The sequence below is a fragment of the Petaurus breviceps genome, unplaced genomic scaffold (genome assembly GCF_028583685.1).
Source record: "Petaurus breviceps papuanus isolate PSGF00001 unplaced genomic scaffold, PetGlider_PUasm1.0 91133, whole genome shotgun sequence".
NCBI classification, from domain to species: Eukaryota; Metazoa; Chordata; class Mammalia; order Diprotodontia; family Petauridae; genus Petaurus; species Petaurus breviceps.
This window is the reverse complement of record NW_027187419.1, coordinates 79,439,620-79,583,798: the sequence shown is the minus strand read 5'-3', so window position 1 is coordinate 79,583,798 and position 144,179 is coordinate 79,439,620. Positions and strand designations below refer to the sequence as shown.

Genomic DNA, 144,179 nt, shown 5'->3' with positions numbered 1-144,179 from the left:
CACAATTTCTGTTTCCTGGAATTCAAAGTTCAACCAAGTCACAAACAGACAAAGTTCCTGCATCCTGGTCATACTTCCTCAGTCTTCTGCAGTTCATTCAAAAAATCAGAATCACCTTATCCAGCCTGGAGGAAGGGGGCTCCTGGGCTCCTCTTCAGATCAGCTTCTGCCACCAGATTCTTGTCCCAAGAAATTCTGACCCTTCCTCTCTGGGGCTTCTCCTTACACACACATACATGGCATTAGCTACTTCCTGTTTCAGTCAACCCCTTCCTGTCATGTCAGGAACAGGGGTTCATACCTTCTGTTTCTTTTACAGAGGTTTGATTAGTTACTAAGTGCTAAGTACCTGCTTACTTGCCAATACAAGAAAATTCAAATTACATTACCATTACAGTTCTGAAATTCTATAATTCAAAGAGTGGTGACCAACTCTAAATATGGCTACAGGGATGAGAATTATTTCACACTATTATAGCTTATGTTAACAAATGGAATAGAAGCAGAAGACAGTTTGAATCATAGTGGGAATGAACTTCAGAGGCTCCACTCACATTTGGTTCGAAGAAAGACACAATCAATCTAACCTTGTACCACAGAAAGGGCTGGTATACTATCTTATGCTAGTCCATTTTTTAGTGAGTTCCACAGCACAGATGGTACCGGCTGTTATACTTCTAAGGAAGGCAATCAGAAACTTATGTAGCATTTCTTTGGTTCCCTGAGTTTCTCATCTGGTCTATGACTTAGCTCCAGAATTAGGACATAGAGTAAATCTAAATGGGGATATGATAGAGATGACATGTCCCATCTGTATTTCCTGACATCAATGTATTTTATATAGTAGCTAGATGGTATAGTGGATAGAGTGATAAAACCTAAGGAAGACCTAGCTTCAGTTCTAGCTTCAGATAGTTGTTAGTTATATGACCCCTAAGTCACTTAACCTCTGTTTGCCTCATTTTCCTCATCTGTATAATGGTGATAATAGCACCCACCTCCCAGAGTTGGTTGAAAGCATCAAATTAGATAATAATTAAAAGAATTTGTCAACTTTATTATTATTTTCCTATGTATCTGACACATAATAGGTAAAGGGTGGTGGTTGTTATCATCATCATCATCATGGGGAAGCTTTCCCAGCAGCCATATTCATGACAGACTTTCTTTGGTCCCATTCATAATGGCCACTCTGACCCCCACCTAATTCCCCTATATTTTTTCCTTGGGGGCAAATAGATGCCATATTAATTTAACTCACATATTATTAGATGCATTTTATTGTTCATGTTTGAGTTCATGGTATCTTACACATGTTTTCAGGCACTGAAATGAAATAATTAAGTATAACATAACTTTTCCTAGTATTACCTTCCATTTTTATGAATATGGCACTAGTATAACCTATGTATGAGCATAGAGAATTTCTGATTTTGTGTTTAAAATTATAATAATCAACGTACTTCCAAGTATGTGATCAATATGTTATGACCAAAATACTCTTTATTTTCATGTGAATTTAAGACAAATTCTCAAAATATAAATGTTTCATAAATAAGTAAGATGGGGTAGATAGCTTTCCTCTATCTGATTAGCACAAATGTCTACCTTGGTTGGCCCCATCCCTAAAGTTAAATTGACTGGGAAAGTTTATTAGAGGAAACCAAGAGGGAAATCACAGTTTTGAAAGTATAGAACCTGAACATGAAAAAAGGCTGAGCCTTTTGATATTGAAAAAAGGTAAAGTCAAGATGCTGATTGGAGCCTTCCTTTGACGATTCCCTACCATTTCATTAGAGCTGAACAGTACAGGAGTGGCTTGAGTTCTTTGCAGTTCAGCCAAGACACAACATGAGACAAAAAGAAGACTAATAATTCTTCCTGTGACAGAACTGTGAGTATGACATCTGGTCTATGATTGGGCTGCAGGGTTCCTCAATTTTCTACTACCCTCTTTCTCTTGCCTATGAATTTAAGGCCATGTCATTAAACACTAGGAAAAATGTTTCTTTGCCCTCTATTATAAGTTTACCTTAGCCTAAGCAGTGAAAAGTATTTAAGGACAAAGTCTTAACTAAATACTTATCTTTTAAAGTCTAGCAAATAAGTGCTCATTGAAATAACAGAAATCCTATTAAATTTGCCAAGCTTCCATTATAGAGACTGTTTAATCAGGGTCAATCAGGAAAAGTCACCCAATAAACTTGAAGTGCTTCTAGATTATTGAACCTCTGGAACTTCTGATTGATTTTCCATACCTTCCAATTTGAGGAATGACTGAGTAAACTGTGGTATATTAATATCATAGATGACTATTGTACTGTAAAAAATGAGGACATAGATGATTGCAAAAAGATGTGGAAAGATTTATACAAACTGATGCAGAGCGAAATGAGCAGTTTATACTATATAAGAACAATTTATACTATAACATCCAAATTAAAAAAAAAAAAACCTCATGAAGAACAAAGTGAGCCAAAGCAGGAAAACAGAACATACAATGACAACTTTGAAAGCTTTAAGAATGATCAATACAAAGAGCATTTGGAATTTCAGTGAACCAATGTTAAAAATGCCCTATGACAGAGAAGGTGTGGGCTTGTGGTGAGCAATGAAATAGTTTTTTGTTCAAAGCTATTCAGAGTATTTGTTTTCCTTAACTAAATATTTTTTATGAGAAATTTGTTTGTTTTTCAATGGTATGGTGGGTGGAAGGTAGAAGAAATAGATTTTTCTTTAAAAAATAGAAGTGTGGGGGCGGCTAGGTGGCGCAGTGAGTAAAGCGCTGGCCCCGGAGTAAGGAGGACCCAAGTTCGGTTCTGGCCTCAGACACTTAACACTCACACAAAAAAACTAGTCATGTAACTTTGAGCAAGTTACTTAACCCCAATTGCCCTCCAAAAGGCAAAAAAAAAAAAAAATAGAAGTGTGGAAGTCCTATAGATGTTAAATGCTGCGCACATTTTACTATTAGTCTTATTTAACTTCTTTGTTTTGTTATAAAAGAGTTCTTATGGAGTCAGAATAATCCACAAATGTATGTAACATAAATCAAAATGCACCAATACAGGTTTTTTGAAGGGCAGTTAGGGTTAAGTGACTCGCCCAAGGTCACACGGCTAGTTTTTGTGTTAAGTGTCTGAGGTCAGATTTGAACTCAGGTCCTCCTCACTCCAGGGACAGTACTCTATTCACTGTGCCACCAAGCCACCCCAAAAATGCAGTTATGAGGAGGAAGAAAAGCAAAGACAGTGGAGTAAAAGGAGCATTCTAACCAAACTCTCCCAACATTGCCCTCTAAATAAAATAACACATCAAGTGAATTCTTAAGTGTGGTAATCAACAAAAAGTCTAAATGAAACATTTTTTCCAGTCTAGGACAATTTAGGAGAATAGAAGTACAAGTCTGTTACATAAGGGTGGGGACAGAATCTAGGCGTAAAATGTAGTAACAAAACCAGTTGTGGGTTTTGGAGACTGAGGTAATGGTAGCAGCAGTGGTGGTGGTAGCAGTACCAGAAACTCTCACTGCCTATAAAGGGATTAAATATTTGGTCAAAAAAAGATCACACAGGAACCCTGTGCTAGCACTGGGCACAGGTCCAGGTGGCATTTGGAAACTCTAATGCCCATTACCCAGTTCTAGATTTCAGTTCCAGGGCAGAGAAGAGAATTTACTATCTCAAAGAAGCAAGGGACCTAGTTCTGTATCACATAGTGCCAGGGAGGAAAGGGATTCTGTTTGGGATGTAGTTCTGCATCATAGTTCCAGGGAGGAGAGGGAATGTAGTTGTGAAAGGAGGGTCCCAACCTGGTTAAGGACCAGAAGATACACCAGGAGAACAGTGACCACACCTTTCTCCAGATCACACTAACTTAGAAGCACTAAAAAATTTCCAGGATTAAAAATAATAGTTGTGAAAACAGCGAGGGGAAAAGCCGGAAGCTTGGGACAAGCTCCACCATCTCAGAAGTAAGCAGAACCTACTCCTAACAAAGTCTGAAGTCACAAAATCGGATTAGAAAATGAGTGAACAACAAAAATAACCATAAAAAGTTACCATGGTGATAGAGAAGCTCAAGAAACAAACTCTGAAGAAGTCTGAAAGATAAATGCAGATCTGACCCAAACCCAAAAAGAACCAAAAAAAAAAAAAAAAGATATCAAAAAGAACCAAAAAATACGAAACAGAGCAAGATAAAATTACTTTAAAAATCAAATAAGAACATGAAAGGAAAAAATTGGGAAAAGAAATGAGCAATGCAGAAACATAACAAAAAGGAAATTAATGGCTTGGTAAAAGAGAAACAAAAAATATTGAAGGAAAAAAAAATTCCTTAAAAAAAAAAAGTTGGCCCAATGGTAAAAGAAGAAAACAATGTCCCTGAAGTGAAGAATTCCTCTAAAAAAAAAAAAACAAAATTGCTTTGACCCAGCAATACCATTTCTAGGTCTGTATCCCAAAGATATCATAAAATGGGAAAAGGACCCACATGTACAAAAATATTTATAGTAGCTCTTTTTGTGGCAGCAAAGAATTGGAAATTGAAGGGATGTCCATCAATTGGGGAATAGATGAATAAGTTGTGGTATATGAATGTAATGGAATACTATTGTGCTATAAGAATTTATGAGCACGCAGACCAGAAAAACTTGGAAAGACTTATATAAGCTGATACTGAATAAGTAAGCAGAACCAGGAGAACATTATACACAGTAACCGCCAAATTGTGCAATGACTAACTTTGGTAGGCTTAGCTCTTCTCAGCAATACAAGAATCTAAGACCACTCCAAAAGTGTCATGATAGAAAATATTATCCACATCCAGAGAAAATACTTTGGAATCTGAATGCAGATGGCAACATATTTTTTGCTTTCTTTGTTTGATGTTGTTTTGTTTTGTTTTTTCTTTCTCATGGCTCTGTGCATTGTTTCTAAGTCTTCTTTGCTTCATGATTAATGCAAAAATGTTTAATATGAATGTATATGTAGAGCCTATATCAGATTGCATGCCATCTTGAGGAGGGAGGACGAGGAGGGGGAGAAAATTTAAAGCTCAAAATCTAAGGGATGATTGAATGTTGAAAAAAAAATAATTAATTTTTAAAAACAGAATTAGTCAAATTGAAAAAGAGGTACAAGGCCTCACTGAAGAAAACAATTTCTTAAAAATTGGAATTGGCCAAGTAGGAGCTAATAATACCATTATAATTTATTTTAATTTAAAATAATGAAAAGATAGGAGAAAATGTGAAAATGGAAAGTAATTGACATAGAAATGACAAAGAAATTATTATGAATGACCAAAATATAGAAAAGATCACAGGAAATAAAACGGAGAATTTTGACTACATGAAATTTTTTAAAAGTTCAAAAAAAGGTGTAGCCAAAATTATATAAAATCAGGAAATGGTGGGAAGGCCAGTATTACAAAAATTCCTCCGATAAAGGCCCCATTTCTCAAATATATAGGGAACTGAGTCAAATTTATGAAAAATAAAAAACATTTCCTAATTAAAAGTGCAAATGATAAATGCAACAAGGTATGTGAAAAAAATACATACAGTCATGCACTGTTGCTGGAATTGTGAACTGATTCAATCATTCTGAAGAACAATTTGGAACTATGACCAAAAGGCTCTGAAATTGTGCCAGCCCTTGTGACTCAACAATACCCCTACTAGGTCTATATCCCAAAGGGATCAAATAAAAGGGAAAGGGACATATTTGTGCAAAAATATTTTAGCAGGGTTTTTTTTTGTGGTGGCAAAGAAATGGAACTTGAGGGGATGCATTTTGGGAATGGCTAAACAAGTTGTATATGATTGTGATGGAATGCTGTTATGCCATAAGAAATGGTGAGCTGGATAGTTTTGCAAAAACCTGAAAAGACTTGTACAAAGTTCTGCAAAGGGAATTGAGCAGAACCAAGAACATTAACACAGTAATAGAAATACTGCAACGATAATCAACTGTGACAGACTTAGCTGCTCTAATCAATACAATGATCCAAGACAGTTCCAAAGGACCCATGACGAAAAATGCTTACCACCACCAGAGAGATATAATGAAGTCTGAGCACAGATTGAAGCATAATATTTTTTCCCTTTGTGTTTCTTGCTCTTTGTTTTGTTTTGCCACATAGGTACTGTGCAAACATTCTTTGCATGACTTCACTTGTAGAATGAGTATTATATTACTTTCTCAATGGGTGATTGAGGTAGTGGAGGGACTAGGAGAGAAACTGGAAATGAAAATACAAATTTAATTTTTTCCATCTAAAAACACAACAATAAAACCGTAAGTTGACCCCCAAAAAAGAATTTCTAATTAAGTCAGTTACTAAAGCTTCCTCCATCACAGATTACTTTTTTGGTTTTGAGCTAAACATTGGAATCTCCTAGAAGAAAGGTTTCAGTGACTAGGGATTCCTCCAAGATGTGTGGGTGGGCTCCTGGGAAGATGCATTCTGTTCAGTGTAGACCCACTTTTTGATAGTATATAAAAGTTAGTCAACAGAGATGATCAATCCTTTTTGGCTTATTTCTCAGACTTGTGATATTTTAGAAGATCAAAAAAAGTACAGCAGAATTAAGATTCATGACCTCAAGTCCTTGGTTTGAATTATTGATGCTACCTTGGGGCAAAAGCACGTAGAATACTCAAGTACTTGCCCACATAGACTCAGAGGGTTGGCAAGAAGAAGATAATTGTTAAACTCTTACTACCTACTAAAAAATAAAATTAAAATATTAATAAAATATTAATAAAATTAAATAAATTATTTAATTATTTAATAGGAAATTGGAATCTATTAATAAAATATTAATAAAATTAAATAATTTATTTAATTATTTAATAGGAAATTGGAATCTCAGAAATTTTTGTATTACTGGTTTCCAACAACTGAGACAATATAAGATAAAATACATGTGACAGAGCACATGTACAAAGATGGCATTCCAATATGTGTAATTGTGAAATTAATTCAGAAAAGTATACATTAAAAGTTATTTGGCTACATTTCCATGATATTGCAATGGGTATAGTTGTCAATTTTTCTAAGTTAGCTATTGGCAATATCAATATTATAAACTATTAATATAATAAAATATCTGACAAACTAATATAATATGTATTATGCTGCTTCACATAACTTTTCAGATATGCCATTTAAATGAACAAGTATACAATAAAAATAGTCATTATTATTCATCTTTAATATTATTATTTTCATTACTATCTTTCATAGTGTTTTTTATAAGTAGTCTCTCCTTAAATTCTCACCAGCAGATAAGGAATCAGGAGATGACAAAGGTTAAGTTACTTGTTCATGGTCATATAGCTATCTGTATCTGAGGCAGAATGAATGAGTCTTTCTGACTCCAGATCCAGTGCTCTATCCACTGTACCATATAGCTGCCACATGAATATGTGTGTGTGAGCAAAAGTTTTAAATTAGCCCTGAAAATTTTGGCAGTTTTTTTGCCAAAACCATTTCTCAATCTCTATCAGAAATTTGGGAGCTATCAAAATGTTATAACCACCTTTTCATTCTAGATATTTTTCTTTTAGTTCACAATAAACAATTTGGCACATAGTAGGAGTTCAATGAAAGTTACTAATTAGAGTGTAATCATTTATAAACATTTGGGATGTTTTTTATTTTACTTTGTTCAAATGAGTACATAGTTTTCTTTTTTTTACGTTTTGGAGGGCAACTGGGGTTAAGTGACTTGCCCAAAGTCACAAGCCTAGTAAGTGTGCCAAGTGTCTGAGGCCGGATTTGAACTCAGGACCTCCTGACACCAGGGCCAGTGCTCTATTCACTGTGCCACCTAGCTGCCCCTATAGTTTTCTTATGAACAATAACTATGATGCTCAGAATGCCTCTCATTTGCTCACAGATATTTTTCCTCCTTTCATCTGGAAATATTGATCTTGATGTCATTGCCAATACCACAAATTCAACATATTTTCCAATGAATTATCACTTACATCCAAAGCCTGTCTTACCATCTAAATTCCTTAATATAAGCTCAAATTCTCTCATTCATAGTATTATAGATTTATATCTGGAATTAAAATTAGAAGGAATTCTGCCTAATCTTTTTTATTTTGCTGAGGAAACAGATATAGAGAGCTTAAATAACTTTCCCCAGAGTTACACAGCTAATCTTAGAAATAGCGTTCATTCTTTTTCCTTCCTTTAGCCCATTTCCCTCATCTAGTCCATGTCCATGTTTAGCCACTGTCTATCTACCATATTTCTCAAATGTATCTTTATACACTGGTTCCAGCCTAGTTCAGAGACTTCTTATAACCTACCTATGAAAACCACTCAACATACCTAAATGTTTCCAGATATCCCTTTCTCTAATCCAACATTCCCAGAGCTACCAATAGTCATCTTACAAATAGTTCTGATTATGTCACTTCCTAGTTCAGAAATCTCCAGTAGTCACCCTCACCCATGGCCTATAAAATGAAATAAAAATTGCTTAGACTGACTTTCAAGGCCTTCCATTAAATTATCCTGTTCCAGATTAGCCCATATCATTACCCATTCACATACTCTATATTCCATTTTTATTTAAATTGCAATCTCCTGATAATATCATAATGGTTCATAACTTACCTATGCAAATATTATACATATATAACTTGAGATTTTTTAAAAGACTGTCCCACAGATATCTGCAATCTCAAACCAAAGTCTTTGAAAATGCAAGCTTAATATTCCATTGAATCATATAAGGCAGATTACCCAAACAATTTAAAGAAGGTATGTTCAAAAGATAGAAGAGTAGATAATGAAGGATAAAAATACATGAGTTGCATTGTACTTGAGAAAAATGATGGCTGGAGGGCTAAAAATCAGAATGAGTGAGTGAATATTTAGCACAGCAAAAACGTTTAGCCATATTATGGATAAAAAGAGAATGAGAAGGGAGAAGACTACTGACGGCAGAGTGGAATGAAAATAATAAATCACAGAAAGAAGGTAGAGTTACTAACTTCTTGATTTTCCTTCTATTTGCTCCACCAAGGAAAATAATTTTCAACTTGAGAGATGGATGGGGGGAGTTAGTCTGTTTAGGAGAGAGTTGAAATTCACATTAAGTTAGGAGTAAAAGATTACACCATTACTCTCAATGCATATAAGTCAAGATGTTCACATGAATTCCATCCCAAAGTACCAAAAGCACCAGTGCCAGTGACTGCTAACTACTTAGGTCGCTGTCATGACTTCTGAAAAATTGTGGAGAATAGGAAAAATTACACAAGACTATTTCATTGAGTGTCTATTATATGTAAGATACTGCATAATATTCAAAGATCCATATGACCTAACACCTGTACCAGATTTCAAACTATATTATAGAGAAATAACCATGAAAACTATTTGAGATAAAAAAAAAACAGAAAAGCAGCTCAGACTATTTACAGAAGCAATCTTATAGCAAACTATGTAGAGGAATGATTTCCTCTTTGATAAGGTCAGGAAAACTGGAAAGCAGGCTTGCAAAATTTAGCTTGAGAACAGCATCAAAAGCAACTGCAGATGGATTTATTTCATGTCTTCTTATTCATACCATAATATGTCAACAGCCTTCTTAGTTGGCTGAGGGTATAGGAGATCTGTAGATGGACTAGAAAGAATATCATATTGTATCATTCTTACTCTTTTAGAATACCTAGTTGCTGAAAATACTGCTGCCACCATTTCTATTTCCTTCCCTTTTTCCCACTTGGTTCCTCTCCACTGTTGTTATAAGCCTGTGGGCTTATGTGTACGTGTGTATATGTTTATGTGTGTTATGGCTGTGTGTGCACATGTGTGTGCAGACACACACATATATTTAAAGGAAAATAAAATAAGGTTGAAAATATTGTTGTATATTTTAAGGGAAGGGGAATGGTTTAATTAAAAGGTCCCTTTGCAAAGTTTATATTTTAAAATAATTCAAGTTAAATTAAACCCTAATGAAATTAGCTACTGACACCAAATACAAAATATCATATATCAAACTAAAATAAGAATCAGTAGATTTTATCTTAATTTTAAAAGTCACTCACACACACACACACACACACACACACTGTAATGGGAATGGGAATTTGAGGATCTTCCCTGTCCCTTGATAGGACTGGGAAAATTTGAAGACGTTCCCTGCTTTGAAAGTAAACTCTGCCCCTTAATAGGCTAAATGTAATCACATGGAGCCTGTGGTGGGAGGAGTTTGCTGAAAAGTAGAGCAGAGTCAAAGGAAGCTGGAAGTCAGAGGTAGACTAAATGGCTGCAGCAAAAGATGCTCAGGAAAGGATTTAGATAGGCTCGTGAGTAAATACTGATCTTGTGTTGGTGCGTGGAAAAGCTGAAGGATGCTGTGTTGTTATGGCTTATTAATTTCTTTGCTAGTATGATGGAATCAGCTTACTTGTTTTAGGATTTGCTTTTCTGGTGTCCAAATAAATGCTTTATTTCTCTCCTCTATATGGAGAGTTTGCTATATTTTGTGATCAAGCACCATGTGGGAATATTTATAGTCACAGTCTTTATCATGATTGTGGGTGCTGTAAATATTGTGTTGGCACTACATACACACAAAACCAAGAACCATTCCCTACTAGATAAGTGGTAATAGTATATGAACTGTTTTCAGAAGAAATGCAAATTATTAATAATCATAGAAAAATGCTCCAAATTACGAATTTGGATAATGCAAAGTGAAAAAAAAGCACTGAGATTTTACTTCACATCTAGCAAATTGGCTCAGAAAAGAAAATTGAATAGTCAATTTTGGAAATGCTTTGGAAACAGAGACACACTAATGAAACTATGAATTGGTTTACTTCTTCTGAAAAAACAAATTGAAACTATCAGACAAAAATATTAAACTGCTCATACTTTTTGACTCAGTGATACCATTACTGGGCATAAACCAAGAAAGTGAAACACTTGGGGAAAGGACACATATATCTTAATGTTAATAGGTGAACCTTTCGTGATAACAAGGGAAAAAAAGGAAATAGCAGGTGTTCAGTTGGGGAATAACTGATCTAATTGTGCTATGTGAGTGTATGGAAATGATACTGAAGAATAAAATAGCAACAAATATAAAGAATTCAAAGAAACTTGGGGAAATATATAAACTAGAACAGAACAAAGTAAGGAGATCTAAGAGAACGATATGCCTATGACCAAAAGAACATAAATGTAAAAAGCACTAAAGAAAATCAGAATTCAGACCAATACAATGACCAGAATGAAATTTATTTTGTTCTTTTCATTTGCAAAGTTATGGACTATGAATCATAAAAGGAAATATAAGGAATATTCACCAAACCTAGAAAGGTTGTCAGTTGTCTATGCTTAACTATCTTTGTTACAGGAGAGAAATCTATTTGGGAATGAGGAATGATTTGGAGAGAGACAGAGTAGTAGAAAGTTGATGATAATGTAAATTTAAAAAAAAAATTTTTGTTAAATGACCTACCTGCTTCTATGATAGTAGTTGTTTTCTCTACAGGAAGAAAAGCCATGTGACTTAGCTGATCATTCACACGCACACACACACACAGGCATGCACACATCCCTCTATGATATAGTAGTACCTTGAGCAGTAAATAGAAAGTTTTATAAGAATTCACATGGGGAAAGTATACTTTTGACTGAGAATAATAATTAAGATTCTGCATTGAGGTAAATAAAGCATACTGCATTTTATAGCAAGGAATCATCAATGAAAAACAATTTTACACATTTAGGTTATATGGTAAGCAATAAGCATCCAAAAAATTGATGGGGCCTAAGAATTATTCATTTGAACAAAGAGCCCAAACAACATTCACATGGCATAGTTCACAGTGACTTCCCAAGGATCATATTTTAAAAAGTACTGATCAGTTCCTTTTGAACAAGTTTTAGACAATCCCCACCTTCCAATCTTTAAGGAGGACCTAGGCCTATTAGAGTTGATGGGTCTGAAGGTCATTATCATCCTAAACACAATCATGCAATTTCTACAAATGATAATTTATAACATTTATTGTCTTGAGGGTATAGCTCTTAAAGACTCAGTGAAAAATTATAAATGTCTCTATTTCCCAAATACCCTTAGATATTTTACTCTCTTAATCTCCTCAGAATAATAGGAGATACCTCACAGTCACCTCTATAAGTATGTAACAATGAGCATGGAGAGCTCACCGTCCTCTACATTGCCCTTATCTAACTTCAACAAGGTAATTCCAATCCAGTCCTGCCAACCTCCAACAATGCTGCTTGAATAGGGCAAATGTGATGCTTTACATACAAAATTTCATCAAAAAATAATTCCTCAAATACCAAACAGTTAACCAAAAGGAGCCAAATTAGAGAAAATATTTTCAATCCTCAAGAATACATCATTGATTCAGTAAAGTGCAAATTCTCTACCATTATGTTGGCCATGAAGATTAGGTAACCAGAGCCCTTGGGGGAGGAGCTGCTGTTTTGTTCTTTCTTTGTACATGGTCTTTTGTACTTAGACCATTAGGACCTAAGTAAATTGTCCCAGTCTATCTCCTTAAGTAATTCGTCTATATGGCAGACGTTGCTGCTACCATAACACAGTACTGAAAACATCCAACTAATGGAAACCATCAGAAATACTTATTTAGAGTAATTTGGAGCAATATCTATTCAGATCTATTACTGTAATAAGAGTATTGATAAATGCACAGTAGAGGTTGACAATGATTATGTAAAATGCATAAATTGTGTGTAATTTATACATATACAAATGTATAAAATATGTATAAATGACAAGGGTTGAGACTATAAAAAGAGGCAATAACTTCTAGTTCCTCATCCTCCCTGAAACACTGTTGACCAGTCCCTTCTCAGACCTCTCTTCCTTGACTTCAGAGAAAGTACACTTTCCTTGTTCTACTATTTCTTTAGCTCCCCCTCCAGTTTCTTTTCCTTATTATTTGTCTTTTTCTCAATCTATTTAAAGCTAGATTTTCCCCAAAGTTCTGTTTTTCATCCTATTCTCTTTTCTTTCTATACTTCATGATAAGGTAGGCACAGAGGTGGTCAATGGAGTGTGTCATATACAAGAAATATAAAGTAAGCAGTTGCCGGATTGTAGAGCAGATAAAATTGTGCAAATATTGGAAGAGTTAAAAAAAAAAAGCTAGGTTGTGAAAAAACTTAAATGTCAGTGGTTTTGTATTTACTCTTGGAGCTATCACCCTATTTCTAAGTGGGAGAAGGGTGTGACATGATCAGTCCTATAGTTGTGACAAAAATCACTTTGGCAGCTGTGTGAACAAGAGGGGAGAAAGAATCCTGAAGCAGGGAGACCAAATATTAGGCTATTGCAATAATCAAAGTAAGAGGTGAAAAGGGCCTTAATGAGGGCAGTGGCTATGTGAGTGGAGAGAAGGAATGTATATAAGAGCTAAAGGCAACTATACATGAGTATTTGCCAATGATTTAGACATGTGATATGAGTAAATGAGGAGTGGCAGAAGATGCTAAGGTTAAAACCTCTGTGATTGGGAAGGTCACAACAGTGATGGAGATGCTCTGGTTTGAGGTGCTTAGAGAACATCTAATCTCAAATGCCCAGCAGATAGTCCCTATGTAGGGACTATGCTCAAAAGATCATTTCATGCTCAAAAGAGAGACTAGAGTTGGCTATATACATATGGATATCATCTACAGAAATGATAAATGCAGCATTGGAGAGGATGAAATCACCAAGTGAGATATGTAGAGAGAAAAGAAGAAATCCTAGAAAAAAAGCCTTAACGGACTTCCACAATGAAGGGGCCATGAAAGCACAAAGATTCAAAATGGAGATTAAAAAAGAGTAGTTAGATATGTAGGAGAAAAATCAAGAGAGCATACCATGAAAATTCAGAAAAAAAAGGAGTATTTAAGAGAAGGTGATTAACAATATCAAATGCTGCTGGAAGATCCGGAAGAATTAGAATCTAGAAAAGGCCATTAGATCTGGCAATTATGAAAGCATTGGTTTTTTTTGGAAAAACCAATTTTCATTGAATAATGAACTTGGAAGTCAGATTGCAGAGAGATTAGAAGAGAATGAGATGTAAGGAAGTAGAGGCACTGAATGTAGACAATTGTTTCCAAAAAGGTTAGTAGAGAAAAGAAAGGTGACTCTTAAATATATCTCTTCAGCCTAGACCTAGGTCTAGGAGCTCTAGGTCTCCATTTTTAGTTATGCCTTTGCACATGTCTGACTTAATAATAACTTATATTTATAAAGCACTTTAAAGTCCATGAAGTGCTTTCCTTTGTGAGGTAGGTAGAAGTATTAGTATTATAATCTGAACTTTTAGATAAAGAAATTGAAGTGAGAGGTTCAATAATTTGCCCAGTTCTTACAGCTCCTAAAGGTCTAATGTGAGATTCAAATCAAATTCTCCTAACTTCAGGTCTGGTGTTCTATCCATTATACTAGCCAGTCTTATAACTCAAAATGTACAAAATCAAACCTGTTATCTTTGTCCTAAACCTGCTTCTCTTTCTGATTTCACTCTAAATGTGCCATCGTAATCCATTAGCCCCAAATTAAATGCAATCTTTCACTTCTCAGCTTACCCAGAATACTGATCATTGTCAGGATAATCAAGACACTAGAATTATCCATAGTAGCAAAGTAGAGTTTTACCCATAGTTCACAAGAACCAGGGCATTTGGATTTAGCATTGAAAACATTCACATGTGCGTGCAGCACAAATCCTTGTTGTCTTTTTTCATCTCACTTCACTTTGAATCAGTTACCAATTATTTTCAGTTCTACTCACACAGCATCTCTGCATCCATCCTTTCATCTCTATACCCCTTGCCACTAACCCAGTGCACACCCTCATAGTCACCTACCTGGAATATTGTGATCTCTTTTCTACTTCCTCTTCTTTCCAATTCAACCTTTGTACCAGCACTAGACTCATCTTTTATAAGCATAGATCTCTTTATGCTGATCTTTTGCTCAGTTATCTTTAGATGACCCTTATCAGCTGCCAAATAAAGTAGATATTTGGCGCCACCCTACCTTCCCAGTCTTATAGAATATTACTTACCTTCTTGTACTTTATGCTCCAGCCAAACTGGTTATTAATGGTTTCCCATAATGTACCCTGAACTTTCCAGCCTCCATATATTTGCTCACATTATTCCTCATGTATAGAATGGCCTCCCTTCCCCTCTTGACTTCATGGATTTTTTTATTATACTTTAAAGTCCCATTAAATACTACTTCTTCCATGAAAGTTTCTTTGATCTGACCTGTTAGAGATGATCTATATTGTCATCCAAGACATCACAGAGCATTTTGATTTATATTTCTGTAATGTACTCATTCTGAGTTAGGACATGCTAACCATTTGTGTGTGTATGTATATATGTGTGTGTGTGTGTGTGTGTGTGTGTAAAGTATATGTGCACTGTATCCCTCTGCTTTAGGATTCAAATCAAATTCAAGATTATATACATATATATATATACACATACACACACCCACATATATATATTTTAATTTCTTTGAGAACAAAGTTTAACTAAATTTTTATCCCCTATAGCACCCTAACAGAGCTCTCTGCAGTAGCTACTTTATAAATGGGTTAGATTAAATTTAATTCATTTTTAAAAATATTTGTTTTTAATATATTTTAAGGATGACATGGCATTTCACATTATCAACTTCCTCATTTGTCATATCAGGAAACTGAGGCATAGAGGGGGTAAATTACTTGCCTGAGGTTACAAACGTAGTAAATAACAGAGCGAATGTTCTAACCTAGATATAACTCCTCTGGGCTTTCCTCCATGTCTGCAGCTCGAGGGGGCTGCTAAATGAGACTAAAATAGAATGTTATTGTTGGAAGAAATGAACTGAAGGCATGGTTGATTTCTACCACTCTGGCCATTTGAGTTCAAATCCTTTCTATGCACATTATCTCTGTGACATTGGATAAACAACATATAAATTGAGAGGACTGGATTATATAATTTCTGAGGTCCCTTTCAGCTTGAAATCGATGATTTCCACCTAGGAACCTCTTCATATCTTTACAATAAAAATGCCTTGTTACCAAGTATAAATGCCCTGTATATATTTTTTTCTTTTTGAGAATCTTTGAACTCACTAATTTCCTTAGGACTAAGTGAAGACATATACTTATATAACTTTCTCCTTTTATTTATATTTATAGGTGTATATTTATTACTCTCCCCTCAACCCACCCAACCTTTCCACATACCAGATTTTAAAAAACAAACCTTAAAGAAAATTTAATTTGGAGATTCTGTCAAGTTAGGAAATCAGACTGAAAAGAAAAAACACCTGGAGAAAATAACATTTTAAATGAAAAAAAAGAGAAAAGAAAACACTGAAACCAACTCTAAAGGAAATGACTTCCTTATCTATATTTAAAGATTCATTTCTACTAAGTAAAAGAAGATCACACTAAATAAAGAAATTTCTCTCAGCAATGATGTCACAAATGTTCAACATACTTTTCCAGTCTTCCCCAAAAGGCAACTTATTTATTTCGGAATACTGTTCTCTTACCCCACCTCATATATAAATATTCACCTTTTTTCCCATTTCATGAAATCTTATTCTTTTAGAGAACAAAAGAAAAGAAACAGTCATTAGAATGAATATTTTGTTAGCATCCTACTTGTTTTTAATTTCTAAAATTTATTTAGTGTTTTATTTTTCCCCAGTTAACAATTTAACTTTTGTTTTCAAAACTTTGATTTACAAATTCTCTCCTTTCATCACTCTCCACCCCTCTCCCACTGAGAAGGCAAGCAATTAGATATAGGTTATACATTGCATCCTATTTTTATGAGACGCAATATGACTTTGAGCATAGATAAATGACTTAGGGAACCAAGAAAACAAGAGATTCAGTTCCAGCCTCTGACATCAACTGGCTGTTTAACCACTCATTGTGTCACTCAAACTCTCAATGAAACTATGTAAACTTGTAAGTTGTGGGAAAGGTGATAACCTGCATTTTTAGAGAGAATTTCCTCTTCTGGAAAGTTCCTAATTCTAATAATAGTACTTATCCCTTAGCAGTAATGATTTTTTTGTTTTTTTTTATATTATTTTCCAAATGCTTTATTAACTACTGATTTGCATCATTCATTTCCGCCAGATTTTGAGGTACAAATTTTCTCCCTGTTTTTCCCCTACCCACAGCCCCCAAAATAGCAGTCCCACAGTATATCCCCTCCTCCAATCTGCTCTCTCCCATATCTTCTCCCATACCCCTTTCGACTTTTCCAGTGGATCTCTATGCCCCAGTGCCTGTATATCTTGTTTCCCAATTACATGTAAAATAGTATTAATAATGGTATATATATATATATATATGAATATTTGGTTTTAAAACTTTGAATTCCAGATTCATACCCTTCCTCCCTTGTCACCCACCCTTACTGGGAAGATGCCTCTTCTATATGAGATAGTTTACCCAATTCTCTTCCCATCTCCTCTCATTATATTCCTCTCTCACCTCTTAATTTCATCTTTTAAGTATCATCCCTTCCTATTAAATTGGTCCTGTGACCTCTATCTATATATACCTATAAACATATACACACACATTCACATATGTATTCACATGCCCATATACCCTCATATATATATTTCTGTTCCCTTCAACTACTGAGAAAAGTTTCATAATTTACAATTGTTGTTTTTCCACATAGGAATGTTAATAGTTCAACTTTGATAAGTTCCTTATGATATCTTCTCCCTGTTTACCTTCTCATGCTTCTCTTGCTTCTTGTATCTGAATGTCAAATTTTTTTTTCAACTCTGGTTTTTCATCAAGAATGCTTGAAAGTCCTCTATTCCACTGAATGACCATATTTTCCCCTGAAACATGATACTCAGTTTTGCTGGGTAGGTGGCTCTTGGTTTTAATCCCAGCTCCTTTGACCTCCATAATATCATACTCCAAGCCCTTCAATCCCTCAGTGTAGAAGCTGCCAGATCCTGGGTTATCCTGATTGTGTTTCCACAATATTCAAATTGTTTCTTCCTGGCTGCTTGTAATATTCTCTCTTTAATCTGGGAATTCTGGAACCTGGCTATAATATTCATAGGAGTTTTCTTTTGGGGATTTTTTTCAGGAGGTGATCAGTGGATACTTTCAAGCCCTATTTTGCCCTCTGGTTCTAAAACATCAGGGCACTTTTCTTTGAGAACTTCCTGGAGGATGATTTCTAGGTTCTTACTTTGATCATGGCTTTCAGGTAGTCCAATAATTTTTAAATTATCTCTCCTGGATCTATTTTCCAGGTCAGTGGTTTTTCCCATGAGATATTTCACATTGCCTTCTATTCTTTCATTTGTTTGGATCGGTTTAACAGCATCTTGATTTCTCATAAAGTCATTAGCTTCCATTTGCTCCAATCTAATTCTGAAGCAATGATTCTCCTCATTGAGTTTTCAAGATTCTTTTTCCCTGTGGCAAATTCAGCTTTTTAAGGCATTCTTCTCCTCATTGCCTTTTTGAACCTCTTTTGCCATTTGCGTTAGTCTATTTTGTAAGGTATGATTTTCCTCAGTCAGGCTGTTGACTCTCATTTCATAATTTTCTTACATTGCTCTCATTTCTCTTCCCAATTTTTCCTCCCCTTCTCTTATCTACTTCTTAAGGTCCTCTAAAGCCTGTAACCAGCTCATATTTTCCTTTGAAGTTTTTGGTGCAGGAGTTCTGACTTCAGTGTGTTCCTCATTCCATGTTTTGCTCCTTTTTGTCCCCAAAATAGGAGTCTAATGTTGGAATCTTCTGTCTTCTTTGTTTCCTTTGACTGATCATGTCGCCCCTCAGTCACTTGACCCCTGGGCTTTTTGCCACAGTAGGACTCACCCACCACACAGGGGAGCTTTCGTCCCAAATGCTGGGGTTTTCTAAGCTGCCAGAGGTATTAGATGGGAGCCCTCTCTGAGGTCTCCCCATGCTCTGGCAAGCTACACACACACCCCAGGACCTCCACCCTAGACTGCAATCCAGATCCAAGCAGGTTAAAGCAAGAGCAATTACCCTCAGACTGGTGCTTGTTCTCCCTACACTCTGCAGGCCAGGAGCTGAAGCCGCCCCGTGGCACTGGCTGGCTGTGCTGGTGTCTCTGCAGCTTCTCGCCCCAGGGGCAAAAGCCCTGCACTCCCACTTACTAGGTCCCAAAGTCCAGACTGCACTGACCTCTCATTTTGTCCTTCTCATCTATGTGTTGATAAATCTGGAAATGGCCACAGCTGCTGCTTATCTGGAGTCCCTCTGGCTGGCAGCTGGTCAGGCCCACCCTGGGGCTAAAGCCTTGGGGTGGGGCTGGGCTTGGCTCCCAGAGCACTGCCCTGGCTGATTCCTGCCAGCCTGCTGGGCTGTCCTCCGTGAGAGGTTAGCTTCTCTGTGTCATTTTGTTGGTTCTGCAGCTCCAAAGTTTGTTTAGAGTCCCCTTTTTACATAGATTGGGGAAGGTGGAAGCTGGAGCACTGGGGAAGTCCTGCTTTTACTCTGCCATCTTGACTCTCCCCCCCCCCCCGCCCCCAGCAGTAATGTTAATCTCATCACTCAACTAATAAAAATGCTGTAGGCTTCATGTTGACTAAACAAAACCCATATATATATATAAAATCTATGTTCTTTCATATTTTTATATAACTTGTTAAATTTATTATATTATATTTATTATTATTTATTATGTAAATGTTATTTTGTTAAATATTTTCCAAATATTATTTTGTTAAATATTTCCAATTTTAAATCTGATGGAGAGGTGTCTGACCACTCTGCCTTAGTCCATACTCTCATAAATAATTTTCAGAACAACATGGTACCTTGTACACATTGGGTGCTTAATTAATGTTTGTTGACTTTAGTTGAACCGGCCTGGGGTGGCTAGGTTGCACAGCGAATAGAGCACCAGCCCTGAAGTCAGGAGGAGCTGTGTTCAAATCCAGCCTCAGACACCTAACACTTATTAACTGTGTGACCTTGGGCAAATCACTTAAACCCAATTGCCCTGCCCTTCCCCCTCCAAAAAAAAGCAAAAAATGAAGTGGTCTAACTACATGTATGAAGGAGTGATATATTATGAAGTATCCAAAAATAATACATCAATCTGTGTTTTATGAAAGTCTTTAGCCCTCTATTCATACATGTTTTCTATTTTCATCTTTAAGCAACAACAATGAGACTTTTCCATGTAGAAAGGTAATGAAATTTTCAAGTCAAAGATTTTAGCTTGTGAAATCTGTAGCACTAGTGCATATAAAAATAGTCAATTTTTATCTCACCACCTCCAATCCATGTAAAAGGGGAATCTGAACAAACTTTATAGCTACAGAACCCACAAAATGACACAGAGACGCTGACCTCCTGCTGAGGACAGCCTAGCATACCAGCAGCAAGTGGCCAGCACAGTGCTCTGGGAGTCAACCCAAACCCATGCTGAGGTTTCAGCCCCAGGGCAGGTCTGACTAGCTGCCTACTGGAGGGAGTCCAGATCACCAATAGCTGTTGCAGTCCAGAATTATCAACACATAGATGCTAAGGACAAAGTGAGAGGTCAGTGCAGTATGGAATTTAGGACCCAGTAGTTGGGAGTGCATTGGCTTTTGCCTCTGGGGCAAGAAGCCACCGAGGGCTACAAAAGCTGCCACCACATGGCAGCTTTAGCTCCTGGCTTGCAGAGTGTAATGGGACCACATGACCAGTCTGAGGGGTAATCACTCTTGCTTTAACCTGCTTGGATCTGGATTGTGGTATAGGGTAGAGGTTCTGCGCTGTTCAACCAGCTTGCCAGAACATGTAGAGGCTTCAGAGAGAGCATGCAACTAATACCTCCAGCAGCTGAGAAAACCCCTGTACTAAGTACTGTTTGGTACTAAGCCTCTGTCTGCTAGCAGAGTCCTACTGTGGCAAAAAGCCTAAAAGTCAAGTAATTGAGTGGCAACATGACCAGGCAAAGGAAGCAAAGCAAACAGAAGATTCAAACATTAAACTCTTAAACAGCCTGACTCCAGAAATTAACACCTTACAAAATAGACTAATTCAAATGGCAAACGAGACTTGAAAACCAATCAGAAGAATGCCTTAAAACACCGAATTTGCCAGATAGAAAAAGAATCTCAAAAGCTCACTGAGAACAATCATTCCTTCAGAATTAGATTGGAGCAAATGGAAGCCAATGGCTTTATGAGGAATCAAGATGGTGTTAAACAGATCCAAACAAAGGAAAGAATAGAAGGCAATGTGGAATATCTCATGAGAAAAACCACTGACTTGGAAATTAGATCCAGGAGAGATAATTTTAAAATTATTGGACTACCTGAAAGCCATGATCAAAGTACAAACTTAGAAATCATACTCCAAGAAATTCTCAAGGAAAACTGCCCTGATGTTTTATCTTACCCTACAGGAGAGTAGGGGGAAGGGCATGAGAAGGTGTATGATGTAAGGGAGGGCAGGCTGGGGGGGAGGGAACTTGGAAGCACCCACTTTTGAAAAGGGATGAGATCAAAATAGAGAATAGAACAAGTGGGAGGTGGGATAGGAGGGAAATATAGTCAGTCTTTTATAATATATCTACTATGGTAATGTTTTGCATTAGCTACACATATACAGCCTATACTGAACTGCTTATCTTCCCAGTAAGGGTGGGTGACAAGGGAGGAAGGGGATGAATCTGGAATTCAAAGTTTTAAAATCAAATGTTTTATATATATATATATATATATATATATATATATATATATATATATATATATATATACACATATATATATATGTATGTATGTGTGTGTGTATATATATATATGTATGTGTGTATATATATATATATATATACTATTATAAATACTATTTTACATGTAATTGGGAAATAAGATATACAGACACTGGGGCATAGAGATCCACCATGCCCTACTGGAAAAGTCGAAAGGGGTATGGGAGAAGATATGGGAGAGAGCAGATTGGAGGAGGGGATATCCTGTGGGACTGCTATTTTGGGCTGGTGGGTAGGGGAAAAATGGTGAGAAAATCTGTAACTCCAAAACTGGCAGAAATGAATGATGTAAATCAGAAGTTAATAAAGCATTTGAAAAAAATAAACATATGTAAAATAGAAAAGAAAGAAAATAGTCAATTTTTTACTTTTTGGGGGGGAAGGGGGAGTGGTAGGGGCTTGATCCAGACCTATGATTTTATTTGTGTAAGAAGTTCCCTATGAGAGAAACACCTGCTCAGAGCTCCCTCCCAGCCCACCCTGAAATCAATGCAGATGAGCCTCTGTTTTTCAATTTAAAGTCTTATAGAGATATATAGGGAGTTGAGAGGATAAACGATATGCCCGTGATTACCCAACCTATTTTTGTCAGAGGCAACACATGAACCTATTCCTTATTGATTCTAAGGCCAGTTTGCTAGGCACTACATGAGATTGCCTCTCCAATCAGTCCATTTTCTGGTTAAATTCCAGAGAACTTGATTAGCTAGCACCTGCTGGGGCAGAACTTGGCAAGAAGCATCAAAATATTGTCATTTCATTAACAATGTGAAAATGTTTAGGCAATAATCTATGTTTGGGAACAAATCATCTGGAAAAAATAAAACACATGAAATTATTTTGTTGCTTCAATCAACTTTATTAAGTGCTTACTATGGGCCAGGCAGTATGCTTGGTGTCCACAAGTATCTTGTATAGGAGGAGTTGTGATTTGCTGATTTCCTAGCCTCCTCCCCTTTATCAATTCACTTCCAAGAACATTAAGCAACTCTTATGTGTAATGAGTACAAAGAAAATGCCATAAGTTTCTTTCCTCAAGGAGCATGCATTCTACATAAGGCAAAGATAATTTAAGGAAACAGAGAGCACTAAGGGAAAGGGGAGAGAGATAAAGAGATAAGGAAAGACTTTCCATGGAAGGTGGCACTCAGGCTGAACCTTGAAGGAAATAGAGGGTAAGATGGGGAACCTAGCAGGCATGAGATTGGTACTGTCCAGGTAGCATAGAAAAATTCTGTGAAATATAGTGGTTTGGGGAAACTGGCATGTAAAGTATGTGAAAGGGAATAAGGTTAAAAAAAAACCCTCTAGAAAGGTAGGTTAGAGTCTGAAGAGGTTTGGAATTTCATGTCTCACCAAAGCCACTCATCAGAAAATATAGACATCATATTCATTGGCATTATTTTCTATTTGTACTGGGCCAGATCCTGGGGCACTAGAGGAAATCTCAGTTCTGTGTCATAGCCTAATTTATCTTACATATAAAAAGGATCTTGGATCTAGAGCTAAAAGTGTCAGAGGTAGAATTTGAACCCTTATTTTCAGATTCGTGGGTTAGTACATGATAGAACTGTTCTGCTGGTGGTAAATAGATACACTATATATAAAACTACACTGTAGCTTAGCTTATCAATATCTTACAGAGATTCTCTCTTTTAAGCAGCTGAGCTGGAGGGCCCTCAGCTACCTAAATACAACACCACCCTATGTGTCTATTGAAGTGAAGTGGTTTTCACAGTAGGTGTTCCCAGGATACTGTACGTAAATTAAAATTCTAGAACTCAAATTATACTTTAAGTGCCCCAGGGAGTTCATATTTAAAGAAACCCTGCTGTGGATTCTTTTATATAAAGTGAAGAGAACAATCATGTCCTCATTTATTTTCTTAAATGGGTCACACTCTATAGAATACTACACTGTTACTCAATTGCAGTTCATAAATAATTAGGTGAAAGAGCCCTTGCTATTCTTCAATGATAAAGTGCAATTGTACAAGTCAAACAGTCCAGAGCTTAGCCATCTGGGGCCCTAAATGGAGAGTTTTCTGGTACAAGGTCTTCTCTGTGCAAACCAGGCACTTAAATTCATATTTAAAGGCATCCTGATATGAAATATTTTATAAATAAAAAATCCTGTAAAAAATAAAAGTTCCCCAGTCTGTCTTATTAAAAAAAAAGTACAGTATGATAAAATTTTCTGGAACACTAGACAAGAATTTGGGGGCACATATCTGAAGTTGAAATAATAAAATGATAACAATACCTTACATAAAGTTAGTTTTCAAAGCACTTTCATGGAATCCAGTAATACAAGACTTCAGAGGTTATATAGCCAAACTCTTACTCCCCAAACATGAATTCAAGCCTCTACAAGATCCCTGACAAATGATTATGGGGGTTGGGGGAAAGGAAAAAAAAATACTTGCAAACATCATGTTAATTGGGTTAGGTCATCCTTACAGATGTACAGGAGGGACAAGGAAACCCCCAGTCTTGCCTTGGTGTTTGTGAGCAAGGAGAGAGAGAAACGAACTGAAATTATTCTGTGGAACCATTCGTGTGCCTAATATTGAATATGAGTGGAAACAGACAAGAGTGGAAGACTGGAGGGTCTACAGACACTGAGAAAAGCCAAACCCTGGTCTTGCAGGTCAAGATCAAAGCAGAAGAGGCCAGTAGCTGTTTGAAACAAAGACATTGTGGTCAAATCAAATCAAATGTCACTTGGACTCAACCATTTATTTTTGCTCCATTTTCTCAGAATGAGAAATTTCTAATTTTTAACTAATGACATTTCTGTAAGTTTTAACTTTGTTCATTCCTTTCTTTTCTTTCCCTTACTCACCTTGGCTAGAAGCAGATGGGAGGCAGGGAAGGAAAAGGGATAAGAAGAAAGGTTATAAGTGGTAAAGATCTTGCTTCTTTCTATTTAAAAGCCTATTGTTTTGCTGTGTGTTTGGGTTTCTAGGCTACCTAATTATCTTAAATCATATGGCTATTGAGCATAAATTATTAGATGCCATGAATTAGAGGTCAAGTTTTCCAGGCAGTCCTCTCAGTAGACCTCTACTGAACATGAAAACTAGCTCAGTCACACCTGGCCTCTCTGAGCTCTGGATTCCTTGGGGAGAAGAGGGAGGGAGAAAGGAATTTCAAGGTAGCCAGAATGCCTTCTGGGGATCAAACAATGCAACTTCACCCCATTTAGCTGGGTAAGTGATTAACTGATCATGTGAAAGCCTCCTACTGTGTGTATTTTCAGAAGGGAGAAAGATCTAGAATATATTACTACAGTTTAAAATAACCTGGAGCACTCATGACCCACATCACCTGTCACACATGGGGGAAAATGTTAAACTCACTGACCTATAGTTGATTTCTTCCTTTGGTTACCAAAAATATATATATATTCTTCATTTTCCATTCCTCTTCATTCCTCAAAGATTACATGTAGGGTTATCTGTGTAACTTTCTCAAGTACAATACTAGAAAACAGCAAGGAGTCTTAAGACTTTATTTAGCCTGCAACTGAATTGGGATTGCCATCTCATCACAAACATATCTATACGGTATAACTCCCCAGTTCTTTGGTACAGCATAACCACAGTGCATGAGACAGCCAAGATAGAGGAAAACACAAACTACACGGAGACTAGTAATCTTCCCAGAAGTTTAGTATAATAGCAAAACATAAACACAAAACAAATAGAGGGGAAAGCCTAAGACACCTAGACTACCATGATTATATAACATCAGCAAAGGTTATCTTCCTCTTTTTAAATGACCTCAGTTGAAGACCATCTCCATACACGAAGAAGGGTAATGATGCCCAATCACTCCAAAGCAAACCTACCTGATCCCTTCTGACTCCAAGGCTCCATTGAGTTCTCCTAGAGAACATTTCTCACTTAGTAGTAGATCAATAACATTTGGAAATTATTTTAGTACCCTCCTGGTATTTGCTTCATCTATGCTTCATGGGATAAATTCATTGAGGCCCACATGAAGCTCTCTCTTATTGTCCCATTTCTTATGACAGAATCTAAGAAGTAATTCTTAAACACTTCATATGTGACTTCTACCTGCTGTTCCTAGTTCCAGCCTCTAGGACCAAGCTGAAGAAGCCTACTCCCTCTTCCTCAGAAGAGTCCTTCAAATGTTTTAGTCTTATTATAATGCCCTCTGCCCAGTTATTCTCTTCCACAAGCAAAATATGAACAATTCTTCAAAGGATCACTGAATATCTTATTTTCTGTCCTCTCACCATTATAGCTCATCTCTTTAGATGAAACATGAGGTTTTCAATATCCTTCCCAAAATGCAACTCTTAGCACTAAGCACAATAATCTAGATGTGATCTGACCAGGGTTGAATACAGTAGAGTTATTACCTGCTTTGCTTTGGATGCTGTTTCTTAATTTAGTCTAGGATAGTATTAACTTTTTGGTTGCCATGCCATTCTGTTGAGTAATGATTAAGCTTTTACTCGGTAGTTGTTTTGCAGGCACATCTCTCTTCACCTCCTGTACTTGTAAAGCTGATTTTTTTGACCTAAATATAAAACTTCATATATCTTATTAATTACATTTTGTTGACTTTTTCTTTTACCATGTCAAAATTTTTTTTAATGCTATAACACTGCATTCTTTCTACTTTCAAATTATCTGCAAATTTGATGTTCAGACCATATACGCCTTCTATATCCTCGCTCTTGCCATTCCTCAGATATTTTGATCATTTGCACAGCTGGGGGAGGGGGAGGAGTCATGCTCCTAGTTCTTCATATTGTTACTCATGTGTTCCCTCTGAGATTACCCCCAATTTATCTAGTATCTATTTTGTATTGTCTCTATCTTGTTTGTTATGTAGTTTGCTTATTGTCTCTTCCATTATAATCCGAACTCCTTTAGGGAAAAAACTGTTTTTGCCTCTGTTTCTCCAATGCCTAATATAGCTCCTGGCAATGTGCTAAATTCTTAATACCTGATTCAGTCAACCCTGGGAAATAGGTGCTATTATTATCAACATTTTAAAGGTGGAGTACAGTAGCCCTAGTCATGGTTTCTGGGCAGGAAAGAGTGCTTGTGGTAGGTCTCATAGAAAAGCACAGACCAGGAGAGAAATGACCACAATTCTGCTTGGGTGATGCTACCTTGGAAGAACTGAGGGCATGCAGATCCCCAGAACTAGCTCAAATAACACACAAACAAAAAACACCTGACAGGAATGAAAGTCTGTCTTGGAGATGGATCAGGGAAAATGAGGCTAGAGAAGTCTATTCTACCTCCCTTGCAGTCATACACAAGTACCACTCTTTGCCACATATGTTCCCTCTCTCCACTTGGGGCATCATATACTCACATGTGAATGTTCTGTCAGAATGATGGTGTATAGGCTCTGGAAACTGTCCTTGAACTCTCCTTGAATCTTTCCACTGCATCTGGCATTCACCCGAGGCTATAAGCTTTTCATTATCTCTTTGCCCAAATCTCTTGTTACCTCTGAATTGCCTCTGATTACTTCCCACCCTGGATCCTATCAAAATTCCATTCCCTTGGTTCCTGGCATCTGAACTCTAGTCACCCCAGTCTCATCAAGATCCTCCTTAGACTCCTCCTCAAGATCCTCCCTGGACCCCTCTTCCAGTCACCCACTACCTGGTAAACCCTACATCCCTCCCACAGTCTTTCTGTACATCAAATCCATCTCAACCTCCATGAATATGCTCAGATTCTCTCTGGCCTGATTACAAAGGCTCAGATTCAATCTGGCCCACTGACATTAGCGATAAAAATGCTCAAATTCCTTAAGAGACCACCCAATAGAGCAGATCTTTAATAAACATTGTTTTTCTCTGGCTGAAAGAAAGGTTGGGTTGAATTCATTCAAACGGGACTGTATGTCACTATGTCAGCACCCTTAAAACTCAAAAAGAAAATAATATTTGGTTGTTTATGTTTTATAAGATATGTTGGGGTTGGGGGGCTAGATCTTTTCTAAAAGCTAGAACAATTTACTTTTTGTCCTATTCAATTTTCATTTATGATTTCTTGAAATATAGCTCTGAACAAAAACAGTCTGAAAAAAAAATAATCCTTTTAAAGCATCTGATTATTTTCTGGACTAGTCCATTGTCAAATGGAGCTATTTGACTAAGCCCTTAAACCCAAATCCCTCTTGTTCTCATTGAATGGCTAATAATAGGTCCAAGCCCAAGCCTCTCTGACTCATTGTTTAGACTTCCAGGGCTTAGAATGAGAGCAAATAACAATTGTTTTCTGTTCTGGGCAGAACTTTGAGGGTCTTCCCCTCCAAGATTATAATTTTGTGATGGGATTTTAGGTCATCTTTTATCTTAGCTGACGTTGCTACAGAAAAACTGAGGTCTGGGAAAAACCTTAATTTAATCAGGCCAACATCATCCACTGAATCCCAGGCCATCACCAGTTGACTTGATTTTTGTTTTGCCACTGAATTTCAATGACTGGAGGACAGAGTAAGGCTGACCACTTTGTGCAATTCTGCCTTAGATTTAAGTGAAACTCAATTCACTGCCAAGTCAAGACATCATCCTTTTGATGTCATTGGTCCTTGTCAAGAAAGAGTAATGAGCAAGACCAGATAAAAGTGTAAAACAAAAGGACAAAGATGCCTAAGTTTACTAGAAACTACCCTCCAACTTGACATCATCCCAGTAATGATTACTTTTCAGGTCTAATCATCCAATAAGTTCCAATTCCACCTAACATAACCTAATTATGATCCTACCCATATATCTCTCCATACATTTCCTGAAGCTTGCATGAGAGATTTTTTTGTCAAATGTTTTGCTAAATTAAAAGCATACTAGTCCTATAACATTTTACTGGTCTACTTGTCTACTTATCCACTTGATTAAAAAAATAAATAAATAAATGCATTTATGTCTGAAAGATTTCCTTTCCTGCTTAACCATTGTTTCCATTCCAATGGCCTGATTATCATTCCTTTTACAAAGAAGATAGAAGCAAAATCAAAGTAACATGGTTTTATTTTCTATCTATTATCTGGTACCAGTTTGCCACCCATCCCAAGGAAGTAAGGCTTTTCATTTCTTGTCCTTTGTCTTACCCTTAACATAATTTTAAAAGGCCTCACTATGATTAACATTTTTTTTAAGTTCCATCTCTTTCTGTCACAACATTTTTAACACCATTCTTCCCAGATTCCAGGATTCTTTTGTATTCATTCTTAGTTGTACACTCTTGTTTTCTGTTTGGGAACATAAATGTTAAATTTCTGAATTAGTCTATTATTGGTCTCCTTAGATGCTTCTTTTTTAAATTAAATTTTATATTAATTTTTAGTTTACATCATTCATTTCCACAATATTTTGAGTTAAAATTTTCTCCCCATCTTTCCCCTACCCACCACCCCAAAACAGTGATCCCACTGTATACCCCTGTAAGGGTTATGGGATTTAAAGAGCTTCCATGCCCCACTGGACTTGCTGACATAGCAGGAAGGGGCGGAGCAAGAGGAAGCGGAAGCCAAACTAGAGTTCCTGCGGTGGCTGGCGGTGGTGGCGACGGCGGCGGCAGCAGCAGAGGCAGCGGCAGCGCAAAGCCCTTTTTGAGTTAGCCAGAATTTCTGCTAAGGACTCCTGCTGAGGACTGCCAGGGGCCGGAGCTGCTGGGAGCGCTCCTCCCGGACGCTGGGTGGTTGCTGTTTTTCAGAGGCTTGAAAATGTGGGTGATTTCTACTTTATCTACCTGTGCCAATGTCATAACTACTCTGATGGCTTTCACTTTCTGGTTTTGGGACTCAGTCTTTTGGTATCTTAATAGATTTTCTAGTTTATTCCCCCATATGGCAAGCATGACGTATTTTGTGATGGATAATTATATCAGCATATCTGTAATCTCCATAGGCATTGTGAATATGGCATTGCTGATACAACCCCCTCCCCCAATCTACTCTCTCCTATATCCTTCCCTATCCCCCTCTAACTTTCCAGTAGGGCAAGTTGGATTAGATACTTCTTTAATGAAAAATTTTTCCTTTGGGGAAATTTTTAAAATTGAATCATTATAATTTATTTTTCACATATTATTATATTTGATCATTATGATATTCATCTTGGAAAGTAAAGACATATAACATGATGCACATTTAAATAACAAATACAGAACACTCAGAGAAAGAACCCTGAACCAAAATTGAGAATACATGAGCTATTCTTCTTTAAATTGAAATTACTGAGTATCAGTGTTTATGTTGACTTGGTATGAAAGTTTTTGTAAAGGTCTTCATAATTTTTTTCTGCTTCATCCTCTGCAACAGATTATTCTGCATAAACTTCATCATTGTCTTTTTGCCTGTACTTAACATGAATCCTAGAAGGCAAAATTACCACATTTCCCATGAACCGATGGTTTTTGTTATCTTGGTTGCCAAATGAAGCCAAATCTACTAAGTCTTTCATCTACCTATCAACCAACTCAATTCTAGGAAGAGAAGCTCAGACACATCCTTCCACTTAGCTACAAATTATTTGTGTTCTGTTTTCCTTTATGTAGAGATAGTCGATACTGATGTTCTGTTATCTCTCCCCATTTCCTAGCCACTTTATAATCATTTAGGTAGTGTCAGGTTGGTAGCCACTCCTGCTAAGTCATTGTATAAAGATTTATTTTTTATAGTTCTTCCCCACAAAATACTAATAATCTCCAAAGAAAGTAAGACTTTAGTAAAATGTTCCAGGAGCATGTCTTTGAACTTTCTCACAAAAGTTTCTGCCTCAGATGACACAAAGAATATAATGAATCTTGCTCAGATATTATTAGAGAATTCTACCTAAGCTAAAGAAGTCTCATTCTTTTAGGTCTCCTGGGCTCAAATTCATAAGATGCCTGCAGGCTAAGAATCATTCATAGTAAACTTACTGTAGGATCAGCACACATCATCTGGGTATACTTTTTGAATTGTTAAACTGATTCCACCCACTTCAAGTCACAGTGCATAGTAACCTCCTTGCATGTCTGCTATTTCCTGGGAATAATTGAATCTAAAAATAGATGTCAGGGGGAGAGCAAATCCTTTGTTATTGATAGTGAATGTCATGTAACAGAACTCATACTCTGTGCTTTATAAAAATATTTCTATATAGCAGGTATCCAGTCTGAAAGCCTAAAGGTAGATAATGAATAAGGAAGGAAAGTGATTACTGATTCAGTTCCATGATTATCTGTATTACTTTAAAATGGTTAAATGTTAATATATTTCATGATTTTATCTCTATTAAGATTCCCTTTGTAAAAATCCATTGAAAAGATTTTATTCATTTCTGATACAGTCACTTCATAGGGGGAACCAATGGGATTTTATTAGCTCATATGTCAAATTTAAGGATATGAGGAATTCTGAAACTATCCACTTTGAATATTTAAACATTAAATTAATTTTCACACTATGTATTCCTTTAGAAAATCCATGATATAAAAATTCTGTGGGATTTGAAATTTTATTACACTTGCTCTGATTTTAAAATATTGTTACATTTTCACATGTAGTTTTCTTACAGTTTCACATTTCTTTTCTGACTACAGATATACACAAGGACAGCATAGTATAAAGAACATTGAACTAGGAGGCAGAAGAGGAAAAGCTGAGTCCTGGTCTTGCCATTTAGGTAGCCCTGTGACCATGGTCAAATCATTTAATTTCTGAGCCTGACCATTCTCATTTATAAAATTGAGATAATAAAAACCAAAACAATGACTCTCAATACCAGTGAAATTCAGGTACAATAAATATGAGTTTCAAGTGATAATATGTAGTAAATGTTTGCTCTTTAAATAAACTTTTTTTTTCTTTTTCTACTTTTTTGCTTAGTTTCATAATCTTTACAAAGTCAGCAGCTTGCTCAACACTAGAGCATAATGTCCTTTCCTTTTATCTTATTTCCATTTCCATTTTATGTGCCTATTTCCACTTTAATGAAGTGGGGTACTTGATAATGTAAATTTAAATTATTGACATTAATAATAAGTAAACAAAGTAGAGGATGGATCAGATCTAGAGCAGTCTTCACACATAGAAGATTGCCTAACAGTATGATTTGAAAGATGTTGCTTCCAAATCTTTCTTCAATCTTTCTTCCATCATCTCACACCATCATTAAAGTCATTCCTTTTCTTAAGGTACTATTTTTGGAAGACTTTGTTAAAATACAAAAAAGTTAACCACTATTCTGTGTAAGCTCATATACACAGATGTTAGCCACCTAAACAATTAGCCCCCACTTTTACATCAACTTCAATTAGTTTGTCAGAATAAATGAGTTTCTACCAAAGGTTCCAGAGAGAAGAAATATAGGTAAGGTTTGATAGGAACTAAGAAGAAAGTAGTGGTTTCAGTAGGATGCCATGAATGGGCATTGTGGAGAAGCTATATAGCAAGAGGAGGGCAGTGGGAGCCTGGAGAAGAGAGAAAAATAAAGAACATTGAAGGCCAATATAATTTTTTTTTCAATTTATTTATTTATTTTTAGTTTTCAACATTCATTTCCACAAGATATTGAGTTACACATTTTTTCCCCAAACTTTCCCCAATCTCCACCCCAAAATAGTGAGCCTACTGAATACCTCTTCCCCTAATCTGTTCTGTTTTATATCCTCTCTCATGCCACCCCACCAACTTTCGAGCAGGGTAAGATGGATTTCTATACCCCAGTGCCTCTATATCTTATTTCCCAGTTGCATCTCAAAAGCAATTTTTTAAACATTTGTTTTTAAAACTTTGAGTTCCAGATTTTTCCCTTATCCACCCCCACTGAGAGGATAAACAATTCACTATAGGTTTTACATGTGTAATTATGCAAAACATTTCCATAGTAGTTATATTGTGAAATACTAACTATAATTCCATTCTTCCTATCACACCTCCCACTTATTCTGTTTTCTCCTTTGACCCTTTCCCTTTTCAAAAGTGTTTGCTTCTAACTACCCTCTCCCCCAATCTGCCCTCCCTTCTATCACCCCCCTCTTATCCCCTCCCCCCCTATTTTCCTATAGGATAAGATACTAAATTGAGTGTGTATGTTATTCCCTCCTTAAGCCAAATTCAATGAGAATAAGGTTGACCCATTCCCTTTCACCTTCCTGCTCTTCCCCTCCATTGTAAATTTTCTAGATAATTTACCCTGACCTATCTCTCCCTTTCTCCTTCTCCCTCTTACCTCGTAATTTTATTTTTATTTATGATTATTATTAATTTTATTTATATTTTATATATTATATTTGTTCATATACATTATTTTAATATATTTATTATATTATATTAATTTTATTTATATTTGTTAATCCTTCTCACTTCTTAATATTATTTTTAGATAATATCTTTTCATATTCAACTCATCCTGTGCCCTTTGTCTATGTATACAGGTACATACATATGCACACACTCACATGAATATTTATTCACATATACACTCTCCTATACATACATATATATATATATATATGTTTGTATACATATATATTCCCTTCAACTATCCTCATAGTGAGAAAAGTCTTATGAGTTACAATTATTGTTTTTCCATGTAGGAACATAAATAGTTCAACTTTAATAAGTTCCTTATGATTGCTTTTTCCTGTTTACCTTCTCATGCTTCTCTTGCTTCTTGTGTCTGAAAGTCAAATTATCTGTTCAACTCTGGTCTTTTCATCAAGAATGCTTGAAAATCCTCTATTTCATTGGATGACCAAATTTTTCCCTGAAGCATTATATTCAGTTTTGCTGGGTAGGGGACTCTTGGTTTTATTCCTAGTTCCTTTAACCCTCCAGAATATCGTATTCCAAGTCCTTCAATCCCTTAATGTACAAGCTGCTAGGTCTTGAGTTATCCTGATTATGTTTCCACAATACTCAAATTGTTTCTTCATGACTGCTTACAGTATTTTCTCCTTGACCTGGAAAGTCTGGAATTTGGCTATAATATTCCTAGTTTTCTTTTTGAGATCTTTTTCAAGAAGTGATCAGTGAATTCAATTTCTATTTTGTCCTCTGTTTCTAGAATATCAGGGCAATTTTGCTTGATAATTTCTTGAAAGATGCTGTCTACTGAGAAAAGTTTCATAGGTTACAATTATTGTTTTTCCATGTAGGAATGTTAATAGTTCAACTTTGGCCAGGTGGCTCAGCGAGCAAGAGCACTGGCTCCAGTGCCGGGACGACCCGGATCAAATCCGGGCCCAGAGACCCAGCACCACACCCAGAAACAACAACTGGCCATGCAACCCTGAACAAGCCACTCAACCCCGATTACTTCAAACAAAAAAATAGTTCAACTTTGATAAGTTCCTTATGATTTCTTTTGCCTGTTTACCTTCTCATGCTTCTCTTGCTTCTTGTATCTGAATGTCAAATTTTCTATTCAACTCTGGTTTTTTCAGAAAGAATGCTTGAAAGTCCTCTATTCCAATGAATGACCATATTTTCCCCTGAAACATGATACTCAGTTTTGCTGGGTAGGTGATTCTTGGTTTTAATCCCAGCTCCCTTGACCTCCGGAATATCACATTCCAGGCCCTTCGATCCCTCAGTGTAGAGGCTGTCAGATCCTGGGTTATCCTGATTGTGTTTCCACAATATTCAAATTGTTTCTTCCTGGCTGCTTGTAATATTCTCTCCTTAATCTGGGAATTCCGGAACCTTGCTATAATATTCCTAGGAGTTTTCTTTTTGGGATCTTTTCCAGGAGGTGATTGGTGGATTCTTTCAATCTCTATTTTGCCCTCTCGTTCTAAAACATCAGGGCAGTTTTCTTTGAGGACTTCCTGGAGGATGCTTTCCAGGCTCTTACTTTGGTCATGGCTCTCAGGCAGTCCAATAATTTTTAAATTATCTCTCCTGGATCTATTTTCCAGGTCAGTGGTTTTTCCCATGAGGTATTTCACATTGCCTTCTATTCTTTTATTTGTTTGGATCTGTTTGACCGCATCTTGATTTCTCATAAAGTCATTAGCTTCCATTTGCTCCAATCTAATTCTGAAGCAATGATTCTCCTCAGTGAGCTTTTGAGATTCTTTTTCCATCTGACAAATTCGACTTTTTAAGGCATTCTTCTCCTCATTGCCTTTTTGAGCCTCCTTTGCCATTTGAGTCAGTCTGTTTTTTAAGGTATTATTTTCTTCAGTCAGGCTGTTGACTCTCATTTCATAATTTTCTTGCATTGTTCTCATTTCTCTTCCCAATTTTTCCTCCATTTCTCTTATCTGCTTCTTAAGGTCCTCTATGGCCTGTAACCAGCTTGTATTTTCCTTTGAAGCTTTTGGTGCAGGAGTTCTGACTTCACTGTTTTCCTCCTGTTCCATGCCTTGCTCCTTCTTATCCCCAAACTCAAAATCTGGTGGAAACGAACGATGTAAACCAGAAGTTAATAAAGCATTTAAAAAAACATAAACAGAAAAAAAAAGAAAGATGCTGTCTAGTCTCTTTTTTTTATCATGGCTTTCAGGTAGTCCAATAATTTTTAATTATCTCTCCTGGATCTATTTTCCAGGTCAGTGGTTTTTCCAATTAGATATCTCACATTGCCTTCTATTTTTTTATTTGTTTGGATCTGTTTTATAGTATCTTGATTTCTCATAAAGTCATTAGCTTCCATTTGCTGCAGTCTAATTTTGAAGGAATTATTCTCTTCACTGAGTTTTTGAAATCCTTTCCCATCTGACAAATTTGGCTTTTTAAGGCATTCTTCTCCTCATTGGCTTTTTGGACCCCTTTTGCCATTTGGGTTAGTCAATTTTTTTAAGGTGTTATTTTCTTCAGTATTTTTTGGGTCTCCTTTAGTGGACTGTTGACTTGCTTTTCATGATTTTCTTGCATCATTCTCATTTCTTTTCCCAATTTTTCCTCCAATTCTCTTATTTGATTTTCAAAATCCTTCTTGAGCTCCTCCATGGCCTGTAACCAATTCATATTTTCCTTGAAGATTTTGATGTAGGAGTTCTGACTTAGTTGTCTTCCTTCTGTTCTATGCTTTGATCCTTTTTGTGCCGAAAAAGAATTCTATGTTCTGTTTGTGCTTCCTCTGCTCATTCATATTGCCAGACAATTACTTGACTTTTGAGGTCTTTGCTATGGTAGAACTCTGGTTCCAGATTAAAGAGAGCTTTGTCACAAATTTCTGGGGTTTTTGCAGATGGTGGAGTTATTAGGAGGGTACCCTCCCTGAAGCCCCCAAAAGCTGTGGTACACTGGCCACATACCCCAAGACCACAACCCAAGACCACAATCCATATCCAAGAAGGTTAAAGCAAGAGCTATTACCCTCTGAATGCTTGCTTGGTCCCCCTACAATGTGCAAGCCAGGAGCTCTGCAAGCAGCCATTTGGCAGCAGCCACAGCCTACACACCTCTGTCACTTCTTACCCTGGGGACAGGGTCTGGACTTTGCTCTTCCTTCACCCTTCCAAGAGTTCCCAACGAATGTTTTATTTTCTCTGTGGCATTTATGGGATGAGAAGTGTGGAAACCACCACAGGTGCTTGTGATTCTCTTTCCTGAAGTCTGCTCTGGCCAGTCTGGGCTTCCCTGTGTCCAGAACCACAGTTCAAGAGGGACCATGCTCAGCTCCCAGTGTGCTGCAATAGTCCCCTCCTGTCAGTCTACCAGGCTGCCTTCAGCAGGAGATTTGTTTCTCTATGTAACTTTGTGGGTTCTGTAGCTCTAAAACTTGTTTAGAGTTATTTTTTTACATGTATTGGAGGTGGTGGGAGCCAGAGCTGTGCAGAAGCCCTGTTTTTACTCTGACATTCTGGCTCCACCCCAGGCCAATATAATTTATTTCATATTTTTTTCCACAAGCCAATTCTCATCTGATAACATTTCCTCCCCTGACTCCAAATTCAATTGCCATGATTGGGTATGGTTCATTCTTATGGGCTATCTATATTCCTGGCTGCAAATTTAAAGCATGAACATTGGGGTATGAAGTTAGGCTGAAGAGCAACCAATTTTGACTTCATAAGAATGATCAGGGGAACAAGATGGAAGAATAAAAGCAGGGACTTGCTTGAGCTCCTCCAAAGCCTCTCCAAATACCTGTAAAAAATGACTCTAGACAAATTCTAAAGTAGCAGAATGCACAAAATGCCACAGCGAAACATTGCCAGTCCAAGACACCCTGAGAGGTCAACAGAAAGGTTTGTTGCACCAGTTTGAGAAAGGAGTTCAGTCCAGCACTAAACAAACCAGCACAGATTGGCCCCAGTAAATCTGTAACAGACCTCAGTGGACTTAATCACTGACTGCTGTGGTGGTTTCTATATTTCTCAACCCACAAACACCAAATACAACTTTGAATGTTAGTAGGAAAGGTCTATTGGACCTGGATGAGAGGAGAGCATGGGCTGGCCCCATCCCTGGGGCAGCAGTGGTGGCAGCGATGGCTGCTTCCATAGCTCTTGGCCCACAGATGGCAGGGTGAATGATTGACTGGTAAGAGGGGAATTGCAGGGATATCTTTGCTGGCCCTGAAGATTCTCTTGATTTGCCCGTGTTTGCATCTCAGTCAAGGTCCTAGATGACTCTCCTGAGTCAAGGAGGAGTGCTAGTGTCATGAAGCTTGTGGCTGGAGTGGAAAGGGAATCCTCCTCACAGTTCCAAGGCAGAAAAGACTGCTTGCAGTCACTCACAGACCAGAACACAGGCCAGGAAAGGAGTAAACACCTCTCTTTTGATCATATCACCTTAGAAGAACTGAAAATTTATAGTTCCCTAGAAATAGCTCTGAAAACAGAAGCAGAAAACCCCAGAAGATTGGGACAGTACACCCTCCATACTAGAAGCAGAGCCTTATCTTAACAAAGAGTTTAAAAGTCAAGTAATTGGCTGAGGAACTGAGCAAATAATGGGAAAAAAAGTCAGACTATAGAATCTTACTTTGGTGACATAGATTAAAACATACAACCAGAAAAAGAAAAAAGTCAAAACTCCTACATCCAAATTCTCTAAGAAAAAATATGAATTGGGTGAAGACCATAGAAGAGCTCAAAAAGGATTTTGAACATCAAGTAAGAGAAGTACAGGAGAAAGTAGGATGCAAGAAAATTATGAAAATGAGTCAACAGCTTGCTAAAGGAAACCTGAAAAAATATTGAAGAAAATATCACCTTAAAAAATAGACTAATCCAAATGGCAAAAGAAATCCAAAAAGCTAATGAGGAGAAAAATGCCTTAAAAACAGAATTGTCCAAATGGAAAAGGAGGCCCAAAAACTCACTGAAGAAAATAATGCCTTAAAAGTTAGAATGGAACACTTACCCCCCCCCCCACACACACACACACAAAAACCTAGCCATGTAACCTTGGGCAAGTTACTTAACACCAATTGCCCTCCAAAAGGCAAAAAAAATTAGAATGGAGCAAATGGAGGCTAATGATTCTATGAGAAATCAAGAACTCATACAACAAAATCAAAAGAATGAAAAAATAGAAGACAATGTGATATATCTCATTGGGGAAACAACTAACCTGGAAAATAGACTCAGGAGTGGTAATTTTAAAGTCATGGACTACCTGAAAGTCATGATCAAAAAAAGAACCTAGACAACATCTTTCAAGAAATTATAAAGGAAAACTTTCCTGATATTCTATAACCAGAGGGGAAAGTAGATATTGAAAGAATCTACCCATCACTTCATGAAAGAGATTCCAAAAGATAAACTCCTAGGAATAATATAGCCAAAATCCAGAGTTCCCAGTTCAAGGAGAAAATGCTGCAAGCAGCCAGAAAGAAACAATCCAAGTATCGTGGAGCCACAGTCAAGATAATACGAGAATTAGCAGCTTCTAAAACAAAGGATCAGAGGCTTGGAATATGATATTCTGGAGGTCCAAGCAGCTAGGACTAAAACCATGAATCACCTCCCCAGAAAAAACTGAGTATAATCTTTTGAGGGGGAAAATAAATATTCATTAAATACAGGACTTTCGAGCATTCTTGATGAAAAGACCAGAGCTGAAGAGAAAATTTCACTTTCAAATACAAGACTGAAGAGAAGCATTAAAAGGTAAACAGTAAAAGGAAATCATAAGGGACTTACTAAAGTTGAAATTTTTATATTCCTGCAAGGAAAGATTATGTTTGTGACTCATGAGACAATTCTTAGTGTGTGTATGTGTGTGTGTGTGTGCGTGTGTGTGTGTGTGTGTGTACAGAGAGAGCGCAGAGGAGTGAGTTGAAAAGGAAGGGATGATATTTAAAAAAAATAAGGAGTGAAAGAGGAATGTACTGAGAGAAAGAGAAAGTGAGATAGAATGGGATAAATTATCTCACATAAAAGAAGCAAGAAAAAGCTTTTGCAGTGAGGGAGAAGAGGAGGGAGTTGAGAGAGAACAGATGAACCTTACTCTCATCAGATTTGACTTATGGAAGGAACAGCATACACACTCAGTTGGGTATAGTTATGTATCTTATCCTACAGGAAAGTAAGAAGGAAGGCAATAAAATGGGGGAGATGATAGAAGGGAGGGCAGATTGGTGGCAGGAGTGTAAGGGTTATGGGATTTAAAGACCTTCCATGCCCAGTTGGACTTGTTGATGTAGCAGGAAGGGGTGGGGCAAGAAGAAGCAAAAGCCAAGCTGGGGTGCATGCTGTGACTGGAAGCCTGGCGGCAGCAGCATCAGCAGTAGCGGCCTAGGTGGAGGTGGAAGGCAGACATGGGAACTCCTGTTTATAGCCAGCCAGAATTTCTGCTAAGAATTCCTGCTGAAGACTGCCAGGGACAGGAATTGCAGGGGATCAGAGCTTCTGAGAGCACACTTCCTGGATGCAGAGTAGTTGCCATGAGTGGGGAGAGGAGGACCTTTGCCTGAGGTAGCCTGTTCTGTTTTGAAGGCTTTGGAATGTGGTATTTACTACATTAACTACATGTGCCAACTTCATAACTACTGTGATGGCTTTGACTTTCTGGTTTTGGGACTCAGTTTTCTGGTATTTGAATAAATGTTCTAGCTTTATTCCCCATGTAGAGAGCCTGGGATATTTTGTGATTAATAACCATATCAGCATATTTATGGTTACCATAGGCATTGTGAATACTGCATTGTTGATACAGGGAGCAATCAGAAATAAATGCTTTTCAGGAAGGACAGGGTAAAAGGAGAGAATAGAAAAAATGGAAAGTGAGATAGGATGGAGGGAAATATACTCAGCCTTTCACAACATGACTGTTGTGGAAGTGTTTTTCATGATTACAAATGTATAACCTATGTCAAATTTTTTTTCCTCAATGAGGGTGGGTGGGGAGGGATGAAGGGAGGGAATTTGGGACTCAAAATCTTAAAAATGAATGTTAAAAATTGTTTTACATGCAACTGAGAAACAAGATATACAGGCAATTGGGTAAAGAAATCTAGCTTGCCCTACAGGAAAATAGGAGGGGGGAGGGTGAGAGAAGTGAGGCCAGATTGGGGGAATGGGTAATCAGAATATATACCATTTGGGAGTAAGGTGAGGGGAGAGATGGGGAGAAAACTTGGAACCCAAAATATTGTTGAAATGAATGTTGAAAACTTAAAAATTAAATTAATAATAATAATAATGAATTATCATATTAAAACTTTTTTCAAAGAGGTAGGCATAGAGGTAAAAATAAAAATATTATCTTTGTAGATGCAGTCAAGACTGTCTTTACATATAAATGGATTAGTTAAGAAGATATATCCAATTTTTAAAATAATTAAACATTTTTCTCAGTCATTGAACCTAGACCATTTCCCTGAGAAGAGGGACTGAATTTTGAATATCTTTGCATCCTAATACTTAGCATAGTGCCTGGCACATTGTAGGCTCTTAATAAAGGCTTGCTGAGTGACTAACGTTTAGTGTGGGAACTCTATGTTCAAGGCTCCAATCCATATTTCTTAAAAAAAAAAAAAGCAAAGTGATACAAAGTAATTTCATATGTGATTTCTTAAGAGGTAAGGAGAACTCTATATTGTGTATAACATACAATCACCATATTGACCACTGATGCCTTAAATTTTACATTTAGAAGCAATAATTATAATAGATGTAGGAGGCATGGCAATGATCTGGGTTCAGGTCTTACCTCCAGCTGTGTAAACCTGGACAAGTTATATAATCTTTCAATGTTGCAGGTCATTTCATCAAACTATTACTTATAGAGAAGGTGTTGTCTTGTGGTGGTAAAAGGGGTTCTTCACTGGGAATTCTCTAAATCAATGAAATTACAGGACCAAATCTTATCTCCAATAATTATTTTTTACATAAAGAGAGCTAAAATATTCTTTTCTTATTATTATGAGGTAGCTAGTGAAAACATTGTTTTTCCTATCATATAGATAAGAAAAATAATGTTAAATGACTTGTTTAGGATCACAGAACTAGGAAATAGAAATTCTAACCTAGGTCTCATGTCTACAAGTCCAGTATTCTTTCTACTATACCTCCTCAAGAAGTAACTAGATGGCATAGTGGATATAGTGCTGAGACTTGAGTAGTAATAGTAGTACCTACCTTCTAGTGTTGTTATGAGGACCAAATGAGATAATACTAATGAAGCATTTCCCAAGTCTTAAAGTGCTATGTAAATGCTATTATTATTATTCAAGAGATTAATATATATATATATATATATATATATATATATATATATATATGAAAATTCTGAACGGGTTAAATGCACTCCTTTGTGTTGTTATTTGTAAGACTTCTATCAGTTCAAGGAATACATATTATTGGTTTGTCTTTTATTTGTGATTAGTAAAACAGATACACATACTCACACACACACACACACACACCTTGATATCTGCCTATGTTAGTGTCAGTTTTAGATAGTAAGCATTTCTGAGTGACAGGACTCTCTTTTCTTTCCACAGGACCCGCTGTAGTATCATATCAATGTAAGCTATGAAAGCATAACAACAACAACTATCACTTATGCTGCCCTTTAAGGTTTGGAAAGGACTTTATGTTGCATCTCATTTGAACCTCACAATGCTTGGAGGTACCTATTATTTTCCCCAGTTTTTCAGATAAAGAACTGAAGTAAACAAGCTACATGACTTTTCTAGGTCACACAGCTAGCAGTCTATGATGCAGGACTCATTCAGGTCTCCCTGACTCTAAGTCCAACATTACATGCATGGTACCACCTAACTGCTTTAATTGGGATATTCATTGGGACATAGACATTGGCCCACGCACAGAAAACTCCATTTTAACCCATATTAATTAAAAGTTATGGGTGTGGGGATTAGAGAAGCATTTGAATCACTTTTCAAGAAGAATTATTCATTAAATCACCATTTTGGAAATGCATTCTACTGATAATAGGAGTGTAGTAAAGAACAATTGGGATCCATCCTTTGATATTTTATGCTTTTTTTTCACCCATTAAAGTACCTAGAATCTTACCTGAAAACATTGCATGAACTTTATGACTTGATCTCACAATCTGAAAAAGAATAACAAAATCATGAGACACTCTTTCATGTGAGGGATCACAACAAAGACAAATGTGGGAGCAGTTGCCTAGATCATTACATTCAATATCAACTATTTCTTAAGAATAAGTATTTCTGATTCAGGGGATCAAGATGGTAGAGGAGAGGCAGGAACTAACCTGAGCTCTCCAACATTCCCCTCCAAACTACTTTAAAATAATGCCAAAAACCAAGAGCCAACAAAATGTTTGGTGAAACAATTTTCTATGTGAAGATCACTAGGAGGTCAACAGGAAGGTCTGTCACACAAGCATGGTAGCTGGGGTGAGATTACAGCTCAAGTCACACCATGACAAGATGAGCAGCAGGCATTGGAAGCAGCTACAAGAGTAGTAGCAGAAACTTTAAAAGCCTGAATTACAAATTCAAAAAAATCAAAGGAGAGATCAATAAAATTAAAAGAAAGAAAACTATTGAAATAGTATATAAAACTAAGAGCTGGTTTTATGGGGGGAAATACAATAAAATTTATAAACCTTTGGTTACTTTGATTTTTTAAAAAAGAAAGAAGAAAACAGAATTACCATTATCAAAAAAGAAAAGGGTGAATTCACAACTAATATAGAAGAAATTAAAGCAATAATTAGGAGTTATTTTGTGTAACTGTATGCCAATAAATCTGACAATCTAAGTGAAGTAGATATTTACAAAAATACAAATTGCCCAGAATAACAGAAGAGAAAATAAAATATTTAGATAATCCCATTTTAGAAAAAGAAATTAAACAAGCTATCAATGAACTCCCTAAGAAATAATCTCCAGGGCCTGATGGACTTACAAGTAAATTCTACCAAACATTTAAAGAACAATTATTCCAATACTATATAAAGGGAAACTGGCAAAGAAGGAGTTCTACCCAAATCCTTTTATGACACCAATATGGTAACAATACTTAAACCAGGAAGAAGCAAAACTGAGAAAGAAAATTATAGACCAATTTCCCTAATGAATATTATTGTGAACTTTTAAAAAATAATAGATTATTATATATATATATATATATATATATATATATATATATAATAGATTACAGAAATTTATCACCAGGATAATAAACTATGACCTGGTGGAATTTATACCCAGAATTTGCTGCTGGTTCAATGTTAGGAAAAAATTAACTTAACTGTACATATTGATAAATATCAACAAAAATCATATGATTACCTCAATAGATGCAGGAAAAGCTTTTTGACAAAATATAGCACCCATTCCTATTAAAAACACTAGAGAGTATAGAAATAAGTGCTTTCCTTAAAATGGTAAGAAGCATCCACCTAAAACCATTAGCAAACATTATCTGTAATGGGGATAAGCTAGAAGCCTTCCAATACAAGCAGGGGTGAAATAAGGATGCCCATTATCACCACTATTATTCAACATTGAACTAGAAATGTTAGCTTTAGCAAAAAGAAAAGAAAGAAATTGAATGAATTAGACTAAGCCATGAGGAAAGAAAAGTATCACTCTTCACAGATGAGATGGTGGTATACTTAGAGAATCCTAAAAAATCAACTAAAAAACTACTTGAAACAATTAACAACTTTAGCAAAGTTGCAGACTATAAAATAAACCCACATAAATCATCAGCATTTCTGTAAAGTGCTAACAAATCTCATCAAGAAGAGATGGAAAGAAAAATTCCATTTAAATAACTGAAGACAATATAAAATATTTCAGTCTGCTTGCCAAGACAAATCCAAGAACTATATGAACACAATTACAAAACACTTTTCAGAAAATTAAGTCAGATCTAAACAATTGGAAAAATTGCTCATTGATAGATTGAGCTAATATAATAAAAATGACAATTCTACCTAAATTATTTATTTAATCTGTGCCATATCAATCAAACTACCAAAGAATTATTTTTTTTTATTTTATAAAGCTAGAAAGAGCTAACTATAGAGCTAGAAAAATAACAACAAAATTGATCTGGAAGAACAAAAGTTCAAGAATATCAAGGGAATTAATGGAAAAAAAATATGAAGAAGGTGCTAGTCATACCAGATCTAAAACTATATTATAAAGCAGCAATCATTAAAACTATTTGCTACTAAGTAAGAAATACAGTGGAATATATTAGGTGCACAAGACATAAAAGTAAATTACCATCCTGATCTACCATTCAATAAATCCAAAGATTCCAGGTTCTGGGATAAGAACTTACTATTTGACAAAAACTGCTTGGAAAATAGTATGGCAGAAACTATACATAGATCAGCATCTCACACCATGTAATAAAATCAAAATGGGCACATAATTTAGATATAAAGGGTGACTCCATAAGCAAATTAGGAGAGCAAGGAATTGTTTACTTGTCACATCTATGGAGACAGGAAAAATTTATGACAAAACAAGAGTTAGAGAGCATTATTAAATGCAAAATATCTAGTTATGGTTACATTAAATTAAAATTGTTTTGAACAAACAGAACTAATCCAATCAAGATTAGAAGGAAAGCAGAAAGTTGGAAAACAATTTTAAAGCAAATATTTCTGATAAAGGCCTCATTTCTCAAATCTATAGAGAACTAACTCAAATTTACAAGAATGTGTCATTCCCAACTGATAAATGGTCAAAGGATATGAACAGGAAATTTTCAGATAAAGTTATCTATAATTATATGAAAAAATGTTCTAAATAACCATTGATTAGAGAAATGCAAATTATAATAACTGTGAGGAACCACCTCATACCTATAGATTGGCTAATATGAGGGAAAAGGAAAATGATAAATTTTGGAAAAGATTTGGGGAAATTTGAACACTAATGCTTAGTGGTTAGTGGACTTGTGAACTGATCCAAACATTCTGGAGAGCAATTTGGAAATATGCCCAAAGGGCTATAAAAATGATGCATACCCTCTGATCCAGCAATTTCACTACTAGGTCTACATCTCAAAGAGATCATAAAAAGGGAAAAGGACCCGCAGATATGAAAATATTTCTAGAAGCTCTCTTTTTGGTGTAAAATAATTGAAAATTGAGGGAATGCCCGTCAACTGGGCTGAACAAGTGATATATGAATATATGGAATACTATTGTGCTATGAGAAATGATGAGCAAGCAAATTTCAGACAATCCTGAAAATACTTACATGATCTGATGCTGAGTGATATGAGCAAAACCAGGAGAAAACTATACATAGTAACAGCTACATTGTGCAATGATCAACTGATTGACTTAGTAATTTGCAATAATACAATGATCCTATATTAGATTGCTTGCTGTGTTGGGGAGGGATTTGGAAAGGTGGGAGAGGGAAAAAAATTGAAACTCAAAATCTTATAAAAATGAATGTTGAAAGTTTTACTCATGTAATTGGAAAAATATAATGTTATTTATCCAAATATATAAATAAATAAATTTAAAAGAAAGACTAATTCTGATCAAAGAGAGCTGAAGGGTTTTAAATCACATACATGAAAGTAATAAGTAATGATGAATTAATTTGAAGATATAAAGATGTTTTAAACTTAAGAGTATGTTCTTTAACTCATTGGAATTGTTAATACAATTTTACTATTTTTAGTAAATTAATATATGTATATTTATGATAATAGAAAAGATAGATTAATATTATTCAGTATTTATGCATGTATGACTTACTAAAACATTTTACTTTACATAAAAGAGAGTCAACAGGTTAGTAAAAGAAGTTAAAAAATACTGTAGGAACAACACACTAAAAAAGAGAATTAACCCAATGGGGAGGGGGGGGGTGGAGTTTCAAAACCTCACTGAAAAAACCTGAAAGTCAAAGTAGAGATTAATAAAATTAGGTGCTGATTCTATGAAAAATAAAACAATTAAAATAGATAAATCACTGGTTAATTTGATCAAAATAAAAGAAAAAGTCAAATTACCAGTATTAAAAATGAAATTAGGTGAATTTATCACCAATCAAGATTAAATTAAAGCAAATAAAGTAGTAATTTTACTCAATTATATGTCAATAAATCTATCAATCCACACAAAATTGATAAATATTTCCAAAATATTAAATTGTCCAAATTAACAGAAAAGGAAACAAACTACTTTAATAATCATTTCTTAGAAAAGGAAATTGAACAATTTTATGCTCATTTATGCTCCCTAAGAAAAATATCCCCAGAACAGATGGATTCACAAGTTAATTTAACCAAATATTTAAAGAACAATTAATTCCAACACTATGTAAACTATTTAGAAAAATAGGCAAAGGAATACTACCAATTTCCTGTTACTACACAAATATGTTGCTGATACCAAGAATAGGAAAAGCAAAAACAAAGAAAACTATAGACTAATTTTCTAATTAATATTGATACAAAATAATTAATAATATACTAGCAAGGAGGTTATAGAAACATACAAATATCATACACTTTGACCATGTGGGATTTATACCAGGAATGCAGGGTAAGTTCAATAATGGGTAAGCTATCAGCATAATTAACCATAGCAATAACAAAACCAACATAAATCCTATGATTATCTCAATGGATGCAGGGGGAAAAAAACAACTTTGACAAAATATAGCATGCATTTTTTTTCTTTTGGTGAAATAATCAGAGTTGAGTGATTTGTCCAGGGTCACATGGCTAATAAGGGTCAAGTTTTTGAGGCTATATTTGAACTCAGATCCTTCTGACACCAGGGCAAGTGCTCTATCCACTGTGCAACCTAGATACCCCTAGCATTCATTTCTATTAAAACACTAGAAAATATGGTAATAAATATAATTTTCCTTATCATGATAAGTAATATCTATAAAACCATCAGCCAACATTATATGTAATGAAAATAACCCAGAAGTTTTCGTAATAAGATCAAGGATGAAGCAGATATATCTAATACCATTATTATTGAATATTGTACTAGAAATGTTAGTTATAACAGTAAAAGAAGAAAAAGAAATCGAAGGAATTAGAAAAGGCAATGCAAAGCCAAAACTCCCTCTTTGCAAATGATATGATGGTATACTTAGAGAATCTTAGATAACTAATAAACTAATTGAAGCAAATAACAATTTCAGTATAGTTGTAGGATATAAAATGAATCTACATAATAATTAGTATTTCTATGTATTACCAAAAAATTCCAGCAGAAAAAGATATAAAGAGAAATTCCATTTTTATTCCAGGGGCAGGACAAGCCAATGTAATAAAAATGACCATTCTACATAAATTTATTTACTTATTCACTGTCATACTAATCAAACTAGCAAAAAAAAAAAAGCATTTTATAGAGCTAGAAAAGATAATACCAAAATTTATCTGGAAGAAAAAAAGATCAAGAATATCAAAGGAATCAATGAAGAATAATGTGAAGGTGGCCTAGCAGTACTAGATCTCAAAATGTATTACAAAGTGGTAATCATCAAAGCAATCTGGTACAGGCTATTAAATAAAGTGATGGATCAGTGAATAGATTAGGTAAACAATAGACAGCAGCAAATAATCATACTAATCTAGCACTTGACCTCTGGAATATCATATTCCAAGACCTTCCATCCCTCTGTGTAGAAGCTGCCAGATCGTGTGTTATCCTGATTATGTTTCCACAATATTAAAAACTATTTCTTCCTGGCTGCTTGTAATATTCTCTATTTAATCTGGGAACTCTGGGACCTGGCTATAATATTCCTAGGAGTTTTATTTTGGGGATCTTTTTCAGGAGGTGACTGGAGGATTCTTTCAACCTCTATTTTGCACTCTGGTTCTAAAACATTAGGGCAATTTTCCTTGAGAATTTCTTGAAGGATGATTTCTAGGTTCTTTTTTTGATCATGGCTTTCAGGTAATCCAATAATTTTTTAAATTATCTCTCTTGAATGTATTTTCCAGGTCAGTGCTTTTCCCAATGAGATATTTCACATTGCCTTCTATTTTTTAATTTGTTTGGATCTGTTTAATAGTATCTTGATTTCTCATAAAGTCACTAGCTTCCGTTTGCTCCAATTTAATTCTGAAGGAATGATTCTCTTCAGTGAGCTTTTGAGATTCTTTTTCCATCTGGCAAATTTGTCTTTTTAAGGCATTCTTCTCATTGGCTTTTTGAGCCTCTTTTGCCATTTGAGTTAGTCAATTTTTTAAGGTGTTATTTTCTTCAGTCAGGTTGTTGACTCCCATTTCATATTTTTCTTTTATCACTCTCATTTCTCTTCCCAATTTTTCCTCCATTACTCTTATTTGGTTTTCAAAATCCTTCTTAAGCTCCTCTTTGGCCTGTAACTAACTCATATTTTTCTTGGAAGCTTCTGGAGCAGGAGTTCTGATTTTGTTGTCTTCCTCCTGTTCCATTCCCCAATCCTTTTTGTCCCCAAAAAAAGGAATCCAGAGTCCGACCACTGTGCTTGCCTTGCTTCCCTTGTTTGCTCATGTTGCCACTCAATTGCTTGACTTTCGAATTTTTTGCCACTCTGCTACTACAGGAGGGAGCTTTGTCCCAATTGTTGGGATTTTCTCAGATGCCAGAGCTATTAGTTGGCTGCTGTCTCTGAAGTCTCTACATGCTCTGGCACACTGGTCATGCACCCCAGGATCTCCACCCCAGACAGTGATCCAGATCCAAGCAGGTTAAAGAAAGAGTGATTATCCCTCAGACTGGTCACTTGGTCCCCCTATAACCTGCAGGCCAGGAGCTCTGAAGCAGCCATGTGGCAGCTGCTGAACAGCTGCCACACCTCAGCCACTTCTCCCTCCAGGAGGCAAAGTCCTGACAGCACTCCCAACCTCCCAGGTTCCAAAGTCCACACTGCACTGACCTCTCACTTTGTCCTTAGTGTCTACAGGTTTACAGTTCTGGAAACCACCACAAATGCTGGTGATCTGAAGTCCTTCCAGCCAGAAGCTGGTTGTGGCTGCCCTGAGACTAAAACCTCAGGCTCACGAGGGGCTGTCCTTGGCTCCCAGAGCACTGTGTTGGCCCTTTCTTGCAGACTGTCTTCAGCGGGAGGTTAGCTTCTCTGTTTCATTTTGTGGGTTCTGTAGCTCCAAAGTTTGTTTAGAGTCAATTTTTACATGAATGGGAGGACATGGAAGCAGGAGCCCTGCAGAAGTCCTGTTTCTATTCTGCCATCTTGACTCTGCCACCCAGCAATTTTCAAAAGAAATCATAGCACTGTATAATTAAATAAAAAATACTCTGAATTATTATTGATTAAAAAATGTAAATTAGGGGCAGCTACATGGCATAGTGAATAAAGCACCGGCCCTGGAGTCTGGAGGACCTAAGACACTTAACACAAAAACTAGCCATGTGACCTTGACCAAGTCACTTAGCCCCAATTGCCCTCCAAAATAAATTAAAAAAAAGAAATGCAAATCAAAACAATTCTAAAGTATGACCACATGCCTACCAGATAAGCTGATATGTCAGAAAAAAAGAAAATGTTAAATGTTGAAGGAGATGTGGAAAAATTGAGACATCAGTGCATTTATGGTGGAGCTGTGAACTGATCAACCATCTGGAGAGCAATTTAGAACTAATCCCTTTGGGCCTATTAAAACCGTGCAAACCTTTTGACCAAGCAATACCACTACTAGATCTGTATCCCAAAGAGATCAAAGGAAAAAGAAACAGACCTATATGTACAAATATATTTTTATCTGGTCTTCATGTGGTAGCAAAGAACTAGAAATTGAGAAGTTGTCTATTATTTGAGAAATGATTGAACAAGGTGTGATGTCTGATTTTAATGAAGTACTATCTTGCTATGAGAAACAATGACCAGCATCATTTCAGGGAAAAAATAAAACAACTGGCTGTTGCAAAGGGAATTGAGAAGAACCAGGAGATCATTGTACATAATAACAATAATATTGGATAATAATCAACTGTGAATGACATAGCTATTCTAAGCAGAATACAATGATACAGGACAATTCCAAAGTACTTAAAGAAAAATGCTATTCACCTCCAGAAAAACAACTTTGCATTTGATTTCAGATCGAAGCAAAGATTTTATAAACTTTCTTTTTCTTTCTTTTTTTTTGGGGGGGAGAATGGGGAAGAACGGTTCTCTGCTTTCTTTCACAATGTGGCTAATATGGAAATATATTTTTCTTGTCTTCACATGTATAATATACATACAATTATCTGCCTTCTCAAGGAGGAGGTAAGGGAAGGAATAAGGGAGAGAACTTGGAACTCAAAATTTAAAAAGAAATTGATGTTAAAAAATTTACATGTAATTAAGAAATATTTAATGAAATAAATATATATATATATATATATATGTAGAAAAAGAGTAGCTACTGCTGTAGAAAAAAATGAATACCTATTTCCTCTTGTTTTCAGGAGTTTTGAAGTCTTGGAATGAATAAAGTCAGGGACTGAGAAGCCAAACATGGTCATATGGTCAATATAGAACCTGCAAAGAGAAGTATTTTTGTTGTTTACTTAAATCTATGCCACAATAAAATCATTTCGATGATGGGAGATGTGTCTTTTTATTTTCTTCATTACTTAAAAGATTGTGATTTCCTTAGTGAGTATAGAATTCCATGCTTTAGAAGTCTTCATGAATTGTTGTGATTAAGAACAACAAATAATTATTATTATTATTCCCTGTTTTTTTTTTATTAAACTACTGCAAATTTAACTAGATGCCCCTTATATTATGGGCAGTTTGTTGCATGACCCAAAGTAGAAAAAATCATTTAACTTGGTAGATCTACCCAAAAAATGGTGTTTCACTGACATTATTAGAATTAGAGACACAGCAAAATTAGATGTCAGAGTAGGATTTTAGGGGAGGCAGTCTCCATCAACCAACATAACTCAATGAACACTCTTTCCCCTTCTGAAGGTGAAATGTTATACCAATCATTTTTTAAGTCAAAAGTTGCTCATATCTTAAAAGAATAAAAGCAAGAAAAATGCCAACCAATATGTTTAATTATTTTAAAGTAATTTTTCCAAGGCAAACTAGAAAACCCAGGTCTCTAAACACTATCCCCTTAAATTTCCCATTTCACTCATTTAAATTGGTATACAGTGATTACCTTTGTTATTTTCATCTCCATGCTGTCTCTCACTGCAATCTCACTTTTTCCCTTCCTTAATTGGTAAAGGGTGGGAATAACTATAACTCTTGCATTAGAGTATGCTTCCTAACTAAAAGGGCTAGGATTTCTTATTTATCTGATTCAATGTGCCTACATGGGTCAACCTGGGAACTTCATTTTCTGGTCCTCCCCAAGAGTGAAAACTAACTCTCCTAAAAAGAACTCAGATTGACAACACTTTAAAATATACTATTATTTATATAGAAAAAGCACCAAAGAACTCTCACCCAATCCTATGGGGAATCAATGTCTCTTCCATGCCACTATACCATGCTTCCCACTGGATACATCCTCTTGGCTTAAATTTCTACAAGCCTGGTGAGGCCTGAGAAAGTTAGAAGCCCTGAATTCTCTGTTCCATGTCTGTGGTCTGCCATGAGTCACTTTTTTACTGGCAGCTCTTTTCTTTTTGTTGCTCCCAGTCAGGGCTCTATTACTCCAATTATGCTTCTGGTAAGCTTCTGGGTGCCTTTTTTTGTCATTGTGACTGTCCTTTGCTTTGCTTGAATGATCCCTAAGTATTCTCCAGCAGATATTCCCAATCTTCTCCAAGGGCTAGTTCTCAAGTATTGGGTCTAAGAAGTGATTAAACTTCAGTCTCAGCTGCTTGTGTAATCAATTGTTCCTGCTCCTGGCAAATTTAAACCTTGCTCTTTTATACAGGGACCACCACCCACACAAAATACCTAATCAAGCAGGAATGTGCTAGAGCCAGCTCTAAATTGGAGCAGATTTGTAAAATAAGTGTGAGAACATTTACAACCGTAATACAGGTAAATGCTGTAAACTGGGACTTGATTTATTGTTTTGTTAATTTCTAGTCTTAAGAAATTGTTGAAGATATTAATTAAATTAAATATGTTCATTTATAATTTTAATTAATTTTTAATTTGACTATAATTAAATGTTAATGACTAATTAAATTTAAGAGTGTTTCAAGGGTACTTTTTTTTTTGGAGATCCTTTGTTAAAATATTTTGTCAGCACACCACTACTGTTAAGTCACAGTGGGAATGTTGTTCCTCTAATCAAACAAATTAAATGGAGACCAATTTCCTCTTCTAGGCTACCCCCAAAGTGAATACTTTTTACTTCTCCTTCCCTCATTGCCTGGATAGTGTACCTCCAGCTCCCACTGGCACCTCCCAATAAGTTTTGGGGGTTTTAGAAAGCCTTTCCTGCTATCTTTTTAATTGTCTTCTTCCAGGGCAGCTGGGCTTGATTATTCAAATTATTGGGCTACTTCTAAGAAGTCCTTAATAAATGTTTGTTGATTGACTCACAAATCTAGGTTTCTCTCAATTCTTTATATTCAGCATTTCTTAGGTTGAAATATTCCATTACATTCATATAACCAATTAATTCAGACAGTCCCTAATTAGAGATAGCTGATACTGAAATGGATAGAATGCTGGGTCTGGAGTCAGGAGAACCTGAGTTAAATGCCACCTCATTACTAGCTATGTAACCTTAGACAAATAACCTCTATTTTCCTCAGCTTCTTCATCTCTAAAATAAGGATAATGATAGCACCTACCTCCTGGGCTTGTTTTAAGGATCAAAACCGATAATATTTGTACCAGCATATAGCAGTGTCAGAGGACAGAAGATATATGAAAGATGTTATGAAAGTAGATCAAAATAACTTGATATAGATTTCATATGGGGATAGAGAGTAAAGAGTTAAAGATAATATTGAAGTTGTGAGTCTAAGTGACATTGAGGATGGTAATAGAACAGTGATATCAAACTCACATAGAAATGAGGGCAACTATTCCATACATAAGGGGCCCTGTGGGCTGCATATTGACTTAGTTTAAAAATATAATTATCTGTGTCTCATTGTATTTTTGGTTAATTTTGTCAAATATCTCCCGATTACATTTTTATCTGGTTGAGACACACTCGGAGTGTGTCCGTTCATATATTCAATACCTTTGCCCAGTAATAGGAAAGTTGGAAATAGGACAGGGCTTGAAGGCAAAGATTATCCATTCAGCTTTAGACATATTGAGGTTGACTTCCGTTTTGGATATACAGTGTAATATTTCTAATAAGCAGTTGGAGATGCAAGACTAGGAGTCAAGAGAGAGGTTAGACAGGTAAATAGAACTAAGAATCATGTACATAGAAACGGTCATTGAATCCATGGCATCAAATGAGATCACCAAGCAAAATAACATATAGAGAAAAGGGAGAAAGTCCAGGACAGAGCCTTGGGGGAGAATTAGATTTTGTGGGCAATATGTAGCATAAAGATTTAGCAAAAGAAAATAAGGAATGATCAGAAAGGAAAAAGAAAGATCAATGTCACATCATCCTAGAAAGAATAAGGAGAAAAGGGTGATCAGTAGTATCAAAAGTTGTAGAGATAGCAAGAAGGGGGAAAATAAGGAAAAGGCCATTAGATTTGACAAGAGATAACAGTGGCAGTTGAATGCTGATGACTTCCCTTGTATATTCCTAAAATTGTTTAAGTTCTAAGAATAAGGAGAAAAGGGTGATCAGTAGTATCAAAAATTGTAGAGATAGCAAGAAGGGGGAAAATAAGGAAAAGGCCATTAGATTTGACAAGAGATAACAGTGGCAGTTGAATGCTGATGACTTCCCTTGTATATTCCTAAAATTGTTTAAGTTCTTTATCCTCTGTAATAGATTATGTGTAAGTTGTAATCATCTTCATGTTGGTCCATTTTTTTTAGCTTATTCTGAGCATTTCAAGATTATGAAGTATCTCATGAAAACATGCTTCTTGTGACCTTTAAGTGCAGGATAAAATCAAGTACTAGAACTCCTTTATTCCCTTTTCTAATAAGTGTCTTTACAGCTTTTTTTATGTTTTCCAGGATAATTTATAATGACCATGTCACTGGAGAATATGGGAACATTAAGAACACCCAAACTTAAATATTAGTTATTCCATATATTGGCCCTTTCAATTAATGTGTGGTTTAGTTGTGAATCAAATGAGATGAGAATATAAAGCACTTTACACACCTTAAAACATTCTATAAATGTTATTATTATCATTGCTATTTTAACAAATTTTCTCTCATTTTTAAAAAAGGTTTATTGGTGTATTTTATTTTTAATTAGAAATATTCACAGATCCCCCTCCATTCCATTATAGGTATCTTATAATAAAATAAAACAATTAAGAAAACCTAAAAATACAATAATCTAATTTGAGGATACATACAAAATTCCACATCTATAGCACCCTTCCCTATTTTCAATTTTTTTTTATTAAAAAGAATTTATTTTAAATCACTTTCACTTCTCATCCCATGAGGGGGAAAATGGAAAAAAATAAAATTCTTAAAACCAATATGTATAGTCAAGCAAAAGAAATTCACTCATTGGCTGTACACATGTTCCTCTGGAACCATTATATGGATTATAGTTCTTATTATAGTTGTTGTGGTAATTGTTTTCCTGGTTCTGATAATTTCCTCCTTCATCAGTTGTGGTAATTGTTTTCCTGGTTCTGATAATTTCCTCCTTCATCAGATTTTTTAAAGCCTTCAAAATTATTTCTTTTTTGTAATATTAATGGGCTTTTTAATTCTTTGCTCATGTAGTAACAAAGGGGAAAGTATATGTTTGGAGATGAAATTGCTATAAACAAACATAGTGACAAAATTGTTTAATGTATTTCTTTAAAACACCCAAATAAAATTTCCATTGAATGTCACTAAATAAATGGGTAAAAAGAGTAAACTAACAAATTAAAGGTAGCCATGTGTTCTTAGAGCCTTGAACCTGGAGACAAAAAGACTCATTTTCATGAATTCGAATTTGGACTCAGACACTTACTAGCTGTCTGAGCAAGTCATTTAGCCCTGTTTGCCTCAGTTCTTTATCTGTAAAATGAGCTAGAGAAGGAAATAGCAAAGTACTCTAGTATCTCTGCCAAGACAATCCCCAACATGAAAAGTCTGAAATGACTCAACAACAAAAACCATGTGATTACTGACATTTTCTATTCTCCTATTTTACACCTCTCTACCACCTCTAACCTCTACTGCAACACAGTGAAAATAGAAGATGGACCCATAGAATTAATGCCTGCCTTGTACTTTTTATCTGCTTCATAGGTTGTGATAGCCAAAGGCCACTTGTGGTTCAAACTTCCAGTAATGAGTTCCTCTGTATTTGACTAAGTTGGTCCTTGGATAGAAGACAGTACTTGATTCAAAGCGTTTCCCACTTGGTAGAATTTGCCACAGTTTGTCCTCTTCTGACAGTCTTTGAGAATTCAAGGTCAGCTCTGGATTGTATGGCATTAGGGTAGGTCTTTTGTCCTACTCTTAAGGGCTAAGTTAGTGGAGCGCAGCCTAGCTTTTAAATGGTTGAAGCCTCCAACCAGATACTGCACTTGGTAATTAAATGAACCAAAAACAACCCCCCCCGCCCACCAAAGAAAAAAGAGTAGGCTGCTATTTCAAATTCAAAATATCATGTATGCCTTTTCATTCAGAACAGCAAGGCTCCTGATTACCCTGGAAAGATAATCATCTCTCTTGAGATGTGTTTCACAAATGCTGTCTGTGAAAACAGCAGCTCCTTCTGTGCCTTGCATGGGTCTTTTTTGTTTTTGACAAGATTGCATTGAGCTATACTAGGAACATCATCTGCTCATACAAAGTCTAGGGGCACTAAATAATTCCTCTCACCAGGATGCACTGGACAGCCTCTCTGGCTATCATTTCTGGCCTAAAACTAGGCTTCCTAGCAGGGGATGTGGGGGAAGAGGGAGAATTTCCAGTGATAAAGTTTGATATTTGCAATTTTTCTTTGCATAATGCTGAAGTATAAAAAGGACTAGAGTTGAAGTCCAAAGACTAAAGTTCAAATTCAAGGTCTGACAAGTGGGCAAGTCATTTAAACTCTAAACCTTACTTATTCATCCATAAAATGAGCGGATTGAATTGCATCACCTTTAAAGTCTTTTCTAGCACTAAAGCTATGATCGGATGTTAAGCTCAATCCATGATTTTCCTAGTTTTATTGAATTATGGATAAGATTTACTTAAGCTTCTTGAGGGCAGATTTTTTCCCTTTTTTTTTTCTTTGTGTTCCTAGGACATATATGCACATAAGCCATGGAACACTGCAGTATTTTAAAAAACTGAAAACAAGTGCCACCTGGACAGCAATGGAGCAATGTGTAGTGGTTGTTAGTTAGTAGTAAAACATTACAAAAAAAGGGAATTATTAATAAGAGCCAAGAATTAGATAGGGAAAGGGGCTGGATCTTTGATTTCATTGCCACAGGGAACTTTAAGAAACTTCCTCTTTCAGTGCAGGTCAACATTTTTCTTGTAGCTCAGAGTCTTAGAATATAAGTCTCTCCCTCCTCATCTCCACCTCTTAACTTCCCTGGTGGCTTCTCTTAAGACTTAGCTTGAATTTTGCTTTCTCTAAGAGATTTTTCCTCATCTCCCCAACTGCTAGTGTCTTCCCTCCCTTTCAACTACTCTGTGTACAACTTGTATATACCTAACAATTTCTATTTTATCTCTTCCACTTTGAGGGCATTAACTGTTTTTACCACCTTTTATTTTCTCCAGCATAAGTATCTGCCACATAATAAGGGCTTGGAGGAAAAATGGAAGGGAGAAAGGAAGAAAGGGAGGAAGGAAGGAAGGGAGGGAGGGAGGAAGGGAGGAAGGAAGGAAGGAAGGAAGGAAGGAAGGAAGGAAGGAAGGAAGGAAGGAAGGAAGGAAGGAAGGAAGGAAGAAAGGAAGGAAGGAAGGAAGGAAGGAAGGAAGGAAGGAAGGAAGGAAGGAAGGAAGGAAGGAAGAAAAGAAGGAAGAAAGAAAGAAAGAAAGAAAGAAAGAAAGAAAGAAAGAAAGAAAGAAAGAAAGAAAGAAAGAAAGAAAGAAAGAAAGAAAGAAAGAAAGAAAGAAAGAAAGAAAGAAAGAAAGAAAGAAAGAAAGAAATCACCAAGGGAAAGATATGTCAAGACATTTCACTCGAACTCTATGGTATGAGGTGTTCAAGGACTAGCACCTCTGATGCTGAGCCTTTTTCAGGACTTCTCATCCACATTTGGTGTTCACCTTTCACTCAAATCTCACTTGTGGCTCCAAGAAGCTATATCATGTATGCACAGTGGACACATCCAGGGAAAACCATCTCAGAAAATAGGCTAAACTGGGTTTAGGGTAACCAACAGACTTCAAACTCATTGGTTACTTAGAGGGATGTCCCAAATACATGAAGACTTTCCATGGTAGAATGGGCAGATGAAAACAATTTATTTAAAAAGAGGAAACTGAAGCATGTGCTGTGGAGTAACTTGGTTAGACATTAAGGACTCCAAAGTCATCCATTGCATCCCTGGTCATTGCCATTTGCCCTGACTTTTGTCTTGCAACTATACTTTGTTGATTCAGGAAGAGAGACCGAGTTCAACAACTTTTTGCAACTGTGCCTCACTTAAATCTAATTCACACACAAGTCAAGACATCACCCCATGGCATCACTGGTCATCTTTGAAAATGACAGATGAAAAACATCGAGAGACATAAATATAAACATATATAATTACATAATGTAATGTTAATGTTACAATAGTAATTAGTTATATTAATAATTAGTAATATATGATGTGCACATATTAGAGAGAAATAAGTTTTCCTGAATTTTTCTCTTTTCTTTTTTTCCCTTTAAAATAGTTTGTGTTATTTGAGATAGCTTTCTGACTGGAGTAGAAAGAGGATTACAGGGGCAAATTTAAGCAATGTAAAATTTAAAAAAAGATTTAATAAAATTTACTTTAAAAAGAAACATAAACACAAGAAATAAAAGAAACTTAAAAATATTCATTTCCCTACCAAAAATAGATTATTGCTTTGTAGGATTAGGCAAAGTAACAAAATGTATCTCATGGACTAAAAGGTTAAGACTCTCATAATGACAAAATGGGAAGCAAGGGGACATAGCAATACTAGATATCATACTATATTCCAAAGTGGTAATCATCACCATAATTTGGTACTGGTTAAAAAAAATTAAAAAGTTGGTCAATAGAATAGATTAGATACACATAACCCAAAAGCAACTGTTCATAGTAGCACGTAAGCTTTGGGATACAAATTTCTCTTTAAAAAAACTACTAGGAAAAATGGGCAACAACAAAATAAACTCCAAATGAATATGTGATTAGTAATAAAAGACCATAAACAAATTAGAGAATGGAGGTATCTTTTACAGCTATGGCTAAGGGAAGAGTTTTTCCACAACCAAGAGATAGAGATGATCCTAAAGAATAAAAGGCAATTTTGATTACAAAAAAAATTGCACAAATGAAAATAAGTGCTATTAGAATTGGAAGAGAGACAGTTCAGTAGAACAATATTTGCAATACGTTTCTCTGACAATGGCTTGATTATCCAAGATATACAAATAATTGACATAAATATATAATTAACAAAAGCCATTCCTCAATAAGTGAAGGGTCAAAAGAGGAACAGACCCTTTTCAATTGAAAAAATGGTATCTATTGATAAGAAATTATTAATCATTAGAGTTTCCACTTCTCATTCATCAGATTGAAAATAAAAGGAAGGACCAAAAAAAAAACAAAAAGGAAAATATCAATTGTTGGAATTACTGTGCGAGAATAAGTACATGAATGCATTATGGGTAGAATGAAGCAGCCTAACAATTCTTCTTTTTTTCTCTCTCTCTTTTTTTTTAAAGCAATTGGGGTTAAGTAACTTGCTCAAGGTTACACGGCCAGTTATTTCTGGGTGTGGTGCTGAGTGTCTGAGCCCGGGATTCGATCTCCAGGTCGTCCCAACACTGGAACCGGTGCGCTTACTTGCTGAGCCACCTGGCCGCCCCTAAGCAATTGGGGTTAAGTAACTTGCTCAAGGTTACACGGCCAGGTGTTTCTAGGTGGTTTCTAAGTCAGCCTAACAATTCTTGAGAACAATTTGGAACTATTGCTTCAATGTCACTGAGATGCACATATCTTTTAATTCAGTGATACCATCTCAGAGGGAGATATAGACAAATAAGTTAGTTTTAGAACTAACTTGTTGAATTTGCTATATAACTTAAACAAATCAGCTGAATATAATGGATTTTATGACTCTATATGCTATCCTTTTAAGGTCTTCATAAAATATAATAAAAAGTTAAAGAATGATTTTATTAAAGATTTTTAGGTGTTTCATGGGTAGAAAGAAAGAGAAGGACAGAGAACAGGAACTGGGAAGTGGTAGGGCTGAGCTGAATGAGAATGAGAGTTAAAGGAAGTGTAGGAAGGCAAATAGATTATTGCCTTGGTATATAGTGAATACAGTATATAGTGAAATGGTATACAGGGTAATTTGTGTTGAATTTGAAATTAGGAAAACCTGAGTTCAAATCCTGCCTCAGCCACTTACTATTTGTGTGACTCTGGACAAGTTACTAAACCTCTCAGTCTCAGTTTCCTAATATGTAAAATGGGATTGTTGTTAGGACCAAATTAACTTCTGTAAAGTGCTTTGCCAACCTTAACGTGCTAAATAAATGCTAGCTATGCTTATTATAACAACTTTGAATTACTTGAACTGGAGGAAAGGAGAAAGAGGTTTGGGGTTTTTTGTTTGTTTTGTTTTGTTTTGTTTTATTATTTTTATTAGTATTTTATTTTCCCCCAGTTATATGTAAAAACATTTTTAACATTTGTTTTTAAAACTTTGAGTTCCAAATTCTCTCCATTCCTCTCTCTCCCCATTCCCACTTTCCCCCAATACCATTGAGAAGGCAAGCAATTTGATGTAGGCTATACATGTGTAGTCATGAAAAACATTTTCATAATAGTCATATTATGAAAGAAAGCATAGGCAAAAAAAGCAACTCAAGGAAAATAAAGCAAAAAAAAAAGTATGCTTCAATCTGTATTCAGACACCATCAGCGATTTCTCTAGGGATAGATAGCATTTTTCATCATAAGTCCTTCAGAGTTGTCTTGTGTCATTGCATTGCTGAGAATAGCTAAGTCATTCACAGCTGATCATCTTACACTATTGCTCTTGCTTTGTACACAGTACATTTCACTTTGCATCAGCTCATGCAAGTCTCTCCAGGCTTTTCTGAGGGCATTTTGCTCATCATTTTTCATAGCACGATAGTATTCTATCACAACCACAATTTTTTCAGACATTCCCCATTTGAAGGGCATCCCTTCAATTACCAATTATTTGCCCCTAGAAAAGAGCTGTTACAAATATTTTTGTACATATAGGTCTTTTTCTTTTTTGTTTTTTTTTAATCTCTTTTTGGATACAAATCTAATAGGGGCATTGTTAGGTCAAAGGGTAGGCACTGTTTTATGGCACTAAGGGCATAGATCCAAAGTGCACTAAAACAACATGGTTGAATCACTTCACAACTCCACCAATAGTGCATTAATGTCTCGATTTTCTCCAAAATTTGTCCTTCTACTTTTGTATCCTATTAGCAAATCTGAAAGTCATGAAACAGTATTGCAGAATTGTCTCAATTTGCATTTCTCCAATCAATAGCAATTTAGAGTACCTTCTCATATGATCATAGAGAGCTTTGATTACTTTATCTGAAAACTGTCCATCTCTTGATCATTTATCAGTAGGGGAATGACTACTATTTTTATGAATTTGAATGGGTTCTCTATATATTTAGAAAATGAAACCTTTATCAGAGAAACTTATTTCAATTTTTTTCAGTTATGATTACTAAATATATATTCTCCAACCTATTCCCCATTTATTCTATTCTCTCTCTCCTTTCATCCTTTTTCACTTCAAAAGTGTTTTCTTCTGCAAGTAGAAGCAGGATCTCCCCATGGCTCTGGCTTCCACCTTCCCCAATCCATGTCAAAAGGGGACTCTAAACAAACTTTGGAGCTGCAGGACCCACAAAATGACACAGAGAAGCTAAACTCCAGCTGAGGACAGCCAGGCAGGCCAGCAGGAATCAGCCAGTGCAGGGCTCTGGGAGCAGAGCCCAGCCCCACTCCAAGGCTTTAGCCCCAGGGTTAGATCAGCAGCAGCTGTGGCTGTTTCCAGATTTATCAACACACATAGATGCGAAGGACAAAGTGAGAGGTCAGTGCAGTCTGGACTTTGGGACCCAGTAAGTGGGAGTGCTTGGCTTTTGCCCCTGGGGCAAGAAGCCCCTGAAACTCTGGCACAGCCAGCCAGCACCATGTGGCAGCTTCAGCTCCTGGCCTGCAGAGTATAGGGGGAACAAGCACCAGTCTGAGGGGTAATCACTCTTGCTTTAACCTTCTTGGATCTGGATTGCAGTCTAGGGTGGAGGTCCTGGGGTGTGTGTCCAGCATGCCAGAGTGTGTGGAGACCTCAGAGAGGGCACCCATCTAATACCTCCAGAAACTGAGAAAACCCCAGCATTTGGGAGGAAATCTCCCCTGTCTGGTGGCAGAGTCCAACTGTGGCAAAAAGCCCAGGGGTCAAGTGACTGAGGGGAGACATGACCAGGCAAAAGAAACAAAGCAGACAGAAGATTCCAACAGTACACTCCTATTTTGGGGACAAAAGGGAGCAAAGCATTGAACAGGAGGAAGACAGTAAAATCAGAACTCCTGCACCAAAAGCTTCAAAGGAAAGTATGAGTTGGTTACAGCCCATAGAGGACCTTAAGAAGCAGATAAGAGAAATGGAGGAAAAATTTGGAAGAGAAATGAGAACAATGCAAGAAAATTATGAAATGAGACTCAACAGCCTGACTGAGGAAAATAACACCTTAAAAAATAGACTAACTCAAATGGCAAAAGAGGCTCCAAAAGGCAATGAGGAGAAGAATGCCTTAAAAAGCTGAATTTGCCAGATGGAAAAAGAATCTCAAAAGCTCAATGAGGAGAATCATTGCTTCAGAATTAGACTGGAGCAAATGGGAGCTAATGACTTTATGAGAAATCAAGATGCTGTTAAACAGATCCAAATAAATGAAAGAATAGAAGGCAATGTGAAATATCTCATGGGAAAAACCACTGACCTGGAAAATAGATCCAGGAGAGATAATTTAAAAATTATTGGACTACCTGAAAGCCATGATCAAAGTAAGAACCTAGAAATCATCCTCCAGGAAGTTCTCAAAGAAAACCTCCCTGATATTTTAGAACCAGAGGACAAAATAGAGGTTGAAAGAATCTACCAATCACCTCCTGAAAAACATCCCAAAAAGAAAACTCCTAGGAATATTATAGCCAGGTTCCAGAATTCCCAGGTTAAGGAGAGAATATTACAAGCAGCCAGGAAGAAACAATTTGAATATTGTGGAAACACAATCAGGATCACCCATCTGGCAGCTTCTACACTGAGGGATCAAAGGGCTTGGAATGTGATATTCTGGAGGGCAAAGGATCTGAGATTAAAACCAAGAGTCACCTACCCAGCAAAACTGAGTATCATGTTTCAGGGGAACATATGGTCATTCAGTGGAATAGAGAACTTTCAAGCATTCTTGTTGAAAAAAACTAGAGTTTAATAGAAAATTTGACACAGACGCAAGAAGCAAGAGAAGCATGAGAAGATAAACAGGGAAAAGAAATCATAAGGAACTTATCAAAGTTGAACTATTAACATTCCTACATGGAAAAACAACAATTGTTAGTTATGAAACTTTTCTCAGTAGTTGAATGGAATAGAAATTATATATATGAGGGTATATGGGCATATGAATACATATGTGAATGTGTGTGCATATATATTTACAATACATTTACATACATATAGATATGTTTACATACATACAGATATGTTTACAGAGGGCACAGGACAAAGTTAACCAGAAGGGATGATACTTAAAAGGTGAAATGAAGAGGTGAGAGAGGAATATAATGAGAGGAGATGGGGAGAGACAGAATGGGGTAAACTATCTCATATAAAAGAGGCAAGGGGGAATGGATACAATGGAGAGGAAGAATAGGAAGGCAAAAGGGAATGGGTTAACCATATTCGCATTGAATTTGGCTCAGGGAGGGAATGAAATACACACTAAATAGGGTATTTCACCCTCCAGGAGAGTAGGGGAGAAGGGGATGAGAGGGGGGATGATGGAAGAAAGGGCAGGCTGGGGGGAGGGAAGTTGGAAGCACCTACTTTTGAAAAGGGACAGAATCAAAGTAGAGAATAGAACAAGTGGGAGGTAGGATAGCAGAAAGGGAAATATAGTCAGTCCTTTACAGTATGTCTACTATGTTATTGTTTTGCATTAGCCACCCATGTACAACCTATAATGAACTGCTATCTTCCCAGTAAGGGTGAATGACAACGGAGGAAGGAAATGAATCTGGAATTCAAAGTTTTAAAATCAAATATTTAAATATATGTATATATATATATATATATATATATATATATATATATATATGTTATTAATACTATTTTACATGTAATTGGGAAATAAGATATACAGGCACAGGGGCATAGGGATCCACTGGAAAAATCGAAAGTGGTACGGGAGAAAATATGGGAGAGAGCAGATTGGAGGAGGGGATATCCTGTGGGACTGCTATTTTGGGGCAGTGGGTAGGGGAAAAATGGGGAGAAAATTTGTAACTCGAAATCTGGTGGAAATGAATGATGTAAATCAGAAGTTAATAAAGCATTTGAAGAATGAAAAAAAAAAGGTTTTCTTCTGACTACATCCTCCCTTAATCTGCCATCCCTTCCATCTTCCCCATTTTCTTTTATCCCTTTCCATTCCTCCTTTCCTGTAGTCAGATAGATTTCTGTATCCAGCTGAGTGTGTAAGTTATTCCCTCTTTGAACCAATTCTGAAGAAAATAAGGTTTTCAGACTCTCCCTCATCTCCCCATTCTTCCCCTCCACTGTAAAAACTTTTTTCTTGCCTCTTTTTTTTAAGCAATTGGAGTTAAGTAACTTGCTCAAGGTTACATGGCCAGTTTTTTTTTCTTGTGTGTGTGTGTGTGTGTGTGTGTGTGTGTGTGTGTGTGTGTGTGTTAATTATCTGAGGCCGGAAGTGATCCTGCGTCCTCCTGACTCCGGGACCGGCACTCTTACTTATTGTGCCACCTAGCCACCCCATTCTTGCCTCTTTTATGTGAGATAATTTATCCTATTTTACTCCCTCCCTTTCTCTTTTTCCCAGTACATTCCTCTTTCTCACACCTTGTTATATTTTTTAGATATTATGTCTTCATATTCAACTAATACCTGTGTCCTCTATGTGTACTTCCAACTGCCCTAATAATGAGGAAGGTTTTTTAGAGTTACAAGTATCATGTTCCCATGTAGGAATATAAATAATCTAACCTAATTAAGGCCTTTGTGATTTCCCTTTCCTGTTTACCTTTTTATGTTTATTTATAGCATTGTATTTGAGAATCAAATTTCTATTCTGCTCTGGTCTTTTCATCAAAAATGCTTGATAGTCCAATATTGCATTGAATATTCATTTTTTTCCTTGAAGAATTATACTCAGTTTTGTTTCATAGGTGATTCTTTGTTATAATTCTAATCCCTTTGCCCTCTGGAATATTATATTCCAAGTCCTCTGATCTTTTCATGGAGAAGCTGCTAAATCTTGGGTTATCCTGACCATAGCTCCATGATACTTGAATTTTTTATTTCTGGCTGCTTCCAATATTTTCTCCTTGACCTGGGAGCTCTGGAATTTTGCTATGATATTCCTGGGAGTTTTCATTTTGGGATCTCTTTCAGGAGGTTATCAATGTATTCTTTTAATTTTTATTTTACTCTCTGGTTCTAGAATATTGGGACAGTTTCCTTAATAATTTCTTGAAAGATGATGTCTAGGTTCTTTTTTTGATCATAGCTTTCTGGTAGTCCAATAATTTTAAAATTATCTCTCCTGTATCTATTTTCCAGATCAATTGTTTTTGCAATGAAATATTTCACAGTCTTCTGTTTTGTTTTATTTGTTCTTGATTTCTTATAAGGTCATTAGCGTCCATTTGCTCTATCCTAATTTTTAAGAAATTATTTTCTTCACAGAGCTTTTGAACCTCCTTTTACATTTGGACAATTCTACTTTTTAAGGAGTTTTTCTTTAGTAATTTTTGTGACTCTTTCTCCATTTGGCCAATTCTGCTTTTTAAGACATTCTTCTCTTATTGGATTTTTGTAACTCTTTTACCATTTGGCCTAGCCTGCTTTTTTAAGGTTTTTTTTCATGATTTTCTTGCTTCACTCTCATTTCCCTTCCCAATTTTTCCTCTACCTCTCTTAATTCTCAAAACCCTTTTTTGAGTTTCCATGGCCTGAGACCAATTCACATTTTTCTTGCAGGCTTTGGATAGAGGAACTTTTACTTTGTTATCTTTTTCTGAGTGTGTGCTTTGATATTCCTTGTCACCATAGTAACTTTCTATAGTCCGAGTTTTTTGTTCCCCTTGTTTGCTCATTTTCCCAGACTTTGTACGGCTGTTTTCAGGGATACTTCTAAGGACCTGTAAGTCTTCAGTTCTTCCAAGAAGGTATGATATAAGAAGAGGGGCATATACTACTCCCTTGGCCTATTGTCTGGTCTTTGGGTGACCACAAGCTCTCTTTTATGCCTTGGAACTGTGAGGATAGTCCTTGCTCCACTGTGGCTATAAGCTCTGCTATGCTAGTGCTCTTCCTTGCCCCAGGATTATCACCCAGGACTACAACTAGGATCATAGTATGGGCAAAGCTACAGAGTCCTGCCTCAGTGCTAACAAAGAAACTTCTATAATCTCCTTCTGAGCAGCTGTTTGACTCCCTTACCATCTGAGAGCTGAGAAATCTGGGAATAGCTTCCATTGCTGATGATGATGATGATTTAGTGACTCCCAAGGCCTGCTCCTGATGTTCAAAATTTTGTTTAGCATCTATGAGCTGAGAGGTGTGAAACCTGTCACTGCTACCACTGAATCAGTCACTTGGAGGCCTGCTCCTAGTTTGTTGGGGCCCAGTCTGCATGTCTGCATGTCACTGGACTGTGCCCCTCTCTCACACTCTTGTTAACAGACCCTTCCTGATGATCTTGGGCTGGAAAATTGTTTGACTATTTCTTTTTGTGGGTTCTGCTGCTCTAGAATTTGCTTGGAGTCCCTGCCTTTACTCTACCATCTTGGCTCTATGTCCTCAAGTGATAATTTTTCTAGCCATGGAGCACAAGTTCCTATTAGCTAGTAACTTTCTTCTACTGAGTCTCATGATGATGATGATGATGATGATGATGAGGCAAGAGCCAGAGACATCTCATATCCCCAGCATATTTTCACTTCAAACATGATGAAACTACAGAAGGGAAAGTTTTGGTTGGGTTATATCAGTAAATTTCTAGTTGGTGACTGGTTCTCCAGAGATTGATCTTGAATCACACAGCACCAGTTTCATGGTACTATGGGGGATTATGTTGATCAGCAACAATCTTTAGATTTTAATAACAACTTTGAGGATTAAGGTTCAAATGACTTCTTTGATCCTAGACTGGGCTTATGAGTGTTCTTTCTCCCAGTTAAGGTATGACTTCGTTCAGGATTCTTTCCCCCAGACCAAGTTGACTCTTCAAAGAGCCTCTTCTCACCTTGTTGAACTTTGCAACCCCTCCCCCCATGCCCCTTCCCCTACTATCTTTTTTTTTTATCCTACTTCTTACAAGATTTGCTGACTGGTTTGATCTTGAACTTTGACCTTATCTGCCTAGGATTCTGTGACTGTCTTGCAACCTATCCACATTAGCCATTTCACTAAGTTTCATGAATACACGATTTATTTGCAGCTTTTTTGAACTCTGCTTTGATTAATTGCTGAACTCTTCCCTATAGAAAAGCCACAATTCCTACAGTTCCTTCAATCTACTGTAGGTCAGTTCCTATGCACAAGGCAATAATCCCCAAGACACAGAAACATCGGGTCCTCAAATAATACGTTTAGAGTTAGAACCATCTTCCTCATTTTATAGATGATGAAACTAAGGCTCAGAGATTTATAGCAACTCACACAGTAGTGACAGGCACTTTTGACCTTGGTCCTTCGCCTCCTGATCCAGTGCTCTTTTCACTGTAACAAGATTCTCTCACCTGGAACTCTGGAATAGGTGCAACCAGGATGAACAGGATAAACTGAGACCAGTTCTCTCATTTTCTTAAAGCTCCAAAGTTCAGTTACAGAGGACTTTGTGCAACAAAGATTACAAATGAGAATATAAAATAACCATAATTTGCATGGGTTCATAACCCCTTCCTCATTAAATCCCCAGAGCTGAGGGAAAAAAAAAACTTTGAAAATAAGGAAGAAATGAGTTGGATAGGTTTTAAGGTTGTTATAGTACTTATCTTGGATCTGTTCACACAGTGATTTTGATACATTTTCATCTCTAGCCTAGCCCATATGGTCACTCCATGAGCATTCAGAATGAGTCTCAGGTACATATTCTTAAACAAAAGTATGAGCACACTAGCAATGTACTTTCTTCAGCAGGTACATATGTAGTCAGTATAGTAATACATTAACTTCAAAGAGAATTGGACACAAGCTCCATTAAATTCCAAATCCGTTTAATAGTAAGTTCAAATGCTGCCTGGGCTCTCAGTGTGAGGCGCATGCACTCTCAGGGTGTCTGCACTCAGAAATATTTTAACGACATGAGCTTGTGGATGAAGTTTCCATCTGAGTGGGAGGGCAGGATCTGTTCTGTGATTCCTGTTGCTAGGAAACCACTTCCTTTGTCTGCTTTGTTCAGAATCGTTTCTTTATTTATACTCTGTGTTTAAATGATATACATCATATGGTAGAACATTTTAAAAAATGGGGCAAAAGTTTGCTATCAAAAATGTTACAGGGAATAGGTAGCATTGACTGAAAACTAATGAATATGGATGCAAATATGATTGCATGTAAACTGGAAGCCAGCCAGTTTCACCTTACTGAGATTTTTATGTTATTTTATTTTGTACAGGCCAATTAGGTTGTCTGGCGACATCTTTATCTTGTATTTATCCTATCTGCCTGAAATTAAAGTTTTTTATTGAGTAAAAAGGCATGTATTTACAATTTGCCTATTTCTACAAAACATTATTTTTTGGAGGATTTTTAATTCAAAATTATTAGAGAATTTGGTGAGAAAATATTGATGCCTTTTAATACAAACTTCAAGATACTTTTCTTATGCTGAAGTGTCAGGAAAGCAGTTAGAAATAAAGTCAGAGTGGCAAAACAGGGGAAGGGGTAGAGCAGTGGGAGATACATGGCCAAAATGCTTTAGAAAATTGAAAAACCATGCACTATGTTATATAAGTAAAATTCTTAGAATGTCTAGCATGTGCATGCCCAAAAATTCAGCCTGAATATCTCAGCTGACAGTCTCATCTGGAATATGCCATATGTGGCAAATTAAAGAAAACAGTAGCTTAGTGTCAAATCAAAAGTTATTAAAATATATATAGTTTTATAACATGTTTATGGGTGTAACTCTGCACATTGTCAGAATCAAATAGCTATGAGCTCAACATGGCTATTCTCCTGATTCTCTTCACACTGGACTGCTCATTCTTTTCTACCCTTTCTGTCTCCTCATTTTCCATCCTATTTCTTATGAGTATAGACTCAGTCTTAAATTATCTGATATTTCTTCTCAAAACTTTGGGGTGTTAATCTTAGTGTCATGATATGATTATATGATTTCATATAAATGACCTAAATCCCAAATCTGTAATCCTTAGGCATCCCCAATCTTTCTTCAGTTTTATATCACTTTTACAGGTCCATTGCCTAAGGACTAGCTTGGGTAGGTCCAAAGGACTCATCTTAGCAAGTTGGATAGAAATGGTGAATTTCTCAACCCCAACAAATATATAGCATTTACAGTGTTTGACATAGTTACAAGCTGTATTGGTGGCAAGAATACCAATGTCAATTAAATAATTGACCCTTCAAGTATACTTCTTGGATCTGCAAATTCTGGGTTGGGTTTAACTCAGGCTGTTGCCCTGGTAGTTCAGATTAGATAATAGAACACTACTGACATTCAACATTTAACAGGAGACTTACTTGACATAGCTGGAGAAGAATATTCAATCAGGATAGGTATGACAGCTGAGTTTAACTCCATTGCCCAAGCTGCCCAAAACACTAGCCAAGCATCAGAGTGCCCCTGGAGCTCCTTGGGGCTGCTCTGGACTCAAGCAATCAAGAAATAATATCAACCACCTAAACATCTATTTTCCTAACCCAACCAAGTTTCCAGATTTGTCTCAATATATTTTCAGGAAAAAAAAAAAAAACTGGCCTGTCATGGAGGCAGGGTATTTCTCCTATCATACCAGTAAACATCTTAATTGGAAAGATTTACCAGTAAGAATTATGAGTTATGCGGGAATAAGCTCATTTTCTCCCTGTTGGCTTGCCCATTACTATGGACAGCCTAAAGCGCTGAAACAAGCTGTTCAGATATTATCTGAGAAATGGTGTTTTCTGTTTATATCAGATGTTTCAGAGAGGTCTATATATCTCATTCATCTCTATCTGTAAAATAAGAACAAAAAAAATACATGCTTACTGTCTTACAGGTATCTTAAGGTATAAAGGTTTCATGTAAATAATAATAAGTCTCATTCAGACTCCAAAGATATCTTAATCATCTATGATTCCTAATCACTTTAGGAAGAATTGTTGGGGATTATTTCATCTTTGATATGGCTAGGAATTCTGCAACATGAAAATGAGATCCTAGAATAAACATACACTTACCTCTAATGCACACATCATAATATTTTTATGACTATCCTTAATAAAATGTTCTATTATATTTTAAATTCAAATAGAAAATGACAGCATGATAGGTACAGTACAACAATCTCTGAAGAATTAAAACAGTATCACACAGAAACAGCATAAAGGCATTTGGTAGATATAAGCAGGTTGCAATATATAACCAATGTAGAATTTAAATGAACAATAGGAAAAGTGGTTACTAAGGAAATATATGACAGGAATAAAAGACAGGCTGGTCAATTTTCAAGGGTGAGAGATTCTGGAAGCACAGCCAGAATCAACCTGCACAATTTCAAGAGAAACTGAAAATATTGGGTGGACCCCTTGTGGTGAATTTATGATAGGACATAGACCAGAGTCTCTCAGGCTGGGCAAGCATGGATAACTAAATCTGAATATCAGAGGGAATATTCATATAGATATACATTTGAGTATTTCTATTTTTCATAGAACACATATGCATATACATTTGAGTATTTTATTTTTCATCGAATATATGCTTACCAGGTTTAGTAATATGGTCTCTTGGGGTTCTCGGTCAGAATAAAGACATGGTACTTTCAGCATTCTTGTGCACCTTGAAAAATGAGAAAGTGGAGAGTTACCTTCTTTTGTCTCACATGTAGGAATTGCCCAGGAAGGCTGTGGTGCAGAGAATTGATTAACTGTTTGCTACACACAGGGGGTAGCACTAAAATATAAATTGGCCCACCTCTACTTTTCTGCAGGAGTAAACGGAGTTACTTTTTAGTTCTCTCTACATTTGCAATACTTTCTGCACCCATTACTTCAGGTATTACTTCAATGTCTCTGACTCCACAGTCCAATTATAATGCTGATGCCTCTCCAAAATCCTACTCCCACAATTCCAACTACCTGCTGGATAGCTTTGTCTGGACATTCTCCTGAAAATTCACTCAGCAGGTCCAAACCAGAATTCATTATCTCCCTCTCCAAGCAGAAAAACCTATTCTTTGTCCTTACATTTCTGTTTCTGTCTTCCCTTCCATCCATCCTTCAGGCCGTCTGAGGGTCTTCTCCCTACCTAGAGGTGAATATTTCTGTTACAGATTAGTTCTCACATTATACCAGTTGAGTAAGGCAAAAGACATCAAAGGCCATTTATTTCACCTACTCCCACTTGCCCCAGAAGCAAAGTCACAACCATATCTTTAGAATGAGTAGGAAGAACAGCACTGATCTGGTTGAGACAATAAAGAGTGCTTAAATTTTCTTAAATACCACAGATAAACTACTAATCCATTACAGAAACAGAAGTGGATACATTGCTATATTTTAATTCAATTTGATAAACAAGGTTGTTCTGGCATACAAATAAAGTAGGAATACTTCCATGTAATAGAATTTTAAGGGTGCTATTGATAAAAACTTCTCCACTCCTCTCAGACATGGTGAGTGAAATTTCCATAATATTCAGTCAGTTTGAGTTAGGGCATGGCATTGAAAATCCCTGTAAAAAGGCAAATATTTGAAACCTAAAAAAAAAATTAAGCTTAAGAGTACATGAATAATACATGATTCTATCTCAGTCATCTACCCCCAAACTCAAATTAGTTTATCATATTAACTCTTACTACCTAGCCAGGCCTTGAGGACCAAGACACAGGATAGGTGTGTTTTGATGGTTGGGCAGGATGAGGATAGAACTCAGTTGGGTTCCTCAGTGAAGGACATGAACAGTCAGAGAATCTCAGGATGTTTAGAGGAGGAGAATATGGAACAAACTAAAAGTAAGGAAATAAAGCACAAGAAAGAGGTACCAAAAACAAAGTTCATCAATTTAAGTAACTTTAAGAAGTGGGGGGAGGAAGGGCAACAGTACAAAGAACATCAGGGATGAGGAAAGAAAACCTTGTATAAAACATAGCACTTGAGGTAGGACTTGAAGAGAGTTCAGCAATTTAAGTGGGAGAGGTAAAAAGGGAGCATTTCAGGCATGGGGGACAGCCTGGGAAAGGCAAGAGGGATGGAATGTGATGAAGAAGGAAACTGTAAGCAAATCAGTTTGACTGGAGCATAGCATGCTTAAAGGCAAGCAATAGGAAATAAGTCTGGAAAAATGGGTTGAGCCAGATTTGAAAGGATATTCAATGAAATTAAAGATATCTATAAGCATATGAAAAAATGTTCTAAATCACTAGTGATTAGAGAAATGCAAATAAAAACAACTCTGAGGTACCACATCTCACCATCCAGATTGGGTAAGATGACAAAAGAGGAAATTGATAAATGCTGGAGAGGATGTGGAAAAATTGGAACACTAATGCATTGTTGGTGGACTTGTGAACTGATCCAGCCATTCTGGAGAGCAATCTGTAACTATGCCCAAAGGGCTATAAATAAGTGCACACCCTTTGTCCCAGCAAACACCACTTGTAGGGTAATATCCAAAAGAGATCAGAGAAGTGGGAGGAGGCCCGTATGTACAAAAATATTTATAGCAGCTCTTTTTGTGGTGGTAAAGAATTGGAAATTGAAGGGATGCCCATCAATTAGGGAATGGTTGAATATGTTGTAGTATATGAATGTAATGGAATACTACTGTGCTATAAGAAATGAGGAGCAGACAGACTTCACAATAACCTGGAGAGACTTTAATAAGCTTATATAAACTGATGCTGAGCAAGAAGAGCAGAACCAAGAGAAATCTCTACACAATCACAGACACAATATATGTGTGACAACTAACTTCAATAGATTGGGCTTCTCTCAGTAATGTAAGGGTATAAGACAACTCCAAAGACTCATGATCGAAAGAGATAACCACATACAGAGAAAGAGATGCAGAGTCTGAAGACTGAAACAAACTACTTGCTGTGTTTCTTTGTCATGCTTTGTTTTGTTCCTGCTTTCCCACTGATCATTCCATCAGTTATAATTCTTCTTTACAACCTGACTAATGATTAACGTGAAGATATTTGTAGATCCTATATTCAAGTGCATGCTACCATGTTGGGAGTGGGGGGAGAAGGAGAAGAAAATTTGAAACTCAAGGGACTGTGGAACGGAATGTTGTAAACTAAAAGTAAACAAACCAATTTAATTTCTTTTAAAAAGGATATTCAATGTCAAATATACTCTACATTTTATAATAGAGGCAATAGAGAGTAATTGGAACTTTATGAACATGAAAGTGAAAGTGACCTGGTCAGATCTTGTCTTTAGAATATTAATTTAGCCATTATGTATAGAAAGGAAAGACAGAAGATGGGCTATTAGTAGACTCCAGTTAGAAGGCAATTTCAGGGGAAAGGTAATATAGGATGGTGACCATGTGAGTAAAGAGAAGAGAGTGAATGGAAGAGTTACCATAGAGGAAGAATTAATGAGACTTGGCAACAGATTGGATATGGATGGTAAGAGTGAGAGTTAAGAATCAACACTGAGGTTATAAATCTGGGCAGTCAGAAGAATGATTGTGTCCTCCAAAGAAACTGGGAAGAAGAGAAAAATGGATTTCAGAAAAATAGTGAGCTAAATTTTGGATATGTTAAATTTGAGATGTCTATGGAACATCCAGATGGAGATTGCAGCAGGTAGCTGATTATTCAAGACTAGTTCTCAGGAGAGAGAAGAGGTATGGAGATTTTAGAGCCATGTGCATAGAAATCAAAATTATCCCATTAAACAAACTGATGAGATCACCAAAAGAGAGGGTGTAAAGAGAAAGGAAAAACAACTCAGGACAGAAACATAGGTTATACTCATACATAAGTAATAAGATGTAAAATATGATCAAAAGTAACAAAAAAGGCATGGTCCAGGAGGTAGGAGTAGAACAACAATATGACACTGTAATGAACATGTCAAGAGAATATCCAGGAGCAGATAGTAGTGAATGGTGCCACACATCTAAGAAGCCAAGAAAGATGAAGACAGATAAAAGACCATTGAATTTAGAAATTAAGAAATCATTGGTAATCTTAGAGAGTGTTCAGTTTATAAATTTGCCTAAGGACAGCTACGCCTACAAAACAGAAAACATCTAAGACTTCCAAACCACATTTGTAATGATAGCTAACACTTATATAGATTTTTAGGTTTTTAAAATGCTTTGCAGATAGTTCCTCATTTGATCCTTACATCAAAGCTGTCAGGTTTTATTACCTCCATTATACAGATTAGGACACTGAGGCTGAGAGGCATTAAGTGAAGTACCCAGAGCTACACAGCTAATAAAAGGATAGGATCCAAACTATATCATCTAACTGTTCAGAGATTGCATAAGAAAACAGGGAAACTGTGTGTAAGGAAAAGAAGAAAAATTTGAGAAACCAATATAGGAAGGTTATTGTTCCCTTTCCCTTCATCTTCAGACAAGTGCCCCATCAGTACATTCCAGCACTATAAAGATCCCTATGCTTATCACACAGCAGTCAATGCTAATTAACTGACTATGAATGTTGACCAAGGTTATTTTGAACCAAAAATCTTCATTCACAGAAGTTTCATCTTCAGAATGAAGTATTTATTAAATATGGGTAGGTCCAACAGGGTCAAAGTCAAATAGCAGTTGTGTTATTTTTGTAGTTCTCATCTATGTCCACTCCTAGTATGCATGCTATGTTGATTTTTCTTCACAGATTTATTTATTTGATTTTGTATCCCTATGAACTAAGGAGATTACGGGCAAAAGGGAAGGTGCACAAAATAATTTGCAGGAACTGTTAGTGTGAGTTTCAGATAAGGAAGCCTTAAATGATATTCCTACAACACCTTGAATATATTAAGTGTAATTCTAATTATAAATCAGTGCCTTTAATATTGATATAATAACAAAAGAAATAACCTGAGACATAACAAGTGACCTCTCTTTTCTTGTTATTTAGTGAGATATGGTAAAAAGGACATTGGATTTGAACTTGGGATAACTGTGTTCAAATCACAGATCTATAATTCTTGTTCTTGTTCTGTGCAAGTTACTTAAACTCTTCGAAGTTCTTCTAGAAAAAAATAGGAATGATTATATTTACACTAATCTCATGATCTCACTTGACTACTGTTGGAAGGAAAGTATTTTATGCACCTTAAATACTATGAAAATATGAGTTATTTTTATTACTCTCCCTCATTCTCAGACAAAATATTAATGTAGAATATTGTATATAGGATTTAAATAGAAAACCTCAGAAGATTTAAGATTTCAAAATTTTTTTATACTTGGCACACTTATCAGAGAAGGACAAAAAATGGACCCTCAAAATGATTATTTAATGAGACTCATATAGTATAGATCACCATAAGAGAGTATAAAGAACTGAACAATAGAATGGTTTTGTGTCCAAAAGATACTTACAATATGATAAGAAAAGACATTTAGCATCAACCAAAAAAAATACTATATAGTAATTTAGAAAGAGGTGGAGGTAGAATAAGAATGAGGAAAGGTAGGGTGGCTAGGTGGTGCAGTGAATAGAGCACCGGCCCTGGACTCAGAAGAACCTGAGTTCAAATCTGGCCTCAGACATATAACACTTACTAGCTGTATGACCTTGGGCAAGTCACTTAACCCCAGTTGCCCTGCCCTCCCCTCTCCACCCCCCCAAAAAAATAGAAAAGAGAAAGAAAACTCCATGGACAGTATGATCCACAGGGTCATAAAGAGTAAGATACACCTGAATGAATAAATAGTAACAATAATAAAATTTAAAATTTTTATGACATTTCATCAAAAGGCTATAGAATCTTTATGAAAGATGTTTTAAAAAATAAATAACTTTCTTTTTAAACAGAGGTATACTAGAAAAGGCATTTTTCCAGGGTCAGTGACCATGTAATTCAGCCTCAGATCTGGGAATAGTAAAGTTTTATGCTTATTTTTTTATTTTCTAGAGAACCCTACCATACAAATAATAACAGAAATTCTCTAGAAAGAGAGTGCCAGCTCCCATCTGAAGACTAATCTATTTAGCCCTAAGAAAAAGGTCATTTTCTATAATCATCAATTATTGATGTGAAATTGGCTAAAGAAATACCCAGAAACTGCACTAATAGCATTAATTTTGATGTGGGTATCAATAAATACTCTTGATCCATTTAAACAAATTGTGTCATGATGTCTCTTTCCACCATCCTATCTGTTACCTGTATATTTCTCTTTTTTTCCAACCATAGTCATTTAATAGTTTAGAATTATCATAACAACTGATAGAAGAATTTTAGGGTATGTGTTGGTCTTTAATTAGCACAAGCCCATTGGAGGAAGTGTTGAGACGCATTAGGCCAGGGCAAAAAGACAACAGACTAGAGATAAATAAAACAACAAAATAAGTATAGACAATCCAATCTGCAATATTCCTGTAATTAATGAGACTATCAATTCAAACCTTCAGATTGATCATACAAGTCATAGTAGGAACAGTTAGTAACAACAATTTAGCAAGGATCATAAACGTCCACAACAATGAGTGCTAACTGCCTCTACCCTTTCTCTTTCCCTTTGGAATATCTTTCACAAAATAACCCTAAGGAAATTGGAATTATTTGGTACCACTGTTTTGGGGAGGAGAAGTAGAGTAACTGAAGGAGAATAAAGTAGAGAATAGGGCTCTGCCAAGAAATGTGTGGGAGTGGGGTTTTGTTAATCCATTATAGGGCTCTGGAAGAGAGAGGGAGCAAATAGTACAACTTTACCTTGAACCTTTATGGGCTTGGGGATAGGGATGCATTTAAGTAACACAAGAGAGATTCTAAAAATCCAATGAGTTTGCAAAAAGTAATGAAAACCTTTTGAGTTACCAAAGTTACCTTAGAGGCTTGTCTTGAACAGGCCAGGTCAATGAGCTTGTCTCCCAGGAAGTGAATAATGCAATCTGCTGAGGGAGAATTATAGATTATAGTGAGCAGAACTAAATGTCAGAAAACATATGGGGATCCAGCACCATATTCTAGAGAAAAGTTAACTGTGTAGAACAATTTAAAAAGTGAATTTCAAGAAACAAAGTAGTGAAGAAAGACAAAAGAGGGGACCAAAAATAAGGAGCATTATCCAGTGATATCTCCTGGGAGCAGAGAAGGCCTACAACGGAGCAGTGCCAGGAAGATCATGGAAAGGAAGAACAGCAGGGTAAACAAATGGTGACAACCACTGGCAATTGAAGAACTATAGGGGGCAAGCAAAATACACACACACACACACACACCAAGTCATGCAAGAGAGTTGATATCAGGAACAAATCTTTATCATCTTGAACTAGATCTTCACCCAGATAAATACTGTCAATCACAGTGACTGTAGAGAGCTCTAGGGGACATACCATTATTTTCAATGGAGTCAGTTGAATGTCCAATATTTTTCCATTAACTTGTAAATAAAATTCTTCATACTTTAAGCCTTCTGAGATTGTAGACTTACAGGGGTATATGGTAGCTACCCATGATTCCCAGGTTACCTAAGTTAGGACAATGAGACAGGAGAATGAGAAGTGTACTTAAAATATGCTCAAGTCCCTTTGGATCAGGATGGAATAATTTACACAAGGGTTACAGTAATCATGGTGGTGGTAGTAGTAGTAGTAGTGATAATAGTTCATATTTATAAAGTTGTTTTATACTGCTCTTTCCTAACAAACTGCATCAGGAGGGTACTCAAAGCAAAACAAATTTAAAATCTAGTCAATAAGGGTTTATTAAACATTCACTATATGTCAGGCACTGTAATAAACATTGACAATACAAAAAGGCAAAAAAATACCCTTACTCTTAAGCATTTCCCTGTCTAATGGGAGAGACAACATGGAAACAACTATGCACAATTAAGTTACATACAGGTAACTTTAAGGTAAATTATAAGGTTAAGTACAAAGAAAATGCAATGGAATTATGGTGGATATGGAAGGATCCTTATAAAAGGAAAGATTGTAGATAGGACTTTAACAAATCCAGGAGATGGATATGAGGAGGGAGAGAATTCTAGGTATGTGGAATACACAGTAAAAATGTATAGAATCAAGAGATAGTGTATCATGCAAGGAACAGAAAGGAGGCCAGTATCACTGAATCCCAGAGTACATAGAAGTTAGTAAGATGTAAGAAGACTGGAAATGTAAGAAGAGGTTGGGTTTCATAGGGATTTAAAAGCCAAAGAGAAGAATTTTTTCTCTTCAAGGGAAAAGGAATTCATGGGAATTTATTGAATGGGTAGCAGGTAGTGATGTGGTCAGATCTGTGCTTTAGGAGATTGTTTTAACAGCTGAGTGTAGAACTGACTGAAGTGGAAAGAGACTTCAGGCACCAGGTAAGAGAAACAAATGTATTCCAGAGATTTTGTGAAGGCAGAATTGATAGGCCCTGGGAATGGATTGGATGGAGTGGGAGAGGGGTGAAGAGTAAGGATGACGTGTAGGGAAAATGGTAATGCCCTTCACAGTAATAGGAAAGTTAGGAAGAAGGGAATGTTTTTGGGAAAAGATAAAGAGATTGAGCACAGTTTTCGACATGCTGAGTTTAAGAATTCTATGTGACATTTTAAGACATCCAAAAGGTAGTTGGAAATGTAAGGCTAGAGGCTGGGAGCATAGCTAAGACTGGGCAAAATTGGTATGAAAATCAACTGCATAAATATGATAGTTGAATCTAGGTGATCTAATGAGATCACCAAGAAAAACAGTATAGAAGATAAAGAATTATGTCTCAGGACAGAGATTTGGGGGACATTCAGAATTTGCAGTCACAACCTGGATGAATATCCAACAAAGGACACTAAAAAGGAGCAGTCAGACAGGTAAGAGGAGCAAAAGGTGTCAGGAAAACCTAGAGAGAATAAAGTATAATAGGGAAAAGAGTAATCAAAATTGACAAAGGCTGCAGAGAGGTCAAGAAGGTTGAGGATTGAGAAAATACATTGGCTTTGATCATTAAGAGATCATTAGTCACTCTAGGGGGAACCATTTTAGTTCATTGATGAGGTTGGAAGCCAGATTATAGAGTTAATAAAGTGACAGAAAAGGAAGTGGAGACATTGTTTGCAAATGTCCTTCTTAAGGATTTTACCCATGAAATGGAAGAGAGATATAAGATGATAGCTAGATGGGATGGATGGATCCAGTGAGGATTTTTTGAGTATGGTAGAGACATGGGGATGTTTGTAGGCAGTGGAGAAGCAGTTAATAGAGAGAAAGAATGAAGATAATTGAGACAGTGGGTAAAGATTTCTTTTGGCCTACTGGGGTAGATTTATGTGGATCAATTTATTAATTTGGTTTATGGTAGAATCATTTCTGGGATCTATCATACTTATTTCATGGTAAAAGTAAATAATATGCTAAACTTAGAAGCTTTAAAGGTGTGTACCTTTTTAAATCAGAGGTTTTTAAAGGGAAATCCTTGAACTTATTTTTTTAATGGTAACTATTTCAACATATTTTGTTGCCTTTGGAATCTTCTATATTTTATTTTCTAAATTTAAAAATATTATTCTGAGAAAGGGTTCATATATTTCATTAGACTGCCAGGTTAAGTCAATTAACATGTATTAAGTGCCTAGGTACTATACCTTCCAGGTACTATGCCAACTTATAGGGGTTCCATAACATAGAGAAGATTAAGAACTTGTGAATTTAGGTGATCTCTAAAGGCATAAAATAGCTTAAATTTTTAATATTATTAAAAATATTTTTAAAGTATGGAGTAATTAACAGAATTTTTCTAAAAATGATACTCATCATCCATCAAATTCTAGATCTTGTCATAACAGTACCAAGATCTTATTCATAATTAGGCTGAACCAACAATGGAAAATATCCTTTTTGACACATAATAGATTTATATTGTGCTAAGTAATATGAAATCACATTAAATATAATAAAAAGAAATGATGTTTAAAGTCAATGAGTAAAGTCAAACATATTGAGCTTAAAGTCTGCTCTGTGGAGCAGAGCCAACATGGTGGAATAAAAGCATGAAATTGCTTAGGCTCCCACTCCACCCACCTCCAATACCTGTAAAAAAATTTACTCTAAACAAATTTTAGAGCTACAGAACCTACAAAGTGACAAAGAGAAACAAATATACCACCAAAGGCAGCCTGGCAGGGCAACAGGAAGGGTCTATCACACTGTACTGGGAGCCTAGAGCAGTTCCATATGAGCTCCGCTGGCCCAAAATTGTGGCCCAGATAGGCCAGAGCAGACTTCAGGAGAGTGAATCACCTGCAGCAATGGTGGTTCTCAACCCATACATACCAAAGAGAAAGATAAAGGTCAGTAGGGAACTCTGTTGGAACTGGGTGAGAGAAGAGAGTAGTCTAGTCACTACCCCCAGGGAGACAGGTGGTAGCAGTGGAGTGGTTGTAGCTGCTGCCACATGACTGCCTCTTAGCTCCTGGCCTGCAGATCATAGGGAGACCAAGCTACCATTCAAAGGATAATCACTCTTGCTTTGGCCTGCTTGGATCTGGGTCACAGTCTTGGGTGGTGGTCCTGGGGTGAGAAACACTAGCATGCCAGAGCTTGTGGTAGCTGTAGAGAGGGTGTTCCCCTCAGAGCTCTGACAACAACTGCAAAACCCCCAGAAATTTGGGACACAGCTCTCTCTGCTCTGGAAGCAGAGTTCTACCCTAGCAAAGAGCTCAAAAGTCAAGTCATTGACTATAAAGATGAGCAAATACAGGAAGGGCAATCAGATGATAGAATCTTTTGGGGGGAAAAAGAGAATCAAACCATGGAACCAAAAGAAGACAAAAAAGTCAAAACTCCTGCATCAAAAGCCTCCAAGAAAAAAATATGAACTGGTCAGAGGCCATGGAAGAACTAAAGAAGGATTTTGAAAATCACGTAATAGAATGGAGGAAAAATTGGGAAGAGAAATGAGAATGATGCAAGGAAATAATGAAAAGCAAGTTAAGAGCCTGCTAAAGGAGACCCAAAAATACTGAAAAAATAACACCTTAAAAAATAGACTGACTCATGGCAAAAGAGGCCCAAAAAGTCAATGAGGAGAAGAAAGCCTTAAAAATCTGAATTGCCCAGATGGAAAAGGAATTTAAAAAACTCACTGAAGAGAATAATTCTTTTAAAATTTGATTGGAGCAAATGGAAGCTAATGACTCTATGAGAAATCAAGACAGTATAAAACAGATTCAAACAAATGAAAAAATAGAAGGCAATGTGAAATATCTCACTGGAAAAACAACTGACCTGGAAAATAAATTCAGGAGACGTAATTTAAAAATTATTGTACTACCTGAAGGACATGATCAAAAAAAGAGCCTAGAAATCATCCTTCAAGAAATTCTCAAGGAAAATTACCTTGATACTCTAGAACCAGAGGCAAAATAGAAATTGAAAGAATCTACCAATAGCCTCTTGAAAAAGATACCAAAAAGAAAACTCCTAGGAATATTATAGCCAAGTTCCAGAGTTCCCAGGTCAAGGAGAAAATATTACAAGCAGTCAGGAAGAAAGAATTTGAGTATTGTGGAAACAATCAGGATACCACAAGACTTAGCAGCTTCTACACTAAAGGATCAAAGGGCTTGGAATATGATATTCTGGAGGTCAAAGGAGCTAGGACTAAAAGCAAGAACCACCTACCCAGCAAAACTGAGTATGATACTTCAGGGGAAAGTATTAACATTCAATGAAATAGAGGACTTTCAAGCATTGTTTTTTTTTTTAAGCAATTGGGGTTAAGTAAGTTGCTCAAGGTTACACGGCCAGTTATTTCTGGGTGTGGTGCTAAGTATCTGAGCCCAGATTTGATCCCTAGGTCATCCCGACACTGGAGCCGGTGCTCTTATTTGCTGAGCCACCTGGCTGCCCCTAAGCAACTGGGGTTAAGTAACTTGCTCAAGGTTACATGGCCAGGTGTTTCTGGGTGGGTGCTAAGTGTCTGAGCCCAGGATTCGATCCCCAGGTCATCCTAACACTGGAGCCAGTGCTTTTACTCGCTGTGATAACTGGCCATCCCAAAATGGTTCAAGCATTCTTAATGAAAAAAAAAAAGCTAAACAGAAAATTTGACTTTCAAATACAAGAAGCATGAGAAAGTAGACAGGAAAAAGAAATCATAAAGAACTTATTAAAGTTGAACTATTTACATTCCTACATGGAAAAATGAAAATTATTACTCATGAGACTTTTCTCAGTATGAGGATAGTTGAAGGGAATATATATGTTCATATATGTGTATAGGAGGGTATATGTGTGTATAAATATATGTGAGTGTGTGTATATGTGTGTACATGTATACATAGACAGAGGGCACCGTACAAGTTCAATATGAAGGGATGATATCTAAAAAACAAATTAAGAGGTGAGAGAGAAATGTAGTAAGAGGATAAAAGGAGAGATAGAATAGAGCAAATTATCCCATATAAAAGAGGCAAGAGAAAAGTATTACAAGGGAAGGGAAGAGCAGGTAGGTGAAAGGGAATGGGTCAACCTTACTCTCATTGAATTTGGCTTAAGGAGGGAATAACATACACACTCATTTGGGTATCTTACCCTACAGGAAAGTAGGGGATAAGGGGATAAGAGGGGGAATGATAGAAGGCAGGGCAGATTGCAGGAGATGGTAGTTAGAAGTAAACACTTTTGAAAAGGGACAAGGTCAAAGTAGAAAACAGAATAAGTGGGGGGTGGGATAGAATGGAGGGAAATACAGTTAGTCTCACAATATAACTGCTATGGAAATGTTTTGCATTAGCCACACATGTACAACCTCTATTGAATTACTTATCTTCCCAGTGGAGGTGGGTAAGGAAGGAAGAAGGGAAAAGAACCTGGAAATCAAAGTTTAAAAAAAAATTGTTTTTTTACATACAACTGGGAAATAAGATATGCAGACACTGGGTTATATAGAAATGCATCTTGCTCCACTAGAAACTTAGGGGCAGATGGGAGAGGATATAAGAGGGAACAGGGGGAAAGGATATTCAGTAGGCTAGTTATCTTGGGGTAGGGGTAGGTGAGAGACAGGGAGAATATTTGTAACTCAAAATCATGTGGAAATGAATGTTGAGGGGTGGCCAGGTAGCACAGTGAGTAAGAGTACCGGCCCTAGAGTTGGGATGACCTGGGGATGACCTGGGATCGAATCCGGGCTCAGACACTTAGCACCCACTCAGAAACATGTGGCCGTGTAACCTTGAGCAAGTTAACCCCAATTACTTAAAAAAAAAAGAGAGAGAAAGAAATGAATGTTGAAAACTAAAAATAAATCATTTATATGTAAAACAGTTGAGGATTCTTAAACATTGACTGACTAGTTCTAGCTATATTTTTAATTTACCAATTAAGATGACCTGTTAGCTAGTGTATAAATTTCCAAGTAGTCTACGTTTTAGAATCCAGGAATGTGACTTAGGAATTCTATGTGAATACAAGTTCACAGCAGAAGCATTTATAGAAAGAAAAATTTAATTTCCACCTGAAGGATAACAATAAAAGTGCTGTAACTTATTACAAAGAAGTGGGGGGGGGGTGTTTGAGTGTTGAATGATCAGAGATAATTACAGGAAGATCATATTTTAGTTCTCTAGCACCCCATGAGAAAAGTTACTGTTTTTGCATCAGGTCATTCTGTGATTCACTTTGGGTCATGGAACAAAGCCCCTAGGATTCTACAAACTCAATAATCCAGTGACTTTGAATTAACAACAGGGTTATGGCATGCAGAGAAATTTTAAAGCATCTTAAGGGATGCCATCAGCAAAACTAGCAGGGATCAGCTTTATTAAAGCATTTTTACCACCCTCTGCTGATAAAATTCAAACTGTTCTTCAGCATTAGCCCTTCACATAGGCAGTTTTTCAGAAGGAGAATTTTCTGTATAAAGACATGCTGTTAGTTCTTGTCTTTTGGATTCTAATGGAGAATATTATTGTTGTTGTTATCATTATTACTAACTTAAGAGCCCCTGTTGTTCACATACATAGGTTAAATAAACTGAGACCCACTCAGCAATCTCAGGTGCTGTTATGTTTTTGGTATTTTCATAGAACAGTTCTGTATAATTTCTTTGTAGTTGTTGAATTTGAGCTCAACATACAGCCCAAGCATGGGATCAGTCTATTGTCATTTATTCTAAGAATAAATCCAATCTAAGTGTTGTTATATTATGTTAGTGTTCACATATAATGGTAATGGGAATCTGAAGATCTTCCCTGCCCTTGGCCCCTTGATAAGCTTAAGTGAATCTGAGAACCTTCCCTGATTTGAAAATATGCTCTGCCCCCTAATAGGCTGAATGTGGTCACATGGAACCTATGGCAGGAGGCTTGTTTTTCAGGAACACCCACACCTTGTTACATTGTGATTGGGCAGTGGGTCAAGAGGGCTATAACATTCTCTGACCCAGGAGAAGGTTACATATATCCTGATGTGAGGTTTTGCTTTGGGGCTTACTTTGGGAAGAGTTGTGTGATTTGGACAGATGAGACTCTGGGCAGCCACTGAGCCCCCCGGCTTTGAAAACCCAGATGTTGGTGCTTCCCTCTCTGTTAGCTATATATGCATGTAATGGTCAGACAGCTGGAAGGCCTGTTTGCTGGTCTGTTTCTCTGTCTATATTGTTTTTGTCTGCTTGTAACTTGTTTGTAATCTCTGAAAAAGTCAGAGTGCTGACTTTTTCCCTGAACTAGGTAAATGATATATGTTTGACTAAATAAGATTGCTAACCCATTTTGAGTTGCTTTCCTTTAGAAAAGCAGATCTAAGAACCTGTGATAGCAGTCATCCTGTGTATGTTAGGGTGCTTGCTGCTATACCAGGTGTCTGCCTATTATAGTCTTGTTTTAAAGATTCTGCTATGCCATTTAATATTAAATATGATTTTGGAGTTGTGTTGACAATAGTCACTTATATAGAGTTTTGCAGCTTACAAAATGGTGTGTGTGTGTGTGTGTGTGTGTGTGTGTGTGTGTGTAGTCCTACAAGTCACACAATAAGGACAAAACTAGAGGGGCTTACATACTTACTATTTTATGACTCTGACAAGTCACTTAGCTTCTTTTTGTTTCAGTTTCCTCGTGTATAAGATGAGGGCTTTGGACTGAAGGACTTTTAAGGTCTCTTCTAGTTCTAAATATATGATCTTATGTACTCCAATTGTTTCATTTCTACAATGAAGAAACTAAGATTAAAAAAATAATTGACCAAGACCCAACAGCTGGAGTCAGAATTTAAATCAAATTCGTTGGAATTCAAATATAACACTTTTCCTACTACAGAATACTGCTTTCACAAATGACTAAAAATATTCAGATTATAATAAGATTTAAAGAAATTAGTTCAACTGTGTCATTTTTCATATGAGAAAATAGTGGCTGAGAGGATTAGTGACTTATCAAAGATTGCACTAAGTAGGAAGGAAGAAAGAAAAGAAGAAAGCAAGAAAGAGAATAAAGGAGGGAAGGAAGGAAGGAAGGAAGGAAGGAAGGAAGGAAGGAAGGAAGGAAGTTGGGAGTTCTATTCCACTACATTATGTTGTCTTTCTCATATACATATATGAAAAATTACATAGTACTTACACAATAACTAAAAATTGTAATGCAGTCTAATATGAGACCACAGATTAGGTCCAAAAGATTATGAGATTAGACACAGAGGTTCCCAAATTTCTTTGGCCTACCATCCCCTTTTCAAATAATAAGTTGCTCAGTGCCCAGCTAGAAATCTACTTTCTTTAACCCTTTAATGTCTTTTAAAAAAACAATTTGCATCATTTTAAAAAAGTATGTACTTTTAAAATTACACATATTTAATTATTTGTTGTAAATTTGTGGGATTTTTCTTGCCTTGAAATTTTGATGACACAATATTGTGTCATGTAACCATATAGTATCATAGTGTAACCAAGTCATTATATGCACATATTCCTGCCAATTCATACTGAATTTCCCAACAATGTGCAACATACTCATCTGCCAACACTTGCTTGTTAAGACCTGTCAATGGACTTGACCACTGATCAGTTATAATTTGCATTTTCTATGTTTATTTTATAATTTAATCACTATGACTTTAACCCTGCTACGCAATAGATGAAATATGTACAAATGGTTTTTCAAAATTTTCTTCTCTTCTCTTCTTTCCTTATTCTTCCACTAACCCCTTATTTTTATTCAATAACCCCAATTGCAAAAAAGTCTAAGACTACCCTGATGGATCATTCCAGTAACCCAAAGGGGAGGTGGTATCACCCACTTTGGGAACCTATGAATTAAAGATTCAGAAGATTATTTTTACTAGATGCATCAGAAAAAATTTCAAAGAACAAGGGAAATCTGAGGTATATCTTGAAGGTTGGGTCATATTTTTGAACATTAATATGATGGGGAACAGCAGATTGTTTAGGACTTCACATGTATTACCTCTTATATGTATAGGAGCATAAATTTAGATCTGTAAAAAAACTTAAAGGCCAACCTAATCCCTCAATTTATAGATGAGTAAATAGACCCAGAGGGACAAAGTGTCCAAAGTCACACAGATGAAGTATCCAATGAGAAATTCAAACATATGTCACCTTTCTCTAATGCCAATGCTTTGCCCACTGTGCCATGCCATCTCTCTTACATTCAATATTTAAGAGAAATCTGACAATTTTGACGTAACTTTCTCTTCCTTGATCAATCCATATTGTGCTAGACAGGCAGTTACATGTATTTGAACTTTCGTGAGTACTGTTACATTTACTGGTGTCTCATCCTTTTCATAACATATAAAGGTAGAAAATGGGAAGAGTAGAAAAAGAAGATAGAGATGCTTTTAATTCTCTTCTCCTTTTATAATATACTCTGCCATTCAGTTCTATCATCCTCACTCACCTACACATTATCTTCTGCAACATCAAAAGTTAACAGGACATGGGGGACAATTTGTCTCTTTACATTATGAAATAGAAGTATGAATGTGACAGAAGGGTTGATCCCCACAGGCTGACAGGCTTTTCATCTCTCCAGTTTAAAAAATTAGATGAAAAGTATTTATGTTCAATTTAATCTCAATTTCTAGAAATATAATGGAGTTTCTTATATGCTAGAATAGATTGTCTACAAAGACTCAAATTTTATCCTTTCAACAGATATATTTTTGAAAGACTTTTATCTACTTGTGAAAATTGAAAGTGGCTGTTCCTAAAGCATTAGAAGAATTTTGGAGTTTCATCCCAGGTCCGTGGTTCTGTAACTGAATGCTAATTCAATTAAATTAAATTCAATAAATATTTATAAGTGCATATAATATTCAATATTGGTCCAATAGAAAAGGTACTTTGTTATGTGATGAGTATACTAAAAATAATGACCTCTGTCCTAAAGGAGCTTATATTTATTCTATTTAAAGGACAAATCATGTATATTTATAAGTATAGTAGAAGTATAATTAAGGAAAGAGAGTACACTAACAAATGGAAAGGGAGAAGGCAAGACTTCAAGGAGGAAATGAATTCTGACTTGAAACTTTCAGGAAAACAAGAGACAGTAATGAAGACAGGTCATTGTAGGCATAGTGAATGACATGTGACAGTATAGTAAAGAGGGAAGATATTCAGAAAACACTTCATTGTTTTGGAAAGAAGTGAAAACATATGATGGAAAGTAATCTGGAATAAGTCTACAAAATTATTGCAATATATAGAGATTGAATAGCAAGATATAAAGCCTATATTTTTACCTGATTGGTAATAGAAAGTCAGTGAATGCTTTTCAGAAGGGTTGTAACATGGTGGCACCCTCCCTATAAACTTTGAAGTCTTTTTGTCTTTCAAGTATAAGACTATGTCTTTCTTTTTTCCTCTTACAGTGGCCAGAATATTAGAGTTTTTGACCAAAAATTACTGAAAAATTTATATATAACAATATTTTGAAACTATGAATTTTGGAGAACTATACTTCAGTACTGCTGTCCATCTATAATCCCTACAATTTGGGGACTCATTGAAGAAATGAAAATTTCAGCCCACCTCTGCTGTCTAAAATATTAAAGGATAGGGAAAGGTAAAGGGTCTATGATTTCAATGATATAGGGAGATTTTCTGCAACTTAAATTCTTGGAGAATTACTGAGGAAATGAGGAGGTTAAGTGTCTTGCTCAAAATCTAATGGCCATTATGTGTAATTAGTCAGCATTTAAACCTAAGTCTTCCTGACCTTGAGGCCAGCTTTCTAGCTACTATATATCATATTACCTCTCAAAACATTAGAATAAACTTTAGTGAGTTTCCTGAATATATGTGTACATATATACACATATGCGTGTGCTGTGTGTATATATATGTATATGTGTATGTATGTATGTACTTAATAGACAATTTTTTATAAAAAGTAATCTTTAAAAGCATTATCTACATCTATTCATATTGAGTTTTATTTTTGTATTTAATACAATATATTATGTCTATAGTGTTCTTAAAATTTAAGCAGCTCAGTACTTCTGGTATAAATCAAACCTTTTGATCATGCATTATAATCCAACAATTGTAATGCATAAACTTCTTAATAATATTGCAGCCTCTTTGAAAATGTTTTATTCGATATTCTTGCATTAATTTCACTAGAGTTATTTATCTATGGTTTTCTTTGTCTTCTGTTTTGCCACCTGGTTTGGATATCAAGACCAAACTTTTGTCATAGAAAACATTTTGTAAGATAACAAATATCTGTATTAAAAAAAAAACACCTCTGAACCTTGGCATTCTCTTGATTTAGTTTTATGATTTGTTTGTTTCTCATTTTGAAGTTTGGTTACTTTATCTTCTTGTTCTATTAAAGTGGAAAATCTACACTTTTATAAATATTCATCACTTTCATTCACGATAGCAGTTTTGCTAGCATATAATTAGGCAAAATAATTTCTAATTATCCTTATTTCATTTTCATCTGTTATGGATTCATTTTTATTTGATAATTTGATTTTCCTCGAATTTTCCTTTGGATCAATTTTAGTAAGGGTATATGTTTTTCAATAAATAAATAATTTTTTTGCTTATTTTTCCATTTTGCTTATATTCTATTAGATTTCTAGAATTTCTATGTGCTTATCTGAGGTTTTTGTTTTTAGTTTGTTTAGTTATATAGGTATTTCATTGATCTATTCTATTTCTCCCTAATCATTGTTTTGGGAAAAGCTAGGTGATTCAGTCAAAAGAGTACTGGGCCCAGAGTCAGGAAGAACTGAGTTCAAATGTGGCCTAAGATATTTACTATCTATGTGACCTTGGCCAAGTCACTTAATCTCTGTATGCCTTAGTCTACTGAAGAAGCAAATGTGAAACCACTGCAGTAACTTTGCCAAGAAAACTTCATGAATAGTATTTGTGTGCCATGGTCCACATGGTCACAAAGAGTAAGGCACCACTTAACAAAAATGATTTCTTTAGCTATATTCCAAAATTTTAGTATGGGGTCTCATTGTCATTTAATTTTTTTAATTATATATTATTTTTGTTGGTTCTATGACACAAAATCTAAAATATTGTATTTATGCAAAGCAATAAGCATTTATTAAGCACCTTATATATTCCTGAAATTATGTGAAGTGCTGAAAGAAATATTCAGACCATTTACAATACCACTTACAATAGTGAATTGATTTAAACATATTTTTAAAAATAATTTCAGACTTGATTATTGGGGAATCCAGGACAAAAAATATAGTAAAAGTTATAGATATATCTATAATAATTAATAACTTACCTTTTCTGGAACACATTAAAATATAAAGTTATATTAATGCCATTTGTTTTTTATAAAATTATTAGAACTAATTATAAATCATTTTTCTACCCAACAAGCTTTCCCCTGAACAAAGAAAAGTAATAAAGCAAAACAAACTGGCATAACTACATCTTAGAGGATATGAAACATTCTATATTCTATACCAATAGTCCTCCATCTGCCCAAGGAAAGGGGAGAGGTATATTTCCTCCTCTCTTCTCCAATGCCAAGATGGTTTATTGTAATTAAACATTGTTCAGTTTGGGTTCTTTAAAAAAAAATCATTTCAGTTATGTTATTGGAATTATGTCAAATAAAATTTCCTGGGTTTTTCTTTTTTTCTTTGTATTCATGTGTCTTTCCATGTCTCTCTGACTTTTTCTATTAATTATTCCTTACAAAAAAATGGTATCCTATTATGTCCATATACTACAATTTACTTATCTATTCCTTAATTAATAGACTTTGTTTTGCTACCAAAAAAAAGTACTACCGTGCATATATTGGTATAAATAGCATGCTCCCTTCCATCTTCAAACTTATGGCTATATATGTCCAGATATGGAATACTAGGGCAAAGTATATGAACATTTATCAGTTTTTTTTTTTTTATCAAGGTGCAAACAGAATGGCACCGAGGCAGGATTTTCTTGCTTTGCCTGGGTTTGGATCTGGGTTGCAATCCTGGGTGGCTGTCATGGGTTGAGAAGGAGCACTGGTATGGTGGAGCTTGTAGTGGTGATGGAGAGGGAATCCTCCTCACAGTTCCAAGCAGAAAAGAATGCTTGTGGTCACTCACAGACCAGAACACTGATCAGAAGAGGAGTAAACACCTCTCCTGTCATCATACAAGCTTAAAAGAACTTAAAAAGTAGAGGCCCCTAGAAATATCTCTGAAAAAAGCTGTACAAAATCCCTGAAACTTGGGACAGTATACTCTCCACAATGGAAGCAGAGACCTACCTTATGAAAGAGCTAAAAATTCAAATAATTGGCCAGGAAAATGATCAAATGGTGTAAAAAAAATCAGACTATAAAATCTTTCTTTGTTGACAAGAAAGATCAAAATGTACAACCAGAAGAAAACAACAGAGTCAAAGCTCCTACATTCAAAGCCTCCCAGAAAAATATGAATTGATCACAGGTCATGGAAGAGCTCAAAAAGGATTTTGAAAATCAAGTAAGAGACAGGAAAAATTGGGAAGAGAAATGGGAGTAATGCAAGGAAATCATGAAAAATGAGTCAACAGCTTGCTAAAGGAGACCTAAAAAAGTGCTGAAGAAAATAACACCTTAAAAAATAGACTAACACAAATGGCAAAAGAGGCCAAAAAAGCCAATGAAGAGAAGAATGTCTTAAAAGGCAGAACAGGCCAAATGGAAAGGGAAGACCAATAGTTTACCGAAAAAAAAAATAATTCCTTAAAATTTAGAATAGAGAAAATAGAAGCTAATTACTTTATGAGATATCAAAAAATTATAAAACAAAAACAAAAGAATGAAAAAATAGAAGTCAATGTGAAATATGTCATTGAAAAAACAATTGACCTGAAAAATAGTTTCAAGAGAGATAATTTAAAATTATTTGACTATCTGAAAGCCATGACAAAAAACAAAAAAGAGCCTAGACAGCATCTTTCAAGAATTTGTCAAGGAAAACTTCACTAATATTCTAGAACAAGATCAGAAAATAGATATTGAAAGAATCCCCCAATCACCTCATGGAAGAGATCCCAAAAGGAAAACTCCTAGGAATATTGTAGCCAAAATCCAGAGTTTCCAATTCAAAGAAAAAATATTGCAAGCAGACAGAAAGAAACAATTCGAGTATTGTGGAAACACAATCAGGATAACACAAGATTCATCAGTTTATACATTAAGGGATGTATTTAATATTACTATGTTTCTACGTTTAAGAGGTCTTTATGCCCTAAAACATGGTCAATTTTTATAAAGAAATCATGCATAAAAGATATGCTTCTTTCTCTTCACATTCAATAATCACCAGATAATTATAATATCTAATTTTTCTAAAATTTTATTCATATCTTTAATGACTTTCTTATTATTTTTTAGTTAAATTTGACTAGTTCTGAATGGGATACAGTGAGTTCCCCCACTATTAAACTTTTACTCTTATTACTCTGTAATTCAAAATGGCATGTCATTATGTACCTATATATTAAGTATTGAAATTAATGCATTCTCTAGAGTACATGTCAGTAAAACATAATCTTTGTGTTTAGCTCTTATAATGAAGTATCTGACACATAATAGGTGCTATATAAATGCTTATGCCCTTCTTATCCCTCCTTTGGATATTGCCTTATCTGAGATCATGATTGATGGACTTGATTTTTTTTAGCTGAGTTGAGCTTTTCCTATAATATCTCATTGTAATTGTGTTAATGTTTATAATTCAAGTATGTTTCTTATAAAGAGCATATTGTTGATTCTGCTTTTTAATTCATTTTTCTATCATCATCATGTTTATTGGAGAATTTATCCCATTCACATTCATAACTACAATTCTTATTTCTATATTTCCACCCATCATATTCATTTATGTTTCTTATTTTTTCCTTACATCCTCTTTATCATTAGTGCTAACCTTTCTTTTCCTTTTAAAACCCACTTCATTATATTCACTGTGCTCATGGTTAGTTTTGCTTTTGACTAATCCTTGAATGAATTTATTCTCCCCCTTTTCATGAATCCATCTTCCCTCTGCTTCCCTCCTTTACCACCTTTCTGTTGGATCCTGTTCCCTGTTTAATGTAATTCTACATAAAATCTTTTCTTATGTCTCCATGTGTGTTCTATCTTCTTTGACTGGACTTGATGAAAGTAATGTTCAATGGATACCCATTTCCCTAAACCTTCTACTTGTCCACTCTGATTATGTAAAATAAAGTGTTTTACCCTCCTTTGTCTTTTTCCCTTCTACTGTATATATATATATATATATATATATATATATATATATTTTTTTTTTTTTTTTTACCTTTCCTTTCTTCTTTTAAGATCCGGATAAAGTAATGAAACTCTATTCAGTATGGAGTATTTTATTTGAGTCCCACTAAGATGTAGTATAGCTTTAGGGATCTGAAGGGAATAGTTTTGTCATTCTTCCAATTAGATTATAAACATCTCATGCTTTTAAAACTCCTCCAAATTTCTCACTTATATTTACTTTAAGAAAAATCTCTTCACTCTCATGTTTGCATTTGTTCTTTCCACAAGGAATTCTTAGAAGTCTTCTGTTATTGAAGGTCAATTTTCCAATCTTTAAGATTATACTCAGTTTTGCTGAATATATTACCCTTGATTGTAGGCCTATATACCTTGTGAAACATTATGTTTAATATTGTTTTATTTTTAATGGTAGCTGCTAAAATTTACATATCCTGGATTATGGTTTCTCAGTGCTTGAATTCTTTCTTTCTATTGCTAACAATATTTTTTTTTCTTTGCCCTAGAGGCTCTAGTGATTTCTTTTAGGAAGTGATCATTCTGTTCTTTTTATTTTAGCTTTGTGCTCTTATTCTAAGATGATATCCATATTTTTTTTACTGATTGTGACTTTAAAGTAGGTCAGTGATTCTTAAATTAACTCTCCTTTATCAGTTTTCTTGGCCAGTTGTGTTTTATATAAATACTTTATATTTTCTTTTTTTGAGTATTTTGATTTTTTGTTTTAATATTTCTTGTCTTAGAGAAATAATCATTTCTATTTGAACCATTCAAATATTCAGAGAGTCTGTTACTGTGAAATTGAAAATTGATACCTTACTTTGTTCTGTTGGGGCAACTAGGTGCTATAGGGGATAGAGTGCTGGGCCTGGAGTCAGGAAGACTCATCTTTGTGAGTTCAAATCCGGCCTCCAACACTTATTAGATGTGTGATAATGTGCAGTTTTGCCTCAGTTTCTTCACCTGTAAAATGAGGTGGAGAAGGAAATGGCAAGCTATTCCAGAATCTTTACCAAGAAAACCCAAAATGGGGTCACAGAGTCAGAAATGACTAAACAACATTATTCTGTATAAATTATTGATTGAGATTTGTATCTAATTACTGAAATCAATCCCTATGAATTAGGTTGACTTAAAGGATAGTTTGACTACTTAACCTTAGAAGATGTGACTTCTTAATAAACGTGTGGGTTCCCTATTTTTCCAGACTGCAACTTGGGTTCTTGCTGCAGAAGAAAGGGTAAAGGGGGGTGGGGTGATGAATCACTCTAGTCATAAGATGCTTTGCTTGGTTAGTCATAACTCATGGGTTCCTTAACACTGGAATTCCCAGGTAATGTTGATTGACTTTGTTGTCATGAGTCTTGGAAATACCCTCCTATAAATCAAGCTAAATATAAACCCAACCTACAACTTTACTAACTGTATAAAAAACCACTCTGTCTGTGCTGATACATCTTTGGTCCCTGAGGGGCCATTGACCTCTATTACTGGCAACTCCCAGCCTTGCCCATAAATAGGTTATGCTCAGAACTTTTGTGCCTCATTTTCTCTTCATCACAGATTTTTATTATGATTAAAGTATATTTTATTATACTTTGGTAAGATTTTATACTTCTTGTTCTAAGCTGTTAATTCTTTATATCTCTCCTCCATTTATCTCATTTTTCCCAATTTTTGCTCCAGCTCTGTCATTTTATTTAAAATATCATTTTAAACTCTTTTCTTAAACAATTATATCAGTTCTTCTAGGAAGTCTAATTGACAGTTTGTCAAAGCTGTTTGAGGCTTTATTTATATTTGCTTATTATCATTCTATTCTACATTGTATCTTGTATAGCCTTGGCATCAAAATAGCTCTTTATCTTTTTTGGTTTACCATTCTTCTGGTCAAATTTCCCAGATTTTGACTTTCTTATAGTGGCAGGCTCTGAGCTTTTTAGGTAGAAGTATGGTGGTTTGGGGCGGCCAGGTAGCACAGTAACTTAGAGCACTGGCCCCAGTGTCGGATGACCTGGGGATCGAATCCAGGCTCAGACACTTAGCACCCATCCAGAAACACCTGGCCGTGTAACCTTGAGCAAGTTACTTAACTCCAGTTGCTTAGTGGTGGCCAGGTGGCTCAGCAAGTAAGAACACTGGCTCCAGTGTCGGGATGACCTGGGGATCAAATCTGGGCTCAGATACTTAGCACCACACCCAGAAATAACTGGCCGTGTAACCTTGAGCAAGTTACTTAATCCCAATTGCTTAAAAAAAAAAAAGTATGGAGGCTTTGTGTGATTTTGTCCTGTTTCCTTGATTCTGTATCCTTTTGCTGAGGTCAAAGCAACAGTTATGATTTTTTTTTTACTTTCAAGGGACCAACTTCAAGATACTTTCCTAGTTTAGAGCAACAAAGCTACAGTCTTCTTTTGCTTCCCCAGCTGGCCTGATATCCTCTCTCTTATCTAAGAGTGATTATTCCATAGTCAACTTCTGCTCCCTAGGGACTGGCTCCAAGGTTTAGGTCCTCCCCTGTTCCAGAGTTCCTAGTTCCTACCTTGGATTCTTGCCTTTGGATTGAATTCATTATCTTCTACTGAAAAGATGAACTATTGCAATTTCTCCTTTGATTTCTGATCACCATTACATTTAGGTGGGTACTCCTAGGAGCTCAATTAATTTATTATTATTATCAATCAACATTTAGTAAGAGCCAAGTACGTACTAGGTACTGTGCTAAGTACAGGGGATACAAAAAAAGAGAGAGAGAGAAAAAAATACCTTCCCCCAAGGAAAAGTCTCATAGAATAGTTAGTTGTAGGTGAACTAGGCTGTACTGTTGTTTCCTGTTTCACCATTGTGGCTCTGTCAATAGGCATTACTCTGAACACATAATAGAAAACAATTATAAATGCTTCTAAATCAAAAGTTTTTCCCCCCTTCTTTTAGTATTTTTATTATTTGGTTGCTAACTTTTTGAGATTAAATTATTTGACATTCTTATTTTTTGTTTTGTAAATTTTAATGTTTTATATTTAAATATTCATCCATTTCTTTTGAATTCTTATTTTTTTAAATCATAGCTAGTAATTTACATTATAATGGTTTTGTGTTTCTTCTTAATTCCAAATTCCAATTCATCTGGATCATTTTTTGATAATTTAATTTTTCTTCCTTTTTATTTTTATCATATTTTGATAATCTGGTTGATCTTTTTTCAAATCAGCTCTTGGTTTTATTATTTCTATGATCTCCTTGTTTTTCATTTTATATATTTCTCTTCAAAATTTCAAAATTTCTTCATTTATGTTAATCTGGGGTATGTTAACTTTCTAGGTTTAAAAATTGCATGCTCAGTTTATTAATGTCCAACTTTCTATTTTGTTAACATATTCTCTGAAATATAATTTTCCTCTGAAGATTCCTTTAGCTATATCTCCAAAAAAATGAATATGTTGACTCATAGTTATGATTATGTTTTAAGCATCTATTTATTGTTTCCATGATTTGTTGAAACATTCAGAATGTCATAACTTGCCAGGCATTATTCTTTATTAAATGCTAGTTTGAATTTTTCCCAAGATTTTTCTTCTATGGGTCAAGACACATAGAACAGAATAAAATGTATTGAATAAGAAATATACTGGAATGCAGCCTTTTCTAGAGAGGACACAGTATTTTTTTTAATGTATGTATCACCAGGCTAGCACATTTCCTTCCATATATTAGGTGCTTAAGTTTGTTTTAATAATTTTTGAATATTTCTTGTTTTAGGAGACATAGGTTTGCTGGCCTTGTTGGCTGTGGCATGGAAAAGTGATAGATGCAATTTGCATATAGCTTTTCATCTTTATTAAAGTATTCACTGAGCAAGTAAAAATGGGTAGAGATGATAAATTGTATTAACCTTTGAAATAACAGAAAAAGTCATATTTTCAAACATTTAAAAATGCTCTGGAAACATTCACATGTAACAGCCTAATTTTCATTAAGGCATAATGAACCCCAGTGAGTTGGACAGCAAGGACAATATGGTACTGTTAGGAATCCCAGTGGATATGCAGAATTCCTGTACACTCTTAGATATCTAAATTGTTGCTCTGCAAAGACAGATACTCTGGAGATTCTTTTGCATTATTTAAAATAATGCTAATATAATCCTACGGAGAAAGAGCACTGTTATGCATAACTTTTCAAATTTCCACTTGAAGTGTTTTTCCATTTATTAAAAGAGCGTTTCCATTATTTTGTACTTTGTTGTATCTTGGTGTAGGAGGCTTTGATTAGAGATGGCATTAATTATAAGTAAGGGTAATTTAACAGATGCATGATAAAAAGGTACACTGAATCATTATTAGAATACACATTAAAAAGACAATATAGGTACTGTCCATTTACTAGGCAGAATGTATATTTTTCAAAAAAATATTCAAAGGATAAGAATGATACACACTTTTTACAGTATTTTTTTAAAAGATGGCTCTCTAAGTGTCTACTTCTACTTATTGATTCTCAAAATGTTCTTTTTTTTTTGACAGATAGTAATTATAATGCCCCCTCCATTTTACATATAGGTATTCCTTCCCATAAAGAAAAGCAAATGTATATAAAATAGAATATTCAAAACCGATTAAGGGAATCAGAAATATTTACCTAACAACATTATTCTTGCTTCATAAAAAAATATTTGATTTAATGTTATGTTCTCTGGGGCAAGGGAAGTAAATGTTTTGGAATATTACATATTTGAAAGAGTGTCAGAATCCTCCAAGACACAATCATAAAGTCAAAAGAGATCCTAGAAACCATCAAGTTCAATGCACCTAATTTTCTACAAATAGGATAGCAGCCTCATGAAGCAGTTGTAGGCAACAAGACAGAAAGAGTCAAACTGAGGAGCTGCAACGTGTTACCAACTGAGCATCATTCAGGAGATAAAGAATTCTTGAAATTAGAATAGGACAGGAAAATGATTTGATTTACAAAAAAAAGTTTTGCACACAACTTTTTAGGAACATGTCTATTACGTGGAAAGTATATCTATATATTACAGTCTTATCTATATATATGCTATGCACACACATATATACTGCTACATTGTAAAAAGATTATATGGTAGCTACAAGAACATACTATGTAGTAACAGGAAAATTCCAGAAAGCTATTATTAGAGCTTTTTTTCCCCCTAAGGGTCTATTTTCACATGTAATTTTAATAGACCCATATCCTACTTAGAAGGGTGGTTAATATATACAACTGACCTAGAAATTGCTATGAGAATCTCAGGTTTTCTATTTCTATTAATAGCAATGTCTTGCTTATATTAAAATAGTTTCCACATATATAAGACACTATATAATGTACTTGGGCAATATGTATATGTACACACACATATGCACATATACATATATAGGTGTGATAACAACAATATGAACAACTGCCAACAGTTTATATAGTGTTCACTATGTGCCAGGTACTGTTATAAGCACTTCACAATTATTGCATTTAACATACATGATTACATGTTATCTATGAACATACATATATATTCATTGAATGCACACATACATATGTTCACATGTGAATATAGCTATGTGCATATACAGATACATATCTATTTAAAATAGATTTGTTATATTTATATCAAATCTATATATACATATGATATATGTGATATATATGTGAATATACATATATATGGCACACACATTTCAGAAGATAGATTTTTCTCTATATATAAATATATATTCATCACACATGTAGGTGCATGTGTGTGTGTGTGTACCTAACATTAATTTAGGGAACTTTCAATGATGAAAATTTCTCTACCAATGAAAATAGGTACTAGTTCTGCAATTAATAATCTTAGAGAAGTTGCCTAGGGAACGGACAGCTTAAGTGACTTACTTCTTGATGGCAATAATAATGGTTCAATACCAATTAACACAGTTTCCTAGTATGGCAAATAATTCCAGGCAAAGGAATTTTAAAAACACTATTTAGGTAACTTTCAGGGCCTATCTATCACGGTTCCAAGAACATACCAAGTGCTTAATAAATACTTGTCAGTTAATCAATATGTTTGTAAAGAGATACCAAGTCCTTGATTAATCAAAGATGATTCTAGTAATAGCACTGATATACTTGACAATGTACCTAAATAGGTTCATACTTCAACACTTTGTATGCCCAATATAACATAAATTATAGATGTATTGCAGGGTTTATTTATTTGTTCACTCATTCATTTTTCATGCTTTAGCTTTTCTATTTCACCAGTGTTGGAAATGCTCATAGTGGATACTACTTGAAACAATGCAGATTGGAAATTCCTTTATAGTTTAGAGAGTTAACTAGCACTTTAAGTAATTAAATGGCTTAATCATGGTCCCTAAGTGTCTAGCTACTATGTGTCAGAGACAAGACTTTCATTTGAAGTAGCCTTCTACCCAAAACACAACTCTGCCTTTTTTTTCTAGTCCTTTACATTTTACTTTAAAAGAGTATTATTTTATTTGTGATCATAAACATTAGAATGGTTCCATGAATTGTGCCCTTGGTTCTAGTTCCCACTACGTGACTTTTTAGGCATGTGACCTTATGATGGGGTATAGGTTCTGGAAACCCCCCTGAACTCTCCTTGAACTTTCCTAGGATCAAGTCTCTGGCATTAGCCTGAGGCATTTATTCATTCCTGTCAGCCAATCTCACTATTCTCTGTTCCCAGCTCTCCACTCTCAGTTACCTCCAGATTGCCTCTGGCTACTTCCCACTCTTGATCCTATCTAGACCCCATCCCCAACAAGATCCTCACTAGACCCTTCCTCCAGTCATCTAAGACTCTTTGTCCACTCCTAGATCCTTCCCATAGTCTTTCTGTATATAAGATCCATCTTGTTTCCATTAAAGGGCTCAGATTCAATCTAGCCTATGTATTAATACAAGCCTCACTGTATCAACAATGTAATATTCACAATGCCTATGGTAACTATAAATATGCTGATATGGTTATGACTCACAAAATATACCAGGCTCTCTACATGGGGGATAAAGCTAGAACATTTATTCAAATACCAGAAACCTGAGTACCAAAGCCAGAAAGTCAAAGCCATCACATTACTTATGAATTTGGCACAGTTAATGTAGTAAACACCCACATTCTCAAGACTTCAAAACAGAACAGGCTACCTCAGGCAAAGATCCTCCTCTCCTCATTCACAGCAACTGCTCAATGTCCACAAAGCATGCCCCCAGCAGCTCCGCCCTCCCCCACCCCACCCTCCTCCCCTACCACCCCCTTCCATCCCCCTCCCCCAGTCCTCAGCAGGTATCCTTAGCAGAAATTCTGGCTGGCTCAAAAACAGGAGTTTGAACCACCACTGCTGCTGCCATGCTTCCAGTCAGAGCACACTCTCTAGCTTGGCTTCTGCTTCTTCTTGCCCCACCCCTTCCTGCAAGTTCAAGGTCATGGAAGATCTTTAAATCCCATAACCCTTACACTCACCAATTCTCAAATTCCTTAAGAATCTAGCCAATGCTCAGATTCCTTAAGAGTCTGACCAATATGGCAGATCTTTAATAAACCTTGTTTTTCTTTGGCTGAAAGAAGGTTTGGGTAAAATACATTTGAGCAGGACCTGCATGTTGCCATTTTGGAGTCTCAACACTTGGACAAGTCATTTAATCTGTATTTCTCTTCTTCTGTGAAAAGGTCAGCTAAACTCTGACTACTAAAATGTATTTCATAATGTATAAGTTTCTGTGACTGCTCTGTGACTTATCTGGCTTTCCCATAATGAACTGAAGGATATGTTTGTTATTTCACATATTTGTAACTATCTTTCATTTGCAAATATAAATGACTTATATTGCCTCCTAATATATATGCATACATACATAAGTATTTATATACATGCATACACACATGCATACATACATACATACACACATACACACATGCACACATTAGGAATTGCTTAGTGGCCTAACTCATAAATGGAATACTCCTCAATATGTGAATAAAAAGTCCTGAATGAATATCAAGCTGTTTACCAAAGTCATTCCTTGCAGCACTTGTTCTTAATCTTTTTTATGTGAGTCATGGGCCCCTTTGACAGTAAAGTAAAACCTGTAGACTATTTCTGAAACTTCTCATAATAACACTTTTTAATGCATAAAGTAAAATGCATAGGATCTAAAGGAAATCAAGTATATTTGAACACATCAAAGTATTTTAAAAGAACTTGAGAACTTCTACGTTAGACTCCAGAGATTAGCTTAAGAGGATTGAGTTAAACCATGAATTAATTAAGGAAGAAAACAACAACATATATTTAATATTCTAAGATAATTCTCATCCTCCAGGGATTTACATTCTTTCAGAGAGGTGGCCAGGGGAGGATATTTTTGTATGGAAAGTTGCATGGATGGTGGATGGAGCTATAAGGGAGTGGAGTGATTCATCCTTTCCAACACTAGTAATAGAGTTGATTTGATAATGGTTCCACAAGTGAGTGTTAGATCCCTGGACAGAATTTTCTGGATAAAAGGCTTAAGTCATCAATGACCTATTTATTTGGATGGGTGGGGTACCAGTTGGGCCTGCCAAGGAGAATGTCTGGGAACAAAATTAAATCTGGCTGGAATAGGTCTTAGATGTACTAAGAGACTAAAGCAATCATCTAACAGGACAAGGAGAAAGTTCCTTAAAAGAAGTTGCTGTGAATTAGTTCTTTATTTTTTCATTTAATTTTACTTTTTTTCCCTCAATTATATGTAAACAAATTTTGTTTAATTTTTTCTTTATTTTGAGTTTGAAACTCTTTCTTTTCCTACCTTCCTTCCTCTCTTCCTAAGACAGTAAGCAAATTCATACAAGTTATTTATGCAGTCATGCAAAAAAAATTTCAGTATTCGTCATATTTTTTAAAAAATATATACCTTAAACCAAAAACAAAAAAAAGAAGAAAAGTAAAATTCAAAAAGTATGCTTTGGTCTGCATTCAGACTTCATCAGTTCTTTCTCTGAAAGTGAATAGCATTTTCATATAAATCCTTGAGAATTGTCTTGGGTCATGGCATTACTAAGAATAGCTAAGTCATTCACAGTTGATCTTCATGCAGTATTGCTGTTACTGTGCACAGTGCTTTCCTGGTTTTGCTCATTTCATTTTATCAGTTCATGTGTCTTTCCCAGGTTTTTCTGAAAGCATGTTGATTGTGATTTTTTTTAATAACACAATAGTATTCCATCACAATTATATATCACAACTTATTCAGTCATTCCCTAAATAATGGGCATCTCTTCAATTTCCAATTCTTTGCCACCACATAATTCTCCCAAATGACTTTAAGAAAAAATGATCATTTTAAGGAAAAAAACCCTGAATTTAGAACATATTAAGTATAATATATTGAGTATAACATAGAAGTATCATATTGAATATAATATTAAATTTTTAATATAACATTAAATCAGTTTTTCTGAAGAGGGTCATCATAAAATGATGACGTATAGGGTTAGGAGTGCTCAAGACCCCAAAATGCCAATATGCTGGGTCCTGCTGAATGAATTCAACTCAAGTCTTCTCTCAGCCAAAGAAAAGTAAAGGTTCTTAAAATTCACCATATTGGGTAGACTCTTAAGGAGCCTTGGTATCTGTAATGCTTGTCTTGGACAAGCAGCTTGTGTTGGACACAGAACAAGTCTGTGCTAGAAAATTCTATAGTGTTCTCACAACACATGGAGGCAAGATGGGGTCTTATATACAGAAAGGTTGTGGGAGGAATCTAGGGGTGGTCTAGAGGAGGAGTTTGGGGAGGTCTTCAGGAGGAGTCAGATGAGGTCAAACTCCAGTAATGAGTTTGGGGAGGGTAGTTAGTAAAGTCAGACTCTAGTAAATGAGTGAAGTTTCTAGAGGCTACCTGGAGACCCACAGACAATGGTGGGCTACGCCAGTTCAAGGGTGTAACAGTTGATTTGGGTATATATATTTTGGGAGGATCAAGGGTGGGGGCTAGCTGGATAATGGAAGGCTAGCCTAGTAAGAGTAAGAGATTTGGGTCTAGCTATAATGAAAGGCTTATGGCCTCTAGTATATGCCTCATCAAGGGGGAAGATTCAATCAGAGTTCAAGGGGGTTCCCAGAGCTTGTACCTCATCATCCCCACCTATGATCTGAGATGGGAATGAAGCACAGTGAAAAGAACATTCAATTCAGTGTCAGTAAATGGAAGTTTTATGCCTGATTCTGACACCACCTAATGTAGGCATGACCCTGGGAAAATCACTTCACCCTTCTCTATCTCACCTTCGACTCTGTATAAATAATTGACTAGATTGGGGCATTTTAACCTTCCTGCCAACCCTTAACATATTATAGTTTCTGAGGACTGATCCAGATTTAAAATGCTATGAAACCTCTAAGATTTGACAGTAAATTAATCTAGTGTAGTTAGTTAATGTGTCCTTATAAATATCTCTTTTTCTTTCCTGGTTTTGGCCTCTCCTCTTCAGCAGTCCTTAAATAGCTATGTGAGCATTGTGCTGTTCAGAAAGTACAGAACAGAGATAATGAGGGGCAGACCAGAAGGTGATAAGGAAAATCTATTTACCATGATGTCATGTTTTATCAGATGGGACTTGTTGAACTTTACATTAAATAGAACTGTGGACAGAATCATCACCCTGAGGATAAATACTTGCAAGAGAGCACGTTTTAGTCATTTATAAAATGTAGATATAATGTAATCCACAGTGAAGTGAGAGGATATTTGTCATCATTGAAAATTGTATAGAAAGGAGACAACTTTGACCTTGAAAATACAATCAGCTGCCTAGGGAACAACTGTTTTCAACTCCATGGGAATAGCTTTTTTTTTTTTCTCATGTGGTTTCCATTCAGAAGCAACCAAAAGAGAGTCCTTGTCTGTTTAATAACCAAATATACAATGTGTATTTTAATTTGGTTTGGAAAGTTACAGAAGTGGTGAATGGTGCCATGAGGAAGTAGATGTACTGGTCTTTTTCAAGAGGAATGACAGAACTGATTTGATGATTGATTCCAGAACTAAAAGTGAAGGATGGATAGGGTTACTGGGTACCAGGACAGGAGATCCTGGAAGCAAGGGTTGAGTCATCAGAAATTTGTTTGGGACTCAGGCAGAGATATGACAAGTAAAAATCTGACTGGGTAGTAAACTGAAGTATGACTAGAGAAGATACTAGCTGTACTCAGAGTCTAAGGCAATCATTTATCAGGATTGTAAAGAACTTCCTATAAAGTGGCCATAAACAAATAGCTCTGAAAGTTTTTGTGTCATAGATCCCTTAGCAATATTGTGAACCCTATGAACATCATAGAATTTTGTAAATCCCTCTTACTGCACAATAGGATTTATTTTTATCAAGTAAATATAAGAAAGAAGGATATAGTATACATATAATTGAAATGACAGCATGTTTGACCAGATGATTCACTGTATTTTTATCACATTTCTTGCAATAGCTATCTTTTTCTTTTTAATTAAAGACCCATATTATGTGATTTCTAAAGCTGTTGAACAGTTTTTGATGCTGTTAATGTGACTAACCATTGTGATATAGTAGACATCAAGCAAATTGAATCACAAATACAGTTTCCTTTAGGAACTCCCAATCTTATGTGAGGTGGCACATTTCAAATACTTTTAAATATCCATATTGTCCTCATAAGTGTGAACACTACCCCTTCACCCCACCCCTCCATATTCTTCATGAGTTGCTATGGACAATATAATTTAGCACCTGAAGACCAGTCTTTGGGTCATAGAGCAAGAACCAGGAGGGATCACAGGCTCCAACTAGTTCAATTCCTTCATTTTCCAGGTGAGAAATCATAATTAAATTATATTGCCCAAGATCACACTAGTAGTAAGCATCAGAAGTGGGATTTGAACCATCTGAATCCCAATAAAAGACAATGTTATTCTGTCAAAGTGTTAGCAAGGCTAGCCCTTAGATGACATTAAACCATTTTCAGGACACCTTTCCCAATCTCTTAATTTTAACATCTTATCTCTCTTTGTTATTTCATATTTAGCCTGTATTTAGTTTGTCTCTATATTGCTTTTTTTTTTTAAGCAATTGGGGTTAAGTAACTTGCTGAAGGTTACACGGCCAGTTATTTCTGCATGTGGTGCTAAGTATCTGAGCCAGGATTCAATCCCCAGGTCATCCCAACACTGGGGCCAGTGCTCTTCCTTGCTGAGCCACCTGGAAGCCCCTTTGTCTCTATACTGTATTCCTCATTAGATTATAAGCCCCTTGAGGGAAAGGGTAGTCTTTTCCCTTTTTCATATCCCCAGAGTTTAGGTTTCTATTACATGGTAGGCACTTAAATGTTTATTGACTGAAGACAATTAGCCTCACGAATGGGCTGATAGGTATGTAAAATTGGAGGGGAATAAAATATTTTTAATTTTAAAAGAAACTTAGAGGTCATCCAGTCATACCCCCTCATTTTAAAGTTGAGGAAATTGAGGACAGTATATACTAAGTAATTTTCCCAAGTCCCCACAGGTAGAGTGATAGCAAAGGGAATTTGAACCCAGGATTGAACTCAGAAGCCAGAATGCTTTCTATTGCCCCACTAAAAAGCATAGGAAGAATCTACATGAGAGACTTCCAACTAGAAAGTGAAGACTTTCTTATAAGCATAAACAAAAACAAGTGTCAACCAATATCACCATCAGCACTAAGCACAATTCACTATATAGTTCATTCTGGCAACCCAAAAGAACCATGTGTCAACCCACACCCCAGATTTCTAATTACTAGGGGCACATGAACTCCATTGATAAAAACCAACTGCTAATGTACCAGTGACAGTCTGGACTGCTGCCCTCAGCACTTAGTGGGTACTCTCCCCTACCCCAACCCTAGGAAGGTTTGTATATACCTCAGGGGCTAGATGGAAAAGTACTAACACAGCAGAGGATTTTCACTAAGGTCAGTTCCCATTGGGTAAAAGAGTACAGCCAAGCTCATCATTGTAGCCTTGGGCCTTTATCATTGATCCAGGATGAAATTCTTCTTTACCTGGCCTTATACAGGACAACTGCAGAATAGGAGGAAGAGTAAGCTCAAGGCAAGTAGTACATGAATTGCCTATCTTTTCCGGGAAAGCCAGAGACTGGGGCAAGCTAATTCAATTCAACATTTCATAAACATTTATTTTTCCTTAGAAACAGCTGAATAACCTGAAAAGAGAACTTAAGATATATGTATATATACAGATTTATATAGAGATAAGTAGATATGTATCTATATATCATATCTATCTGTGCATATATATCCATAAATATATCCATATACATACATACATACATACAGAGAGAGAAGGAAATATGGGTGGATATGTGTGTAAGACTTCCATATATCTCAGGTCAGTACTGGATTTGGGTCTTTAAAACTTCTTCATAGTTATGTAATATATTTATTGTCCAGCATACAGATTATCTGTATGCCAGCATGAATGTGAAGCATTTCAAGATTAAAAATAAAATCCTTTTACTTCTTAGGCAGCGTGACTTAATGGCTAGAATACTGGACTTGGTGTCAGAAAGATTTGGTTTCAAATCTGGCATCTCCTGTGTAACCCTAGGCAAATCATTTAACCTTTTTGTACCTCAGTTTCCTCACTGGACGCTGGATTAACTTCCCTTTAAGGACTTTTAACACTCATCCTATTTTCACGATAGGCTTCTTTTGTCTTTTTTCAACAATTATAAAAAAATGGCCTATGTAATAATTTTTCCCCACAAAGGGAGCTTTTCTAGATAAGAGCGAAATCAAGTTCAGTTACTTCAATATATTATTTCAGTGAATTTGGATTTTCAAAAGAGTAATACTATTCACTGGTGACTAATTAATAGCATTCCAGTTTTCCCAAAGGTTGCTTTCTAAAATCCATGTGTGTATGTATATGTATGTATACACACAGACACACATATGTACAAATTTTAAAACCCTAAGACTTCTGCTTTTCAACAAAATTTTAGTAGTGTTCTCTGATGAATAAAGTCAAAGATGCATCTATCTCTTAAGGATATTCGAAGATGTCATTACTCTTTAGTGAAACAAGAATATAAGAATGTCATCTTATCCTTTCTACACGTAAAATTTCTGTATTTATTCACCCTTGACCCTTCCCTTAGACTTATTTGCTTCATATACTTTTGCAATTCTAAACAAAAATTTAATGAATACTTGGGGAAGAATTAACTAAGAAATTCATAAATCTATCTTTGCTAATTTTCAATATTAAAAATAATAATTATAGTAGCTTAAGAAACCTATGTTTTGGTTAAAGCTATGGAGCCAGGGAATGAATCTTCAGGTGAAAAGAAATCTTAGCAACATCACATTCTGCAAATGTGGAAACTTAAGACCAAAGTATATGATGCAATGTTTGTATTTTTCAATATGTGTTTAATTTCATATTAAGTACTTCCTATCATTATGTAAAGGTGGAAAGGAAAAGGTATTGAACTCAGAATCAGGAGCCAGAGGCAGCTAGAAGGTATAGTGGATAGAGTGCTGAACTGGGAAATTGAGTTCAAATCTGGTCTTAGTAAATTAGCAGCTGTGTGACCCTGGAATAATAAGGTAATATTTATAAAGTACTTAGTATAGTACCTGGCATATTGAAGGTTCTATGTAAATGTTGGTTTTTATCATAATTATCATTTTGGTGTTGGCATTGACACTTAGTAACCCTGGCAAGTTGCTTCACTACTTATTACCTTATTTGAACTTCACAATAATACTAGGAGGGAGATGCTATTATTATTCCCATTTTTTAGATGAGGAAACTCAAGCAAACAGAGGTTAAGTGACTTTTCCAGGGTCACACAGCTACTAATTTACTAAGACCAGATTTGAACTCAATTTCCCGGTTCAGCACTCTATCTACTATACCTTCTAGCTGCCTCTGGCTCCTGATTCTGAGTTCAATACCTTTTCCTTTCCACCTTTACATAATTATAGGAAGTACTTAATATGAAATTAAACACATATTGAGAAATACAAACATTGCATCATATACTCCTAGTCAGCTTTAAAATTCTTTATCAATATCTATCTCATGTGTAGATATGAGATCTATATATGAGCATATGAGAGAATGTTGAGAGAGAGAAATAGCATCCTCCTAAAGCCCTACTCCAATGACTCCTTGTTTTCTTATTCCATGGGGGGTAAGATCTGGCAAGTTCTATCATGTTGTAATAGTTTATAGTGCGGTTCTGGAAATTACTGTGTATCTATCTTTAGAGAACCAACCTAGCTAAGCTCAGAGATGCTCATCCCCAGAGTACTTTTCATCTGAGGCTGAATTCCTATAGCCATAGCAACTCATGTAGAAAATCTGATGAGGCTTGGGTCTGCCACCTGTGGTTAGAATGAAAGCTTCTTAAGAATAGGGATTGGTTCATTCTTTGTATACCCAGTGCCTAATGCAGGGCCCAACACATGGTAAGCACTTAATAAATGTTTCTGCTTATCAGCAGAGGTAGTGCCTTTTAGCAAATCATGGGCAATGTTTGAAGTATATATCCCACAAAAGTGATGTCTAGCTTAAATTGTCTGCACTGTCATCCCTTCATCCCTTCTCTTTAACTTATTTTCGATTTCTCCCTGTCTACCAGACCATTCACTATTCCCTACAAACATGCTGATGTCATCCATATCCAGAAAAAAAATCCCAACTTGATCTTTCTAGCCCTGCTATCATCCCATTTCTCTTCTGTCTTTTGTAGCTAAACCCCTCAAAAGTCAGTTTACAATAGTGTCTCTACCGTCTTTCCTCTGAACCCCTTGCACAATGGCTTTCTACTTTATTCAACCAAAAACTGCTGTCTGCAATTACTAATGATCTCTTAGTTGGCGGAATCAATTGCCTTTTCTCAATTCTCCTTCTCCTCAGTCTCTTAACTCTTGTTGGTAACTCCCTCCTCCTTGATATTCTTTTCTCTCTAGGTTATAAGGAAACTAGTCTCTCCTGGTTTTCCTCCTATCTATTTGATCTCTCCTTCTCCTCTTCTATCTCCTTGCTGGAGCCTACTTCAAATCACTCCCTCTAACTTTAACTGTCTCTCAGTGTTCTGTTCTAGGTCCTCTTCTCTTCTTCCTATATACTAGTTCACTTGGTGATCTCACCAGGTCCATGGTTCATTTATCATCTTTACCCTGATGATTCTCAAACCTACCTTTCCTTCCCCAATCTCTCTGCTGACCTCCAAGCTTGTATCTCCAACAGCCTTTCAGACATCTTGAACTAGATGTACAATAGACATCTTAAACTCAGTATGTCCAAAGCGAAATTCGTTATCTTTCCCTCTAAACCCTCCCCTACCACACACACCTTCTTTACTACTATCCAGGCCAACATCTTCCCAGTACCTTGAACTGACAACTGAGGAGTCATACTGAATTCCCCACTATCTCTTGCCCCTAATATCCAATTTGTTGCCAAGGCTGGTTGATGAATCTTTGCAACATCTTTTAAATATGCTCCTTTCTCTCCTTTGATACTGCTATCTTTCTAATGTAGGCCCTAATCACTTCACACCTTGATTACTCCAATACCCTGGTAGAGGGTCTGCATTCCTGAAGTTTCTCCCAACTCCAATCTATTCCCCATTCAACCAATAAAATGATTTTACTAAAATGCAATTTAATCATGGCACCCTCCACCCCACTCAATAAATTCCAGTGACTTTCTGTTGCCTCCAGGAGCAAATACAAAATGATCTTTGGCATTTAATGTCCTTCCTAACTCTTATTCCCAGACACATATTTTTTTATATGGTGATAGTGGCCTCCTGGCTGTTTCATGAACAAGATACTCCATCTGTCTACTTTGAGCATTTTCTCTGTCTGACTCTCATGCCTGGAATGCTCTCCCTCCTTACTCTGACTGCTTACTTTCCTGGTTTCCTTTAAGTCCCAACTAAAATACCTCCTTATACAGGAAGCCTTCCCTTGCCTTTAATTCCAGTGCTTTCCCTCTTTTATTTTCTATTTATAGCTTGCTTTCTTTGTCTTTATGTTGTCTCTCTGGTTAGATTGTAAGCTCCTTGTGGGCAGGTAGTGTCTTTTGCCTCTTTTTTTATCTCCAGCAACTAACACAGTGCTTAGCACATAGTAAGTGCTTAATAAAAACTTATTGAATGAAGGAATGAGATTGTGAGTTCCTGGAGTACTGGAGTAATGTCCATGTGGCTTTCTTTGTATGATGACTATTGGAAAACACCAATGGTCAAACATTTAAATAATTCCATCAAAAAAAGTTTATTAAACTATGTACAATATATGGTGTAAGGCACAGTTGTACAACATGGTTTAGCTGTCAGAGAACCATACTTGGGATCAAAAAGACTTGGGTTTGAATCTTGCATCAGTGAATTAACAAGTGCCATGACACTGAGCAAGCCTCCTAACTTCCCTAGGACTCAATATAAACTGGGGATAATACTAGCACCAACCTCATCAGGCTGTTCTGAAATAAAATAGTACAGGTAAAGTACTTTATATACCTTAAAGCACTATACAAATGTCAGTTATTACTGTTACAGACACAAAAATGAAAGTCCCTGCACCAATCTTCCTTTGGACAGTGACAGAAAGGAAGAGGTTTTGGATTGTATCTCTAATCATAGCCACAAGAAAATATCATTCTGGAATGTTTTAATGGCAACTTTTATGGTTGGGGTATTCATTCTGAAGGGAGGGACATTTCCCATCTAAGCTGTCTTCATTTTTGTTTCAGAAAGCAGTGCCAGAAATAGCAATTTGTTCATGAAGGTTTGATTTACAATGTTTAAGTCAAAATGTTTCTAAGGCTTGAGTGATTTCCCACAGGATCAAATGAGAGTTCTAGGGAAACCTAACTGCTTTGTTCTGTACTCCCTGCCCAGCAAGACCAAGAAAAAATTCACTGTAGCAAAGGGAAGAAATGGAGATCTACCATGCCACCCTCAATGACATAGAGACATCATGTACCCAAATTGTCAATGCTATTACAATGTATATTTCCATGTTGCTGTTGTTTTGGGTTTTTTTTTTTGGGGGGGGGGTTGTTTGTTTTTATATCATGAAAGAGATGAGTATTTTAAGCAAAGGGAGGGGGGATGCCATACACATAATAAAAAACAAAATGTGCACCCGGGGTAAACCTGAAATGTAGATAAATTTGTCTTGAGTGCCCTGTCACCTTGTCACTCTGAGAAACACACTTGCAGGGATCACAGGACTTCGCAGGTAGAGTCAGGGAGTGAGCCCAGAGCTTCTGCTATCCACTGCTTCCCTGGGGATTCTACCCCTTAAAATGGCAAACCCCTTCTCACTGAAAGAACTCAGAAACAGAGTGTGCAGAGAAAGGTGTTTATTATGTTCCTGGCAAGGAAGTGGTTGTGGTGCTTACTAGGGACACACTCACACCAATGTAGAATCAGGAGTGAGCTTATACAGTTCTGTCCTTTCTGGTAGACTTAGGGTTAATTAAAGTCCTCAAATTCCTCATTTTATTTCCCTACATTCCCTCTATATATGCAGAATACATAGAGGTGGGAGTGAGGATACTTGTGATCTCTTCAAAAGTTCAAGAAGTTTGCCATACCCCCACCTTTCTAGTTCCCTCTAGCCATTTTCATAGTTCCATAAAGGTCACTTAGTAAGATCTTAGGTAAAGTCTTAGTAAGATAAGTGAACTTCCTTGCAGCTATTGATTATTTTCCAATAACTTTTTTGCAAGCAAAACAAGATACCATAATATCCCCTGTTACACTATTCAGGACTCTATCTTCTAAAAGTACTGCCTTCCACAAACCCCCATTCACCCCTTTCCCATTATGTGTCCTTATGCTTTCTAGTATAACACATCCCAGTTTGCTCTGTCTTATGCTTCTCTCTCCTTCCCTTATCAAAACTCTGCCACATTTCCTTAGGAATCTATTCCATTTGGGTAACAATGGATAAGAATGGGTTTTAATGAGTTACTTTGCTAGATAAGAATATTTCTTGATTCATTAAAATGCTACAAATTTCAGGCACAGGGCATGTTAGTAAGAGAGGTGATGTCCTCGTTTAGAGGGGCTTCAGCTCAGTCTTACATCATTGCATTTCCAGGAAGAAGACCCTTCTGGGTCAGGAAACCATAAAAATAAATTTACCCACTAAGAGGGTTATGGATGCTCTGGAGACCCCAAAATACCAACACACCAGGTCCTGCTGAATGAATTCAACTCAAGTCTTCTCAGCCAAAGAAAAGTAAAATTTATTAAAAGTTTGTTTGCATTAGACACAGAGTAAATCTGTGCTAGATCATTCTATGGCGTTTTCACTATTCTATGGCGTTTTCACTATTCTATGGCATTCTATGGTGCTCTCACTATTCTATGGCATTCTTTTTTTTTTATAAGCAATTGGGGTTAAGTAATTTGCTCAAGGTTACACAGCCAGTTATTTCTGGGTGTAGTGCTGAGTATCTGAGCCCAGGATTCGATCCAGGTTATCCCGACACTGGAGCCGGTGCTCTTACTCGCTGAGCCACCTGGCTGCCCTATTCTATGGCATTCTATGGTGCTCTCTCACCACATGGTGTGAGATGGGGTCTTATATACAGAAGGTTGTGGGAGGAAACCAGGGGTGGTCTAGAGGAGGAGTTTGGGGAGGGTCTTCAGGAGGAGTTAATGAGATCAATGAGTGATTAAGGATGGGAGGTAGCTGGAGGCTATAGACAAAGGTGGGCTAGTCCAGTTCAAGGGTATATTGATGTTTTGATAGGCTCAAGCCTGGGAAGTAGATGAACAATGGAGGGCTAGGCTAGTAACTAGGCTAGCAACTAGTTAGTAACTAGGCACAATGTAAGCCTTATTGCCTCATCCAAATGCCTCATCAAATGAGACAATTTAATCAAGAATCCAAGGGAGGTTCCCAGAACCTGTACCTCAAGGATCCATACCTCATCACTTCTGTTCTAAAATACTTAAAGGAATTTAGATTGCTATTTGTTTTATTTTTCCTTTTAGTTAAATCCCTGTTTTTCTCCTTTGATGAGTCAATGATTATTTTCAAGGATCTATTATGTGCTAATCACTATGAAGGAGACTAGAGAAGTATAAGATACAGTACCTAACTTCAAAGAGTGAATGAAAGACAGTAGATAAGGAAGGAAATAGGAATAAGAATTTATATAGTACCTTGGCATACTCATGTGTGCCAAGCATTATGCTAAGAGCTTTACAAGTATTGATGAGGTGCAGGCTCTGGGAACCCCCTTGAACTTTTATTAAATGTCCCATTTGATGAGGCATTTGCATGAGGCCATAAGCCTTACATTGTGGCTGGACCCAAACCTCTGTTACTAGCCTAGCCCTCCATTGTCCATCTACTTCCCACCTTTGAGCCTATCAAAATATCAATCCATCCTTGAATTGGCCTAGCCCACCATTGTCTGTAGTCTCCAGGTAGCCTCCAGCAACTTCCCACCCTTAATCACTCATTGACCTCATCTGACTTCTCCTGAAGACCCTCCACAAACTCCTCTTCTAGACTAGCCCTAGATTCCTCCCACAACCTTCTGTATATAAGACACCATGGTGTGAGAGCATCATAAAATTTTCTAGCACAGACTTACTCTGTGTCCAATACAAGTAAACATTTAATAAACTTTGCTTTTCTTTGGCTGAGAGAAGACTTGAGTCATATTCATTCTGCAGGACCCTGCATGTTGGTATTTTGGGAGCTCAAGCACTCTTAACCTCTTCAGTATCATCTTATTTGATCCGCATAACAACCCTGTGAGGTAGGTACTATTATTATCCTCATTTTACTGTTTAAGAAACTGAGGCAGACAGATTAACTATTACCCAAGGTCACATCCCAGTAAATGTCTCAAGCCGTATTTAATCTCAGATTTGTTCTGACTACAGCCTCAGAATTCTCTCCACTATGCCAACTAGCTTAACCTTTTTGTTACTCAGTTTTCTCATCTGTAAAATGGAAATATGATTAGACTGTATGACCTACAAGGTCCCTTCCATCTCTAAGCTTGGGTTCCTAGTACATTTAAAGCTGCAATGCCAAGTGGTAGGCAGCCAAATTAGCTCGAATCTCACCTTCTGCAAGAGGACTTTTCTGGTTACCACCCAGTTCCCAACTTTAATGGTTTTGGTTGTTTTTTTTCTAAGATTACTTTTCATCTACACTGTATTTATCTTGTGTGCATGTAGTTATTGTTTGAATGTTTTCTCTCCTATTAGAATGTTAGTGTTGAGGATTACGGTTAGGAGTACCCAAGACCCCAAAATACCAATACGCCAGGTCCTGCCAAATGAATTTGGCTCATCTTCTCTCAGCCAAAGTGAAGCAAAATTTATTAAAGATTCATCATAATGGGTAGACTCTTAAGGAGCCTCTGTATCTGTGACACTTGCACTGGACAAGCAGGCCAGAATCATCTGACACAGAGGAAGTCTGTGATAGATCATTCTCCAACCTTCTCTCTTTCGTGGAGGCAAAATAGGGTCTTATATACAGAAAGGTTGTGGGAGGAATCTAGTGGGGGTCTAGAGGAGGAGTTTGGGGAGGGTCTTCAGGAGGAGTCAAATGAGGTCAGACTCCAGTAAATGGAGATTAAGGGTGGAAAGTAGCTGAGGCTACCTGGATATGTATGACATGGAGGGTTAGGCTAGTTTAAGGGTATATAGATATTTTGGGAGGATCAAGGGTGGGGGCTAGCTAGACAATGGAGGGTTAGGCTAGTAACAGATTTGGACCCAGCTATAAGGAATGGTTTATGGCCTCAGGCAAATGCCTCATCAAATGGGAAGACTCAATCAGAGTTCCACGGGTTTCCTAAAGCCTGTCCATCATCATTAGCAATTCTTGGGGACAAGAATTGGGTGTTTGAATTTCATTGTTACCTAGCTCTTAGCGTACTGACTGTTACATAGTTAAGTGATTAATAAATGCTTATTGATTCAGAGTTCAGAGAAAGGTTAAATCAATGGGCATCAGAAAAGACTCTGTGGGGTGAGAGGAGATGAAGATTTGTTGGATGGGTAGAGTGTGAAACATTAAAGGAAGGATATTCCAGGTTGGGTAAGCAAATTGAGCAAAGGCCAGAAAGAAGTTAGAATGGTAAGTAAGGGATAAAGAGGAGACTGGCCAGATGCCGGTTGAGAATTGAGATACAAGGTTACCTTGGTAAGGTTGGACCAGATTACAAAGGATCCTAAAAACCCATACAAAGACAGACTTGATGCTTATATTTCAGAATTAGTTATATTATTCTTCAAAACTTCTTAAGATCTATAATTTTATCAGCATGCTACTCCTTCCCCAAGCAAAACAGCAACAACAGCTAACCAAAACCTCATGTATGTTTTAACAGACAGGTTAATAAGTTGCTGTGGACACAAGACTCATCTCCTACTGGCTAACTCTATAGAAATTTATCTCTCTGCCCTCCAAAGCTAATTTTGCAGACACACTCAAAATCTTTTACTGGATTGTGAATAACTTCAGAGTTTGAGTTCTGTTAGCTTAGTCTTCGAGAATTCAACACTTTCATAAGGCATGTAATGGTGGAGTGAGTGTGTGTGTGAATCTCCATGTGTATTAATGTAATACAAAGTCAATAGATGAAATTTCATGCCCCTGAAATGAATATTATTTTTTTTCCAAAGCCTTCTTGCAATACTGCACCACAGGGCTGTTGACTAAATGGCATGCTAGTGATTTCAAATGGTAAAACTACCTCCAAAATGAAGAACATTTTCTCCCTCCCCACTAGGAGTATGATGCATTAGGCATCATCTCTAGTTTTAAACCCACAAGACTGCACTCAGATACAATCCCTTCCTTGCAGATTGTGAGAGCAACACCTCTCATTGCTAATAAGGTATGCTCTTAGTATCAGCCTAAGCAACACAATATCAGAAATGTGCCCTGATGATGTAATTTTCTATCTGAAATCAAAACTGAAGATAATATATTTAATGTTGCACACATAAAAAGAAAAGAAACATCCATCTGCTCTATAGAGAATCAATAGAACTCATAACAGCTGGAAAAAGAAACCGATGTACAGAAAATTAATTCATTGAATGAGTGGTCTGCAACATATCTAACTATCTAAAGTTGGATAGATTAAATCTTCCGTTTCATTGTTTTTAGGCTAAAGGGTTCTGCAATTTTTAGAATGCACAAGTATTTGTTTAAAATATAGGACTTGCCTTTCTCCTTTATTTTTAAAGAAATAGAACCTTAAAATATATGGTAGCATTTACTCCAGCATTCTCTTAGACCTTTGAATACTTATACACACAGAGGCATGTTTGTTTATTTGAGCCTTTTCATGACTTGAATTTGGTAAGCAGACCTAATATTAAGAATATTCAATATCTATAGATGCTGCAATCTTAAGGGGAAAAAAAATCTGACACTTGGCAATCTACAGTTTGCCTTCTATAGAAAAAGTACTTAATCATTTATTTCAGTCTGGTTTTAATGAATTATCCCTGAAAAAATTCAGGTGAAGGCACAATAGAAGACTAATTGTTAATCGATTTCTGTTTTAGGGAAAGGAAAAAAAAAACTTAGTCCAGTCCTGAAATAGACATTTTCCTCTTGATTTAAATTCAAGAGTGGGAGAAACTGGAAAGCTTTCTGCCTCTTTTCTCACTGAAACTGAATAGGAAGTCTATAATTAGAAAGTACTATTCAACTTATTATTTTAAGAATCCTAATAATGAAATGCAAAGTGCTGGTTCAAACAGCTTAGAGCACCAAAATATGAATTTGTTACCCTCCTCACCATCAGCCAAAAGCATTTATCAAGTCCCTCATCACACATAGAGACTACGTGAGGCTCTGCACAAAGCCAAGTGACACCCTTCTTTGTTGTTGTTTTTGTTTTTCACTCAGAATGGTTTTTGTTGCATCATAATTCTCTGTAATGGGAATGGGAATTTGAACATCTTCCCTGCCCCTTAATGGGCCTAGGGGGGAGTTTGAAGACTTTCCCTGCTCTGAAAGTAAACTCTGCTCCCTAATAGGCTGAATGTAATCACATGGAGCCTATGATGGAGGGAATTTGCTGAAGGATACAGCAGGGTACACAGGAAGCTTTCCCTACTGTGAAGATAAATTCTGCCCCTTAACAGGCTGAACATAGTCACATGGAGCCTGTGGTGAGAGGAGTTTTACTGAAGGGAAGTAGAGCCCACAGGAAACTGGTAGCAAGAGCTAGCCAGACAATGGGGAGAGAGGGTACTCAATAAGGAGATAGAGAGGTTTGTGAGTAAATATTGATTTTGTATTGTTTTATGGAAAGGCTGAAGGATGCTATGGCTCTCTGCATTATTAAGGCTTCTTAATATCTTTGGTACTATGATGGAATTGGCTTGCTGGTTTTGGAATTCGGTTTTCTGGTGTCTAAATTAATGCTTCAGTTCTTTCCACTATCTGGAGAATCTGGTATATTTTGTGATAAAACATCATGTGATACTTATAGTCACCGTCTTTATTGTGATCATGGGCTCTGTAAATATTGCATTGGCTCTACATTCTCCTAAGGGCAAGTTCTCATTGTTTCATTGAGTAACCTAGGCACTCAGTAAGTTGGCAGTTTGCCTAGCACTTTCCAGACACCTCCAGCCAAGCTGTTTCTATTTCATTGCAACCATAACTTCCCTGTCTCCCCATCAGAAAAGTGTATTCTTTCGCTCAAGCCATAGTGGAATTTGATGGTCCAACTTTGGTCTTCCCTTTGTCTGGTTTCAAGTCTCCCTAGCACTTCCCAGATATATCTAGCCAATGTAAACACTTCTCTGATGCTTCCAAGTCCACTGTTGCCTTCTTCCATTAGAATGTAAATTCTTTGAAATTAGGGAATACCTAATGGGCTTTCATTTGTATCCCTAGAGTTTAATACAATCCCTGGCCTTTAGTAGGTAGTTAATAAATTCTTCCTTCCTATTTCTTTTCATTTACATCATTATCCCTATTATGTCTATTCTCTTGATTCTACTATTTAATTCTAAATCAAAGTCATCTTATATTTCTCTGAATTCCTCAAATTCATTTTTACAGTAAATATATCACTACACTAATATGCCATAGATTATCTAAATATCTCCCAATGAATGGGCATCCATCTTGTTTCTAATTCTTTATTTTAACAACAAAAAAAGCGTATCTGTGAATATTTGGGGGGCAGCTAGATAACCCAGTGGATAGAGTGCCAGGCCGGGAGTCAGAAAGAACTAGGTTTAAATCCAACTTCAGACACTTACTAGCTATGTGACCCTGGGCAAGTCACTTAACCCTGTTTGCTTCAGTTTCCTCATCTGAAAGTGATCTAGAGAAGGAAAGGGTAAACTTGTCCAGTATATCTGCCCAGAAAACCCTGAAGCGGTTTTGAGTTGGACATGACTGAAAGGACTAACTAACAACAACAAATTGATATTTTGATATGAATGGAAACTTCATTTCTCTCTTTGACTTTCTTTAGGTAAATTCTCTACATGAGGATGCCTTGGTTAAAGCATAAATAACTCAGTTATTTTTCTAATATAATTCTAAATATATTGACAAAATGATTGGAAAATTTCTTAGTTTCACTGACAATGAACTAATATGCTAGTATTTCCATACGCCCTTCAAGAGTAACTGCTTCCATTTTTGTCTTCCTTGACAATTTTCCTGGGTCTAGGATGAAATTTCATGTTTGTCTTAATTTATATTTATTATTAGTTTTGGGAGCATTATTCATACAATTATTCAGTTTACAACCCTTTGGAAAACTATTCTTTAACCATTTTTTTAGGTGAGTATAGCTCTTAGTCTTATATGTTTGTATCAGTTTTTATATGTTTGTGTCAATTCTTTCACTTAGTTTGCCATGCTTTTGAAAAATGCTTCTTTTCATTCTTTTGTTCTTCTTGTTTTTGTTCTTGTTCTTCTATTTCTTCTTCTTGTTCTTGTTGGTCTTCTTGTTCTTCTCCTTCTCCTTCTCTTTCTTCTACCTAACCATTTGAAGCTATTGTTGTATAGTATATAGTATAAAATGCTAGTTGGAACCTTAATTTTATCAAATGTTTTCCAGTTTTCTCTGAAAATTTTATTCAACAACATCAATACACACACACACACACACACACACACACACACACACACACACACACACCAGAAGTCCTTTAGTCCTTTTCTTATCTCTGTGTATCTTGTGGAAAACCCTGTTCACTTCCCTTTCCTGATGCTTTTCGATGGAGTTGGATCACATCAGTGTGGTTTCATAGAATAAGAGACAGAGATGATATAGATGAATTTAATCAGTTACCATTTGATCTAGGGGCTGGTGGCTTCTACAAGTCCAAGGTAGCCCAGAACTTTTTTTGTCCTCACATAAGTCACTTAGCAATTCAAGTACATGATCTGTGTGTTTAAATGCACATGTTTCCATTTCCTTTAGTCTAGTCTAAAGGAACCTTGGGAGTTTACAGAGACACAGTTCAATGCTTAAATGACTTCCCCCTCCTGCAGCTATATAAAGGATACTCTGGGTCTCTAAAATGCAACTGTCAATTCCACTTCTCCTTCCCAGTCCTTAGTGCAGCACCTGGTACACAACAGGCCTTTAATAAATATTTGTTAAATTGATTTGACTGGTCTCTTCACATCTAGTGCTGAGTGTCTGGTTTCTATAAGTGGCACTGGCTCTCCTTGATGCTACTTCCCTACTTGACATTCTTCTCAGGCCAGTGATTAGTCAGGTTCAATAACCATGATAGGACCAGTCTGAGTATTGTTCAGAATTTAGGAAAAACAAATACAAGCAGGAGGGTGTAGGTGTCAACACCTACTGGACTCACAAGTCAATTGTTAACTTTTCATTGTGAATATTAATACCTCAGAAATCAGCAAATTTTACAAATCAGGACTTGATTTATTTTTCTGTTGTCTAGACTTAAGAAAGTGATGGAGAAAATGTAATTAAGATTGAGTTTAAAAGTATACCCAGTGCATTTCTTTCCTTGGAGATCCAAAAAATAAATATTTACCAGCATACCCCTGGGTACAAGTGCCCTGGTGTCATTATCTCATCTTTCTTCCTCTATTTTTTCCCTTTTTTCCAAATTTGAACATTAGCTTCTTCATAGGTCACTTTCACCTCTGACTGGCCACATCCTATGTTACTTCCTACATGAAGCTTATTACTTCCTACATTACTCCTGCCTCCTACTCTTCAGCTACAGGCTACATGCCCTAGAAAGAAGGAAGCTTTTCAGATAAGGAGTGGATAAGGATCATGTACTTATTTTCTCCCCCATTTGATTATAAATTCCTGGAGAAGAGAACCTATGTATTAGCTATCATTGTATCCCATTCAATGAATGGTAGGTACACTATCTGGTCTATAATACTTATTTCATTAATATTTCAAACAATGCATAAACATGAAGGGCCCACTATGTGCCAGGCATCATGCTAACTGCTAGGGATGCAAAAAGAGGCAGAAGATACTCCCTGTATTCAAGGAACTAACTCACAATCTAATGAAACAAGCAGATATTTGGGGAATAAATTAAATTACTGAAATATTATTCCCTGAACAATGAAGAGATCTGAACACAAAGCATATGTAATCATTAGTGAATGCCATATGTTTATGACTAAAGTTTACCACCTCATTCAAAAAATAAAGTAAAAATGAGCTAAGTTTTCACAAGTTCGAGTAGTAGTTGAAGATTTTCAACAAAAAGAATGGTTGTTGCCTTGTGCAAAAGGTCAAAATTTGTTGCTGCCGGACTGAATAAAAGTCAGCAAAATTGCTGGAAGAGATTCTTAACTATGCTGACCGCTATCAAATGCTGAATGATGTCTAACTCTTTTTCAGAGATTTTAGAAAAGTGGGATTACCACCAATCAGCTAAAGCAACACTGATGGGATTATAAAGTAAGGTTACTCATTTTCCACAAGCCTCACATGGTATTTGGTTTTCTTACATTATAAAGCACATTGGATATACTGAATATCAAGTAATTTTTTAAAAGTACTCAAGATAAAACTATACATAGAAAAAATGAGATTTTGTCCCCAGACTCTTTTATTAAAGGGCATAGTACAAAAATCTAAGTCAACAGATAGATTTGGGGAATGAATATAAACTTATGGAATAGAGTTGTGCAGTAGAATGTGATTCATGATCAGTTCAATGATGATTTAATTTAATTCAATACATCAAGCATTTATTAATTTTTTTTTATTATGTGTCAGGCTCTGTGCTAGGTAGTAAGTATTGAGGGAGGTTGGAGGGAGGCAAAAAAAAATTCATATCCTGCTCAGAAATGAGCATGGAACATAAATGTGTTTAAAGAGTACCTTAACTGATATGCAGTGTAGGAGTCTGGAGATCCAAAGACAAAAATAAACCAGTCTCTGCTCCCAAGGAGTTTACTTTCTACTGAGGCAGGCAAGAGATGGGAGGAACAGAGAGAGAACTCATTGTGGGAATCAGGAAAGGCGTCTTGTAAGAGGTTGCCCTTGAGTTGATTCTTGAAGGAAGCTAGAAGTTCCAAGAGGTAAGGAGCTAGAGGATACCAGGCATTGGAGACAACTTGTATGTAGGAACAGACAGAGATGGTGATGTCACGAATGTTATATATAGGAAACAGCAAGAAGACCAGTATAGCTTGTATACAAAATAGCAAATACAAGAGGCAGTTCTGTGTAATCATCCTGGGAAGGTAGAGTGTAAAGGTCTTTAAATATCAAACAGGGAAGTCTGGATTTGATTCCAAAGGCAATGAAGAGACACTTTTTAAAGCTAATTTTTAAACAGAAGAGTATAATGGTCACATATGATTCAAGAAACAAGATTAAGATGGGCAAAGAACCATTTGCCGCTATATACCTTTAACAATCCTGTGTGTTAGAGAGTCTCAAGCCATCACTAAATTTTCTGTGTCTAATGTTTAGATGTTTAGAAAAAATAACAGAAAGTAGTAATAATAATAGCTATAATAAATAATAAAAAATATGTTAGTACTTACATATACTTTAAGGTTTATGAAACACTTATCTCATTTTGTTTTCACAATCTTTAAGTAGAGGCAATTATATCCTTTTTTTTTTAAGTGTAGCAAACAGAGGTTGAGAGGGGTTAAGTGATTCACCCATTTACACAGTTAGCAAGTGCCTTGGGTGGGATTTGAACACAGGTCTTCCTAATTCCATGTCCTGCCCTCTACATACTCTACCATCTCCTTGAGATTTGGCAAGCAGTGATTTGAGTGATTTGTTAGAGGCAGAGGTGGAAGTGCATGTTAATTTGATAAAAATGTCAGGCACCTCCCTAATAAAACAACAAAATCTTGAACTAAAGCTAAACTATTCACATAGTCTGTTGTATTACTTCAAAGTTTAAAAGAAAGGCTAGACTTGATTATTTATGGTGCTTAATCTTGGTCCTAGAGGTAACATGATGAAACACCCTTCCTTTCTGTAGAAAAGTGAGGGTTTATGTGTATGGCATATTATATACATTATCAGAGACAGTAACTGTATGGATTGATTTTTTTCCTCTGTTATACTTTGCTACAAAGGAAGGTTCAATGGGGCTTATGTTAGGAAATGACAGCAATGTTAAAACAAGAGAAATCAATGCAATTTAAAAATAATTGTGAAAAAGTCAAAAAGTGGGCTGGTTGGATTTCCAGTCAAGGAAGAAAGAATTATTTTGAACTTTTCAGCAACAATTCTATGCTCAGATTGAAATTCAATGAGAAGCACTATCTTTGGACATAAAAAAATATCCAATTTATCCTCCATTTGTAAATCAGCCTCTCACTAATTAATTCGATGACTTTAGAGTGTGAATAACATTCCATCCATATTTTGGCTTTTGAACAGGTAATAACATGTCTCATGAAACCATCTGCCATATTTAGAATTTGATAATGAAACACCTGAGAAAATAGAACTGATTTAGAAATTATGAAAGAATTGACCATATCTAAGTCTCATCCTTTAAGATAAAATACCCTCCCATCTTAGTGTTCAGAACAAGGTTAAACTGAGTGATGGATCATTTGAAATTTATAATAACTTATGTATGCTAAAATGAATTAAGACATACACACTCCTGATTAATAGCAGTAATTTCCTAGTTGTAAGCCTTCATCATGCCAAGTCTAGGAAATCTAAAAATATTTATTCAGTTCACATTTGCCATGTTTGCAGTGATGAGGAATTTACTGAAGGTTGCAAAAGCTCATTCTATGAAGAACTTCCCAGTAATTAGAGCTGTCCCTAAGCTATACAAGCTGCTTTGTGAGTTCACCATAGTAGGAGCACTGAAGCAAAACCTGGATGATCACTAATCATAGATGTAATAGACGTTGACAGTTAGGTGGTATAGTGGCTAGAATACCGTACTTGGAGACAGGAATACAGAGCTCAAATCCTGCCTCAGACTCTATCTTGTGTGACTCTAGACTTTACCTTTGTCAGCTCAGTTACCTCATCACTAAAATGGGGATATTAGCACCTACTTCACAGGGTTCGTGTTAGGACCAAATGAGGTAAAATGACATAGGTAAAGATTTTGTAAATCTTTAAATGTTATATAAAAGCTAGGTATTTCTATCATAAAGGAAATTCATGTCTCTGTAATGGGATTATACTACATTGGCACAAAGGTCTCATGATTCTGATATTTTTTAATGTGAAAAACCAAAAGTAAGTTTATTTTCCTACTATGAGATTGGAGGAATACTGGAATATATTGAAAACACAGCTTTAAAAATGGTTTTTAAGTAAATCAATACTCCAGGAAAATCTTATTGGCTTGCTTCATCATGGTGCAGAGGTGACTGATTTTTTCAAAAGTTGTAGTAAACAAAACAAACTCCCTGACAGGTCCTATTCAGCTTTAAAGTTTCCATGTATATGCCAAGTAATAGACTGTCATCTGAACACCAGACCAGCTAAGTTTGGAGAGCTATCACCAGAGAAATGATCACCAGGTATGATTTGGGGGAGGGGTTGTGATGATGGAAGAGGTGCAAAGGGGTGGGAAGGCCCAGCAATTCATGAATACTGTGTCCTAAGTGATAAAGAAGCTATGACCAGCATTGCGGGAAGGAATGCACACACTGATGAAATAACACAACCTTAAAGGATTAAAGTATTTTTCCCACTTCAATCAGTCAAGCTTGAAAGGAGATAAAGTGCTTGTAATGTAATAGAAATAGAGATGAATTCCAAAATTAGGACGATGTTAGGTAGGCTTGCCTCTGGTCTCCTAGGATTTAAACCTCAGGTCCATTAACACGACTCTTGGAGAATTCATTGGTCTTCAGTCTATAGAGATGATCTCAGAGGTAATCTGTGTACAACAGAATTTTGACCTAGTTTTAGTAAACTTTATTTTTCTTTCCTTTTATTCTTTGTCCTAAGGGGTGGCGCTCTGGGAAGCTGAGGGGATAGAATATATTGGGAAATGTAGGCTATATAAAAATATATTTCAGAGAGGTTAATTTCAAAAAAGAAAAAAAAATCAATGCATTATAAAATAGTGGTAAGAAATAATCTGGGAGTCAGAGGGCAGAAGTTTCAGTCCTACTTTTCCCATCTATTTATGTTATTTTGATCTTCTGGACTTAAATTTATTTATCTATAAAATTAGAGGGTTTGACCAATTAATCTCCAAGATAGGGGTTCTTTATCTTTTGTGTGTGTGTGTGTGATGTCCCAGATGCCTTTGGCAGTCTGATGAAGTTTATAGGCCTCTTCCCAGAATAATGTTTTTAAATGCATAAAAACACATTACTATTACAAAGGAAAAGAATTATATTTAAAAACAGCTATCAAAATATTAATAGGTTCATACACTGTAAGTTAAGAAATTGCTCTAAGTTTCTTTCTAGCTGCAACATTTTATGCTTCTAAAATACAACTTCTGATATTACTATAAGTTATAAACAGGGGTATGCTAAGAGCCAAACTGAAAGGGCTTGAGACAGTTGTTCATTCAATTTTCAGTGTGAGCATTTATACATCAGAAATTGGCAAATGCTACAAATCTGAGCTTGATTTACTGTTTTGTTGATTTCTAGACTTAAAAAAGTGGTGAAGAAAATGTTGTTAATGCAGGTTATACAAAAGTATGTCTGGAATACATTTTTTGAAGAACCAGTTGTTAAACATTGATTATCATCTCTATCAGTATCAGTAAGACTAAAAAGAACAAAACTTAATTGTATAATAAGAATATATAAAATGGTCTGTGTTCCTCCCTATATAATCACAAACTCTAGGGGGTGAAAATAATTCAAGACAGCTTCTTTTGACCCTGAGAATGACCATCCTCCTTAGTAATGTTGTCAAGATTCTCAAGTACTGGATAATTTCAGTGAATGCTCATTTCTAGTTTCATCCTCTACCAGAGTATAATAGAATTCATTACAGAGCAAGTGCTATTGTACTATTCAGAAATAAATTGATATAGCTGTTCAATAGAAACACAACATAGATTTAATTTAGCCTCAGGATAGGTAGAAGGGGGAAAAGGATTTAGTTATATATCAAAATTCCCAAAACAAGGCTACAAGGGAATAATCTTAGGAAACCTACCTACAATCATCAGAGCATTGCAACAGGCTAAGGTTTAATCCAGAGAATAATTCATTTACATTGCAAGAAATCTGATTTACATGACTTTTTTTTTTCATCAATGTGCCCAGGCCAGCCATGCTCATTTCTCTCCTGGCTCAGCTCCTGCCTCTCCAAAATTTTCCACTTACTGCTTTTTAGTTGCTGGAGATGCCTCTGCTTTTGCACATTCCCCAGTCCCCAGACATAAGTTCCTTCGTGAACCCTTCAATTGAAGGTGGGCCCAGGCCAGCCATAGTCATTTACTGAGGTAGGTCATATAACAAATAGAGTTCTGGGTCTGAAGTCAGGAAGACAAGTTCAAATTGGGCTTTAGACACTTCCACAACTGTTAACTTGGGGAATTAAAAGCCCCCACCTCATAAGACTGTTGTGAGGATCAAGTAAGATAATATTTGTAAAGCATTTGATAGAATGCTTGGCACATAGTAGGTACTTAATAAATGACTGTCCCTTCCTGTCCCACTCATTTCTCTTCTGGATCCATTTCTAACTCTTCAGATGCTCCCACCTTGTCCTTGAACAGGTGCCTTCCCTCCTTGCCCACTACTCCTACTCTTCAGGCTTCCTCCATTAGAATATAAATTCCTCATAGGTAGAGACTATCTTTTCCCTCATATTTGTATTCTCAGGGCTTAGCACAGTGCCTGTAATATGGAAAACACAATAGATGCTTTATCTAATCTAATGTAATTGCACTAATAATCTATCACATATATTAAATAGGTTCCTGTGATCAGCAATAGGGCAGAGAAGTTGTTTTCAGCAAAACTATCCAACCTAATAACTTCATAAAAAAGAAAATATGGCCCAAATCTAGCATAATTAAAAATTAATACACAAAAATGAAGCTGAAATAGTGCATAAAGCCTCATGAAATAATATTGGATAACAAAAATATTATACTATTCCCAAGCCCAATCCAATAATGTGAATAACTTGGAAGACTTATGGTGGGTTACCTTTCTGGTCCTTCCATTACAAGGGCTCAATCTGAACCCTCTCACACACCACAAAAAGATACCGACTGTGGCCAACCATGTGAAAGACACAAATTGCAGTTGAGATAGAATGGAAGAAGGCAGAATAGAGTTTAACTAAAGAAGCCCTAGAAAAGCAGTTGTCATCAGAACCTCTCTATATTCTTAAAAGTCATCAAGAACCCAAAGATTTTTGTTTATGTGAATTGAAACTATTAAAATTCATTATGTTAAAAATTTTACGTGATAAAATTTAAAATATTTATTAATTTTAACATAATAAACCCAGTACACACTAATATAAACAGCATTTTAAAGAAAACATCTATTTTCTAAAACAAAAAAAATGGAAAGAAAATATATTACAATTTTTAAAAGTTCTTTAATACCTGTCTTAATAGAAGATAGCTAATCTGTTGCAATAGATTGCTTTGGTCATTTTGGTTAATGCATATGAAGAAAATCTGTGTCCTAAGTGTATATATTGTTGAAAAAGGGAAGAGTATTTTAATGATTTTTTTCAGACAATTATGGAAATTATTCTTTAATAATTGTACCAAAACTCAACAAGTAGTAGTTTCTTCAAGGAGAATTGCAGTGTAAAAGCTGAAACCATATCAATGAATTTTATATACTCTGTTATATTAAAATACATTTGTCTATCTGGCACTTTGCATCTTTGGCCTACTTCTGCATTTGTAACACCATTCATTGGTCATTTGAAACATTGGTTTCCTGAGGTATGCAGATCTTCCAAATATACATTTCATTATATAATATACAAAAATATCACATTTGCAACTAGATCAGCAATCAGAAAAAGTGTTTTAAGTATTCAGAAGTTATCATGATCATGATGATAAATACAAGTTTTCCAAAATTTAGTGTTCACTTAAATTCTTGAGTTTTGTAATTGGCAATAAATAAATACTGTCAAATGTTTTTCCTTGAAGTGACAGTCTCATCATTCATATTTGAGGAAATGTCTGCCAAATACCCATCTAAATAGCCATGATTTGTCTTTCACTTGATCTTTCAAGTAAAAACGGTGTTCTATTAAAAAAAAAACACTCCAGCAACCATCATAGTTTGGTATGAAGTAGAAATGAGAAAAAATGAGAGTGAAAACTGCAAATAATATATTAGTATTATTATGAAAATAGATTTGACATTGAGGAATCCCTGAAAATGGCCTCAGTCATTCCTACAGGTGCACACACTATACTGTAGAAAGTGCTCCCCCTGGGTAATTGAGCGCCTAGAAAGCCAGCTGAAGTCAGTCCTCTCCCCATGAAGTTTACACTGGTAAGGAAGCAAGTCAAACCTCTATCATCCCACAATTCAATGATACTAAAGATGTTCATATTTTGGGATCTATATAGCAGTGAAATGAAAATGGACCAAAAGTGAAAAAGGAACATAAAGATAACTTACAAGGTGTATAAGGAAAGAGCTAAAAGCCTGAAAACAAAAAGACTGGGTATAAGCCAAGTTTCTAAAACATCTCAGGGATACTCATAAAGACAGAAACTGAAAATTAATATAAATTGAAAGACCATAACAATTTGAACAAATATTATATTCTAAATAAAACTGAACCAGTAATTGCCAATGAAAAGAAGAATTCTGCTGTCTCCCCTAAGATGATGGAACAATAGCAAGAGATTTTAGAATAGTTCAAAATAAAACTAAAACTTTTTAAAAAGATGATAGTATCACGAAAAAAAAAATAGGTCATAAATCAGAGCTTTAGATACAGAATTAAAGGAAATCAAGATAGAAAAAGTATAATACATAGTTGTGACTCTCTTCAAAGAAGTAAGAGATCAGGAAGAATGACAGATGTGTAACAAAAACTCAGAAATGAAGGAAAATGTGGCTGAAAAAAAGTAAAAGATATTCACTTTGAAAGAACACAGGAATTCTGCAACAGCCAAAGTTAGAAACCTTGAAGACAGAATACACAGAGACAAGGAGAGCATGATCAATCAAAATATCTGAATAACATTGAACTTAATAATACAAGAAAATGGCACAGAACATTTGAATAGCGACAACAAAGTACTGATTGTTTGAATTCATGTATTATTGTCAGAGAGAGAAAAATATGCCCTAAAAATTTTAAGGCATAGAATTATATTTCATTATAAATGATTGAGAAATTTTGTTGCTCTCTTGATAAGTTATACATACAGAATGTTCCAATCATATGATGTATGTGCATATTTTGCTTTAAAAACTACATAAAAATTCATTGTATTTTATAATATTTTATTGTATTCTTTGAATACTGAAATGTATTTATTTTGTCATCATTGAAATAAGGGCAAATTGAGACACAAATCTGGGTAAGACCAGAGCATAGTCTGGGGCAGGTTGCTCCAGCACAGCCCCAGCAAAGCAGGAGCAGGCCATGGGAGGCATTAAATCAGCAGCAGCTGCTTCCACAGCTATTGGCCCACAACTGGTAAGGGGTTTGAAGGACATTGTGGGGGACTCTTTGCTAGTACTGAGGCAATGCTCTGTTGCTTTGCCTAAACTCTGATCTGGGTCACAGTCTTGAGGAGGAGCCCCAGCGTGAGGAGGGGCACTAGCACACCAGAACTTGTGGCCGCAGAACAGTGGGAACCCTGCTCATAGTTCTAGGTCAGAAAAGAGTGCCTGTGGTCACTCACAGACCAGAGCATAAGCCGAGAGCGTCATATATGCACCTCTCCTTAGATCACACTGCCTTGGAAGAATTGGAAACTTATAGTTCCCAAAAGTATCTATGAAAACAGTTGCACAAAGTCCCTAAATGTTGGGACAGTGGGCTCTCCACCCAGGAAGCTGAGTTGTACTTTAAGGAAGAGTTAAAAGTCGAGTAATAGTCTGGGAAAATAAGTAAACCACAGAAAAAAAAATATGACCATAGAAAGTTACTATGGTAACAAGGAAGACTAAAACACACACTCAGAAGAAGATAATAAAGTCAAAGCTCCTACATTCAAAGCCTCCAAATAAAATATGAATTGGTCTTAGTCTATGGAAGAGCTCACAAAGGATATTGAAAATCAAGTAAGAGAGGTAGAGGAAACATTGAGAAGAAAAATGAAAGTGATGCAAAAAAAATAATGAAAAATGAGTCAACAGCTTGGTAAAGGAGACAGAAAAAACAGTGAGGAAAATAACACCTTAAAAAATAGACTACGCAGTCAGAAGTGCAGCGAAGGGAAATCACTGTAGTTTCCTGCTTCAACAATGCTTGAACAGAACCCCCTGCTCAATTACTAGCAAGAGCAGCGCTTAGCCACCTCTCCACCCTCACCACCACTAACCAACACTTCTGTCTCCTGCTCCGCTGCTCCCACTACAGCTCCAGCCTCAGCACAGCTGCTGCACCGTCCCTTCCTCCCACTGCCTCCTCCTCCATAGCTGCCTCCAAGACCACCTCGTGCCCCTCTCAGGTACAGCAGAACTACCACCAGGACTTGGAGGCCTCCACTGCAGATCAACCTGGAGCTCCACACCTCCTAGGTCTACCTGTCCATATCTTACTATTTTAACCAAGAGGATGTGGCATTGAAGAACTTTACGAAGTATTTCCTACACCAATTCACAAGGAAAAGGAACATGCTGAGAAGCAGATGAAACTCCAGTACCAACATGGTGGCAGGATCTTCTTGCAATATATCAAGAAACCAGACCAAGAGGACTGGGAGAATGGGCTGAATGCAATGGAGTGTGCTCTGCACTTGGAAAAAAATGTCAATCAGTCGTTACTGAAAATGCATAATCTGGCAACTGAGAAGAATGACCTCCATTTGTGTGATTTCATTGAAACCTACTACCTGGACAAACAGGTAAAGTCCATCAAACAACTGGGTGATCACATAACCAATCTGTACAACATGGAGGAATATCTTTTTGACAAGCATATCCTTGGAGGCAGTGACAAACAGAACTAAACCACACCTAGCTTCCCCCACACCTGGGAAATATGTGTGTGACTCTTATTGTCTTTCAGTGAATGCATATTTTGGTTATCTGACCTTCTCATAATCTGTACCAAAAAACTACTACCATTTACATACCAATAAGGTGACTTAGTACTGATTTAGAAAAAAAAAAAAGACTAGGCCAGATGGTAAAAGAGGTACAAAAAACCGATAAGCATAAAAATGCCTTAAAAAGCAGAATAGGTCAAATTGAAAAAGAGGCACAAGGGGGGCAGAGTCAAGACGGCAGAGTAGAAACAGGACTTCCATGGGGCTCCCCCAATTCATGTTAAAGGGGACTATGAACAAACTTTGGAGCGACAGAACCCACAAAATGACACAGAGGAGCTAACATCCTGCTGAGGACAGCCGGGCAGGCTGGCAGGAATTGGCCAGCACAGAGCTCTGGGAGCTGAGCCCAGCCCCATGGCAGGCCTGACCAACCACTGGCTGGAGGGACTTCAGATCACCAGCAGCTGCGGCGGTTTCCAGAATTATCAACACATAGATGCAAAGAACAAAGTGAGAGGTCAGTGCACTGTGGACTTTGGGATCCAGTAGTTGGGAGTGTGTTCGGCCTTTGCCCCCAAGATGAAAAGCCTCTGAGGCACTACAGCCCTGAAGCAGCCCCCACATGGCAGCTCCTGGCCTGCAGAGTGTAGGGGGACCAAGCAGCCAGTCTGAGGAATAATCGCTTTTATTTTAACCTGCTTGGATTTGGATTGCAGTCTAGGGTGGAGGTCCTGGGATGTGTGACCAGCTACCCAGAGCATGTGGAGGCTTCAGAGAGGGCACCCAACTAATACCTTTGGCAGCTGAGAAAACCCCAGAGTTTGGTACAAAGCTCCCTTGTCAGATGGCAAAGTCCTACTGTGGCAAAAAGTCCAGGAGTCAAGTGACTGAGTGGTGACATGAGCAGGCAAAGGAAGCAAAATAAACAGAGCACCCCAACTTTGCACTCCTATTTTGGTGACAAAAAAGATCAAAGCATGGAACAGGAGGAAGACAGTGAAGTCAGAAATCCTTCACCAAAAGCTTGAAAGGAAAATACGACCTGGTTACAGGCCATAGAGGACCTTAAGAAGCAGATAAGAGAAGTGGAGGAAAAATTGGGAACAGAAATAAGAACGTACAAGAAAAGTATGAAATGAGAGTCAACAGCCTGACTGAGGAAAATAACTCCTTAAAAAACAGACTCACTCAAATGGCAAAGGAGGCTCAAAAAGGCAATGAGAAGAAGAATGCCTTAAAAAGCCAAATTTGCCAGATAGAAAAAGGATCTCAAAAGCTCAATGAGGAGAATCATTGCTTCAGAATTAGATTGGAGCAAATGGAAGCTAATGACTTTATGAGAAATCAAGATGCTGTTAAACAGATCCAAACAAATGAAAGAATAGAAGGTAATGTGAAATATCTCATGGGAAAAACCACTGACCTGGAAAATAGATCCAGGAGTGATAACTTAAAAATTATTGGACTACCTGAAAGCCATGATCAAAAAAAGAACCTAGAAATCATCCTACGGGAAGTTCTCAAAGAAAACTGCCCTGATGTTTTAGAACCAGAAGTCAAAACAGAGGTGGAAAGAATCCACCGATCACCTCCTAAAAAAGATCCCAAAAAGAAAACACCTAGGAATATTATAGCTAGGTTCCAAAATTCCCAGATCCAGGAGAGAATATTACAAACAGCCAGGAAGAAACAATATCAATATTGTGGAAATACAATCAGGATAACACAGGATCTGGCAGTTTCTGTACTGAGGGATCAAAGGGCTTGGAATATGATATTCCGGAGGGCAAAGGAGCTGGGATTAAAACAAAGAATCGCCTAGCCAGCAAAACTGAGTATCATGTTTCAGGGGAAAATATGGTCATTCAGTGGAATAGAGAACTGTCAAGTATTCTTGATGAAAAACCAAGTTTGAATAGAAAATTTGACATTCAGATACAAGAAGCAAGAGAAGTATGAGAAGGTAAACAGGGGAAAAAAATCATAAGGAACTTATCAAAGTTGAACTATTTACATTCCTACATGGAAAAATTATCATTGTAACTGATGAAACTTTTCTCTGTATGAAAATTGTTGAAGGGAACAGAAATATATATATATATGTATATATGTATATATATATATAAAATGTATACATATGTATATATATGTCTATATAGGAAGGTATATAGGCATATGAATACATATGTGAATGTGTGTATATATGTTTTTAGGTATAAATAGAGGGCACAGGACCAATTTAATAGGAAGGGATTATACTTAAAAGGGGAAATTAAGAGGTGAAAGAGGAATATAATGAGAGGAGATGGGGAGAGACAGAATGGGGTAAATTATCTCATATAGAAGAGGCAAGGGAAAATGGTTAAAATGGAGGCAAAGAACAGGAAGGCAAAAGGGAATGGGTCAACCTTATTCTCATTAAATTTGGCTCAGGGAGGGAATGATATACACACTAAATAGGGTATCTCACCCTACAGGAGAGTAGGGAGGAAGGGGATGAGAGGGGGGATGATGGAAGTGAGGGCAGGCTTGGGGGGGAGGGAATTTGGAAGCACCCACTTTTGAAAAGGGACAGGATCAAAATAGAGAATAGAACAAGTGGGAGGTGAGATAGGAAGGAGGGAAATATATTCAGTCTTTTAAAATATATCTAGTATGGGAATGTTTTACAGAGCTACACATCTACAACCTATATTGAATTGCTTATCTTCCCAGTATGGGTGGGTGACAAGGGAGGAAGGGAATGAATCTGGAATTCAAAATTTTAAACTCAAATGTTAATGTGTGTGTGTGTGTGTGTGTGTGTGTGTGTGTGTGTGTACTATTTCTAATACTATTTTACATGTAATTGGTAAATAAGATATACAGGAACTGAGGCATACAGATCCACCATGCCCTACTGGAAAAGTCAAAGGGGGTATGGGAGAAGATATGGGAGAGAGCAGATTGGAGGAGGGGATATCCAGTGGGATTGCTATTTTGGGGTGGTGGGTAGGGAAAAAATGGGGGAAATTTTTGTCAAAATCTGGCGGTAATGAATGATGTAAACCAGAAGTTAATAAAGCATTTGAAAAAAATAAAATAAAAATAAAATGAAAAAAAAAAAGGAGCTACCCACTGGACACCAGAAGTCAAGCATGAGAATTATAGAATCAGAGAATGTAAGATTTGCACGAGACCTTAAATCACAGAATATCAGATGAAAGGCTACCAGAGCTTGAGGGAAAGTTTTATCATAGAATGTTTGAACATCAGACATAGAGTGATCAAGCTGGAAGAGTTTAGAATATTTGAAGTTAAGAAATGGAACATGAAATTTGAGGATTAAAAGGGACCTTTCAGTCCCCTTCATTTCAGAGACAATGAAACTGAGGCCCAAAGATGGAAAGTGACTTGCTCCAGGTCATGTGGCAAATAGGAAGGAGAACAAGGATTCAAAGAAATAACTTCTGGCTCCAAGTTCACTGCTCTTTCTACAACACAAAAGTTCTTCCTTTAAATTGCCAGGTTAACAGGAAATATACTCCTTTATAAACAGGAACACTCAGTCCCTGAGGAACCAGAGACCAGGCTAGGAAGCCATCTTACAAAGGACGACTCATGAGATGTTCTTTTTTTCTTAGGCAGTGTCATTAAAAATGAATTTCTTGCTCCTTTGAAAAAAACAGCAACAACAACAAAAGAGGCACAAATTTCACTGAAGAAAATTGGAATTTTGTAAATCAAAAAAAGAGGTATTGTCAAGAGACAAGAGAGATTTAAGGAACTAAATTAAAAGGACCAAGCAAAGGATCAAAAAGGAAAAGTCAAATTAATATTCCCTGGATTGTCACTTTTCTTTTTAATCCAAACTACTTTTTTTTTAATGTGTGAGATGGATAGAAACAAGAAGATATTATGAGGGAAAGATGGGAGATAATACAAAAAGACAAAAAGGGAAAATGGAGATACAGCCCAACTCAACTTACAGGTAAAAACAAAAGGGAGGTAAGGAGCTAGTAGGAATAGTGAATAGAGTGCTAGACCAGAAGTTCATAAGATGTGGATTCAAGTCCAGCCTTGGACTTGTTGTGTGACCCTAGGAAAGTCATATAACCTCCTGCCTCTGTTTCTTCATCTGTAAAATGAGGATAATAATAGCACAACCTTGTCAGGGTTGCTGTGAGTAAAATGAGATATTTGCAAACTTTAAAGCATTGTTTAAATGTTAACTATAACAATAATAATAATTGCCTATATTGAATTATAGAGAGTAGGAAGAAAACAATGGGAAGTAGATGCCAGAAAACTAGAAGAAGAAATGGAAAGATGACATTAATAAATATCCTTGTTGCTGTGTTAAAAAGTGACTATGTTTGAGATGCCAAGATGTCATTTCTCCACTGAGATGTCACATAGTTTTAGAGTTGCTAGAGACTATGACTTTTAAAAAGAGAAAAGAAAATTAAAAGGATAAATATCAGGAAGAGAGACAAAATTATGCCTATTTTTAGAAGACATGACTCTTCATGTAGAAAATCACAGAGAATCAGCAAAAAAACCAATGGAAATAAATTTCCACAAATTAGCAATATGTAAAATAATACCCCAAAATCAATCAACATTGTTTCTACATAGCAAAAATAAAATACTAAAGAAAATAACAAAAAGAGATAATTAATTGAAGAGAATTATAAATGCCTAAAATGCTGAGATTTAATCTACCAAAACACATTCAAGACTTTTTTTATGCCTGTAATTATATGCCTATCATAATCAGAGCATAACATTAAAGAAGGGATCAAATTTGGCTTTTATAAATTTTACATTTTTTTGTTTGTTTTTGATTTTTTTTTGGAGGGGGGAAGGTATGGCAATTGGGATTAAGTGACTTGCCCAAGGTCACACAGCTAGTTTTTGCATTAAATATCTGAGGCCAGATTTGAACTCAGGTCCTCCTGACTTCAGGGCTGGTGTTCTATTCACCGCACCACCTAGCCACCCCAATTTTATTATTTGAATTGCAAAAAAAAAAAAATGCTTTTCATGACCTGTTTGAAATTTGTCTAATTATCTGTCAAAGTCTGATATTTTATCAAAGAATGATTTGATCAAGAAAAGGGTAGAGTGGTAATTTTTAGCACACCACCCCAATTTAAAATTATCAATAATATATCATCAATATCATCAGGGAGAAAAAAACAATTTGACAAATAATTAAAGCTGAATGTATAAGTTAAAATAACACTGCACAAGTTAATATGCTTTATGGCACAATATTGAACATTATGACATCACCAGAGATCACTGGCATCTGCAAAGCGTCAGAGATATGAATTGCCCTAGTCCAAGGTTTTCCCTACATTGTGTCATCCATATGTCTTTCTTGTTAATAAATTTCTTCTGCACAGTACTCTCTTTTACTAGTGACACATTAATCTGTGAGCAAACATATCCTTCATGTGCACATAAGAGTCTTTTTTTGTCACTTTATTTGCTATACACTTTGACACCATGGCTGTTCTCTCCTGCATACTGTCTCATCTCTAGACTTCAAAATATACAATATTCCTGGTTGGCCATCTACCTTTCTAACTACTGTACCTATGCCTCCTTTGTTAGTTCTGAGTCATCTTTCTGTTTCTTAAGATATGTTTAATTAAAGATTGTTGACCCCTTTAAAGTTTATTTTCTTTAGTAAAGCAGATCAAAGAACCTGTTCTAGCAGCCATCCTGGGTATGCTAGGGTGCTTGCTGTTACAGTCACTTAAATCTATGCACGATTCAAAGACGGTGCTAGTTTTTATCATTTTTTCCTATCTCAAAGTCCTGTGGTAACAGGCAAGTGACAAGGCAGCAGGTGCGGATACACTGGGAGCTGTAGTCACAATCCAGCACACAGGTGGCCCAGGCTATAAGGTCGTTTTCTCACTGGAAGCAGCAGTGGGATTTGGCAGCCCCTTGGGTGTCTGAGCAGCCCTTTAAGGATTGCACTTCTCAGTGCTCCTGATGTGAGGAAAAGGTTAGAAAAGTTGCCCTAAAAATTGTCTGCTTATCCAACCCTGGCCTGATTACCATTGCAGGCAGGGATCCCACCCTGTGGTCAAAACAACAAAATGTACAAAAACTTCTGCAATGATTTCAGTCACCATTGGTATATGGAATGTGTGCACACTTATAGACAACACAAAATCCAGTAGACCTGAAAGATGAACAGCTCTTTTTGTGAGAGAACTCAGGAGGTATTGAATGCAAATAGCAGCCCTGAATGAAACAAGGCTGGCAAATGAAGGCCAGCTTACTAAAATCAGAACTGAATACACATTTTTCTGGAGTGGCTGTAGTGAGGAAGAGCACCATGCAGCTGGTGTAGGTTTGCAATCAAAATTAATCTAGTCAACAAGCTTATATGCCTACCAAAAAGAATGACAGGCTCATGACAATGCAATTGCCACTTGCAGGAAATTATCACAATATTATACTTAGAGAATACTAGAGAATCAACTGAAAAACTACTTGAAATAATTACTTTAGCAAAGTTGCAAATAAACCCACATAAATCATCAGCATTTCTATACATTATTAACAAAACCTAGCAGCAAGAGATAGAGAAATTCCATTTAAAATAACTGTAGACAAAATACCAAGAGAAACCCAGGAAAAAATATGAACACACAAAACACTTTTTACATAAATGAAGTTAGATTTAAATAATAGTAAAAATATCAGTTGCTTATTGTTAGGCTGAGCTAATATAATAAAAATGACAATTCTACCTAAATTATTTTACTTATTCAGTGACATACCAATCAAACTACCAAAAAATTATTTTATAGAGCTAGAAAAATAGTAAAATAAAATGCATCTGGAAAGAACAAGAGGTCAAGAATATCAAAGGAATTAATGAAAAGAAATGTAAGAGAAGGTGGTCTAGACATACTGGATCTAAAACTATTATAAAGCAGGAATCATCAAAACTATTTGGTACTGGCTAAGAAACCAAGTGGTGGATGAGTGGAATAGATTAGGTACACAAGACACAATAGTCAATGACTACAGTAATATGCTGTTTGATAAACCCAAAGATTCCAACTTCTGGGATAAGAACTCACTATTTAACAAATACTGCTGGGAAAATTGGAAAATAGTATGACAGGAAGTATGCATAGACCAACATCTTAAACCATATACCAAGATAAGGTCAAAATACATATATGATTTAGATATAAAGGGTAATACCGTAAGCAAATTAGGAGAGCAAGGAATAGTTTACCTGGAAAGAAATGATGACCAAATAAGAGAGAGAGAGAACATTATGAAATGCAAAATGGATAATTTTTATTACATTGCACAAATAAAACCAATGAAACCAAGATTAGAAGGAAATCAGAAAGCTGGGAAATGATTTTTACAGCTAGTGTCTCTGATAAAGGCTTCAATTCTAAAACATATAAAGAATTGTGTCAAATCTATAAGAATACACTCATTCCCCAACTGATAAATGGACAAAGGACATGAACAGGAGGTTTTCAGATGAAGAAATTAAAGCTATCTCTAGTCATATGAAAAAATACTCTATATCACTATGATTAGAGAAATGCAAATTAAAATAACTTTGAGGTACCACTTCACATCTATCAGATTGGTTAATATGACAAAAAGGAAAATGATAAACTTTGGAAAAGATGTGGGAATATTGGAACACTAGTGCATTGTTGGTGAACTTATGAAGTGATCCAACCATTCTGGAGAGCAATTTGGGAATATGCCCAAAAGACTATAAAACAATGAATACCCTCTGATCCAGCAATAGCACTACTAGGTCTGTGTCCCAAAGAGATCATAAAAAGGAAAAAGGACCCATGCATACAAAAATATTTATAGCAGCTCTTTTTGTGGAGGCAAAGAATTGGAAAATGAGAGAATGCTCATCAATTAGAGTATTTCTGAACAACTTATGGCACATGAATGTAATTAAATACCATTTTGCTATAGAAATAATGAGCTGGAGGGGGTGGAGCCAAGATGGCAGAATGGAAGCAGTAACTTTTCTAAGCTCCATGAATCTCATCATTAAACTTTAAAAAGTGAATCTAAATGGATTTTGGAGTGACCAAATCCACTGGGAGATGGAGCATGGCAAGAGCCAGCCCAGGAAAGTGCCCATGTAGTTCTGGGCAAGGGGAGAGTGGCTGCACCAGTGCCAAATAGAAAGCAGACTATAGCAGAGTGAGAAGGAGCCACAGTCAGTGGACTCACCCACCCCAAGGGCGATTCACAGCAGTCTCACCTGAGCAGGACAGAGGATCTGTAGGAGCTGAATAAGAGAAAGCACAGGGCCTGCAGCAGAGACAGCAGCTTCTCCTGGTGCTATCAGCCCACAGCCTGGAAGTTTAATAATCACCTACCTGATTTTCCAGAAGCCAAGATGGCAAAGTAAACTCTAGCTGCTCCTATTCCCCTTCCCTGACCCAGAAAACCCAGAGATAAATGTCCCACCCAGAGTAAAATCCTGAAATAGTGGAAATAGCCTCAGGATTAGGAGTCACTGAGAAAGGGTGTAACTGAGGCAAGTAAGGAGTCTGAAGTGAAGGGCGGGAGAGGTCCCAATAAGCCCCACCTCACCTGACCAGCAGGAGCTCCCAAAGCCCAGGGTGATAGAGCCAGCAAGCTCTAACAACACAAGCCCAGGTAGACCTTAGCACCACCAGGGGAATCTGCAGACACCAGTGCTGCCAGCTGCTGAGTCTGCCTGAGCTGTAGCCCAGGGGCATAGAGGCAGAAATCTGAAGCAGACCACCCCTCCCCCACAGGTTACTCTGTGAATCTCAGGGTAACTCAGGGGAAACACTGAGAATCCTGGCCTTGGCTTCAGTCTAGACACCCAGAGGCTAAAGCACACAAAGCCAACAACCAGGCCCTTAGCTCCCAGCCTGAGAAATTAGGAAATAGGAAATCACAATGGGAAAGAAGGAAGTTGAGAAGGAGCAGGAAAAGGCAAGAAAATCGATCTGAGCTTATTATAGTGAGCAAGGACAACCAAATACAGAGAACAACATGGACTCTATGCTCACACCTGAGACCACAGAAGGACATATGAACTGGTCTCAAGCCCAAAAAGCACTCTTGGAGGAGCTCAAGAAAGATTTTAAAAGACAAATCAGAGAGGTAGAAGATAAATTTAAATCTCCAGTGACCATATTGGAAAAAAAAGTCTCACTGAAGAAAACAAATCCTTAAAAAGTAAAATTTGTGAACAGGGGCAGGAGGTTCAAAATCTAACTGGAGAAAATACCTCCCTAAAAAAGGACCTTCAAAAACTAACTGAAGAAAATAATTCATTAAAAATTAGAATCAGTCAAATCAAAGCTCAGGACTCTATGATGCACCAAGAGTCAATCAAGCAAAACATAAAGATTGAAAAATTAGAAGAAAGTGTAAAATATCTCACTGGAAAAGCAACTGACCTGGAGAACAGATTCAGGAAAGATAACCTAAGAATTATTGGTGTACCAGAATAATGAGCTGGCAGATTTCAGAGAAACCTAGAAAGACTTACATGAACTAATGTTGAGAGAAGTAAGCAGAACTAGAACATCATACACAGTAACAGTAACATTGTGTGATAACCAGCTTTGATTTATTTAGTTCTTCTCATCAGTGCAATGATCTAAGATAATTCCAAAAGACTCATGATGGAAAATACTATCTATAGGCAGAGAAAGAACTATAGAATCTGAATGCAGATTGAAGCACACTGTTTTCTCTTTTTTATTGTTTTATTTCTTTCCTGTATTTTTTACCTTTTGTTCTGATTTTTCTTTCATATCATGATTAATATGGAAATGTGATTAATATGATTGTACACATATAACCTATATCAGATTACTTGCTATCTTGTAGAGGGGTTTGGGGAGTGAGGGAGAAAAAAAATTTGGACCTCAAAATCTTATAAAAGTGAATGCTGAAAACTATCTTTATGTATAATTGAAAAAAAATACTATTAAGTGGAAAAAATAAGTAAGAAAAATTTAAAAAGAAAATGCCATACAACCATCATCAGTGCATATGTTGGATGAGGTCAAAGAAAAATTTTCTGAAGACCTGGAGACCCTTGACATTGATATGCCAAAAGAAGACAAGCTTATAATTATGGGTGACTTTAATGCTAGAGTAGGCTCAGACTACCAGACATGGTAGTGAATCCTTGGGAGGAATGGGGTTGGAAACAGCCACAACTGAAAACTTCTGCATCTTATGACCTTCTTATCACTAGAACTGTTTTCTGTCTACCTAAAGGCAATAACACTTTGTGGATGTACCCTCACAGCAAACATTGAAATTTAACAGACTATGTGATTGTAAGGAAAAGAGACAGAAAGGATGCAAAAATGACAAAAGGAGCTTATGGCAGCAGAGTGATGGACTGATCAAAGGCATCCTTTCAAAGCTAAATATTTAAATTCAATAAAAGTGGCCTCCCCAAGGCAAAAGACTACAAGAAAAATTAATGTCAACAGATTAAAGCACTTCTCTGAGTGGGAACAGTTTGTTGCTAATTTTGAGGGAAAGTTGAACCAGCACACAGTTGGCAACAGAGGATCAGAAAAAGAGTGAGCAGCTTTCAGAGATTTGGTTTACATTACTGCATTTGCTCATGTGCATCAAACCACTTTCAAACATCAAGACTAGTTTGATAAAAATCACGGGGAAATTCAGAAGGTGCTAAATGAAAAATGAGAACTCCACAGGGTTAACCAGCAGGATAGTTCATCCATCTGTACAACCAACAACAACAAAAAAAGCAACCCAGAATTTATTACCATAAAAGGTAAAGTCCAAGCAAACCTTAGAGAGAAGCATGATTCTTGGCTCAGTAAGAAAGCAGATGAAATTCAATTGTGTGCTTATAGTAACAATCCAAATCACTTTTATAATGCCCTGAAGACATATGATGCATCTCAACTACTCAGCACTGCTGGAGCCACATGGATTAGTGATAAGAACATGAACTAGAGAGATAGATTGAACACTTTCCATAGTGTTCTCAAGAGACCATCATCAACCAATGCTCAAGACAGTGAACCTCACATTGAAGTCAATCTCTCTCTAGCTGAAGTTCCAACTGAAGAAAAATGTTTTGAATGTCACTAATCTCCTTTCATGTGGCACAGCACCTGGTTCTGATTCAATTTCTGTTGCTACTTACAAAGTAGGGGGTCCATCGCTCATATAAAAACTGACTTAAATTTTCCAGGTTATTTGGCAAGAGGAGGTTATCCCCCAGGAATTCGAGAATGCTTCCATTGTCTATCTCTATAAAGGTAAAGGAAATAGATTATTCTGTGACAATTCGTGGGGGAGGGGAGAGGATAAGTGGGGGAAGGAACTCTTGCTTAGTCATTGGTGATAAGATTCTTTCCAGAGTCCTCCTTAATAGGCTGATCCTTCACCTAGAAGATGGTCATCTATCTACCTGTGAGCCAGTGTGGCTTTAGAAAAGGCTGAGGAACAGTCAATATGGTGTTTGCTGCCTGATAATACCAGGAGAAATGCCAAGAACAGAACAGAGGTCTGTACATAGTGTTTGTAGATCTTACCAAGCCTTTGATGCCAGTTGTGAGGGCTTATGGAAAATTGTTAAAATTTGGTTGCCCAGAGAAGTTCATCAGTATTGCATGTCAATTTCACTACAACATGCTTGCCTGGGTTCTGAATAATGGATGATGCTCTCATGCTTTCCCAGTCACCAATAGGGTAAAACAAGGCTGTGTGCTTGCTCCCATGCTTTTCAGCATACTTTCAATGATGTTGTCAAACCCCTTTACTGACAAAAAAACATGGCATCAAGTTCAGCTACCACATTGATGGTAAGTTCTTCAACTTGAAAAGGCTACAAGCCAGGACTAAATTAGAGGGGGTATTGGTGCATGATTTTTTTTTGTTTGTTTACAGATGACTGCACTCAATGAAGCCTCTGAAACTGAGATACAACAAAGTATGCATCTATCCCTGCTACTTGTGCTAAGTTTGCCCTAACAATTAACACTAAGAAAATACAGATGTTCCATCAGCCAACACCACCACACCACACCATGGAAACATTTGTTACAGTAAATGGAGAAGTTTTGAATACAGCAGATAAATTCACTTACTTTAGCAGGTAGAGATGTACATATTAATAATGAGGCTGACACACACACACTACCAGAATAGGTATTATATTTACTAACAAACTGACAGTCTACAGTGTTGATTTGACAGTGTTGATTTCATTGTTGTATGCCTGTGAAATCTGGACAGTATAACAGCACCATGCCAGGAAATGGAATTGCTTCCATTTGAATTGTCTTAGGAAGACTCCGAAGACAACCTGACAAGATAAGATACCAGACAGTGAAGTCCTTTTTTAGACTAAACTGCCAATCATTCAAACTCTACTACAGAGAGTGCCACTCCAAGCAGTTGACCACATCATTTGAATGTCAAATATATGCTTGCCTAATAGGTTATTTTATGGAGAATTCACACAGAGTAAGTGGTCACATGGTGCTCAGAAAAAGTGAAATGAGGGCACTGTGAAAGCCTCTCTTAAGAACTTTGGAATTGATTGTGTGACATGAAAGACACTGGGACAGGACCACCCACTATCTTACGCCCTCATCAGAGTAGGTGCTATGCTCTGTGAGCAAGGCAGAATAGAAGTAGCTCAAAAGAAATGCAAGATGTGCAAATTCAGAAAATCCGCCCAACTGTTCACATGGACTATTTGTGACCTACCTGTGGCAGAGCATTACAAGCTCTTATTGGTCTGATCAGTCACAGTCATATAGACCATAACTTGACTCTAACATAGTGATGTCATTTTGACACTCTTCGAGATTGAAGGACAAGAACTAACCAACTATTTTTGGTTCCACTATTCCTGTCCATTATGTTGCCATTCATTTCATCTCTTATGTATGAAACCTTGGCATTATATTTAAATATTCCTACCCTCTCAGTTCTCATATCTGGTCAGAACCACTAATCCTTGTTTGTACTACCATTAAAAAATTTCTCACCTCTACCTTTCTCCTATATTCCTACTGTAACCACCCTACTTCTCATTACTATGCCTATGTACAAGTATGATATCCTTGATTAATCACTGACACCTCAGTAGTACTATCAAACTCTTCTACAAAAAAATCCTTTGATTTGGTATTGATAAAACTAAACTAAAGGTAGTGATAGCAGTTAAAAAGTGATATGTCTTTGTGTGAACTATCCATAGAAGATGTCCATTTCCCTGGAGGGAAGCTACACAACTTGTGAATAGTCCACAATGCTCCACGTAATTGCTACATCCCATGTCTGCATCAATTCTGCTAAGAAATTATTCCTTCCTTCAAAATGGAGTGATACAGCATCAACTACAAGAATTAGATCAAGGGGCGGCCAGGTAGCACAGCGAGTAAGAGCACCAGCTCCAGTGTTGAGAAGACCTGGAGATCGAATCCCAGGCTCAGACACTTAGCACCCACCCAGAAACACCTGGCCATGTAACCTTGAACAAGTTACTTACCCCCAATTGCTTAGGGGCGGCCAGGTGGCTCAGCGAGTAAGAGCACTGGGCTCACCGGCTCAAATCCGGACTCAGATACTCAGCACCACACCCAGAAATAATAACTGGCCGTGTAATCTTGAGCAAGTTACTTAACCCCAATTGTTTAAAAAACAAAAAGAATTAGGT

At 36.3% G+C, this 144,179-nt stretch overlaps 1 pseudogene; it reads left to right on the top strand.

Annotated features, from left to right (window-relative positions):
• Positions 1 to 48,991: 48,991 nt before the first annotated feature.
• On the top strand, positions 48,992 to 130,588 carry LOC138155149 (ferritin heavy chain-like; annotated as a pseudogene).
• Positions 130,589 to 144,179: the final 13,591 nt, after the last annotated feature.